This window comes from Phocoena sinus, chromosome 20 (genome assembly GCF_008692025.1).
Source record: "Phocoena sinus isolate mPhoSin1 chromosome 20, mPhoSin1.pri, whole genome shotgun sequence".
Taxonomy (NCBI): Eukaryota; Metazoa; Chordata; class Mammalia; order Artiodactyla; family Phocoenidae; genus Phocoena; species Phocoena sinus.
The window spans coordinates 27,999,211-28,141,748 of NC_045782.1; the positions used below are offsets into that span (position 1 = coordinate 27,999,211).

The 142,538-nt window shown below is 49.0% G+C and overlaps 3 protein-coding genes and 1 long non-coding RNA gene across 18 annotated transcripts; 1 reads left to right on the top strand and 3 right to left on the bottom strand.

Annotated features, from left to right (window-relative positions):
- Positions 1–960: 960 nt before the first annotated feature.
- Positions 961–77,394, bottom strand: CUEDC1 (CUE domain containing 1). Its single transcript, XM_032617286.1, is given in 13 exon segments — positions 961–2,542; positions 4,957–5,027; positions 5,862–5,920; positions 7,232–7,325; positions 8,154–8,225; positions 9,844–9,927; positions 10,993–11,185; positions 11,878–12,004; positions 16,967–17,051; positions 17,054–17,095; positions 21,281–21,593; positions 21,595–21,871; positions 77,272–77,394. Coding segments are annotated over 11 exon segments (1,182 nt in total). The 5' UTR covers positions 21,640–21,871; positions 77,272–77,394; the 3' UTR covers positions 961–2,542; positions 4,957–4,959.
- A 13,460-nt stretch (positions 77,395–90,854) lies between these two features.
- VEZF1 (vascular endothelial zinc finger 1) lies at positions 90,855–106,739 on the bottom strand. Of its 9 annotated transcripts, none has more exons than XM_032617397.1 (8): positions 106,423–106,739; positions 104,369–104,494; positions 103,592–103,812; positions 101,009–101,703; positions 100,184–100,247; positions 98,942–99,143; positions 97,324–97,455; positions 90,855–94,246 (listed from the first exon to the last, which is right to left on the bottom strand). In XM_032617397.1, exons 3-8 carry the CDS (start codon positions 103,595–103,597, stop codon positions 93,819–93,821), a joined length of 1,527 nt encoding a protein of 508 aa, XP_032473288.1. In that variant the 5' UTR covers positions 103,598–103,812; positions 104,369–104,494; positions 106,423–106,739; the 3' UTR covers positions 90,855–93,818. The 9 variants fall into 9 exon arrangements, with proteins under 9 accessions (XP_032473288.1, XP_032473292.1, XP_032473290.1 ...); XM_032617401.1 differs by having other exon boundaries at positions 97,324–97,452; positions 98,942–99,125; positions 106,423–106,735; XM_032617399.1 differs by lacking the exon at positions 104,369–104,494.
- Positions 106,740–107,395: 656 nt separating this feature from the next.
- On the bottom strand, positions 107,396–126,356 carry SRSF1 (serine and arginine rich splicing factor 1). Of its 7 annotated transcripts, none has more exons than XR_004347635.1 (11): positions 126,033–126,356; positions 125,430–125,614; positions 124,892–125,064; positions 124,506–124,692; positions 124,012–124,130; positions 122,728–123,094; positions 120,769–120,818; positions 114,244–114,282; positions 113,049–113,186; positions 111,393–111,571; positions 107,396–111,056 (listed from the first exon to the last, which is right to left on the bottom strand). XR_004347635.1 is itself a non-coding variant. In XM_032617403.1 (5 exons), the coding sequence occupies exons 1-5, from the start codon at positions 126,224–126,226 to the stop codon at positions 124,108–124,110; spliced, it is 762 nt and encodes a 253-aa protein (XP_032473294.1). In that variant the 5' UTR covers positions 126,227–126,356; the 3' UTR covers positions 122,834–124,107. The 7 variants fall into 7 exon arrangements, 2 of the variants coding, with proteins under 2 accessions (XP_032473295.1, XP_032473294.1); XR_004347636.1 differs by having other exon boundaries at positions 107,396–107,571; positions 107,958–111,056; positions 114,244–114,277; positions 124,012–124,692; XR_004347638.1 differs by lacking the exons at positions 113,049–113,186; positions 114,244–114,282; positions 120,769–120,818; positions 124,506–124,692.
- A 14-nt stretch (positions 126,357–126,370) lies between these two features.
- Positions 126,371–129,437, top strand: LOC116746126. The gene is made up of 3 exons (XR_004347640.1): positions 126,371–126,551; positions 126,847–126,907; positions 128,039–129,437. It is a non-coding gene; the product is annotated as an uncharacterized LOC116746126 (long non-coding RNA).
- Positions 129,438–142,538: the final 13,101 nt, after the last annotated feature.

The window sequence follows — 142,538 nt, forward strand, 5'->3', positions numbered from 1 at the left end:
GGGCAGGGCAGGGGTGGGGGCAGAACATTTTTGTAGAGGAGGCAGGAAGAACCTGCATTGTTTATCCAGGAGAAAGGCCACTGAACTCAAACATGGCATGGGGACGGGGCGGGGGGGGGGGGGGCGGGGGTGGCACTTCCCTGGCGATCCAGTGGCTAAGACTCCATGCTCCCAATGCAAGGGGCCCAGCTTCGATCCTGGTCAGGGAACTAGATCCCACATGCTGCAACTAAGAGTCCACATGCCGCAGCTAAAGATCCCTCCTGCCACCACGAAGATCCCGCGCGTGCCGTGACTAAGACCCGGTGCAGCCAAGTAAATGATAAAATAAACAAATAAATATTAAAAACAAACAAAAAATCATGGCATCAGAGGAAAAGCAGTGACTTGGCCTGGGTGACTCGGAGCCCAGAAATAAGTTGTGTGGGTTGAAGCCACAAGGAGGCCCACAGCTCGACACCAGGAAGAACTTTTTAACCTTGAAAACCGCCCTGTCTGAAAAGGGCACCAGCCGCCTCCTTTCGCAGTGAGCTCCCTGGCGCGGGAGGTAGTTCACCGAAGCCTGGGAGTAGGGAAAGCGAGAGGGGTTTGAACTGGAAGATGTCTGCGGGCCCTCTGAAGCCTGACACTGCACATCCCCGCAGCTCCAGGCGAGACGTTATTCCGGCAGCTTTCCGTTTATTTAGGAAGGTGACCGGCTGGAGCGCTCGCAACAGACTGGTGTTTCCCTGGCCTGTCAGCCAGCGGTTTACTTACTTTCCCAGGCAAACCGGAAGGCGGACAGCGCCAGCAGGTGGGCGAGGCTGCGGTGCGGCACAGGGGCCACCTGAGGGGCGCTGCGGGGATGCCGAGCCCCGGGGCCCCCGAGCCCCCGCGGGCGGGCCGGGCAGGCGGCCCACGGGCGCGGGGTGCCGGGGGGAGGGGGAGGCGAAGAGGAGGGTCAGCCCACGCGCCGCCACGTCAGAGCACCAAGAGAACACCAAGTCTTTATTACACGAATTCCTATGAAACTGCTCCAAGATAAAACCCACACGCAGGAGAAAAAACAAAAACAAAAAAACTGACAAAGCCACACACACGGACGGGGGGTGGGGGGCGACTGGCGCTCCCCCTCTTCTGTGCCCGGTCATCAGGAGCCCTTGGGGGCCGGTAGGGATTGGAGGGCGGCAGCACTTCCGCACTCGCTCGGGAGGCTGAGCCGGGCCAGGGTCCCCCTCCGGCACCGCGGGGAGCCCGCCACGCCCTCACTATCTCGAGGTGGCTTACGGCCACCAAGCCCCGCCAGGCTTGGCGCCCGCTCCCAACGCCCCACCGCCGTGCCGCTGGGCTGGCTCCCCGCTCGGGCCCTAGCCCCGTGCCTGCCCGGCTCCCCGGTTCTCCCGAGGTCGGCGCCTTCCCGCCTCCAGCTGGGCCACGCAAGCCCGGCTGCCCCTCCCTCACTCCCTCCCTCCCTCCCTCCCGTTGGCAGTGGTTGGTGCCGGGTCAGGTTCGTAGGACCCTTGTTTTCCTCCTGGCCATTTGCCTTCTCACTCTTGGCAAGGGGCACCCAGCAAGCCCTTCTGCCCCAGAGGCTCTGGCCTGGCTGGCAGCCTCTCCTTCTTGCCCCTCAGTCCTGCACCTTCTCAGGGTTACTAAAGAACTGGCCGCTGCCCACCCTTAATGACAGCAGAACTTCTAGTCCAACTGGGTCGTCAGAGCCCCTGGAGCCCCCACTGTCGTGGGACTACAGGATCCCATCCAGGACTGACTTTTGTCTTCTGTCAGAGTAAACACTACCCCTGCCTAGCTAGAATCCACCAGCTCCGGGGTGGCCAGCCTCCCCATCCCTGCTGGGGGCCCTTGCCAGCCCCTAACAGAGGCAGCCCGAGGGGCCCAGGCAGGGTACTCAGCAGATACCTCCCTGCGGTGGCCCATCACTCCTCAGAGTGGGCCCGAGTGACTGACCAGGGCTTTCTCACCCAGAGCTCCGTGCAGGGGAGTGCCAAGGACCAGCACCCCTGGGGAAAGACTGAGATCAGAAGGCCATGGGAATAAAGGACCCTAGGTGCCCAGAAGGGAGCTGCAGATGGGGGTATGGGATCAGGCAGTGTCTGTGGCCCGACAGGAGAGACCAGGACAAGAGGGGGGCAGGGGCTCCACCTTCAGGCCAACGAGCCTCTGGTAGGATTCATCCTCCCCTTTTGGGTACTCCAACCTTTGCCAGTTTTCTGGGTGTTTTTTTTTTTTTTTTAAGAAGAGGGGTTAGATCCTACATTTCCACTCGTTCCCCACAGAACAGCCTGGCTACGAAAGGGACTGTGGTTGGCTGTTGCCTCCACCCTCAGGCCCTTCCTCCAATCACAGCATGCAACTCCGAAGTTCTAAGTCCCTTGGGAAGTGGCAGTGGCAGTGGCTGGGCTGGACTGTGGCTGGAGAACCACTGGGCCTCAGAACTCAAGCACCATCCGTCCGGCTGCAGCTGGGCTCTTCAGCGGAGGGCCGGTTTGCTCTGTGGCTGCCTCTACCGGGTCAGATGGTCTCCGGCGAGGAGAAACTGCTGCATCTGGCAGGAAAAAGGGATGGGAGAAGTCTTTTTCAGTGGAGCCCAGGGGTCTTTCCTCACCACTGGTTCCTGGAGAGATGGTTCTGGGCAGAAGCTTCTAAAGACAGGAGGCTTCTCCTTCCCCCAGGGACTCTATGTCAGCCTTGGAACTCTGCCTGCGGTCACACCCACCAATCCAAGCTCCTAGAAACATTCCAACTTGCAAAACAGCAGGGACTCTGGCAGCTAGAGATGGAGTGGGGCGGGTGGGGTGAAGCAGCTGTCTGTGAAGGGCTGAGAGGTGTGCCTGGGTGCCTGGCCTGTTCTGTGATACAGCAGTAGCCCAGCTGAGCTACAGCCAAGGGCACCTGTAGGGGCAGAAAAGTAAAGTGGGATCAGAATTTGTGGGACCCCCCACACCAAGCTGAGGAGCCTTCGCTTGGAAGACCCTTTCAGAGAGCAAGGGAGAAATGGAACTATAGTGGTGTCCTGGTGATGGGTGAACAGAGCAGGGGCAGTGAAGAGACCAGCAGCTGTTAACCAGGTGATGAGAGTCTGCCAGGGCAGTGATGCGAGGAGTAAAGAAGAAAAATGAACTGAGGAAATCAGAAGTGGGACTGTCTAGCTTTCAGTGAGTTGACAGCCAGGGCTAGAAAGACCATCGTGGGCACAGCTGGGGCCGTGGAGTGGATTTGGAGAACTAAGATGGAGATTCAGATTTGGGAACCAACTGCACAAAAGTATTGCTGATGCTGTAAGAGCGGCTGGTGGCACCGCTAGGGAGAGGGAGTAAGGAGACTTTGAAGAGGGTCAAGCCCAGAGCTACGGGGAGAGCTGGGATTGAGGGAGTGGAAGGAGCCACGGAGCCCAAAGCACACAGAGAATCAACGGCAGAGAGAAAGGGGATCCAGGATTCCTGGGGCCACAGGAGCCAAGGGAGGGCAGTTTCAGGGGAGACAATGGGCATGGCGTGCAGAAGACAGCACCAGAGGATGCAGAATAGAAAAGGCCCAGGACCTGGCAGGTGATCCTGAGACAGTCTGGGGGTGGGGGTGGGGGCGCCAGCTGGCAATGGGTGAAGGAGGATGCGCTTTTCTGCAAACTGGGTGATGATGGAAAATATTGTAGGACTCTTGGTTTTTTAAGATGGGACGAGGATGATGTAGACCTGAGGAAGGAAAGGGAAAGCTGGAAGATTCAGGAAGAAAGAAATGATGAGGAAGGTCCTGATAAGGGGTGGCTTTGGGCCAGCATGTTTCCCGGGGGACCAGTGGAAGGAAGTGGTAGCGACACTGCACGGGAGGCGGGGGTCCTCCCCTCGGCTGGCTTTATTTCAGCATTCTGGATACCTGGGAAGCCTGGGTGCAGCAACATGGGTGAGGAGAGCCTGAGAGAACAGAAGAGGTCTGGAAGGGCCTGGTGGAGGGTGGCGAGTCAACTAGAGGTGACGTGAAGGCCAGCCGCCCAGGCTGAGGGGAGAGGGCGCCTGTACTCTTCCTGGCTGTGTCCTCCCCACTCTGGTTTCTCCCCTCCACTACAGTTACCCTGAGGGTAGCAAGTGTTTCTCCATAGCCTGAAACAGGGCCATACCTGCCACACCGTGAGCTCAAGAAAGCCCTGTAGGGCTTCCCTGATGGCGCAGTGGTTGAGAGTCTGCCTGCCGATGCAGGGGACATGGGTTCGTGCCCCGGTCCGGGAAGATCCCACATGCCGTGGAGCGACTGGGCCCATGAGCCACGGCCGCTGAGCCTGCACGTCCAGAGCCTGCGCTCCGCAACGGGAGAGGCCACAACAGTGAGAGGCCCGCGTACCGCAAAAAAAAAAAAAAGCCCTGTAGATAGCTGACCCCTGGGACCAGGACAGCGGCTGGGGGCAGGGTGAGCAGGCAGCTTCCTGGTGGGGGAGGGGCTGGAAGAGGGACAGGTTCCCCTGAGCCCTGGAGGAGGTGTTGACATTCCCTGTTTCTTCCCCAGGGATGCACTGGGATAGAGGAGGAAAAGCAGCCTGGAGGCCCATGGCTCCAGCCAGAAACAGAGCTATCTTGAGAGGGGCCGTTCCCTCATCTTCCCCACCACCAAAACCCGAGGCAATGGCAGAGTTCTGTGTGGACGTGGCCGGGTGAGGCCATCTCAGTTTTTCTTAAATTAGTGTGCTGTGTGTATCCTGGACTCTCTTCTCAGCTGTGTTGTAAACTATTCAAGGTCAAAGCTGGTTTTTCTCTTCCTGTCCCTAGCATCTGGCATAGGCAGGTGTGATTATCTTCTGTCAAATGAATAAATAACGCAAAACACTAGTTCCCCCATGCACACGCCCCCCGCCGTAACAAGGGAAAAAACCCCCGGACCTGCGCCATCTAGCTGCCTGAGCCTGATTGCCTCTGGACCACGGGGAAGACCACCCTCTGGAGTGTGGGGCAGGGCAGTCCTGCACCTTACCTCTTACTGTCCTTCCCTTAGTGCTTCCTCCACCTTGGGCACCTCCTGTCGCCTTCCCCGGAAGTCTTCGTCTGAAAAGCAGCGGAAAGCACCTCACCCTCCACCCTGCAGGGCCTCACTCAAGACACGTCTCCCAGGCTGGGCAAGACAGATGAGCCAACTCTCTCCACCCTTGTTTGCCGGGGCACACGCTGATCCCCGGGAGCGATGCGCGGGTCTGGTGAGGGGCAACTGGGCACGGTGCGGGGGTTAGGACCCTGGCTGCTGCTCTGTCTCTATCGATGAGCTCTGAGGCCTTGGACAAGTTCTTCCCTCAGTTTTCCTCATCTATAAAATGAGATGGGGAAGTTGGACTGTCCAGATGACCTCCAAGGCCCTTCTAGCCCTTGTTTCTGGATGTCTCCTGACCACCAAAGGGCTCCTCTGCTCTGAGGCCTGAGGATCAGGGTTCAGCTGTGGGCCTCGGAAGGTCTGAGGCAGTGTCTGCTGGCCCACACGCCTTTGGGAGGGACTGCATGAACGCTGGAAGGCCTCTGGGCCCCAGACACTGAAACTGCCCAGCGCGTGGTTCTCAAGGGGAGGCCCTTCCATGTGGGTGGGCCTCTCTGTCCCCAGAGAATATTCCCCAGCAATAGCACTCGGTGCTTTGTGCTCCAGGTAAAGATTTAGGTGGAGATGTGGCTGGGCCCCTTTTCAGGAGTGGAAGGGAGAGGCAATATGGACCAAGTCACGAGGGGGACCCATTTCCTTGGGTCGCCTTCCCCCCAACCCTGATACGTCCCCCAGGTTCGGTGTCCCCTCCTTTACAGTCTGGGTTCACCTGTGAAACACCCAGGCCCTCCTCTTGGAGGACCACCCATCACAGGCAACTCAGAGCCCCAACTTCCCTGCCCTCCCCGCCTCACCACAAGTGTGGCCCTCCACGTCGTCCAGGAGATTGGCTGTTGATGCCGCAGCCCCCAGTCTGCCGGGCCATTCAGGAAAACTGTCCCAGGGATGGGTGGGCACTCCCTGTCCCTGGACTTCCACCCCCGCCCCAAGCTCAGGAGGCCTTCACCGCACCAGCCTTATCCCCCCAAACTCCCCAATACCTCCCGCAGGCTCCTTTTCCTGGGGTCAACTGAGCAGCCAGGCGCTGACTCTCTCCCCCGGTTCCCATCTCTGGGGACAGAGAAGGAACTTTCTCCCTGTTCTCCTTTGGCTGCTCAGCTTCTATAATAATATCCTGGGCCCTGGTTGACAAGCATGGATGGAAGTCTGGGTAAAATTGTGGAAAACCATATTTTTACTGGAGGAACTAAGAGTGGGAAGGCAGGGCCAACACGTGAATTGAGGAGGTGGAAAGGTCTGTGGATCAATTCAACTTAAGAAATTAGGGGAGTTTCCCTGGTGGCACAGTGGTTAAGAATCCGCCTGCCAAAGCAGGGGACACGGGTTCGGGCCCTGGTCCAGGAAGATCCCACATGCCGTGGGGCAGCTAAGCCCGTGCGCCGTAACTGCTGAGCCTGCGCTCTGGAGCCCGCGAGCCACAACTACTGAAGCCCGTGTGCCTAGAGCCTGTGCTCCGCAACGAGAGAAGCCACCGCAGTGAGAAGCCCACGCACCGCAACGAAGAGTGGCCCCCGCTCTCCACAACTAGAGAAAAACCTGCATGCAGCAACGAAGACCCAAAGCAGCCAAAAATGAATAAAATAAAATAAATAAATTTATATATAAAAAAAAAGAAATTAGGAAAAGGTTTGCTTATTTCCATGGAAGGACGAAGTTTTCTCTCAAGACGCAGATTACCCCAGACAAAAAGTTTAAAAGTGGTAGGACAACTTCTGAGCCTACAGGGGGCCTACACTGGCCTGTTCCCCATGCCTGGTGATGGGAGTCAACACTGGTGTCAAGAGATAAGTCAGGGCTTCCCTGGTGGCGCAGTGGTTGAGAGTCCGCCTGCCGATGCAGGGGACATGGGTTCGTGCCCCCGTCCGGGAAGATCCCACATGCCGCGGAGCGGCTGGGCCCGTGAGCCATGGCCGCCGAGCCTGCGCGTCTGGAGCCTGTGCTCCGCAACGGGAGAGGCCACAACAGTGAGAGGCCCGCGTACCAGAAAAAAAAAAAAAGAGATAGGGCAGCGCCAGGCTGGCAGCAGGGCCCAGGGTGGGAGAGGGGAGAGTCACATGGCCCGGTCCCACTCCGGGGGAGGGTGCAGCCTCAGGGAGTCCAGCCCAAGGTTTTCAGCACCCTTCGCATCCACCACTGCCACCCAGTGCCAGGCTGGAAAGGATACGACTGATGCTTCAACAAGTGTTTCCTCTTTGACTTCCTCATCTTGGTCTTCTCCGAGAAGGCCCTGGCCAGTTCAAACAGCTTCCTCCGGGTGGCTAGGGGCAGAGAGACCTGTGAGCCGGCAGCGAGAGCAGCAGGTAGCTGCCCCCCAGGACTGGGGCAGGTGGGCAGGCTGGTGGGGGAGGGGAAGAGGTGACAGCCATCGCAGACCGGGGTCAGGCTGGTGCCCTGGCAGAGTGGTTGGCCGGCAGAGGCAGCACAGGCCACCGAGAGCCTGGCCAGGGACCGCAGCCAGCAGCTGAGATCCGGGTATTCCTCCTTCCCCAGCTGTGACAGACGGCTTCGCATCTTGGCTTTCTTCCTGCCACCTCCCCTTCTCCCCTCTCCACCTCCAGGGTTGGTTCTGGGATTTCCATGACTAATCCGAGATTTTCTCTGAAATGGAGCCTGAAAGGATGGCAGCCTCATTCACGCATGGTTGTGTGTCTGGGGGGTGGGGTGGAGGGGAAGGCGGGACCCGGCTGGCAGGACTTTGTGAGAAGGGGCCACTGACCCGGTGGACCGCCCACCCACAGAACGTGGACTTAGCTTGGGCCTCCCCACTCAGGCCCGGCCTGGCCAAGCCCCCACAAGCCACAGAGAATGTGAACTCTAAAACGGCGGGGGGCAGGGGGGCGCGGTGTCCAGCACATTATTATTTTTCTGCAGACAGATGGCTCAAGAGGATTTAAAACTTAATTTGTATCCAGACTCAGTTGCACAGGGAAGTGAGGCAGGAAAGCTGAGGGAGCCAGCCCGTGATTAAAATGTCACTTTGGTTCACCAAGAGTCAGCTGCATTAAAATTCCGGGTGGCTCCCTCCCTCCCAGGAGGCCACAGGCCTGTCTTAGAAGAGCTGGGGAGGGGGCGTGCGCTGGACTCACATTTTCCCATGTGTTTCAACTTGTCCCTGAATAAGGCATCTTCAGACGCAGCGGGGTTGTTGTCGCTGGTTCCTGGAAGGGGGAAGACACCTCTGAGGGCCAGTGGCTGCCCAAGGCCCGGGGAGGGGGGTCAGGGCTGTCCCCACGGGACAGGGGCTCAGCCCCCACCCTTCCACTTGAGGAAGGGAGCAAAGAGCAGGCTTCTGCCCTAACCAGGAGGGAGCTTATAGCAAGGAGGGCACCGGGGTTCAAGGAGCATTCCTTTCTCCACCCAAGCCTCACTCTCCCCTTTTCTGTAAAATGGGTCAGTGGTCTGGTCTGTATGTGTGGAGGGCCGGCTCCCGCAGGCTCCCAACTGTCCGTTCCTCTGACCACTCTGCATTCCGTGAAGGCCCTTTGGTAGCTTGAAATCAGCCACGATGGGAGTGTTTACACCATGGAAGCTACCAGATGCTAAGCACTGGGGCTTCCCCTGCACCCCGACAGGCTGTTACACATTCACCAGCACGTGGCCAGCCTGCCTGCGTCCTGACATGGTGCGCCGAGTCTCCCCGTTCACTCAGCACCCACTTGGGTCCCTCACCGCCCTTCTAAAGCTCCCACGCTAATCCCGAGTCACCTTGCCTGCTAAGTCCCTGTGAGTCATTCTGATCCACCTCAGCGGTCCCGGTGTCTATGGTTAATTTGGGATCAAGGACAAGAGTCTGCTGTTAAACCCCCAGATGCGTATCTGGTGGGACCTAAGCTCCCAGCCTGTCGCTTATGAATCAATTCGACAGGATTTTCTGTCTTCAAGCTGGGATCAGCTGAGCTCCCCATCCTTCTGCCCCCCTCCCCCATTCTACCACGCGATGTAAGATCTGTTTCGGGCAAGAGCTGCGGATTCTTCCTCTGAGGCGGGCAGCCTGTGTGTGTGTGGTGGGCACTGGCTGACCAGGGGCCACTGTGCACACACACAGGCAGAGTCCAGATGTCGAGTATGGAACCGGGAACTTCAGGGTGTCCCCAGCTCCAGCCTGACCCTCGTCCGTGCAGCCCAGCAGCCTGCTGTCCACCCCTGGCCCTACTTCAGCCACTGAGGCAATTCTTGCTTCTCGCCACCTTGGACATGAAGCTTCCAATTCTATTCCTCCAACACTAAGGCAGAGCCTGGCCTGTGGCAGATATTCCCCAGGTACTGAATGAATGGATGAGCTCTTCCCAGATTGATCCTGCCCCTTCCCCGCCAACATGTTTTTGCCATAATTAACAAGTGTGTCTTCAGCCTTGCTGCTGCTTCATTCTGCCTGTTTCTTGGATGCATCTCCAGTGTTTGTTCCCAGTAAAACCATAAGCTCCCCCCGGGCAGTGACCCAGTCTCTGAGTCCCTTGCCACCCCAACCCCGACACCCCGTGGGACATTACGTGGTGTGGTGTGTCCCCTTCTTGCCCGTGCTCCAGGCACCTCCAAGGAGTTCAGCCAGTCCGTTGGCCAATCCCGGGTGTGGGTCGCAGCAGCCGCTGGGTTGGTAAGAACCCGGGGCTGCTGAGTGGAGGGGCCATCTCCCTCTCGGCGAGTATGGAGAAGAGGGAGAAACCTCCCCACCAGCCTGTTTCCTCAGCCTACCCCCAAACTCCAAATATGCAAACCACAGCTGGGGTGTGAGCCCCCTACACCCTCCAGGCCTCTCTCTTAGGAAGGCGAGGTTACCTGGGACAGGAGCGGGAAAGTCGAAGTCATTTCCCACAGCTACGCTGCTGGATGTAGATTTCTGGGACTCGTATTTCAATCGATCTGGAAAAGGACCACATTCTGGTTGGGGAAGTTAGCTCCCACCCAGGGGCAGCCTGCGCTGAGAGGCAGGAGGTCGTTAGAGGCCAAACCCCCAGAATCACACACACACACACACATGCACACACGACGCCTACGGGCTCTCAAAGAACCAGAAACTCTCAAAGATACGGAAACGACTGCCCTGACAACCTGCAGTGTCAGAATGTCAAAATGAGAAGGACCCTGGCAAGTCAGACAGTCCAGCCCTTCATTTAAAAGGAAAGACCCCGGGCTTCCCTGGTGGCGCAGTGGTTAAGAGTCCGCCTGCCGATGCAGGGGACGCGGGTTCGTGCCCCGGTCTGGGAGGATCCCGCATGCCGCAGAGCGGCTGGGCCCGTGGGCCATGGCCGCTAAGCCTGCGTGTCCGGAGCCTGTGCTCCGCAACGGGAGAGGCCACAACAGTGAGAGGCCCGCGTACCGTAAAAAAAAAAAGGAAAGAGCCCGAGACCCCCAGCACCTTTAATGCAGAGCTGGGAGCAGCCTTGGGCCTCCTCTGTCTCAGGCCAGACTTCTCCCTGCACACCGTGCTCCCTCCCCCAAAACAGTCAGACACACACACGCGCACACACACACACCCCTCTCCCACAGGCCCCTCGCTGTACCCCCATCAAACACTCCCGCCCTGAGGGGGGAAGGCAGCCAGGCTGGGGGCAGTAGAGTGCTGGGCCCAAGGACAACTCAAACACCCAAAAAACTCAAGAGCCCCTGCTCTAATGTCCTCTTCTCAGGGAGGCACCCACGGACCCAATCACTCTATTCCTGGAGCTCCAGACATATGGTGCCGAAGCCAGTGCCTGGCACAGAGCAGACAGGCAGGGGAGCAAGGGAAGGGCACCCCTCTCTCTCTCTGAGTTCCAGAGGAGGGAAGCGGTGGCTGGAGACTCAGGTCCCTGTTGGCAGAATTCTGGGGCTCCCACCAGAATAACTCAACAGCACAGAGGCCACCCCGAGCTCCAAGGCTAAAGCCAACATCAGCCCCTCCTTCGCCATGGAGCAGCGGCCGCAGCGCCCCACCCGGGGCACCACCTCTCTCCAGGGCAAGGAGGAAGTCGCGGTTGCGCTGCAGCTCCTTCATGAACTCCTCATTCTGCAGGAAGAGCGCGATCCTCTCGTCCTCCAGGTATTGTTTCCAGCGGTTCTCCTGGTCCCGGGGTCCGGGCCCGGCCGTGAGGGGCCGGCCTCCCTCTGTGATCGCAGGCTTGGAGCCCCCGGAGGTAGCCTGAGGAGGGGAGCGAACATGTGGACCGCCTACTCACAAGGACGCGTGCTGCACAGGCATCCACGTGCACCTGGGGGTACACGTGTCCTTCCCAGGATGCTGTGGCCGCACCCTGCGGCCAGCACCTCCTATCTAACTTAACAGGCCAGAGCCCTGTCTGCTGAGGAAGCAGCAAGGGCTTAAAAAGTACTCCCCACCTCCTCCACCTTGGACGCCCCCCCCACCTTCCTTCATCAAAACCTGAATAGTCCTGAAGAGTGATCTGTGAACTGTTCAGGGTCCCCAAACGCAAAGCTCTCCCTGTCTAAGCTGTCTCAGGGGAGACCCCTTGCAGAGGGCCAGCCTCTGGGGAGGAGCACCCTGGACCTTTCCCAGGGAAGGGAAGGAAGGTGCTCTGGTCCCCTGCTGTTGACAGCTCCCCACCCCCCGCCCCTGCCCACCTCCCTCCAGCCTGGGGTGATGGCTGCAGCCAGGGAGCATCCTCAGGGCTGTCACCTTCCTGGGCGGAAGAGGAAACCTCCAGGCCCAGACAGGAAATGAGGCTTTTGGTTCAGTGTTCTTTCCCTACAAACCCAGGGCAACAGAAATAGCTCAGCCTGGGCTTAAACAGCAGGGAGTGACACTGGCTGCCATGAACGGTGTGGGCAAGCAGAGCTGCTGCACAGGCCAGGGGCGGGGGAATCCTCCGTTACCTGTATGCTGTCCAGCTGCTGGGGCAGGATGCGGAGAAAGTCTTCGGGGAGGTTGCCGAGCAGTGGGGGGTTCCAGTTCCGATAGCGCCTCTGGCCGGAAGGGGGCACGGAGCCCAGCACGTCGATGCTGCAGGGTGAGAGGTGACGAGGAGGAGGGAAGAGTCAGGCCCAAACACAGGTGTCCTGGCCCATCACACCAAGATCCTGCTCAGACCGGCACTGCTGCTCCAGAGTCTCCCGTGGCCTCCGCTGCCTCTGGCACAAAGGCCCAGCACGCTAGCTCCCCTTCTCAACCAGGCTTCGGCTGACCCCCAGCCTCTGGGCCTGGGCTCCGCTGCACTGGACGTTCAACTACTCAGCGCCTTCGAGGCCTCTGGGCCTAGAGAGCTCTGTGTTGCCGGCGCACATGTTGCGTGTTGTGGATTTTGACGTGGGTGTGGCAGTCACGGCCCTTCACGCTTCTATCCCTAGCACCTAGCACGACGCGAGCTCCTCCTGGCCGCTGAGTGCCAGGCGTGCTGCGAGTGAACAGACACAGAGCTGCCAGCAGCCCAGCCCGCCCCAGTGCTGGTTTGCTAGGGTCGGGGGACATGAGGACACCAGGATCCCTAGAGGGTAAGCGGATCTAGGCTCCAGTTCTGGCGCAGCCACAAGCCAGCCACGTGGTCCTGGGTGAGACCCTGTCCCCTCTGGGGCTCAGTCTCCTACAAGCTGCTGTCTCCCTGCCCAGGTGCGTGGGAGCCCCTCGGGCGGCTGTCTTGAACAACGTGCTGAAAAGGCACATGGAGGTGTGGGATTGGAAGGGTCCTTGTTCCAAGTGGCGCTGGGGAACCGCTCCCCTGGGCCAAGGCGGAGGCCAACAGCGAGGGGAGAGGAGAGGAAGGAGACCCTGGCACGTGGCCTCCCTGACCCCCAGCCTCCCGCCCTGCCGTCCTGGCCTGAGGGCGGCCTGGGGCCTGGCCAGGAGCTCCCCACAGCTCCTCGGCAGCCTGCAGCGTGGCAACCGCAGGACACGTGTTCTGCTGAATCAGGGAAATGACACACAGAGAAGGCAGCCGAGGGCCGGGAGCCACTCTCTCTCGGGCCTGGCTGTGATTTGGTCTCAAGCTCCAGGAATCCCGCCCGCCCCCTCACTGGAGGGGAGCTTTTCCGGGCTGCCCCTGACTATGGAAATAACTTCCTTTCTTTTTCTATTTTGGGCGGGTGGCCTGGCGGCCGAGGGGGAAGGGCGGGGGCGGCAGCAGACAGGATAACAAGCCGCTAAACGCCTGGTGGGAGCTCAGCACTCAGACAGAAGCCAAGGAACCCTGGGTACCCTCTCACTGTACAGATGCGGGAATGGTCCAGAGAAGAGCCTGCCTTACGGCCCGGGACTCCCATTCCTGGGCGCCTTTCCTTCTCCATCACTCATCCACCTCCTATCACTGTCGGCGGCTTCATTTTTCTCCAAGGGCCAGAGAGTCAAGGGGGTGGATACCCCATCCCTCTGGGACTCGAGGACCTTCTTTGGTCGACCCCGGCACCCTTCCTCCCGCTTCAGGGTCTTCATCTGGGACATGGGTGCCCACCCCAACTCAATCACACCCACAGCTACCCAGGAAAGCCCTGGAGATGGAGCCCCGGAGTTGCAGCTGGACCCCTCTAGCCATTTGTTACTGAAACCCAAGTCGGGAGGGGGACGAGGAGTAGAAGGCTGAGTGTCCCTCGCTGCTGGGCCCGCGGTCCCGGAGGAGGGGCAGGCCCAGCCCTCTGCCCTGGCACCGGCTGAGATGAGGTCAGCCCACAGCTGTGAGAACCAGGGGGACACTGAGCACGGGCGGCCCAGGCAACTCCACTGCGGTCAGAAAGGAACGTCAGAAATGAGCTGAGAGGCAAATAAGAAACTTCCAAGGCTGTAATTTCAATGGAAGAACAGCAGGTGGCCTGTGAGGAGGGGTGCCTCTGGGCTTCAGAGCCTGTCATTCATTCAGGAAAGGACAGGCTGGGCGAGGGGAAGGAGAGAGAAGGCTTGCGGGGGGGGGGGGGGGGGGGGGGGGGGGGGGGGGGGGGGGGGGGGGGGGGGGGGGGGGGGGGGTGGGGGGGGGGGCTCTCTGGACCCCAGAACTAGAACTGCATGCCCATAAGACCCCAGGCTTACCCAAAGGATATCAGAGCCCAGAAGGATTTCAGCAACAAGCCTTCCAGGCAAGATTTTTGCTAAAGACTAGACACTGAGGCCCTGATGGGGTCAGGCCTGTCCTGGAACACACAGGTCATCCTGCTAAAACCTGGGCCCAGGAATCCTGGCATTCCAGGCACGCTCCCCTGGGATCAGCCTGCCTCTCTGCGCCCCAGCAGGGCCAGCTCCCAACCCTCTTCATCTTCACTCTCAAAGGCACCCCAGAGACTGGAGGTGGCAGAAGGGAGCCAGGCCATTCCTGCCCCCAACCCCCCCACTCAAATCTGATTGGCCCCAGCAGCCAGAGAGAGATTCCTAAAACACTAACCTCACCCCGTCACTCTCCAGCTTAAACCCCTGGCTGGAGGATAAGGTCAAAGCTCCTTGGAGGACCCTCAAGGGCTTCCACGATCGTCTCACCCCTCCAGCCTCACCCAGACATTCCATACTCCCTGGAGTTTCCTCAGATGGTGCCCTCTATCCTGCCTCCAGGCCCTTGCACATGGTTTCCTTTGCCTGGAACGCCTACTGTCCTCCGCTTTACCAGCTCACTGCTTGGACATCAGTTCCTCTAGGCTGCCTTCCCTGTACCCTGCCGCGCGTCTCTGCCTCCCCCAGACCCTGATCTCCTTGAGAGGTCAAGGCGGGGCTGTATTCTCTCTGTACCACACATGCTTCAGGTGACTCCATAAATGCTGGAAATGCATGTCCTGGATGGAGAGACTGAATGAGGCCCTGGAAATGAGCTGGGGGTGGATCTGGGCCTAGCAGGGCCAACCCTGGGGCAGAGGGTACGTGCTCAGAGGTTGGCCCTGCCTCTTCTGAGCGCTGGCCTCTGAGGGCAGCCTTACCCCTGGTCTCAATGTTCACTGTCAGAGCTGACCTCAGAGGCCCACTGTGCAGCCAGGGGCAGGAGGGAGCAGTAAAGCACTGGTGACAGGTCTGGTTCATACCCGGCACTGTGCTAACGGCCCCACACACGATACCTCGTTCAACCCTCACAAGAGTGCTGAGGTGAGGATTAGTATTCCCATTTCACAGACGAGGCAAATGAAGCTCAGAGACGTTAAGCAGTGAGCCAAAGGCACCTCAAGAATCACAAGTTAGGCAGCTAAACGAGCAGGGTGGGGGGAACACTCTGCCTCCGTCCGACTTCACAACTAAGTTCTCTTCCCTGTGTCCACCCCCAGCCAGCAAAGCCTTCATTTCCGGGTCAGGCCCCTGAACCTGAGGCAAGGGCAGTAACTTGTCCAAAGGTATGAGTAAGACCTCCTGAGCCTTGGTCTAGTGCTGAGGCCATTTTGCCCCCAACTGGGGCTCCCATCACTGGGCTACACTACCCCTGCCCTACTTCACCCCACCATACACAGAGGAGGGGAGGGAGGATGCGGCCAGGATATCCATGCCAGGTTTACAATGGGATTCTGTCTCTTACGGGCTCAGTTTTCCCTTCTGAAAAATAGGTAGAACTATTCTGCCTAATAGAAACTGAACTTTTGCAAAAGCATCTTGGGATATTAAAAAAATATCAAAGGAAAATCATTTAGCCCTGGGCGTCATGACCCATCCTGGGCTGCAAGTCCTGCCAAGATCTCACCCAGACCTATCCACTTACCCCCTGCTTTGCCCCATTACAGCCTCTGGTGTCACTTGTGATGGAGGACCTCAGCTCTGCTCCTGTCCCTGAAACAACGGGAAACAACGCTTCCTTCCTCCTCCCCCCATAATTTTCTAGGCCTCTATCGGCTCCCTGAGCTGCAATCACAGAGGTTTTTCTCATTAGGGGGATGACAGGACACAGCAGGGAAGAGCATTTGTTGGCTTTGGAGTCAGAAATGACCTGGGTTCAAATCCCAGCTCTGTAGTCTCAGGGAAGTTATGAAACCTCTCTGAGGCTCAGTTTCCTCATCTGTAAAATGAGGATGACAACAATACCTACCTCACAAACTGTTAGATGGTTTGAATGCGTAGGTAAAGAACCTTGTCAGTTTCAGGCATTTGAAGGGCACTTAGTAAATGGTAGGTGTTATTATTATCTATACCTGTATGATCACAGAGTTCTCCACCACTACCGTCTAGGGCTCCCAAGATCCCCAGAAGGGAAGATCCACTGGAACAAGTTCCCTGTCCTATCATGTCCCCACACCCCTCCCCACCCCAGGCCTGAGTTATTCTCAGGACCAGCAGCTCCAGGACAAAGAGGCACCTGGGCTCCAACGGCCCTCCTCAAACACAGAGCCCAGAAAAACAAGCACTTCAGAGACCCAGGGACCCAGCTGGCAACTAGCTTCATTTTAAACTTCCAAATTACAGAGTCCCTGATCTGGATGAAGTCTCCAGGGACCTAACTCTTCTGCTTCCAATTATCGAATTACCCCAGAAAAAGAGACTTACTTGCTCCCATTGCTTAAAAATCCCCACAACATCCCTAGAACAGGGATAGCAAATAGATATCCATTCCATCAGTTACTGATGACTGTCTGGGAGTGCTGTTTTGAGGAGGATTCTGAGGTTCTGTCTCAACTTAGCAGGAAGGAACACAGTGATCAATTAGTAATGTTTGCCATGGGCTCAGGCGGGGAAGTGTGAGTACACATTCCACGCGTTTGTCATCCCCAATCTGCATCTCCCTTGACTATAAACTTCCAGAAAGCAAAGGCTGAGCATCGTTTATCTCTGTGTCCTGTCCAGCGTTCAGCATAGCATCTAGTCTGGAGCAGGAATTTAGTGGATGTCTGCTCTTGCAATCCTTACAGTTTGAAAGTTCTCTTTGGTGTCTAGCTAAAATGCCTCTTGCTGCAGTAGAAGCCTGTTCTTGGTGCAATAGTATACCGAAGGGTCCAGTCAAGTTTCCCACTGTGTTTGTACTCAGTCCCAACCCCTGATCCCCTTCCCCATTGCCTTGCGTTCTGAGAGGAGATGGATTCTTACCGGGGAGGTGGAGTGGGGGGAGCCAGAGGGTAAGGCCTGTCGAACATGTGCATGTGGTAGGCTGGAGGGGAGTACACAGGCGGGGTTCCTCATCAGAGCTATCAGGTTCCAAGGTCCTTTCCAAAATCTGTATCAGAGACGACAAAGAAAGAAATATTAACAATCCTTCCTTGAATTTAAATAACATTTAGACAAAATCAAGTGTGGGCGAGGATGTGTAGTAAGGGAACTCCGCTGTTGCTAGTGGGAGTGTAAAGTGATATAACCAGCACTCTGCAAAACCGTTTGGCTTCCTCTACTAACGCTCAGCACATGGGCTACTTCTGAGCCCACGATGCCAACACACACAGCAGACGTGAAAGCACTTCTCCTCAGAGGGATGCTCCACGCAGCGTTAGCCATCCAAGTAAGGTTCAAAACCAGGCAAAACATGGGACTTCCCTGGTGGCACAGTGGTCAGGACTCCACGCTCCCAATGCAGGGGCCTGGGTTCGATCTAGATCCCACATGCATGCCACAACTATGAGCTCGCAGGCAACAACTAAGGAGCCGGCGAGCTGCAACTAAGGAGCCGGCAAGCCGCAACTAAGGAGCCCGCCTGTCGTGACTAAGACCCGGCGCAACCAAATAAATAAATAAACACGTGGGGGTAAAAAACAGGCAAAACAAATTTACAGGGATTGCAGTTGGAGCAGTGTGACCTCTGGGGGTGGGGAAGGCTGAGAAGGGGCACGGGGGGATTCCAGGCTCTGCTGATGTTTCTTGATCCAGGTGCTGATAAAACTTCACCGAGCTGCATATTTGTGGCTCATGGACTCTTCTGTCCCTGTGTTACTTTTGATAAATAACTTTAACATCATTCCTACCCTCTCTCAAAGTACTTCCACATCGATTATCTCACCTGAAGCTCAAACAACTGGGCAAAGTAGGCTATGGATCATTACCCCCATTTTACAGATGAGGAAACCGAGGCCCAGGTTGACCGATTAACATGGCAAGAGCCACACACTGTTTCTACACCTGAGTCTTTAACTTAGATGTGGTCTCTACAGCAAGAGTGCCTCATTCAGACACAATGCCTGCACACCCAGGTTGGATTCTCAGGGCAGACAGCAGCAAAGGGAGAGCCCAGGCTCTTTCTTGGCCTCCTCTCCTCATCCAGGAGCCAGAGAAAGGGGCAGGAGAAGCCAAGGCTGGGCAAGGGCCGGGCTTCCTGCCATATGGACTGACCTGAACCCTTCTGCAAAGGAGTCTGGAGCAGGAGAAAGCCCAGGTCGCACAACCCCACCCCCGCGCCCTCCTCTCCCGCTCTGTGCCCATCTCCTCCAAGACCAAAGAATGTGGGAAGGGCTCAGAGGCTGTCAATTGGCCCAGAATTTGAACCCCAAGTGAATTTGCAGAAATCACTGCTAAGATGCCTCGGCACATCTCTGCCCGAGCCCAGCCATGCCCAGGCACCCAGTCTCAAAGGGACACCACGGCAGGTGGGCAGGTGGGTGAGTGAGCGCGCGCGCGCGCACACACACACACACACACACACACACACGCACTGCCACGCTCTGTACACATACAGCCAGCCTGACCCAAAGAGGCCTCCAGCTCTGGAATGCACTAATGTTCTTTCCTTTGAGGCAGAAAGTACTTAAACATGCTTTTGCAGAGAAAGAAGAATGCAGCTGCTTTTCAGGCCACTGCTCTCCTTACCCCAAATTTCCACAAGAAAAAGAGAGAGAGAACACTGTCAACTCCAGCCCTGCTCACTGACACACACTTGCACAACCTCCAGTGCCCGGCACACAAGTGCTCTAAGGGACAGGGTTCCACGCCGGGGCCTGTAGGCCGAGCCCCTCCCACTCAGTGGCTGGCTTGGACCGTCCCCCCCGAAGCCGGTCTGTGCGAGACGGGCGAGGAGGGGAAGGCTCAGTAGGAATTGCTCCCAGAAGGAAGCCGCTTGGGGTTCCTCTGACTGGGGCCCATAGCAGCTGCCCCTCGGGCTCAGAGAGATCGGGCCTCCACAGCCGCGCAGGGGGGCTTCCTCCCCTCTCAGCCGCTCCTGCCTCAGCGCGGCCTCCTGGGGCTACAAGAGCCAGACGCTCATCAGAGACTCCTGGAGCAGAATGAGGAAACACCAAGGAGGCAGACAGCAGGCCAGGCACGCTCCGGAAAGGCTGATCCCCAGTCTCCAGGGAGAAGTAACCCCAGCCATGTCTCTGGACTCCGCCCCCCCCGCCCCGCCCCGCCCCAGTGAGGCTCTCCCCCACCAGCCACAGTGAGGCTGTTCTTCTGGCTCTAAAGGTGCTGAAGTTTTTGGTTCTGTGGCTTCCTGGCTTAACTCCATGTGGGTGATGGATGCCTGCCAGGTGCTCTGGGGGCCAAGGTCTGGGCCATTTATCTGACAGGAGATATTTCTCTGTGGCAAGGATACCCCTCGGGCCAGCCCACCATCCATCAGCGCCCAGAGAGGGGGCTTTTTCAGTCAGCAGTTATCGTCATCCCAGCTGCTGCTCATAAATTTTCCGCAGCACTTTCCGCTGGCTCAGGAACCGCCTGCCGATGGGCCCACGCAGAGCTCCAAAGATGGGGGGTTGGGGAAACAGCCAAGGAGGGGTGCTGAGAAGGGGCTCAATCTGGAAAGCAAGATTCTTGGGAAAACAGCCGCGCACACAGTGCAGGCCCATCTAGGGCATCAGGCAAGCTTTGCGGAGGGTCACAGGGCTGTGGGTGCCATGAACAGAGAAGGAAATATGATCCTACCTGCCAGACTGTCAGAACAAATGAGACTGTGGAAGGGGGTCAGCGTTTGCAGAGAACTTTCCTTCCAGCTCACACTTAAAGGATGTATCTGCGCACACATACACACACCTCCCTTTCACAAAGAAGATCTGGTTTTTCCAAAACTCCCTCCACTGGCTAATCCAGGCAGAGCCAAGAAGTGCTCTCCCAGGGAAAGAGACTAAAGAAAGCTGCGCAAAGACAGCAGCAACATTCATTCATTCAACAAATACTCCCCGAGTGCCTGCTATGTGCAGTGACTGTCCCGGGTGCTGCGCGTGACACAGGGATGAGCCAGGTGCCGTTGCCCACAGGGCTTCTCCTCCATCCGGAGAGAGAACTCCCAGGCAGCAGCCCTACAGGATGACTCTGAAGAACGGAGAATAGCCACCTGCAGGGCTGTGTTGAGAAGGACTCTGAGGCCACATCTGGGTCTAGGTTCCCCACTGTAAACGGGGCTAATAATAACGCCACTTCACAAAGTTTATGAGATTCGAAGAGATGATACACCTAAAGCGTGTAGGATGGTGCCTGGCCCAGGCTGGGACTCAGTGAAGAGCAGAGCTGAATCCGATCTGCTGGGTCCTTCCGTCCTATCCATGGCTGCATGTCCCAGATGCCCCTGTGGGCAGTGACCCTCTCGTTGAAAGACTCTGAGTGCCCCTTCTTCACCCAGCACTGCACGTCCTGCTAAGACTGGGGTCTCAGACATCTACTGAGCTCTTGGAGGGGCCTAGGAGGCCTGGCCACACCCAGCAAGTGGGCCTTGATGCAGTGGGGTGGTGCCACCTTCCTGGAGAGAGGAGGGAACTGCTTGGGTAACGCTCGCGCCTCGGTCAGAGGAACTGAACTTGCAAGCTCTCCTCCACGGGTCCCTACGCTCCAGAACACACCACACTCCTTCTCAACCGCAAGGCCTCCTGGTCTCTGCTCACTCTAGGATCCTCACAGAAGGTCCTGCTGCCAGTTCCCTAACATTCCTGCTCTATTTCACCTCTGAGCCTTTGCACAAGCTGTTCCCTCTGCCCACACACCTTTCCCTCACTCTTCACTCTTCCTCTGGGAAGCCATCCCTTCCTCTCTGTTGCTTCCATTTCTCCCATCCTAGCACTCACCCCTCCGGGCTGCCATTGCCTGACACCTGCCTCTAGTCCTCGCTGGACTGTGAACTCTGTGGGGACAGAAACTCTGACTTGGCCTTAGCGGGTACCTGGAGTTCAGAAAATACAGACCAGACAGCTCCAGCCCGGAAGTGGGGTTCGGGACGTTGGGGTGGGGGCCAGGTGCCTACATTTTGGACAGGCTCCTTCATTCTGATGACCCCTGACCCAGGGTCTAGTACCGTGCCTGGCACAGCCCCGGAGTAGTGCTCAGTGTTTGTTTAGTGACCGCATGAATTTTGCCCATAAAATAAGACCACGGGCTGACTTGGGTACGTTTCCCTAGGAGAAATAATGGCTGCTTGCTAGGTAGAACCCAGACAGGAGTATAACCCAAGTCCTCTAACAGGTTCAAACAGTTGTTGGAGCTCCTGGGAATTATCGGGGCCGTGCCCCTACCTCCGGGGGATGCTGTCCTCCGAGTCTGAGCTGTCCTCGTAGACGCTGCCGCCACCCGCCTCCAGGTTCATCTGCAGCAGCTGGTCGATGGTGGCGTCCACGGCGCCGCTGTTGGCACGCAGCACGCACTCGATGATGTCGTAATCCATGTTGGGGAACATGGTCTTGAAGTCGTCCATGGCCTGGTTGAACTCGAGGCGGCGCACCTGGCGGGCGGGCCGGCTGTTGTTGAGCTCCTGCGAGGCGTGCCGCGCTGCCCCAGCCCCGCGCGCCGCCGCCGAGCCGCCCCCGCCGCCGCCCGCCGCCGCCGCCGCCGCCGCTCCGGCGGAACAGGCTGGTCATCTTGCCGAGCCGCTGGGGGGAAAATGTTTCCCGCCGGCGCCGAGCCCCTTCCCCCGGGTCCCTGCGCCGTCGCCGCTCGCTCGGCGGCTTTCTGGAAGCTCAGTCCCGCGACGGGCGGGGTCCCCGGGTCAGGAGACAAGGGCGCGGCATCCGGGCCTGGGCCGTGCGGGGCTGGGCGGCTGGTCATCCACACCCCGGGAGCATCCTGGGTCCGGCTCCCGGACCATCCCACCTGAAACCGAGGGAGACAAGAGTCAGGGGCAGAATGCAACGAACTCGGCGACCCCCGCCAAGCCCACGGGAGAACCAGCTTCTTTCTGCTTTCTCTCCAGCTGCGGTAAACAGCCACAGCTCTTTACCAGTTAGCAAGGGCTCTTACATCCTGACACCACTATGAGGTAGGTTGCTATTATCCCCCTTATGCAGAGGCACAGACCTGAGAAAGTGGAGGAGGCGGGGATTTGAACCCAGCACTATGGCCCCTGAGCCACTGGTCTCAACCACTACACACACTGCCAAGGACTCCTAGAGACTTGACTGGGGCAGGAGGGGCTCTGTATAGGCAATGTCCTCCCCCTCTGGTCTCCAGCCCATCCAGTCTCTGCTTTCCTTAGCTCCCTCACCTCAGGGCCCCACCATCATGGCATCGCTTGTGCAGAGCTCCAGTAAATCTGCAACAGAACGCCGTGCAGCCCACTCAGAACCAGGCCTGTAAATCACTTCCAAGTGCAGGTAACTGAGAGTTGAATGTGTCCAAAAACATCAAGTTCTGACTTTCTCATGCTTATCCCAGGATGTACGGTAATTTTGCTAATTGTAGAAAAGTGGCAGCTTTATTTTAAGGGACTGTTCCAGCAAAGGATATTCTTAAGTCCTTTTCTAGTACTGGGGGTCATCATCTTAACAGATGATAGAGAAGAGCTGGTGTGAGCAAATCAGCATGATCTTCCTTGCCATGATCTCCACAGTTAACTGATGATGAAAGGAAGACCAGACCAGACCAGACCAGACCGTGTGGAAGGTGCAGTGGAAGCGCCCTCCCTCACCCTGAGGCCGGAAGACACATCACTACCACTGATTCCTTCTGTCCCTAAAGGTTAGTCCCCTCACAGGTAAAAAACGGGGCTTCATACTGTCCCCCAGTGCCTTCCAGTGCCACCATGCTGAGATTCTTATCTCCTTCAAACCTCCACCTCCTTCGAGGGACGTGGAAATTGTCCGGGGCTCATGCTCTGGGGCTTGCTGGCTGGGGTGTCTGCCTAGTCCCCAGGGAGGCGGGCTGTGTTTAAGAGCAGGAAACTAGAAGCACATGGGCCCATGCAGCCTCCGGACACTGATGTTACAGAACTATAATCCCCTCCCACCCCCCTAGAGAAAACCTCTTAACACTGGAATATCTACATGCAGATACATTTTTCTATGCACATACTACCATATGTATGAATTCATTTTACTGAAATGTGATCAGACCATAAATTCTACTATGCAACTTCCTTTATTCCACTTAATGATTGATTGTAGCCATCTTCTCATGTCAGAACATAGAGATCTCCTCCATGGTCTTTAATGCCTGAGTAGTATTCTGATGACTGGGTGAAGTATGATTTATTATCCAACCTCCTCCACCCCATCGCTTCCCAGACGAGCGAGTCACAGCTCAGAGAGGCCAAAGCCAGTGCACAAGGAAGCACAGAGGAGTGACCTCAAAGGATCTGTCCAAGAAATGTGTTATGAGGATGAACACAGGAGGGGAGTCAAGTGTGACGTAGCCTCCCACACAGCTGGCTTTAGACACCCCAATTCCCCTCACCCACACCTTCCACCCGCCCTGACACACTGTAAGGTCAGAGGATGCTGCCAAAACACCCTCCAAAGTGGGGTTCCACCCTGGTGTCTATCTTTGTCCTGAGTTCTGGAAACTTGCCCTGAGGCTTCTAACAAGGACCTCAGGGCCAGGAGGCCCCAGAAGCCGTGCCCTGGGCTGCAATCTGCTGTCCTGGTGTCGTCACACATGGGGGTCAGTGCCTTGTGCTAACGCGTCTGGAGTCGGCCACCTTCACCACCTTCGCCCTCCCCTCGAGTAATTTCATAAGAGAGGTTGAGGGACCTGGCTCTCACTTTGCCAAGGGCAGCCCCTTGGAGAAAGAGGCCAGGACCTGATCCCCGCCCCCCACCGACAGAGGAAGAAGGAAGATGATGGGGTCCACGTTTTCCCCATTAACAGCCCTCTTTACAGGTCCCTTGGGCTCCGGGCCTGAGTGTCGGGAAGCCCCCAAGAAACCTTCTTGCCCTCCTACCATTTAAGTAAGTGCCCTGATTCAGCCCCAGGCTGCAACTCCCGCTCTGCCGCTCCAGCTGTGGGACCTGGTACCCGTCCCCTGTCCTCTCTGTGCCCGATCCCTCACCTATATGAACGGGGCTCCCATGAGAATTAAACAGGATCATCCTCAGCACAGTGCCTGGCACGTGGTTAGCTGCGTGACTGTTGTTGCCACTGCCCCACAAGGCCTGGCAGAGAGCCAGGGGCAGTGGTATGCCAGCCAAGCTGCTCCTGGAGTGGATGGGGCGGGGGATTCTAGGCGATCCTTCCCCCAGCATCTGGATATCAACCCCCCGAAATTCTGTCAGCCCTCGGGAAGGAGATACCGATCCTCACAGCCCCAGGGGCGGCTGGGCCGCGGCAGCTGCTTCCATTTACCCCAGGTGCAAAGCCTTGAAAAAGAGCACGTTGTGTGTCTGCCGCGACATGAAAACGGCCGACAACGCTACAGCCTGCTGCACATTACAGATGAAGAGCCGAGACCCAGGACCAGAGGAGATGCCCAGGACACAGAGCAAGGAGCGGTAAAGCCTTGACTTTTCCATCAGAGAGCGTTTCTGTGGATGAGGAGAAGTGGCTCAGAAACAGTCATGGGAAACAGGATTCAGTGTAGAGAAATGCTCTTTTCATAGGACTCTGCAAGGACCCACGGACTCCCAAAGCCAGGCTGCCTACAATTAACACCAGGAGGGGTCGCTGTGAGGGCCCCCACTTCTCAGAGGACCATCTCCCCAGCCCTCGCTGAGCTCAGGTGCAGAGGCTGAGGCCAGGGCTGAGGTTTGGCCAGCGTGGCTGGGAGCAGGGAGAAGGACTGTCCCTCAGGGTCAGAGTCATGGGTGCCAGGCTGCTTCTACAACCGGCACAGCTTCAAATGAAAAAAAATTTTAAACACATGAAAAAATGAAGTAGGCAGCTTAGGTGTATGAGCTTGTGCCAGGTGCTTTCACATTTAATCTTTTTTTTTACAACTCCAGAGATAGATGTTATTGTCCCCACTTTATAGCTGTGGAAACCAGTTCAGAGAAGTTAGGTAACTTGTACAAAGTCACACAGCTAGTGTGTAGAGAAGCCAGAATTAGGAACCCATTTCCTAAGAGGCAAAAATGCCAAGTCAGGCTTGCAGGGCTAGGAGCGGAGGAACCTCAGAAAGGCTCAGGAGACGGCACAGCCTGGCTGACATTCCAGCAGAGGAAAGGTGACCCAAACAGCACTGGCGGAGGGAGGGCAGGGAGGGGGTCTGTTGGCTCTGCCCCACAAACTGGCTCTGTGACCTTGGGGAAATCACTCCTCCGCCTCTCTGAACCCTGGCTGCTGGGCACTGGCAGGGAAACAGAGGGAGATAACCCCTGACTTCTGAAAAAGGAAGTGAATCTAACCTGCTGAGCCATTAGACCTCTTGGAGGCAGACTCAGAGGCTCTCCTGAATTCACAGGTTGTGAGCAACCTGGGGATTGGGAAGCAGAAACCCCACACCTGTCCTCCCCCAGGTCCCAGGGAGCCAGGCCTTCCGCCTCCCCAGAAAGGAATCCAGGCCTGGCAGGGGCGGCAGACAGCCCAAGCTTCCCTCCAAGCTTGTGTAGACAGCCAAGGCCTGAGTCACTCCCGGCCTGGCCCAGGGAGGTGGGCCAGCTGCCCGAGAGTCGGAGAGTCATTCTCCCGACTTTGCCCAAGGTCATCCCAGCCAGTCTCCTGCAGGGCCAGGTAGGGCCCACGTGGGGGATGTGAGAGCCCAGGAGCCAGGATAGATTCCCATTCTGCCTGGGCCTAGTAAGGCTGTGTGACTTGGAGAAACTATTTCATTTCTCTGAACCTCAGCTTCCTCGTCTGTCAAAGTTGGGATCATACCTACGTGGAAGGGGTGTTGTGATAGAATTTATACGGGTGCCTCAGCATCATAGGAAGCACCAACGAGACAGGTTGGTGCGACCTCTGGCCCGGGTCTTGGCCCTTTTCCTGAGCTGTACTCAAACCTTGAGTGATCTTATCCAGTCCACAGCTTTGATGCTGTCTACACGCTGAATATTGTCTCCCACATGTCTCTCGCCCTGAGGTCTCCCGGGAACACGCCCTTGAACTCCACACTTGCACAGCCGACCCGCTGCCTCCACGTGGATGTCCAACAGCAGCTCCAACATAACTTATCAGGCGGATGAGTAAAGAAGGGAAGGAAAGAAGTTGGAGTGCAGCAGCTGTGGGTTCCCTTCCCCTCTCTTCCTTCTCCGGCTCATATCAACGGTGGGGACGGGGTGCTTTCTTCATTTCCAAAGCCCTGTCTTCTCTGCATTCTCATTTAGTCCTCACAACAAACCTGTCATTTATACAGGGTGTGCATTATTACCCCACTTCAGAGACGAAGCGGCCAAGGCCAAGGCTGCTCAGTGACACGGTTAAGGTGCCTGAGCCCTCTGCCACCTGGCCTGAGGGCCTCCTCCCTGGCACACAAGGCTGGTCTGTTGGTCTTCTTTCCAAGCCAGCGACAGCTCCAGCGGCAGGAGATCGACCCCCTCCAACACCTGAATTGATACTCTGCTGCCTCCTAGGAGGACCAGGACTCAACCCCAGAAGGTGGGGATTAGAAGAGGAGGCCTCAGGAGGAGGTATGGGGCTGGGAGGCCAGAGGTCCCAATTGCCAACACTTTTCTGCACGCCCCCCCCTCCCCATTCTTCTGATGTGACTACCCGAAGCCAGCTGTGTCCCTGCACACCCCTGGCTCCCTCCTCTGAAAACTCCCAGGGACAGACCGGATCTTATGATCTGTAACTGCTGTGATCACAGCCTGCAGAGGGACTCGCTGTCCCTTCTTGCGTAAGATCTGGGCCCAGCCCAATGGCACTACCATTCCAGGCCACTAGGTGGTGTCCCAGGGCTCAGGCCACAGCTGCTCCCAGGAAAGGGCATACAGATCAGCTTCTCTCCAAGAACTCAAAAATCAGCCCCACCCCCGACTCTCGGGCTGACTAAAAGGAAGAGGAGCCACCCAGCCACTCCAGGGATCTTAGAATCCAAGATTGGAAGAGTTTCAAAATGATTTATTTCCAAGGTGCGAAATACAAGGCGCACACGCCATTTATTTATATCCTGTGTCCTTGGCAGACATCACTAATCCATCTAGGTATTGTCCTATGGAACCCCACACAGCCTCAGAAGCCTTTTCAACTCAGCCCTCTGGGCAAGCCACTACCAAGTGATTAGAACTGGCAAGCAAGATACACCCTGCTTGCCAGCCCTTTCATTTCCCGTATGAGAAGACCAGGCCCAGGCTTATTTTGTCTCATTAGGAATCTGGGCTGCAAAAGCCAGCAGGGCCAGAATGAGGTCATATGACCCCTGGGATGCTTGTGTAACCATGGTTAAGTCCTGGGGAAACCTCAAATGGGTAATGGCAGTGTTAATGGAGAAGCTGCTGGGCCTGGGGCAGCTGCATCCTTGTCCAATTGTCACCTCAGACGTGATGGGGGCAGGGCACAGGGAAGTCTGCCTGAGCTTCTTGGCTTCTGAGCTGGAGAGGCCCCAAAAGGGGAGAAAGGAGGGCGGGACAAGAGACAGAGAGAGGCTGTCAGGGTCTGTGTGTGTGTGTGTCCGAGTGTGTAAGTGTGTGTGTATGCGCGTGAGCACCGGCGGGGGGGGGGGGGCGGGGGCAGCCCTGACAGAGGCGCCTTGTCCTCCGGTCCCCGCACAGTCTTGTTTTCTTCCCAAGCTATTAATGTCACTGCAGCTTCAAACGCCCGGTGACCTTTAAATGCCGAGCCTCCTGCTCCAGACCAAGGCGCAGAAAGGGCTTAATGGAAACTCAAACGGCCACAGCTGCTGGGGCCGCAACAAAGCCAGCCTCATTCATTCCCGAGGCACCGGGAGCTGCTGGGCAGCCACACCTGTGCCCACCCCCCGGGGAAGGGGGTGTCAGGAAGGGCAGAGAGGACCCTCGGGCACGGCCATTGGGAAAAGGAGTCCTTATTGGACCTAAGAGAAGAGGAGGAGGAAGAGAGGGAGAGGCAGACTCAGTTCTGCCATGCCCGGCTGTGTGACCTTGGGTTAGCCACTTACCTCTCTGGGCCATCCCCCATCAATTAGTCCGATCTAAGGCTGGGGCAGGAAAGAAATCCACCTACCCCAGTAATATCTTTTAAAAATCTATAGGAGAAAAAAAACGAAAAAAGATGTTTTCTTTCCTAATTTTTCTCTCTCCTGCTTCAACTTCTGTGGGCAGGTCTATAGCTGATGGGGGCTGTTGGGTATGGACTAGGGCAAGAGGTTTCAAAGGAAGTTAATAAGGTCCCTACCCTATGAAAGGACTGGCCCCAGAGCTTCAGTTCTAAGGACACCATTGTTCATCTTTGTTCCTGAGGCCCAGACATTGGGCTTGGTTGCTGTAAAAGGGCTGAGAAGTCAGCTCTGCCTTCCAGTTGAAAAGATCCAAGATGAAGCTCCTCAGGCATGAGTAACATGTCATTTGTTCGGCTCACCTTGGTAGAATGACGGTAATAATAGCAATAATGATAACATAACACTTATCGCCTGCTTCTTTATGTACCAACCACTATCCCAAGTGCCTTATGCATGTTAATAACTCTTTTCATCCTCTCTACAGCCCTACGAGGTACATATTACCAATGCTATTTCCACTTTATAGATAGAAAAACGAGGCACAGAGGAGTCGAGGAATTTGTTCAAGGTCACACAGCTAAGTGGCCAAACTGATCTGACTCCAGACCTGGCACTCTTAATCCGTCAGGCCTGACCCCCCTTTCTGCATTCCCGAAGCTGAGCACAGAGTCAGGCATACAGCAAGAACCCAGTAACTGTGAACTGAATTGACTCCTAAAGGGGCGGAGTTGCCCCTGGAGAGGCTGGGGGTGCCTGGTGCTCATGTCCAGGGAAGAAGGGAGGAGGAAGGAGTCTAGGCAAAGCCTACCAGAAGGCAGACAGAACCATGGCAGTTTCCTTACAAATACCTTTCTCTACTCCACCAAGGTTGTCAGTTGCCTGGACAACCGTTTTCCATCTCTACCTGAACTGGTTGGGACTAGTTCCACAACAATCCGTCTCTCCATCAACAAGCTTACCAGCTCAGCCAAGACACTCAACCCAGGCGCCTGGGAGGAGATCAGGACTTCAGTTGACAGAGGGTGGAGCTGCTCCCCGCTGCCCCACCCAGGGACTGCAGCCTTGGGGAGCCCCTCTGGGCTGGCAGGAATGTGTTTGTACCTGGGACCAAGTGCGATGGCCCAAACTGGGAGAAGGGGGCACTGGCGGCTCAGGTGCAAGGCAGTGAAGCTGGGCTGGCTCCAGGCATGAGCTGTTGCTGGCCCAGTTCCAGCTCCTTGGGAAAGAGGGGCCAGCTGCCCCTCCCCGGGCATGTCCTTCAGGCAGTTAAGCTGAAGGCCCCTCCACAGGCTGGGCCTGCGTGGTCTGGTGCTGAGCCCTGAAGTCTGGGCAGGAGATGTCTCTGGGCCCCTGGGACAGGTGGTCAGTCAGTGATGCCACATAATTCAGTATCTGAGCATGCCAGGGAGTCCAGGCCAAGGAACCAAGATTAGGGAGGGGTGCTCAGAGCAGAGGAGGGTCCTGGGAACTGAAGTCCCAACTCCTGTCCCCTTACCCCACACTAGCACACACTTCGCACCCACCCACTGATCCATGAATTCCACTTCTATGGAATTCATATAACACATTTAATGGAACACTATACAATGGTAAACAAAAATAAGGCATCTCTGTATGTCTCTATGCCCAAGACCTATTGCTTAGGGGAACAATGCAAGGACAGAAAAGTAAGTATAGTCTCTATACTACAGTGCATTATGGTATGTGTATGTCTAGCATATGGAGAGGGTGAGGGAAAGGGCTCTGAAAGGATTCATAAGAAACTGATACTATAGGCTTCCACTGGGGGAGAAATTAGGTCATAAGAGACAGATCAAGAAAACTCTTCTCAAAAAAAAAGAAAAGAGGGCTTCCCTGGTAGCGCAGTGGTTGAGAGTCCGCCTGCCGATGCAGGGGACGCGGGTTCGTGCCCCGGTCCGGGAGGATCCCACATGCCGCGGAGCGGCTGGGCCCGTGAGCCATGGCCGCTGAGCCTGCGCGTCCGAGCCTGTGCTCTGCAACGGGAGAGGCCACAACAGTGAGAGGCCCGCGTACCGCAAAAAAAAAAAAAAAAGAAAAGAAAACTTTTCTCTGTAAATCCTTTTGTACCTTTTAAATTTTGATTCATTTCATTAATTTTAAAATTATAAAATAAGCAGATAACCTATAAAGAATATCAAAGTGATAGCTCTGCCAGTGATTTTCTATGTTCTCTTTGCATATGCATATTATCTACAATTGACATGAATTACTTTTTAATAATAGTCATAGCAAATATCTATGAGCACATACTACATGCCACACACTTTCTAAGCACGTGGCATGCGTTATCTCATCAAAGCCGCCCCACAGTAAAGCAATTATCATACTCATTTTACAGATGAGGAAACTAAGACTCAGAGAGTTTAAGTGACTTACGTCGGGTCACACAGTCAGTGACAGAGCCAAAATGTGAATGCAAACAGTCTGTCCCCAGAGTCCATGCTCTTCTCAACCTCCATCTTATACTGTTCTCTGATTTTAAAAAACCAAGTCAAACCAAACCAAAAACAACTGAATGATGACAGAAAAAAATCTTAAAAGCACAGAACCTCCAGGGCTTTACAACTTTTGTAATCCTTCGAATCCCAACTCCATCCTTCCTACCCGGACTATCTGTGCAAGCCCTCCCCGTCCTGCCTCGCACGTGCTTCCAGAGCCTCAGCCTCAGGGCCAGGGCCCCACCTATCTCCTGGTAGGGTTTGCAGGGTACACAGAGATTCCCGGTGGGCAAGGTGATGGCTGATGCCACAGCTGTTTCAGGGGTCAGACCACAGTGTGGAGGGCCCACCGGAGCAGCACAGTGGGGCGGGGTCTAGCCAGGAAGCTCCCCGTGGAGGGGAAACCACAAGTTGGTTTTTACTGGCGCTGTGTCTGGGGTAGGAGCGCAGCGGTTAAGGATGGGCTTGAGGTCCGGGCTAACCCCGGCTTCCGTCCCGATTACTGCTGCTTGGGTGAGTGGAACATCTCTGAGTGCGTTTCCTCATGTGTAGAACAGGGACACCCGTATCTCCTCAGACAGGTTCCTGAGGGGGATCACGTTCTCTCAGTCGGGGCAGCCGTCAGTAAGACTGTCTGTGTCTAGAGCCTGGCCCAGGAGGCAGGCCTGGGGTTATGATCTTTTTTTTTTTTTGGCTGCGTTGGGTCTTTGTTGCTGCGCGTGGGCTTTCTCTAGTTGCGGCGAGTGGGGGCTACTCTTTGTTGTGGTGCACTGGCTTCTCATTGGATGGCTTCTCTTGTTGCACGGGCTCTAGAACACAGGCTCAGTAGTTGTGGCACACGGGCTTAGTTGCTCTGCGGCACGTGGGATCCTTCCGGACCAGGGCTCGAACCCGTGTTCCCCTGCGTTGGCAGGTGGATTCTTAACCACTGTGCTACCAGGGAAGCCCCTGGGGTTATGATCTTGAATCCAGCCCTGAGCGGGGAGAGTATGCAGCATTAAGGCTCTTCTCAGGTGCCTCCAGGACCTCAGGCTGGGGTGCTCTGGGACCCCTGCGTGGAGCTCCCGCTGCTGCTGGGGGCTGGGCTGGTTTGACAGGGGCCTGCCCCCAGGGAGGGGCTCCGGGCTGGGCAGCAGGAGCACAGGCACACAGAGTGCCCTTCTCAGAAGTGCTTCCTATAGCAGCTGGGGAATGCAGGTCCCGGGCTGGGGAGCAGGGGCTTGGGGAGGGGCCCAGCTTCACACAGCAGGAGGCAGCTGCAGCCTGAGGGCCACCACCCCTCTCAGGCAGGCAGCCGGGACACCATCAGAAATTCCGCCCCGCCTAGACAGCAGATGGGATTGTTTAGAGCCACTTACCAGGCCCGTGCTACTCTCCCCAACCGCAGGCTGCTCCCTCCCCCGCGCCCCTCCTCCGCCACCGCTGGGCTAGGTATCCCTCCCCACCTGTGGCCCTCCCTCAGCCACACTGCTCAACTCCAGTACCCACGTGCCCACACATGCCCTCAGGAAGAAACCCCAAGCTCTCCCTGCCAGATGGTGTGTGTTGCCTGAGGTCAGAGCTCAGTGGCCACAGAGCTGGGATCTGAACCCAGATTGTGGCCTCCTGGGCCGGCGCCCTGTCCCCGTGTGGGCGTGCACCCCAGCGCAGCGACGCACAGCTCAGGCGTCTGCTTGTGCCACATACACCAGCTCCCTCAAAGGCTTCACTGCAAGGGCGGGTGCCACAGATGCCTCAGGCCCTCACAGCCAGGGGCCACGCTCCCTTCCTTTAGATTTTCCTGAACCCTCCCGCCCAGCCCAGGCACTCAGTCCACTCCTCTCTTCACCCAACTTGGAAGCTGGGTTCTTCCGCCAGACTGTCCTACACACACGCTAACGTGCGCTAACCGCACCCTCAGCCTTCCCACGGCCCACCCTGCAAGCCCCTCCCTTCGCTAGGCTGACAGCAGGGCCAGACGAGGCCCCGGTCCCTCTCTCTCTTCCCCGAATGTGCCCAGAATGGTTTTTACAGCATCAGGTGCATGTGGTGAGGGGTGAGGTCAGGCTGACCTGGTTTGCAGCAAATCTGGCCAGAACCAGAACCTGGAAGTGGCACACCCTGGCCAAGGCATCAGCTTTCTGGTTCCCTGCAAAACCAACTCCCAGATGGGAGTGAAGGAGGGCTGCAGGCCCGCTGGGGCTGGTAGCCCTGGCCCTCAAATCTGACAGTCAGGGGAAGGGGCAGGAGATCCTGGCGGTCCCAGAACCAGCCTGCTTTGCCTCCAGGGGGCCTCAGTCTCCATCCCTAGAAAATGGAGAGAAAGAGTCCCCTATTCAGTCTGACCTTCCCCATCACTGAAACCTCCCAGAGATGCAAGGACATGAGTTGGGGTGGGGGACGGATCAGAGCCAGAGAAAGGCACCACCAAGCTAGGTACAAACCATGGTGACATCTCTGCAGGAGGGGGTGGCTGCATCCCAGTCCCCCAGGGCTGGAAGGACCTGTACCCTTTCTTTAGCTACAGAACCGGAACCCTTGTCCTCAAATGACATCCTCAGCAGACAACCATTCCATAAAGACATTAAGCAGAGGCCTGCCCTCCCCTCCCTCCCCCAGCAATTAGTAATCAGAGAACCTGCCATTTACTGAGTGCTGGGCTGTGCTTCCCGTGCACCGTGTTAATCCTCACGATAATCTAGTACCGCAGATTATTACCTTCTACCATCATCAGAGCCATTTTACAGATAGGGACAAGGGGTCGTCATGTGTGACCTAAAGGTCATCCAGGGCTGCACCACATCCAAATTGCATGGCCTCACAGGAAAGAAACCAGTGTGCTGTCAAGTCTTCCGACACACCGGTTTCTTGCAACCCGCTTTAAAGCCTAGGTTTAACCAGAGCTGTTTGCATCTCTGCCTGTTCCCCGCACTGCTACCGGCCTGCTCACGAGGCTCTGGGAAGTGCAAATGTGCTTTTCTATCAGTCTAAAAGCAAACGCCCTTTGCGTTACAGCAATGTATCTGAGAGGATGGTGGAGACCGCCTTCACCAGACTCCTCTGAGGGGTTTGCTAAGGACACACATTCTTCACCCCACTATGAAATCAGAATTTCCGGGGCTACAGCCTGGGAATCTGTATGTTAACAAGTTCCCCAGATCATTCGAATGCAGTAAAGTGTGAGGACCACTACCTTATAGAGTGATGCGGTTTGGGGCCCCAGATTCTGACTTTAGCTCCATCACTGACCAGCCAAGGGAACTTCAGCAAGTCATTTCGCTGCCTGAGCCTTCAGGTACCCATCTGAAAAATGGGCCAGGAGGACTAAACGATCTTCAAGATCCCTTTCGTTCTTGGCATCCTCTGTGTCTGCCCTGAGTCCCCAGATGGCCCACAGCTGTCTGAGCTGAGCTTCGTGGACTGTTCAGTCACTGGAACAGGCGACGTACACTGTAGGCACACATTAAAAAGAACTCCTATCTGGCTGATTTACGGAGATCTGCAAAAATACCTTATCTCTGGCTCCAAGCCCTGAACAAATGGCTTTTGGATTATCCATGCCACCTCCCTACTCCCCTGAATATCCATTTTTTTCATTCCAGCCTCAGCCAATCAGGATTCTGTAAACATTAGCCCCACACACCTGGGCTTAATCAACAGTCATCAAACAAATGCTCTGCAATTCACCCCACAAGCCCAAACTCGTAGCCGCTCTGTCCCTCCCGGGGAAGCCGCCAGCCAGGGATGTGTGGACCCTGCACTCCCTTCCTTCCAGTGTGGGATGGGCACGAGGGCTGGGTCGGAGAGAGGGTGTAGCCGGAATGGCCCCAGCCTACAAGTGGGTTGCAAGTCACCCAGACTTAAGGGGTATGAGGCGACAATGGGGACAGTCCAGCAATTGCTGGGACCTTTCCAAAGCAGCTGGACACTCCTTAGTCCCGTGGCTCCTTGATGAGCACTGTTAAAACACGAGGTATTCAGCTAGCGCTCAAGCACTTCTTGCTGGTGGCAAACGGGACTGACTCATCCTTCAAGGTTTATGAATCTTTGACAGAGGAGCTGTAGTGGCTTTCAGGCCCACAGCCCACAGACACAGGGTGAATCCGGATTCATGCTCCCTTTGTGTGGCACAAAGGGGGGAACCCGTGTGCGTGTGCCAAATAACCAAAGAGGAAAGCCCAACAGGAAAGGCAGGAGTGAAAACCCAGCTTCCACAGTGGGAAACATCTGTGAATTGTAGCCAAGGTCTGCTGATCCCAGCCGTTTAAAAATCCTGAAACAGGGCTTCCCTGGTGGCGCAGTTGTTGAGAGTCTGCCTGCCGATGCAGGGGACACGGGTTCATGTCCCGGTCCAGGAAGATCCCACATGCCACGGAGTGGCTAGGCCCGTGAGCCATGGCCACTGAGCCTGCGTGTCCGGAGCCTGTGCTCCGCAACGGGAGAGGCCACAACAGTGAGAGGCCCACACACCGCAAAAAAAATAAATAAATAAAAAATAAAAATATATACCTTTAAAAAAAAAAAAAAATCCTGAAATAGATCATTCTCTCACTCTGAACGTGATGACTGCCCCAAGTGATTGTGCTTTCCATGTGCACAGCACTTTACAGTTTCCAGTGCTGGGGGCGAGGTAAACAAGCCAGGCTCTAGGCTGGGCCTGTTCCCCGAGAGCAGGGGCTCAGCTGGCACCATGCTGGGCACTTCACCTCCATGGAATCCTAGCAACAACCCTACGAGGTACGAGGTGTTATCTTGCAGATGGGGAAGCTGAGGCACAGAGGAATTAAATAACAAGCGGCTAAGTCAGGATTCTACCCCAAAGCCCATGTTCCCAACCACTCACTGCACTGTCACCCCACTTATAGTGGGGAGCCTCTGATCGCTGCATGGGGCACAGAGGGAAACTGAGGCTCCAGAAGGGTTGGGAACGTGGGGTCACCCTGGGGCAGGAGAGAAGCGGCTGCATGGATTGGCCAGGAGCCGGGAGATAGAAAAGAAGGGGGTGCAGTCCAGCTCAGAGCTGAGCAGGCCGGTCCTGCCATATGCCTCCTCTGCTACAGGGGTCCCAGGGCCAACGGGACCCTGCCAGGCTCCGGCTCCCACCCCCAGCAGGGTCCCCCTGTCCATCCCTGGGCTCTTCAAGTTGGGTTTCCATCCCAACCACAGCGGGCAGCAGCTGAGTGAGTTGGGCCCAGCAGGAGGAAGTGGCCACACTTGAAAATCATTAACATGCAGGGCTGAGCTCAAGCCTTTGTTCTTGAGCAAGGACTGTAGCATTTCACTTTCAGGAAGGAGCTGGGAGGGTGGGGCAAGATCAGAATTGCACAACCAAATGCACAAGCTCGGACACACAGAGGTCCCACGTGGAAAGTCTGCTTAGAGGGCCCCTGCGGAAAAGTACAAGCAGACCCACGGACCCTCACATACGGCAGGTCCACACAGAGAGCACAGGCCAACTCATCCCCTCTGCTTTTTAAATCAGAGAGGCCTTTCAACAGGAGTAAATCAGGGCTATGTGGTCAATCGGCTTCTAAGTCAGGGACGCCAAGCAAAGGGAGGATGCAGACAGGCATAGAGGGAGGGTGGGAACTCAGGCCTCCCACCCGGCCTGACCACAGTGGGAGCCCCAGGTCAGAGAGGGACAGTTCGCCCCACGTCTGGCTGGCAGGGGCAGCACCAGCTCTGGGTGACTGCCTTCCTACATGCCCCTCTTCCCAAAACACAGCATCCCTCTTCCAACCATGTGCCCCCCACATCCACCCTGCCCATGTCTCCCAGATGCAAGGAAAGCACAGCAAACAGCCCTCACGGGCACCCCAGCCATGAGTGTCCAGGTGAACGTTTCAGGGCTGTAGCTCTTCCCTGAAAGAGTCACATCTCGGCCACCGGCAGTGGTGGGAAAGGCTGTGAAGTGAATTAGTTAATTCTGGGACTGGGTGGATGAAGGTTGGGGAGGTGAGAGGAAGGGAAGGGAGAGAAGTCAGTCAACAAGGAGAAACCTGTTTTTAAAAATGTAATACAGGGGCTTCCCTGGTGGTGCAGTGGTTGACAATCCACCTGCCAAGGCAGGGGACACGGGTTCGAGCCCTGGTCCGGGAAGATGCCACATGCCGCGGAGCAACTAAGCCTGTGCGCCACAACTACTGAGCCCGCGCACCTAGAGCCCGTGCTCCGCAACAAGAGAAGCCACCGCAATGAGAAGCCCATGCACCGTAACGAAGACCCAGCACGGCCAAAAATTAAAAAATAAATAAATTTATTTTTTAAAAAATGTAATACAGGGAATTCCCTGTGGTCCAGTGGTTAGGACTCCGAACTCTCACTGCCAACGACGCGGGTTCAGTTCCTGGTTGGGGAACCAAGATCCCACAAGTCGCGCAGCATGGCCAAAAGAAAAAAAATGTAATACAGACAAGAATAAAACAGCTTTGAGCGAGTCCCACGGCCCTTGGAACAGGACCGTCCCTAGATCCCAGTGAACACACCCCCTGCTCCCCTCCCCACCTCGCAGGGGTCAGTCAGAGGCTAAGGTTTTACCCTGCTCCCCTCCTGCACCTCATTAGAGCTTAACCTCCAGGCCTTCAAGGAAATTGGTAGAAATGAGACCCTTGTCCTTTGTCAATTAGGCCCTCTCACACTCTTGGACAACCCCCTGTTCCCTTTGGGGGTGGCAGAGGGAAGTGGAAAGGAAAGTGGACTTGTTCAGGGAAGCTGCCAGCTCCCAGAGTTGTGGGACGTCTGGCAGGGGCAGGCCACCCACCAGGTCCAGCTCCCCCCCCTCAAAGCCCCTCTGTTTGTAAAGGGCTTTCGGGGACAGGAAGCAATAAACAGAGTCAAGCGTCCAAGATGCAGAGGCTGATTATGCAGTTTGTGGATTTTCCAGGCCTCTTTGTACTCTCCCACCAGCTGCCTGGGGCTCTGCAGAAAAAGGTGCTGGCAAAAGATAGGCTGGTCCTTGGCTTGAAAGGTGGCCTTTTGCCAGGCCTAAGCCGGGTCTGTCCAAGTCTGTGAGGGCACAGCACGCCTTGATGGTCCCACAGCCTCCTTCTCAGAGCCCCAAAGAGAAACCCCGCCCGCCCCATGCTGTGAGAGTCTGGACTCTCGCTCTCTCCAGCTGCAGCTCACCTCTCTGCCCAGCTCTAAGTTACCTCCTCACTTCAAAGGAGGCTGACTCCCAGAATTCCCAGAGGGGAGGGTGTACCGCGCCAGGCTGCAGCTGGATAAGGCCAGGTGGGTGGCCCTCCTTCACAAAACACAGCTCAGCTAGTTTAGCTACCCCAAGCGTAAAGCAACTTGGGAAAAGCTGAGACTGATGGGGAAGGTAGTTCTTGGCCACATGGCCTCCCCAGTGCCAAGGTCAGCTCTGGCAGCCGACGTGCGCAAAGCTGTGAGTGCATAGGGTTTGTGAGAATTGTCTCTCACTACCTGGGAACCGATACATGACACAAGGCGCATCCACAGAACGGAGAGGCACACAGCCGAGAACTTCAGGTGCAACCTGGGATGACGTGGAAAAAAACCAAGTGGCATGGCCAGGTGTCCCGTGCACTACTTTTGTTGAAATGTCTGAGTGTACGCTTGTATATTTGGAGATGTACAGGGAGGGGTCCAAGTGGATACACACCAAACACTAAGTAGCAGCTGTCTAAAAGGGAGGGTTGCATCATTACTTCATGTACCTCTGCATCCTTTGAAGTTTTGTTTTCTTTGTTTTTTTTTTTTTTTTGCCATACGTGGGCCTCTCACTGCTGTGGCCTCTCCCGTTGCGGAGCACAGCCTCTGGATGCGCAGGCTCAGCGGCCATGGCTCACGGGCCCAGCCGCTCCGCGGCATGTGGGATCTTCCCGGACCGGGGCACGAACCCGTGTCCCCTGCGTCAGCAGGCAGACTCTCAACCACTGCGCCACCAGGGAAGCCCTCCTTTGAAGTTTTTATAACAAACATGCATTGTTTTTCAGTTAAAAATTAAGAATTATTTTAAAAGGTACACTGCGACATAAAATGTACCACTGCTATGGAAAACAGTTTGGTGGCTCCCCGAAAGGTTAAACAGAATTACCACACGATCCAGCAGTTCCACTCCCAGAGATGCAGATGTTTGAACACCAGTGTTCATAGCAACATTATCACTATAGCCCAAAGGTAGAAACCACCCAAGTGTCTGTCACCGGATGAATGGATGAACAAAATGTAGTCTATACATATGGAACCATGGAATATTATTCAGCCCCCAAAAGGAATGAAATTCTGATACATGCTATAACATGGATGAACCCTGAAAACACGCTAAGCCGGACACAAAAGGACAGACACGGTATGATTCCACTTTTATGAGGTACCCAGAATAGGCAAATTCTTAGAGACAGAAATTAGAGCAGAGTTTCCCAGGGACTGAGGGGACAGGGGAATGGAGAGAGATTGTTTAATGGGCACAGAGTTCCTGTTTGGGATGATGAACAAGTTCTGGAGATGGACAGTGGTAATGACTGCACAACACTGTATGTATACTTAATGTCACTGAATTGCCACTTAAAAATAGTTAAAATGGTATGTTATGTTCACTTTATCACAATGAAAATAAAAGACACAAATCAGGCAGGATGAGGCACTGGGTTGTAGAAGAGACTGCAACTCACCGGGCAGAAGGGGGCTCTCCTTGGGCTATGCAGAGAGAGGGCCAACAGCACACAGGAAATCCTGCCTGCACAGAGGGGCTCTTTCCCCATCTGCATGGAGTAGGCCAGGGGACAACGACAGCCCTGTTGACGAGGAATGTTCATATGGTCTGCAGAGTCACACATGCCACGGGGATGGCCGTGCAGGGATACTCTGTGGGACATTTGTAACGGCTGAGTTATGATACACTAGGAAACAGCTATTAGAAAAGGTTAGTGTGCCGGAACATGCAGCGTACATCTTGAGAGCCTCGGACAGGAGCCGGGAGAGGAGAGATGGCTGGCCTGCCCTGCAGGGCGAAAGGAAGAGGACGAGAGAGAGAGGAGCAGAGGGCTGTCCTGGAGGTGCTCTGGCAGGCAGAAACCACTTCTGCACTCGTTCATTGAACAAACATCACAGAGCACCCCCAGGTGCTAGCCAGTGGGAAAGTGAGGGCGAGAGGGGGATAAGAGGACCCACTCAGCTGGTGACGACCTTAAGGCACCTTCACCCCACCACCCGCCTTGCTCAAAAAATAGACCCATACATAAAACAAGAAATTAAAAGCTGTTCCTCGGACTTCCCTGGTGGCGCAGTGGTTGAGAGTCCGCCTGCCGATGCAGGGTACACGGGTTCGAGTCCTGGTCCTGGAAGATCCCACATGCCGCGGCGAAGCTACTAAGCCCGTGTGCCACAACTACTGAGCCCGCGAGCCACAACTACTGAAGCCCGTGCGCCTAGAGCCCGTGCTCCGCAACAACGGAAGCCACCGCGATAAGAAGCCCGCGCACCACAGCAAAGAGTAGCCCCCGCTCGCCGCAACTGGAGGAAGCCTGCACGCAGCAAAGAAGACCCGACGCAGCCAAAAATTAATTAATTATTTTTTTTAAAAGGACATTGTATCCAGGGCCTTCCTGAAACTTGTAATGTGTGTATGTGTGCGCAGAGGCAAGAGGGGAGCAGGCAGTATAGCCTTCTCAGACACCCGCCCCTTCCAGAATTGTACTGCCCAAGAAGGTAGCCACTAGTCACGTGTGGCCAGATAAATTTAAATTTTAATTATTTAAAATTAAATAAAATTTAAAATCGGTTCCTCGGTCATGCAACCACATCTCAAGTGTTCGATGGCCGTCACATTGAACAGCACGTGTATTAGAACATTTCCAACGTCACAGGAAGGTCTATGAGGCAGTGCTGTTCCAGAACCTAAGGGGAGCCCTCCTCTTCAGCAGCACAATGTCCCGGTGTACCATAACTGGGGGGCTTCGTTACAATCATCTGGGGGGGACCAAGGACTGTGGACAATTGATCCCCAACAGAAAAGCCCTTCCACAACCTTCTGGGAAGGGCAGGTAAGTGCAAAGACCCCCTTCTCCTGGGCAGGCAGAGCTAGGGTGAGTAGTAGGCCCACTCCCCACTGGTGTCCTTGGCCTCAACCAAGATCAAAGCTTTGGCCCGGTTCCCATGGTGAAACTTGACACCCAGGCAGGGAGAAGCAGGAATCCAGCTAGGAGCCCAAGTCTGGTTTCAGAAGCTGCAGGGCCCTGGGCTCAAGGACCTGATTCAGAAAAGTGTCTCCCGCTTGCCCTGCCAGGACGCAGGGGGTGCTTAGCATCGGCAGGGCTCATCCATTGTCCCCTCTCCTGGCTGTGCCCCATGGTGGCCCTTGCATTGCCTCCTTGGGCTTCTGGGAAGGAGTCAGAGGAAAAGGGTAGCTGAGGCAGGGTGTGTGCTGATAGGGTATGGGAGGGATAGTGCTTATTAAAGAAAAAAAAACACTTGTTTCCAGGAACCCAATGCGCCAGGCTAAGGAAATGAATGAAAAGGGAGTCTGAAAGCACACAGAAGCCTGGGTGCTTGAGCCTGTATCTCAAGAAATCGTCAAGGCAGCTCCTGCCCCTGCAACACACACACCGCACACAATGACAGAAATGGCTGAGACAGCTTCACTCCTGACTTAACTGATCTCCTCAAGAATTTCCCCGTTTGAGCCAAAGGGGAATCCCTGTTCTCCCCGCAGGCTGTCTCAGCTTGGCCCTGAAAGTCAACCAAAATGAGCTGTAAATCTGAAGTTTTTCCTGCAAGCTGCAGATTGGGGGCTAGGGGCTGGGAGGTGGGTGGGCAGACAACCCACAAAGGGTGGGAACAGCTGGAAATGAAGCCCAAGGGAGGACCGGTGAACAGGGGATCCGGTCCTGACTCTGCCACACAGATCCTTGAGCAAGCTCCTTTTTCCTGTCAACCTTTTTACAAAAATAAAACAGATAGAGAAAACTGCACAAAATACATGTAAGTTTAATGAATTATCATAAGGCAAACACCTTTCAACCACTCATGTCAAGAAATGAAACTCTGCCAGGTGCTCCAAAACCCTCTCCACGTGCCACAAACTGTTTGCATGGTAATCACTTCCTTGCATTTCTTAACCCTCAAATGTGCATGTCTGAACACTATACGTAAGTCTTGCACATTGTCTTTAAAGTCTATTTTAATCTACAGGTTCCCCCTTCATCCCTTTTGTTCCTTGTAATTTATGAGCTGAACAACCCAGGCTGTTTAACTCCAGACTTCCCTACTATCTGCAGTTCATGGAACAAGTTTCCTTTTCTCCCTGAGCCTTAGTTACTGCTTCCTTACCAGTGCCACCCTGCCCACCTTAGGGCGCTCCTGTCAACAACAAAAAGACAGCCTCAAAGCACATCAGGAAATGCTTATGAAATTACGTTAAGCAAAGGATGCAAGATGCAAACTGATACATATGGTATGCTTTCAACTACATAAAGGAAAGATGCATAGGAAAATGGAGCAGAAGAAATACTCCAATATATCAATAGTTGTCCTGGATGTTGGTGGAATTCTGTACCCCCTTTTTCTTTCTTGTATTTTCCACAATAGGCATATAACAATGTGATAGGGGACAAATCGTTTTTAAACATTTTCAAGAAAAGCGCGCTCTGAAAGCATGGCACGAGATCGAATGTGTCACCAGGCTTGTCTACTCTCCTGTCATAGGACCACTTGGCTTTGCTCTCTGCTCCCACGGCCACCACCAATCCAGCTGGGATCCTCAGCACCCCAAGCCTGCTTCCCTTGATGCCTCCTGGCTGGTCAGCCTGTCTCCTTCCTGTCTTTTCTCTGTGCCGCCAACAGAAGAACTCATCTAAAACATGCCAGGTCGCTTCCCAGCCCCTCAGTCTCTTGTGTAAAGATCAGACCCCTTCCTTTTTCTGCATCAGCCGTCACCACACTCAGTGAGCATCAGGGTCACCTGCAGGGCTTGTCAAACACACACTGCTGGGCTCCACCCCCAATACCACTGGTTCAGGGACCACAGAGCACAGCCGTCTGCACCTCTCCTCTGTCCTCATAAACAAGGCCTGTCCAGCTTTCACGCCCCTCTCAGGTTCCCCTTTTCCATGAGGCAGTCTCTGGAAACTTTGGCCAATATCGATCCCCCTCTGCTCTTCTAGATCAGCCACAGCACTCAAAGCGGTCTGGTGGCCTCGAAGAGGGGAGAGAGCACTGAGTGGCCGTAATGACGGGCAAGGTGGCACGTCATCATTTGCTGCCTCCTTCTATCAGACCTCAGGGCAGACTCAGGGAGGGACACTTCTTCAACGCCCCCACGCCACCCAGGGGGTGTTCTGCATGTACCAGGGAAACTGGGTCTGTTTCATTCACAGACATGCCAGCGACATTCATACACGGGCTTCTAATGATTCACTCATTCATTCACTGGCAGGCAAAAAACACTTAGGGAGGGCCTACTGTATGCCAGGATATACAAGATAAAAATCTCTTTTCACAAAGAACAAGAATTACAATAGCGCGGGTTATAGCAGAAAGGGCTCTGTGAGGAGCCCTTCCAACTGCAGCACGAGAGACCGCTGCGCACACACAACCGTGGCCTGAGAGGCAGGTATTGGTGCCGCCAGTAAGCACACACAGGTGTGGACGCGCCCTTGTGCAGCCACGGGAAAGCCTTGGCTGCCGGTCACAGGCTTCGTTGTCCCCCAGCTAAGCCACCCTGGAGTTGGGGACAGGATTTATGGGTAGATATTGTTAGGAGAACAGATGTCCAGGCAGGCGGGCAGAGCAACTGGGAACAGTGGTCGTGATTGTGCCAGCCTGGAACCCAGCGGAGGGAGGCAAGAAGACACTGCAGTGTCTGAGGAGCAGACCCCTACCCCGCTTCTTCGAACACCCGGGGCTCGGGACCCTTAGGCTCTCTGCCCAGCAAGACATTCAGCAGGCTGAAGACACCATGGACTCTGTAAGGCAGGTTCTGGCTTCTCCATGACCTTGGACAACGTTTACTTCCTTGTGCCCCAGTTTCACTATCTAATAATACCTTTTTAAAAAGTAAGTAAAGCCAAAAAACAAGATGATAGAGATCATCGTCGGAAGAATAAAAGGACAGATTAAAAACAAACAACAACGGGCTTCCCTGGTGGCGCAGTGCTTGAGAGTCCACCTGCCGATGCAGGGGACGCGGGTTCGTGCCCCGGTCCGGGAGGATCCCACATGCCGCGGAGCGGCTGGGCCCGTGAGCCATGGCCGCTGAGCCTGTGCGTCCGGAGCCTGTGCTCCGCAGCGGGAGAGGCCGCAACAGTGAGAGGCCCGCGTACCGCAAAAACAACAACAACAACAATGCCACTTTGTAAAAGAGGAAGTACAAGGAGATTGGGCAGGGAAGATCCATCAGCACCTCAGTGTGGAAACCCTAAAGGTACTCGGGCATCCCTGAAGCCAGGATTCTCAGGTGGAGGGGTGCAGCAGGATCTCCGGGAGCTTCTGAAAGGCAAAGGTCCAGGGCCCTCTACTGAACCAGAATCTCCTAAGGTGCACACAATCCTCGTCCTCCAAACCCCAAGCAAGTCAAAGAGGCTCAGGGGGGCTTCCCTGGTGGCGCAGTGGTTGAGAGTCCGCCTGCCGATGTAGGGGACGTGGGTTCGTGCCCCGGTCCGGGAAGATCCCACATGCCGCGGAGCGGCTGGGCCTGTGAGCCATGGCCGCTGAGCCTGCACGTCCGGAGCCTGTGCTCCGCAACGGGAGAGGCCGCAACAGTGAGAGGCCCGCGTACCGCAAAAAAAAAGAAAAAAGAAAAAAGAGGCTCAGGGATATTCTGGGCCGCTCCCAGTGTATCTGGGATAGATATACTATCTCAGAGGTGAATGGCAAATTATTATCTAAAAGAGGGGGAGGGAGGGACAGTGGCTGCAGGGAAAACATCAAGGGAGCTCAGAGACAAGCTGGAGGCGAGAAGGAATGTCAATATTGAGGTGCCCTTCCTTTCTGCTCCCCACTCCAGAAATCTGGTACTGGAGAGGAGATAACCTCGTCTTCGCACAGGTTGACCAGTCCTCCAGGGACCTGCTGCTTCAGCCACGTGTGGCCGAGTCCTGGGCTGCTCCTTCCTCTGGCCACCATACCGTCCCAGCACTTTCCCCTAGTCCTGTGCTCTTAACGCCTCGGCCCTAACAGCCTCACCCTGACCAACTGCAATTTTACGATTCAGAACACAGAACTCCTCCTCCAGGAAGCCTTCCCAGATGCACTCCTTGGCTCTCCCCTACATGGCCTGGGCCTGTTAGATTCTTGCTGCACCATCAAAATGGCAGCACTAGTCACATGATATCAAAGTTACCAATGTGCCAGCTGGTGGCCCTGACAGAGCAGGCATTTTTTGGTCTCATTCAGCTCTCTGTCCCCAACGCCTAGTTCAGTGCCCAGCATAAAGCAGGTAAGCAATATGTACAGGCAGACCTCGGTTCGTTGCCATTCACGTTACTGCACTTCACAGATGCTGAGTTTTTTACAAATTGAAGGTTTGTGGCAACCCTGCATCGAGCAAGTCTATTGGTGCCGTTTTTCCAACAGCACTTGCTCAGTTTGTGTCTCGGTGTCCCGTTCTGGTAATTCTCACCATATTTCAAACTTTTTCATTATGATTATATTTGAGCTGGTGATCTGTGATCAGTGATCTTTGATGTTATACTGTGACTGGCTGAAGGCTCAGATGATGGTTGGCATTTTTTTCTCAGTGAAGTATTTTTTAATTAAGGCACGTACGTTGTTTTTTTTTAAGACATAACGCTATTACACACTTAATAGGCCACAGTATAGCGTAAACATAACTTTTACATGCACTAGGAAACCAAAAAACGTGTGTGACTCACTTTGCTGCGATACTCACTTTATTGCGGCGGTCTGGAACCGAACCTACAACATTTCTGAGGTCTGCCTGTATGTTTATGCTGATCAGGAGAAAGGGAGGGGAGGAAATTTTAACTCAAACAACGGCACACTTTTCAAAACTCTAGGGAAATTATAGCAAATATTTTCTTTAGCGCTGCCTATGTACCACAGAGAAGCCTGAGACACAGGGAGGGAAGGGCGGCCACGGTGGCAGAGCTGGGTGAGAATCCAGGCAGTTTGGCTCCAGAGTCGCTGCTCTCAACCACTCTGCCATGGTACCTGTGGTTCAAAGGGAAAAGAAAAAAGAGTAAAACCTGGAGAAAACAGCTCCCTCTGCAGTCCTTGCTCCTGTGGCTTGGGGGTCACCCTTCAGGCAAAGCAGAGATTCAGGCTGCTGCCCACGGGAGCAGAAGCAATCGGTGAAGGCCTCTCTCAGTGAGGTGCCAGGGACCCTGCTGCAGCCGCTGGGAGAGCCCAGAAGTTAGCAGTCCCAACTGGGAGCTCCCGGAGGTCAGTTTAGAAACAGGGACAGGGATGGTGCCATCCAGGGCCTTTTTGCTCTGGGCCAGTGAGAGGATGTCCCACCAGCCCAGGGGGCCTCATTCAGGAGAGGCTACGAGGAAAAGCAGGGACCCCAGGTGGCATAAAAGTAGGCAGGAGAGAAAATGCATTCAGAGTTAACCGGAATGATTGAAAATGGACCATATGCCAGGCACTTGGTGACGTGCGTCCCCACGGGATTTAATTTGCACACCAACCCGGTGAGGCAGCTGCCACTCTCCTCACCTTACCAACAGGAAACTCGGGCGTTGTTCTGCTGGAACGAGACAGCAGGGAGGCAAGGCTCCCAAATCAGGCGTGTTTGGCCAAGGCTGGGGAGAGATGTAAGGGTCTTTGGGTAAAGCATTAAGGCTACTTGCTCTTTGTTCTCTTTCTTCAAGACAGACCAAATAAAATGGGATTTAGGTGAGACTCCAGAAGACACTTGCTTGACTGTAAAGAGGTGTTAGAAAGAGCACTTCCCAGGAGAGACCCCTGAACAGTGCATCACTCCAGCAAGCGCCCGTTCTGCAGCAGGAGACTGGACCGCCTGACCTCTATCATCACGAGAGTATCACCTGACGCACTCGGAGTTCCCCTCAGACATCTTGACTCCAGCTCCAGTCTCAAGGCAGGCTTTTGGACAACACAAATCTGAGGTTAAACACATCCTTTGCTAAATTTGACAAGCAGATGGGTGGAGAGTTCCGACACTGAAATGAAGCGTGGAGTTGGCGTATTTGATCAACGAGTAAAGCTGGCACGAGCGTGGTACTGAGTGATAAAAGCCTACTGTTTCGCCTGTTGGATAACATAGCTTGTCAAGCCAGCAGTGACCGAGATGACCACAGGAAGCGTGGCAAGCAAGCCGCTCAGGCAGAAAACTGCTCAGGGAGCCCGGTCCTGCATGGGCCACCCTCGCGTACTTGCTACTGAGCTGCTGGGGGTCCGTGAGGACACAGAGCAGATCTGCTGTCGCCCTGGGCTGCTCGGGCCCACACTTTTGCCTTGACCTGGAACAGCAGTCTCCTTGCCGTGATCAGCCCGGGAATGCAGGACACCCTGGGCAGGAGGAGGGGGCACCTGGGGGCCTGGATCACATGCAAAAATGCTCAGTTTAGTCTAAAGAGAGGCTCCCAATTCTGAAGTTTCATTTCAAACCAGGCAACTCACTGGTTTGAGTCAAACACAGAATTTACTATTTACCATAGAACAATCATATGACAATGATTTTGCAGTTTACCCAGATGTGGGGCTTCCTTAAGGTAAAAGGGGTCACAGTATCAAAGAGGTTCAAAACCTCTCCACCCCCCCCGGAGAAACCGAGGCCTGGAAAGGTTAAAGGCCTCGCACAGAGTTCCTGCCAGAGGATCAGCAGGTACCAGCTCTCCCACCAGCTTCCCGCCCCAAGTGGCCAGCAGCTGCCTCTGTGCTGCGAGTACGGGGCGGGGCGGCGAGGGGGCGAGGGGGCTGAGTGTCTATAAACCATGGCGCACTCGCTCCACCCGTGGCCTCATGACGCACGAGGCTCCGCCACACAGACCAAGCCCAGGCACGGGTCCCCAGCTGGAGGACTAACTATGGCTCCCCCAACCTGGGAGCTCCAGGCCACTGCAAGTCTTCCTGTGCAGTCCCCACCTTCCCCTTTGAATCCCAAAGAGGGGAAGACGGTGGAGAGCAAAGAAAAATCCCCAGCCGGCAGGCATCCATTTGCCCAAAGCAAAGGCAACGTAAAGGCTGCGCCTGTTTCCATGGAGACGCGATGGGCGAAGCAAAACAGAGCGATAAACACAAACCGTCACCACCTTCTGGGCCAGTGTGACCCATGTTGTCAGGCCAGAGCCCTGACAGGAGGACAGCGGAAGGATTACAGGTAATCAGAAGAGCCGCAGACAAACCGGAAGCCCTTTCAGTAGGTAGAGAGCAAGGCAGCACCCCCCACCAGCCCCCAGGCCTACAAATTAGCCTGGCCCCCACTCTTGAGAAAGACCCTGAACAAAAAAAAAACCAAAGTCCAAAGTGAATCATTATTCACTTTACAAAAGGATTCTTTGCTTGACAAAGGGATTCGTTGAAAGGGCCAGAGCCCAAGGTAGACTGGAGCTTCGCTTTGTTTCATTATTTACTTCTGTGGGCCAGAGGAAGAGGGGGAGAAGGGAGTAACTTGCAGCTGAAAGTTTGTTAGAAAAGATGACAAAATTCCTAAGGGGAAGGCGTAGAGGGGTGGAGACAAGACTGTGCTTCTAAAACATTTGCCAAGAGAGGCCCTCGAGAAATCGAGCCAGGGCAGCTTTTCAAACAGGAGGCAAGAGAGCCGAGTGCCTGTGGCCCGTCCCCCGGGAAGGGCACAGCACAGGAGGCGGGCAGCAGAGTTTCCAACAGGTCCCCACGGGGTGGACCCCAGAGCCATCAGGCTGCGAGGAAAAGCAGGGAGCAGGAAGGGGCAGCAGGAAGGCAGGAGGCCAGCAGCAGGCTCAGCAGGTGGCAGGGGTGTCACCCTTTATCAGGTGACATTTATTTATGAAGCATCTCTTTGCATGTGCTTGCCATCCTGGGGCGGGATGCCCTGCTCTTGGAGAGTCTCAACCAGACCTTCACTCCACTCGGTCTTTTTCATAATTCCTACGAGGAACAAGAAACAAGCGTAGCAACAGCAAGAATACTTCCTGAGCGTGCGAACTAGCCATTGTCTCCTGTATCCCCTCAACCGCCCCGTGAGGGGGACATTATTCTTATTCCCATTTACCCATGTGGAGACAGGCACAGAGAGGTAAGTAACTTGCCCAAGGTCACGCAGCTAGTAAGTAGCAAAGCCAGGATTCAGATACAAGTCTGCCCAACTTCAAAGCCTGTGAACACTAGGCTAAATGCCTGCCGCATCAGCCCATTTCACAGACAGAGATGCCGAGGAGGAGAGAATGCAAGCGAGTTGCACTGAAGCAGGGGACGGACTCTGAGGACCAGCTCTCCTGACACACCCGAGGCCTGTCTGACTTGTGATACCTCCCCTGGGAAGGCCAGCCAGCTTTCTTGGTGGGGTACGTGGACTGCTCTGTGGCCATTAAGTCGCTTACCGGGCCTGGGCCTCAGTTTACCTCTCTGCCATTCATCAGTATAGTGTGAGTCCCCCACTACCTCGCTGAGAGAGAGGAACTGGGAAGAAACGTGGGGTAAGGTCCAGGGCTGTCATCAGGGAGCCCAGGGGAGGAACAGGCTCAGTTCCAGCTCCAAAGATTCGCAGAGATCCACAGGCTCTGGGTTAGCAATGTGATGCTCGCAGAGCAAAAGCCTAGGCAGCATCTCCAGGAGGCATCTGGTTCAATGGTCTGCCCACCAGGGTACACCTGGGAAACTCGGGGACTTCCTGACATGGCTGGCCTTCAGGGAATCAATTTCCAAAACCTCCACTTCCCCGTGGTGTCCTTCCACATACCAGTGTGCTGGGAACCATCGGAGCCCACCAGCTCTCTTTCGAGGTGGCCCTCCTCAACGCTTCCCTGAAGAAAGGCCCATTCCCCCAGCCACCCAACTTTACTCTGGTGCTTTGCCGTGGTAAAAGCCACCAAACAAAGGGACAACTCAAGAATGCAGCCCTCCTGGGAGGAGTCTCCTGAGGATGGACATTGAGAAGGGAGCTGGCCTTATTTTACCAAGACCTTCTCTAGCTTATCTACCCATCTGTTTATTTTAGAATTAGGAAGGAAGGAAGCTGACACAGGGACACCTGTTTAACACATTTATTGGAATAAAAAAATGGAGTCAGAGTTTTTCCAACACAAAGCATGATTTGGCTGACGGTCTAACAACGAGGTCCAGCTTTGCCAGTTAGGAATTACGGCAGACATTTTCCATAACTGTGTGGGCGGAGTTTGCCGTTCTAGGCTTTGACAAAATAAGCCTGGAAATACGCTCTGCTTAAAGTTATGAGAAAAAAATTTTACATGTGAAGTTTTAAATGTGTAAGGAGATACAGTTTTTCAAAATTCTTTTGGCAGGTGTGGGAGCAAAACAAGTTTGAAGCCTGTGTCTTTACTTCCCTGGAGCCACACTCAGAGGCTGTAGCTTCCACACCACCCACTGGGCCATGAGAGTAATAGGTTCTCAAGAGAAGGCAGCCGCAGTGCATATGACAAGCATTCGACCTGGACCCAGGGTGCAAGTTTATTTCTGCTACTTCTTAGCTGTGTGGATCTGGTTAAGTCACCCAAACTCCCTGAGATTCAGCTTCCCCATAAGCAAATGGGAATAATACCATATGAAACATATTAAAAATCCTGATGTGGGGCTTCCCTGGTGGCGCAGTGTTTAAGAATCCACCTGCCAATGCAGGGGACACGGGTTCGAGCCCTGGTCCGGGAAGATCCCACATGCTGCAGAGCAACTAAGCCCGTGTGCCACAACTACTGAGCCTGCGCTCTACAGCCCGCGAGCCACAACTACTGAAGCCCGCACGCCTAGAGCCCGTGCTCCGCAACAAGAGAAGCCACCGCAATGAGAAGCCCGCGCACCACAACGAAGAGTAGCCCCCGCTCTCCGCAACCAGAGAAAAGCCCGCGCGCAGCAACGAAGACCCAACCCAGCCAAAAAAAAAAAAAAAATCGTGATGTGATGATGATAACATTAAATGTTATGTTTCACGAACAGCACCAAATAGTAGCCAACCAGCAAGTGTTCTCTGTTTGGCTTGGACAACTTGATGGCCTCTATCTCCAGATGGTACTGATAACTGATATTTACTGAGTACTTACTATGTGCCAGGCACTGGACTAGGTGCTTCACGGGCCCCAGTTCATTTTGTCTTCACATCCATCCTATCGGCAAGGTGTCATTCTTATTCCTCGATTTATAAGCGCAGAAAGCTTACACACTTGCCCAGCTCAGTCGGCTAGAGGTTAAAGGCCCAGTGGGTCTGTTCAGTTCCAGAGCCCGTGCTCTAAACCCTCCCTATTCAAAGTGCGGCCTCCGACTGGCAGCATCTGCACCGACTGGGACCTTATTAGAAATGCAGGATCCCAGGGCCTACTCCATACCTACTGAATCAAAGTCTGCATTCTAGCAAAATCTACGGTTGATTCCCATGCACATCCCTGTTGGAGAATCCCTGCTCTAGATCACCAGTCCAGCTGATTTACAACCTGGTTTTATCTTGCTGAAGGCAATATTAGAATGTTTGCTTTCTCCACACGTGCACACACACAGCTGGCAAGTAAAGCAAGCAAGGTGGTTAAGGGTTACAATAATCCGTCAGTGACACATGCAAAAGGCATATTTTAAAAAGGGCTGGGAGGACTCACATCAAACACTCATCAGTGGTTACCTCTGAGGAGTGGTACGGGATGGGGAGAAGGGGTGGTGGAAGGGGGGGCCATTTGTTTTATTTGTTTATTTTTTTCGTTTTTAGTATTTATTTATTTATTTGGCGGCACCGGGTCTTAGTTGTGGCATGCAGGATCTTTAGTTACGGCATGCGGACTCTTAGTTGCAGCACGTGGGATCTAGCTCCCTGACCAGGGATCGATCCTGGGCCCCCCGCCTTGGGAGCATGGAGTCTTAGCCTCTGGACCACCAGGGAAGTCTCAGGCCATTTGTATTATTTGAAATTTTTAATAAAAAGAATGGAGTTGTTTATTGGTTACACAATTTTTCATAAAAAGCATGACAGTTCCCCAGAAGGCCAGGAAGGGGGTCCCTAGGGAAGTGTTGGTAGAAGAAAAGGGTTGCTGGGCTTGTAGTCATAAGACCTGGATTCAAGGCCAGGCTCTGCCCCTAATTTGCCTCGGGACAGCAGGGCTCTCACTTGGCATCTGTGGGCCTGTGTTTCCCCCACTATAAAGGGGGGTCGCCCCACGTACCCTTCCAAGCCCCACAGCATGGGTGCAGGGACCAACCGCGCAGCGAAATGCACAAGAGGCCTGTGTGAAGGGCAGGGTGCTGTGTTTCTTGAAAGGAAAAGCGACGAAAGAAAGCAGTGAAACATTCCCCCTCACTCATTCCATTCCCCAAACAGAGGCAGTCCATGACTTTATAAGGAAGACACACACAGCAACCTGGATTTAGAGTCCGTGGGAGCCCCAGGCTGATTTTCAAATCCTTATTCGAACTTAAAAGTTAGGTTTGGACGTGGTTCAAAACACAGAAAGAAAGGGCTTTCTCAGCATCTTGCCCATTCTCTTTGCTCCTCTCCGGGTTTCTCTGCAGGCTCAGGACTCGGGGATGCTGTGTTGGGGCACAGATGCTCCCCTCTGCTGTGCTTTCCATGCCTCCCCACACACGGCCCCCAGCCCCGGCGCTGCCTCCCAGCTGCTCTGAGGGTCCACAGTTCGGCTCACTCTGGCCGATGCCTTAGTTTCCCCGCTTTTATCTTAGAACCGGAAGGAACAGCAAGTCCTCCCCTAGCTTGTCTCGGGGGAGGGGTGGAGTCTGGGTCCACAGGGATACAGGCACTCGCTCCAACCCACAAAGCTAGCTTAAAATAAATAGAGCTGGGTCGGGTTCTCTATGACCTTTGGAAATACCTCCTTTTCCTTAAGATTTTTCCATCATTCCTTTGCAACTTGTCCCCTCATTCTGAGAGATGCACAAATCTGAAGACTAAAAGCTGCTGTGCTTTTCCTCAAACTGAATGATCCTAAAACCACACAGTCTGAAGGTATCATTGAAACTGAGCCAGAAAAGAATCCCCTGTCAGATTTTCCAGTGAGAACCAGGCCCTTCGAAACCATTATGAGCTTCAGCTACAGTGAAGTAATGGCAAAAGAAGCCTCCACGCAGGCAGTTCCAGCCCCAATATACTCACGTGGCCTTAGGCACCTAACGTCACCTCTCCGAGCCTCAGTTTTCTCATATGCAAGACAGTGAGAGAACCGGCACCTTTCGGGTTTAAAAAGAAGATTCTAGATAAGAATAAAGCCTTTCATGCAGAGTAGGAGCTCGGTAAATAACAACTATTACCATCATGAGCATCTCACTCAGGACCATCCATCCCAAAGACAGGGGTCTGTCTAAATCAGCTCTCCACTCTTGTCGCACATTAGAATCAACTAAGTTAAGTTTTTTCCTTTTTAAAAGATACCAGTGCCCAGACCTTATCCCCAGTGACTCTGATTCAGTCGTGTGGATTAGGCCCGAGGGAATCAGTACATTTGTTACAGCTCTCCAGGTGATTCTGATGTGCACCTGTGATTGAGAACTGTGCCCTGAATCCTTGCTTCTCAACCTTGAATGTGCCCGCGAATCTCCTAGGGGCCTTGCTAAAATGCAAGCTCTGACTCAGCAGGGTTAGCGTGAGGCCTGAGAGTCTGCATTTTCAACTAGCCCCCAGGTGACGCCAGTGCTACTGCTTCATGGCCTCAGGAGGAACGGCACCCAAAACTCAAGGTCTTGGGCAGATGGCTGGCAAGTTTATAAGATTCTTCTCTGGAAGTCTCAAAGGCTGGCTCTGTCTAGCCAGGCTAGAGCTCACTGCCTCCTGGAAGTAGACAGCCAACTATATGCCCTCAGACTGGGGCACAAGGACCCAGAACCAGAGCTTGTCCTCAGATGACTCTCTCTTTGGCTTCATGTTGTTGTTTTTTGGCGGTGGTGGGTGAGGCAGGGAGGGGTGGTCTTAGCAAGAGCCTGCAGACACGTGTGGCCACAAAGGCACACTAGCAAGTTAATCATGACACCGCACCCTGCATTCCTGTGGAGTTGCCCTCTCAACACCGTCGAAGACAAAAGCCAGAAGGAAAGGGTCCTAGTTACTTTCGCTCAGATCGGCGGGGTGTAGGAGGGCATGGCCCGACCTGGCACCATGGCCCATCCAGAAGGAGCTGAAAACAACTGCACCTCTGGTCAGCCTGCCTCCTCTGATCAGCCAAGCAGGAAAGCTTCCTGCCCGGAGCTGGCTAGGTAAGTGCACAGTTGAAGGGACTCCAGGGAAACATGAGGTGGGAAGGAGCGGGACGGGCAAGTCCCTCCGGCTTTGAGGGTGGTGCATTTTGTGGCCCTAAACAACAACAACAACCCAACACTGACTGGGCACCTATTATGTGCCAGAGAATTTTACAGAAATACTCGAATTGGATCCTCACGTCAACTTTGCGCGTCAGGCATCACTGCTTTCATTGTACAGGTGAGAAGACTGAGGCTCAGTGGATGAGGAATGGAACTTACAGAGGACAGAGTCAGGATCGGAAGCCAAGCTCAAAACTTAAAAGCTCTCCATGCCTCAACTTACCCTTTCACAAGAAAGGGAAAAGCGTATAAATGAACAGAACTGAAAGTGGCTTCGTTATTAATCATTACCCTCATCAGAAGTGTAGTTAAGAGCTACTGGGAGAAACGGTTGGTGTCTGTCCTGACATTCAGGTGGCTAAGCCCAGACCCCTGCAGTCCCCAGGCCCTCGAGGGGAGGGTGAAATGCACCTGACGACTCCAGGGTGAGTACAGGAGCCTTCAGGGGAAGGCCCGGCTGTGGGATACAGCTAGGGTCCAAAAACCCAACAGCTCAAGGAAGGAGACAGAGCTGAGTCACAGCTGCATGTTCCCGGCACCCGGGCCACCATGCCAGGCCCAAGGCTGGAAATGTGCCCATGGGTCCTGAGGGCCAACCTGAACCTGTGCCCCATCGCCTCACCCCTGCATAAGTCATGGAGGCTTCCTGAAACAGCCAGGGGCCGTTCAAGGACTACGGCACCAAGGGCCAAAGAGGCCATGCTGGAAGCCTCTGTCCCATTGGGCCCCAGGCCCCTCCTCTCAGCACTCTGGCAGCTCTGGATTAATATTACACCCATACAACCCCGACAGTGGCTCCTGACCATCCAGCTCCGTGAAGTTCTGAGGCTTAAAATACAGACAAGCTGGAGGTAGGGGGGGACAACAACAACAGGGGATGCACAAGGAAGCAACAGTGTAGCCACTGAAAATGTTTTAAAACCACACCGTTTCATTAAGAATGCTCATCCTACAGTGTTACACGAAAAAGCTACATACAGAAGTATGTCATCAGTAAGACTACAACTAATGTTTTTAAGAATCTATGCACATTGGCTTCCCTGGTGGCGCAGTGGTGGAGAGTTCGCCTGCCGATGAACGGGACGCGGGTTCGCTCCCCGGTCCGGGAGGATCCCACATGCCGCGGAGCGGCTGGGCCCGTGAGCCATGGCCGCTGGGCCTGCGCATCCGGAGCCTGTGCTCCGCAACGGGAGAGGCCACAGCAGTGAGAGGCCCGCGTACAGCAAAAAAAAAAAAAAAAAAAGAATCTACGCACATTAAAATAAAGAACAGAGGGAAATACAATTAAATGTTATTGGTGGCACCATTTAAATGATCAGAATGATTTTTGTTGGAAAGTAAGCATTTTCCAGTTTTTCTGGAATGTAATGTAGAATGTAAACTACACAAGGGTCAAAGGAGCACATTCTTTTTTTTTTTTTTTCTTTGATTGAAGGACAGTTGATTTACAAGAGGAGCACATTCTGACTAAAGTCCGTGTGTCTGAGGAGTCAGGATGAAGACTTACAGAGAGGGCACAGCCCAGGCGAGACAGTTCACAGCAATGAGATGGAACAGGCACATCTGCAGTCCAAGGCCACGGGGCTATGGTGGTCAGAACTGGGCCAGCGGGCCAGTGGGGGACCCTTCCCAAGGGGCTGGAATTCTCCAGGGAATATAACAAAAAGCCCCTTAATCCTTAAAGTGCTCTAAAGGACTCTATTGAAAGGCGCCTACTGAAAGAGTGCAGTCAGGTGCTCTGCCCCACGCTGGGGGCAGCAGACAGCTGCCACTGCAGGTTCCAGCGTCCCTCGAGACTCCCGGCTGAGGAGGATTCCTGCCTGTGCTGCAAAGCCCCACCAGCACAAGGACAGAAGAGAGCTGAGCTTCACCGTATGGGGCTCAGGAGCCTCCTGGGAATGCCGGCGGGAGGGGGAATGGCAGGTCCCTAAGCCCTGTGCAAATATGAAGGAGGGAAGAGGTTTAAAGTGAAGGAACAGCACCAGCTGTCGCCAAAACAACACTAATTACAGGGGCTGTGCCGCCTGCACCAGGCCGGGCTCTGCAAGCAAAGATCCTCCCAGGGGCCCGGCAGTCACCCAGCCGCCTGTGCTTTGCTGCCTTGTGGATGGGCTGCAGGCCTGTCACCCAACTGGGCAGGGAAGCCCAGGTCCAGAAAGTGGCTTCCACAGGTCCTGCTTACTGAGACGTCCCCATCACAGGGTCAGTTGCCTGGGCTGCAGGCCAGGGCCAGGAGACATTGGAATGTGGACAGACCTAGAGAAGCTCCTTCTCTGGAGTTTTTTGGTTTTCTTTTTTAATTTTTGGCTGCGTTGGGTCTTCGTTGCTGCTCGCGGGCTTTCTCTAGTTGCAGCGAGCAGGGGTTACTCTTCATTGCAGTGCGCAGGCTTCTCATTGCGGTAGCTTCTCTTGTTGCAGAGCACAGGCTCTAGGCGTGCAGGCTTCAGTAGTTGTGGCTCGCGGGCTCTAGAGTGCAGGCTCAGTAGCTGTGGCACGCGGGCTTCAGTAGTTGTGGCTCGCAGGCTCTAGAGTGCAGGCTCAGTAGTTGTGGCACACAGGCTTAGCTGCTCCGTGGCATGTGGAATCTTCCCAGACCAGGGCTCGAACCCATGTCCCCTGCGTTGGCAGGAGGATTCTTAACCACTGCACCACCAGGGAAGCCCTCTGGAGCTTTTAAAGACCTAAGTATCTGGAATAGCAACAGTAAAATAGGAAAAAATTGATGTCCTTGTCCCTTGAAGCTGGGGAAGGGGCAGAGTCAAGTGGAGAGACCAGAAATGCCAGTTCTCAGGGGCCCGTCACTCGCAGCTCACAGCTCATCACGGCAAGGAGCTCAAGTTCACCATCACTGATGGGGCGTGGGGGCGGGGGGTGGGCCCTGGACTTCCTCCTGCCCAAGGCGTTTCTGCTGAGACGCTGGGGTGGACTGAAAAAGGCCCACACTCAGGAAGCCAAGGAGGTAGGAAGCACCCGGGGCCAGACCTGGGTTTTGTCCCTGTTCTGTGGCTTCCTAGCCATGGGGCTGGTGCCAAGCCGCTTCACTCCCCTAAATTAGGTGTAAGCGGTACCCATCCTCGCTACCGCATCAAAACATGTGCGGATCCACGAGAAATGCATGCGATGGTATTTCTAAGACTATCAAATTCTAAACAAATGGAAGGTGGCATTATGACTAGTGGGGCGTCATTATAAAGCGGGGGCATTTTGCTTCTCTCTCATGACAACATGCAAATTAGAAGCAAAAACAGACACATGCCTTGTTTTTCAAGCCCTTCACCCACACACTCTAAAACGGGACTGGATGGGGCAGCCTCAGGAACGTAGGATGGGGCTCCTGAACCGGAGGGGAAAGGGAAAGGGAGAAAGGAGTAAACAAAACCAGCGAGACTAGGGAAGAAGTAAGAAGGTTAGAACCCAGATTCTGGCCTCCTGGGAACGAGCCCCGCGTCCCTGGGAAAGAGGCCGAGATGAAAGAGAGGCGCAGCTGGGGGAAAACAGGCCGTGAGAACAGGATGCGATTGTTCACCAGGACAGGCTGAGCAGCCACCCCGGCTTTGTGCGTTGATGTAATTAAGGCCCGGTAGGTGGGGGCCGAGGTTTGGAATCCTTTAGCTTCTCGCTATTCTCCCGGGACAGCTGAGCCCGAACTTGGGGCTGGAACTGGGGGTGGCTCAGCTAAAAAGGGGCAGCGGCCCAGGCGGCCAGAGGCGAAGCCCTCATTCCTGCCTGAGAGGCACTTCCTTCTCCCCAGTACTTTCCCCGGGAGTTCCCTGAAGGCCGGCCTCTGCCCTGACCCCAGTTAACACTCCCACTAATTGCTGGGGCTGCTAGAGCCCAAAAGCCCAGGGAGCAAAAGAGCCTGAGTTAATTAAGGAGAGAAAAAAAGTCTGCTTCTCTGTTCTTCCTTCCCCTCCTCCCTGCTCCTCTGGGTCGGGCATCTAGTTTCAGGGAAGCTCCAGAGGCAGGGATCTTCAGCCTGGAGCCAAAACCAACAATGGCACATGGAAATTACTGAACGGGAGCAGCTGGGCCGCGAGGGCTTCTAGAAGCCTTGCTCCAAAGCTGTCCAATTTTCCAAATTTCCCAGAGGTATGTCAGGGGGGCCACTCCACACCCATCCAAAGGAAAGCCTCATGGTCTCAGTCCAAATACTGTTTGCTCTCAAATAAGCACAGCACAAGTTCTTGCTACCAAGGTGGGATTCCTCCAGAGGGCAATGGGCATTCTGTAAGCTAAACAGTAATAATGCAACATAGGCATTTGACAAATATTACCTCATCTAATTTCACAACTACCCTGTGAGGTAAGTACTATCCTTGTGGCGACTTTATAGATGGGGAAACTGAGGCTTAGAGGAGATAATTAATGTACCCAAGTTCAACAAGCCAGCAAGCAGCAGAGGAACGATTCAGACCCCTGCACTCTGACTCCACAACCTGCCACTTGGATATTCTAGTACACTAGTAACAAGCCTTGTGGAGCTTCTTAGCCAAGGGTCCTTGAGGTTTCGATGAGGTCCAGGGATCTCCCCCCAACGACATCAAATGCACAATTGAATGTGTTTGGGTGTGCATACACTCTTCAGGGTGAAGGAGGGTGTCAAAGTTCTCTTTAGATTATCAGAGGGGTCTGGAACCCAAAAAGAGGTTAACAAACATGGACCAGTGAGGTGACACCCCAATCAATGCTTGCTAAGTTGACTCCAGAACACGGATCTTCTAACTTGAGTCCTCTACTTTTTCACTTCATCTCCTCGTTCCGATGAAACATCCAAGCGGGAAGCTGTATTTCTCCGCAAAGAGATGATGCACTGGCCGTACAGAATTAGGCAACTTAGCACTGAAAATCCACCACCCGGCCTGCTTGGGAGAGGGTATCCAAGAGATACACTGTGGGGGAGGAGAGGGAAGAGTTAACAGTCCGGCCCTGCGGGTGAAAGGGATTTCCTACCCACCGCTTCTTACTTCTTTCCACCGCTGCAAGACAAGTTCCAACACTGTCCCAATTCTGATCCTTGGTTTTGCTTGGATTCACATAGAGGAAAATACGTTACCTGCAGCCCTAAACTATCAGAAATTCGCAGGGGGAAGAAAGTTTCTGTTCCAAACTAATTTTCTACACTTTTAAAGACAGCTGTCTATCTAAAAGCAATGGTATTCCCTTAACTGCAGCCGCTGTCCTCATTTTCAGATGCTCCAAGACAGCAAACAGTAACAGTGCCGCTGCTGACCACAACCGACAGCCAGTATTATCAAGCACGCGTTCTGCGCTTCGCCCACGCTTACCTCGTTTAACCCTAACTCCAACCCTAGGAGGCAGAGGCGTTATTATCTCTGACTTACAGATGACAAAATTAAGACTCAGAGAGGCTAAACAGCTGCCCAAGAACACACAGCAAGTTAAGTGACAGAACCAGGGTTCAAACCCAAGTCTATCTGACCCAAAGATGGGGCCCTAGACCAGGGCCACTTAAAGCAGGTCTGCAGACCATTCAGAAACTGTTAGTTGTGGATCCTTGGCAAGATAAGCACAGGAAAAGAGAGTAAGTAAGGATTTAGAGACGTTTCTAGCAATTTGATGTTGCTACCACATTCAAGCATGCGACGGGAGACTTGCCTCTCTGAATAGAGAAAGCATATAGACCAGTTAAGACTTGTGCAGGGGGTCATTCTCGTCGGGCCACATATCCGTCCCCAAAAGAATGAAATAAACCACCTGTCCTTCACCTCAGAGTTTGAGAAGCACTGCCCTAGAGCGCTCTGCAAAGACGGGCACCTACGCCCCTCAAATGAGGCCACCCCCGCAGTTGCCCCCCTCAGCAAGCAGTCTTCTAGCAAGGCACTCCTCAGGCTTTTACGTGCCCGCAAACCACCTGGGCCTCTTGTTAAAATGCAGACTGACTTGGGCAGCCCGAGGTGGGGCCCAAGACTCTCCATTTCTCACCAGGTGGCGTGGGTGCTGCTGGTCTGGGGACCCGACTTGAGGAACAAGTTTCTAACGGCACATCACACAGGGGCAGATAAGGCTGGTTCCAGAAACTCGACTGGACAAAGCCAGCCAGAGCCCAGCAAAGGGCCCGAGAACAGGCTCTCCCCCTGGGACTGGCTGTGAGGGGGCAGAAGGCCCTGCATGGGACCGGGTTCCTATCACAGGCAGCCCTAGCAACACACCTTTCCCACCCCAACCTGAGCCTGGGACACCAGGGGCCCTTTTTTCCTGAGTTGCAGAAAAACTGCCTTAGGGGCAGAGAAGAGCGGCTCTGAGGCATTTGCTACCTATAACCAGACCCGAGAAGAGGAGGTATTCTGATTAAACTGTGCCTCCTGCCTCAGCTCTGCTCATGGCACCTGCAGCTGGATCTCAGCCAGTGATGCCCAGGGAGGATTACCACACACGTGTGTTTGGGTCATCCCAGGAGGGCAGAAACGGCTCCTCAGTGGCCACTCCTGTGGCCAGAAAAGGCCACGAGCAGGGGAACGCCAAGGGGAAATGGTTCCCACTTCCTTCAGGTTACCTGTCTTATTCCCTGGAAGTTCTTGACCGTAGAGACTTTCCTCCTTATTACCAGTCTGTCTCTCCTAATTTAACTTATGGCCCAAGGACTGAAGGACTATGTACTTATTAAAGGGGCAATTCACAGTAAAGGGCTCAGATCTCCCACTCATTCAGGGATTCACTGTTTCATTCAAAATATTTATGGGGCAACTGCCGTGTGTCAGGTACCATGATGGACTCGAGAGGCGAGGGACACTTCCTCACTCTTCTCTAAGAAGTAGGGAATAAATGACCGAAGGGGCCGTGAAGCCAAGCCATTGACTAAGGCAAGGGGCACTGCATCTTCCTGGAGCCAGCGGGAAGGCGAGCTTCTGCACAGTAGCTTTCATATATGCATGGGCTTAGGGAAAGTCAGTCCGAGGGTGGGGCTGGGCACTTGAGGCCGGTGGTACCTGACAGGGGCTCCTTGACTTGACTCACAACAGGGCGCAGAAAGGCCTGAGGGTTACTTACACACACAGCAAACACAGAGGGGCTTGACGTCCAAACCAAAAGTGTCTGGACAAGACACAGACCCAACTCTGGGGAAAATGAGGCTGAAAAACCAACTCCGGATCTCAGCTGACCCTCATGAAACCACGAGGCTCTTTCTTCTTTGCGAAAGCAAACCACACTCTCCTACCTCCAAACCCTGCCATGTGCTATTTCCCTACAAGATGCTCTCACCAATGTCAGTAGCATTACCACCCCTAACTGTGATAGCCAAAAACGTCCCCAGACACTGCCAATGTCTCCCAGGGGACAAAATCATCCCCATTTGCAAACACTGCGCTGGAGGGATGGCCGGAAACGCTGGCTGTGCATGAGAAACACCTGGGGAGCTTCTAAAGCTCACCCATGCCTGGGTCCCACCCCACACACATTCTGATTCTGGTCTGTCACCTTACAGGCCCTTAATGTTGCTTTAATGTGCTGGCTGACTCATCCATTAGACTGACTCTCTCCAGAAGCATGAACTACATCTCTTATTTCCCTCTCTCCACAAAGCTCCAGACAATGCTCCATGCAGTGCCTATTTTATGCTAATCAGAAGAGTCTGGAAAGTTCTTGAGCCCTCTCCACCCCCCCACTTCAAATGAAGAAGCCACTTCAAATGGCACCATCTCCCCCGGATGCAATAGTAGATGACAAGAAGAACCTACAACCTCAAAAGCAGGAGGGGACAGAGGAGATGGGGGCCGATGAGAATGCCGCCACCTGACTTGGGTCTCAGTGTCCAACCTCTGAATGAGTCCCCCTTCATGCTCTCCTGTGGGTGTGAGGATCATTTGCTAAATGGCCAAGACACCCACCTATGTATACTCAAGTTTATTGATTCCCCCACTTTTCTTGACCAGAATGGGGGCAGCAGCAGCAGTAGAAACTCCAGTCTACCTGATTGAACGCTGTTTTCCTCAGGCTGACGGTGACCTGAAAATAAATGCAGGCCCAGAATCAGCTCCTTTCTGAGCTGGAAAGGTTAGGATCTTTCCCCACACCTCGCTCAAGGATCCCCAGGGGGATCTGGAGAGCTGATTGACAGAGGCCTGGCCAGTGTCAACAGTTAACTGATGTAGTCAAGTTCATGTCCTGCCTCCCCATCTCCCCACACCTGAGGCTGCCCCTGCTGGCCACCTCTTCGGACAAGGCCAAAGAGGGATGGAGTGTCAAGGGATAAGATCTGGCTATTAACCCCTAGCTGCCCTAAGTGGAAATGCATTCATCATTCACACATTCGTTAACAAATCTATAGAGACTACCTTAAAAGTGATACAGGTGCTTAGAGAGCAGACATGCCATTCTTCCCAATTTTTATACTTGAGTTAAAGACAAAATGAAGGGAGGGAAATCCAGCGGCCAAGCTCCCCCAAAGACAGCAAAGGCTATTCAAGCTCCCAAGATCAGCTTTCTCACTAAATTTCACTGGCTAATACGTAAGAATGTAAATTGCCATTTGGTTACATTACACTGAACGAATGACTTAGTATTTTCTCTGATATTTTCTCATTTGCTATTCGTTGCCCAAAGGATGCGTGAGTCTTAAAGATCTGCTTCGGGTGGCCCTGGCTAGCTTGCTAAAATCCGTCTAGGGCAGGCGTCCGCAACCCCTGGGCCGCGGATCGGTAGCCATCCGCGCGGCCAGTTAGGCACCAGGCGGCACAGCAGGAGGTGAGCTGCGGGCGAGTGAGCGGCGGGCGGGCGAGACAGCCGAGCTTCATCTGCGGCTCCCCATCGCACGCACAACCGCCTGAACCGTGCCCCAACCCCCCCAACCGTCTGTGGAAAAACTGCCTTCCACGAAACCGGTCCCTGGTGCCAAAAAGGTTGGGGACCGCTGGTCTAGGACACCGAGGCCTTCCATTCTTGGAGGCCAGCAGGATAGGGATTTTTTTTTTTTCCAAGCTTCCTTCCCTCCCCTCAGTTACACACAGACACACACACCCTGTTGCCTGGAGACTGAACACATTCCTCATGCTTACGTTTCTTTTCATTCTCCAGAAGCAGGATCTGTGGAAACTGGGGCCTCCAGGAAACAAGCCTGGGGCTGGGGAGGAGGGGACCAGGAGTGACACTTCCTCATCAACAGGCCACCCCCTCCCCGCTGCCCCCCTTTTTTCCCCGGGTCTGAAAAGCCCGCTGGCTGCAACTGAAGGGCTCCCACAGGGAACAAGGCCCCCTTTGAAAGCCCGTGTTGACCGCAGCCCGGCCGGGGTTGCCATGGCCACGGTCCTCCCGGCAGCCCGGAGCCGGCGCAGCGCCGGGACACCCGTCCTGACCCCCTCCCCAGGGCCCCGCGGGCCCCCGACACCCCTCTCCTGCACCCCGCAGCTGCTGGAAGCGCCGATTTCCCTCAAATCAGAAAACATCCTCCTAAAGGGGACGAAAGGGGATTAAGGCTCCCCCCGGAGCAGGCCGGAGGCGCCTCGCTCCGGGCCCTGCCTCCCCGCCCGGCCGTCCGCTCAAGGGGACAGGGACCCGCACGACCTCTTTCTGTCATTCATTCTCTCAGTGCCCGGGGCCCAGCGGCCAGGGAGGTCGGGAGGGGCCGGCTTGGGCTCGGCCTCGGCCTGAAGCCGCGGGCCGCCGGGATCCTGGGCCTGACGGCGGCAGCCGGCAGCTCCAGCCTCGCCAGGCCCACGTTCCTCCCGGTCCCTCCCCCCGCCCCCCCCGCCCCCCGCCCCCCTCCGAGAAGCCAGAGGGAGCTGGGCCTCTGAATAATTCAGCCCTCAAATTGCTCTGTGGTCGGAAGGGTTTCTTCATTTATTTTTTAACTCTCCAGGATCTGCAGTTTCACCACGGGGAGCACTTTAATCCCAAACGTGGATCTGGTTTGAGACCCGGGGCCTCCCAGGACTGCAGGGAAGGGGGTCACTGAACTTCCAGAATCCAGCCAACCGCCCACCCAGCGCCAGGGCTGGGAAGCGGCTGCAGGTCGGGAGGAGGGCGCAGGCCTCCAGGGAGGAACTGAATTACTAGAAAGCCCTGAGCATCAGTCCCCAGGCTGCCTCTAGTGGGCCATGCCCAGCCCCCGCCCCCCAGCTTCCCACCCTCCCTCCCCACAGTCCTAATGTTCAGTCTGACTCAAGAGGCCTGAGCACACAGTTACCACACGGCCGCAGGTCCCTGGCAGCGGGTAGCTTTGGCTTCCGTTAATCATGTTAGCTAATGTTTTACTGAGCCTTCATGTCATATAACCCTCACAATAACCTAGTGAGGTAGGTACTATGAATATCCTCACTTCACAAGTGAGGAAGCAGACTGGAGGAGGTTAGGAAATGTCCCCAGGTCATACAGCTAGCAAGTGAAGGAGGATTCACACCCAGCTGTCTCATTGCAGACTGCAAGCCTTAATGCCCATGTTACATGGCCCAAGCATACGCTGCACACAGCATCCTCAAAGAGCAGAACTCAGCCCGAAGAGGTGAAGAGCCTTGCTCGTAGTCACACAGCCCACTGGGGCAATGTCGGACGAGGACTGAAATGCCGTAATGTGGGCTAACATCCTTTCCACAATCACAGTGTCAACTACCGAGGCAGGTGAGAGCACACTCCAAGTATTCCCTCTTTTACAACGTTACGGTCTAACGGCCTGTAATCGTAGCTTGACCCCTGGCAATGCCCCCCACGCTAGTCCTGTCCACTCCCTCCAGTCTCTGCTCCATGACCTTCCAACAAACAGCTCCCCTGCCTCCACCAAAACTTAAACCCTCTCCCACAGCATTATAATCTCTCCCATCCCCCTCCAGGGCAGTGCGATCTCCAAGACTCCTAACGAGAAACCCCACACCACCCTGCCAGCTCACATTTATGCAGCACTTTATAGTTCTCAGAGCGCTCTTACAGACACCATCCAATCAACTCGACAACCCTTGAACTAGGTAAGCACCAGCACCTTGCTGAGGACTGCCCCCACCCCCATCCACAGGGGACAGGCCCCAAGCCAGGTGGTACTATATGACCATGTGTTCCTGGCCATCACTGCTTGGACCAGCAGGAGACAGCTGACACAGAGGAACAATCAGACTCTTTCCTCAGGAATCTGAATCAAGGCTCTGAGATACAACTCAGTCTGATATTTACTGGAAGGAGGATGGGTATATGTGGGGGCTGAGGCCCCATGACATCTGGCACACACCCACAGACGCAGTGGCATCCTCCAGTTCCAGGCACTTGGGAGGCCAGCCGTACTTCCTGCCCTTGATTCCTCCATTCCCCCGTGGCTTCAAATAGCTCAAGCTGGCTTCTGTTACTTGCAGTCAGTAGAGTCTGAACTAACAGATGGGTGGACAATTATCCACCTTTTGCAGATGAGGAAAGAGGCTCACAAAGGTGGGGTGACCAAATGAATATCACATGACCAAAATGTAGTAAAGGAGAGGTTAAAATCCCTGCGAAGTGACTCTCCTTCAGTGCCATCTCTTGCCTCCTTCCCTGGATTAAAGAAAGTGGCAGGTGCTCCCTTCTTGTTAGTGTTTAAAAAAAAAAAAATTATAACTGAGGATAAGTGATGAGGCTGGAGGCACTCCAGTGGTTTAAAGCCAGAGACAAGAAGTACAAAATCCTCTCCTTTGAAACCATGAAGACAACCCTTTGCTCCTCTACATTTCCCAGCCTCCTTTGCAGTTAGGTTGGAGCCATGTGACCAGTTCTTGACAAATTAAATACACACAGAAGGAACAGGTGTCAGTTCCTTGCTAAGGCAGTTAAAAGCCAGGGGCTGGGGAACTGTGATGGCCCCATATTCCAGATGGTGTGGCTACAGGTCGGGGAGGGCTGTCTAACCCACGTCAGACTTTCCATGAGCACAAATGAACCCTAGATGGTGTCAAGCCACTGGGATGTCAGGGTTTGGTTATTACCGCAGCACACAGTCTAGCTTCTCTCCTGGCTGAAACACACGAATCATTCAACCGGGGCCCTTCAGCACGTTTCTCTGGTCTGCAGGACGCTGTATTTGTTTGTCTAACATTCACTTGTTCAACAAATATTTCTAGAACATCAAGACTAGATGCTGTAACGTGTCCATACAGCCAAGAGCACAGTAGTGAAAAAGACCCAATCCCTCTCCTCAAGGTGCGCCCTATCTGGTGAGCCACAGGCCCTACATTGGCACTAAAAGGAGCAGTCCCACAGGTGTGAAAGCAGGACCTCCCACCCAGCCACTGGCTAAACTGAGCCCAAGAAAAGGTAAGCTTCCAGGAGGCAAAGACAGCTTGTCCCAGCAACTCCGGGAGGGTAGCAGCCAAGACTGAGTTCGCACCGGGTTTTCATACCCTGGGCTCTACCAGCTCCCCTCCTGCCAGCCATGCGGCCACACACAAGTGCCTCCCTTGTCCTGGGCACAGAACAGAGGGGAGAGGGCATCAAGGAGGAGTCATCACGAGAGCAGGTGGCCGGTAGAACACAGGAGCAGCAAAAGACACGGCTCATCTGCCCTCACCCTCTTCTGCAGCAAGAGTTATCTCCTCTGGGAATTACACTCCTGCTTAATTTATTTTAGCCCCCAAAGTCCCCAACAGCTGAGCCTTTTTCCCCTGACCCCATGTAGTTGAGGGCCAACCAGAGAAATCATCACTCAGTCTCTTTCTGCCAAAAGCTAGATGAGGAGACAAGTGAGGCAGGTAGGGCCACCACATAGAGTTGTACGGGCTGTTCACTGCACAAGGTGCCCATCCAAAGGGGCAAATGGGGCTGGAATCCCGCCTGTGCTCTGCTTACCAAGCTGCATACCCTGGAGAAAGGGTCCCTTCTTCTAATTCACACAAAGGTGTCTGCTCTATGCCGCGGCCCCAGAAGCACTGGAGCAGGGGCTTCTCCACAAGGAGCGAAGAAGTTTGGTGATGGGTCCGTGGGAATGTACTGTACTAGCCTCTCTCAGTTTGGAGTCTATTTGAAAATTTTTACAATAAAGTTTAAAAAAAAAAAAACAACCATATCCCACTGAGTAAGTGGCTGTATTACTTAGGCATGTTACCTTACCCCTTAGCCCTCAGCCTTGGTTCCCACATCTAAAAAGACAATAATCCCTGGCTCATAGTTTGGTACAGGACTAAATGAAATGACTAACGTGAAATGCTTGAAATGAGTGAGTCCTCTTACACATGGGAGCTGTTAACAGTAGCTACTGCTGATGGCTGGGGCAAGAAGGAAAACGAGGCGAAATGGGGGCAGCGGGGCCTTGCAGAGAAAAGCAACCGCTCTGGGGAAAGTTCGCCATGAAGCCAGAGGGTGTCTGAAAACGGCCGCCGTATTACCATTCCTAAACTGGGCTTCCAGGGGGGCTGATCTGAGGGAGTTTTCTTGCGATACCTCCCTCCCAGGTGGACTTTGAATTCCTCTGGGGACTCCAGCCTTGGCTCACAATCCAAATGACAGTCCACAGAAAGGTCACAAAGAGCTCAGAAAAGGATGCGCCCCCCCAGCTTCCTCGCAAACTCAGAGACAAACAGGGCAGCTTCTGGGTGAGGCGGGGCAGGCAGGGAGTACTCACACCTGGAAGGCTCCTATCTGAGTTCTAAAGAGAACAAGAGGTCCCCAAAGATGTCCCAGGGGAGTCAGGCGTTAGCACAGGGAGGGCCCCACCCCCTTCATGGGGTGGAGTCCAAGTGGCCATTCACGTCCCTAAAGGTCAAAAACTATGTTTGCAGTGTCTCTAGTTGTATGTGATGAATTTTTACATTATATCTTCAAAATTATCACTGCTATGTATGAATTTCACCAGTGGTTTGCCATTTAAAAATGACACCCCCCCCCCAATTTATTTCCCCTTAAGGCCTATTCCTTCCCCAGAGCCTCACGGGGATGGAGAGGGCTGGAGGTGGCAGTGGCACAAAGCTGGGAGCACTTCCCAAATCCCCTGGGGGTATCTCACCCTTGGCTCGAGCCACCAAGACCCTCTGTGTCCGCCCGGCCTCTACCTTGGGATACCCACACAGAAGGCCTCTGGTTTCAGTCAAATGCCATCTCACTCACTCGTGCTTTCTTTTCTTTCTTCTTTTCCAAGATGAAAGCTAATAGGATGATTCATTCTCTTAAGTCAACTCATGAGAAGAAAGGAAGTCACCCAAGTTCCCAATTCTCTCTCCTTTGAACACCAGCCACTCCATGGCTCACCCCCATATGCATTTCAGAGAGATGCAATAACAAAGAAGAATTTCCACTAAAAAGCCCATCTTTCACCTTGCCTTTCATGTGTCAAGAATTTGCTATCTGTATCCATAGCAGTTAGTTCTAAGTTTCTGAAGCTGTCACAGCTGAGGGCTGAGTTGGGATGTAAAGACAGGCTTCCAAATAAAATGATAGGAAAGTGATAGGAGATCCCTATCCAAATAAAGTGATAGGAGAGCAAAGAGACACATGGCCCTTAAATCCACAGTGCAGCCCCTCAAGGCACAGAGTAAAAATCCACCCAGAAAATGTCCTTCTCTGTCCCTGTCGGCTCTCTTCAGCTCTGTCCCAAACTTAGAAACAGCTGTTTCCCTATAACTCCAAAGAAAGCTCTCATATGCCCCATTTCCTCATTCTTTCCAACACTGTGATCTGCACACTTAATCTACCTCCAGGCTCAGCTTATCCCTCCCTCAGCTTGTCAAATAAGAAGAGGAACAGTCAAGGAGTAAGAAGTACAACACGACAACAAAGCCCTCTTGGAAACACCATCTACAGACTCAGCAGCCTGGCTTTCTGAGTTCAGATCCCAGCTCCTCGGTTACCTAATTGTGTGACCTTGGGCACGTTGACTTAACCCTCTGAGTCTCCTCAGATGGAAAGTGGTAAATAATACTATACTCATACGGGGCTGAGTAAATAAATATATACTCTTAAAATGTACAGGAAGGTGACTGGCATGCAATAAGTACATAATAAAAATGTTATCATTGTTAGACCATCACAACCATCTAGTGCAACAGGGATTATCATTACCAGCTCTAGTTAACAGATGTGTTCAAAAGCCATTTGCTGCCGGGGTACAATAACAGATTAACCTCAAGAAAAGTACAAATTAAGAAATTAAGTGATCTGCTCAGAACAACACAGATGACACAGTCCATACATGGCAGAGCTCAGCCTGGATCTCTCATCTTGGGCTCCAAATCGCACACTCAGAAATTTCACACTTTAACACGCTCCCTTCCTCAGGATGGAAATTTGAGAAGTCCCATGGATAAGCATCAAAAACAGACTTCAATTCTATAAGCCCCAGAGAGTGGCGGTATCTCAAGGGAATGTTGCAGGATTTGCCAAACAAAATTAATTTCCATTTGTTTTCATATTCCAAGAAAATAGACCAAAACGGCCTTATACCACCTCACAAAGGTGTCAAAAGACCCCTCAAGGCCAAGGATCACACCCACCTCAACAATAGTTCAGGCTCCCTCGGGAGGCTCCCAGGCTGTCAGCAATTTGCAAAAAAGGTCAGTGCAAATCATTTGGGAAGGCATTTGTGCAGGCCTGGCCTAAGACATGTAGACTTCCACCAAGCCCGTAGTTTTTAAAACCATGCACTGTCTTCACCCTGGATAAATAGCAGCCAGGCTACAGAAATATTTCTGTCACACCCAAAAGCCTGCTTGCCACCACAACTCATTGAAATGGATGTTTCCAATTTGAGGAGAGCTCAACAAAAATATCGAGAAACACCCCAACCTTTCTAGCAGAGGTAACCATTCTGGCATTTAGGAAACCTCTGAACACTAGTAAAGGATGGTTGTGGACACAGATTATTTGGGAAACATATGCCCTCAATGCCCAAAGTCTAACTATATCTAATACGTGGATTGAGCCCATTTCTTCCAGCTCTATTATGAACGTTCATTCATTCGAAGATTTCTACACAAGTGCTGTCATCAGTGCTCTTTGTGTATTTCAAGACTGTGATGAAATCATCTTATGGCCATGCTGGAGAGAACTAGGAGTAAAAAGAGTTCAGCACTGGAGCCCTGGCTCTACCACTAACTAGCCACGTGATTTCGTGAAATGATGATAATAACAATAATAATAGCAACAGCAGCAGCAGTTGCAGCAGCTAACGTTTATTGAGAACTTACGATTTGCCAAGCACGTGCTAAGGGCTTAATAAGTGATCCTCATTAGCAACCATTAGGGGATATTACTACTCCCATTGCGTGCGTCAGGAAAGTAAGACCCCGAGAGCTTGAGTAACTTGCCCCAAGAACACAGCAGCAACTAGCAGGGGTGGATTCAAACACAGGCAGTCTGACTTGCAGTTCTTAACTACATACCATAGTTCTTTTCAAGGTGCTTAATGACCCAGGACCACAAATTCCTCTACAGGAGCCGTCTGGATAATCTTCAAAATCCTTTCTGGCTTTGAAATTCAGTGATTCTTTTAGAAATAAAATGAATTTATGACTTCGAGGAATAAAATGCAATGATGCTCTAGCACTGCTAAGGTGGGATGAAACATTTGTGTCTGCCACACCCACATCCGGTCCGGGGAGGAAAAGTGCTGATTTTCTAGGATAATGATGCCCTGTGAAACCACCAGACTGGCCTCAAACCGTCTCAGGAAGTACGACAGCTTGAAGACAGCGTCTTAGAAGATGCTCCAACTTGCAAAGGTCTGCAGGTTCTCAACTATCAGCTCTCAAACCTTCATTTGTCTCTCTCTTTTTTTTTTTTTTTTAAGGAAACTCAAACGCAAGAAGATGCAAGTTTTAAGGATACCGGTACAAGGTGGGTGTAGGCCTTGTGGCACACTTACACCTGGCTTTCCTCTCAGCTCTGCACCTGCTCGTGGAAAACCCACCTCATCCAGGTAATCCGTGTTTTACAGCTTCCCTACAACCTCCCAGCTCAGTAGTCCTGTAACTGTGCGGGGTTTTGCCCTGTGCACACCTGCTGCTATCTTCCTTCTTACGCTGCCTCCCAGCCCATAGACACACACATGCTCAATGGCCGCCTTCCCCGACTCCAGCTCTGATTCATCTTCCTCCTCTCCCTGCTCAGCCACAGGAGTTCCCTGCCCACCCACCTTGCCACTAGTGGCAGCCAATGGTGAGACTCTCCCAGCTCACTTCTCTCACTCGCCCTAGCTCCCCCGCGTGCTCTCTCTCTCTCCCTCTCTCTCTCTCACTCAGCTCCTGGTACAGCCTGAAACCGAAACTAATCTCAGACCTGAACGAAGTGAAATAACGATTTCCTACGCCTCATCATCCTACACGACCACAAAGAATCTTCTCCGCAGAGCTCCAGATCTAGCGTGTCGGTCGCCGGGAAAAACAGAGCTCTGCAGGTGCCTGCTAAAACCCGATGCTTCCTTAATGAACAGGCAGGAGGAAGCAAGAGATCCTCCACAGGGTTTTCTGCTGCGGCTGCTTTTCTTTAATTTGCACAAGTTAATTTAAATTCACCCCAGCAAGTAGAGTTCACCACCCAGTATTTTAAATTCCTTTTCCAGCATCGGTTCGTGTTTGGCTCATTCTTAAGCAGATTCTCTTCTGAGAGCAAAGCCTTGCCCCCCTTGGAGATCTCTGCAGCCATCTTGCTTGCTACGCAGCTTAGATGGCTAGACCACATGCTTTTCCTAAATTCGAAAAACGCAGCCTTTACTTTCATGCTGGGAACAAAAACAACAACTACAACCAACAAACAAAGAGAGCAAGTCATCATAAACGAACATAAGGTCTGCCCTTGAAACCCTTTCAAAGAATTATACATTCTGAGAAAAATCCCAAACTCTTCTGTTCATCATTCTTGCCCCCAGCATGCTTTTGGACGCCTTCCTCTGTTGCTGGGGGCATCGTGTAATGATTCAGTTGTTGGCTTGGACAAAACAGACTTGAAATGGTAAACGTACTGGCCCAACAAGTGTTTGGTAAAAGAGTAATAACTTGTGGATCGTCTGCTATTTACTCTTCATTCAACAAAGTTTACTGAAGGCCCTGTAGGTATGCCTGAAGCTCATCTAGGTGCTGGGCCAGGAGGGTGAATAAGATGACCGCTAGCTCCGACTGGGCCATTCTCAGAAACATCTTGTGAGTAGGAGCTGAAGCTTTTCTCTAGTGCCAATGGCCAGACAAGCGGTCAACTACTTGCAGGTCTCCTGCAGCCCTCTTCACGAGGCGTGGACTCCACCCAGCAGGGCTGCGGAGTGCCCCCAGAATGCATCCCCTCTGACGGGGATTGACACAGGGCAGCACACAGCTGTTGGGCAGATGTGGTTTGTGTCTTGGCTCATTAACTAATGAATGAGCCACTCACGGTGACGGGCACTCTTCAGTCACTTCAATGGTAAAAGGAGGGGTTAGGCCAGATGTGAGCAACATTCTAGCTCAAAAATTCCAGATCCTTTTCCCCTCCCGTTGCTGAGCTGACACAGATCTCGAGGGGCCTCTACTTCATCTTCCTGTCTCCGGATGAAACCTCTTAAACCACAAAGACAAATGGAACTTGTTCCCATTTCTAAAGACCTTCGGGGATGGCAGTTCCTCTCCGTTCCTGTGTCACTTGTTCTCGCATCTCACATCCTATCTGCAACACTGTCCTCAGACCTTACTCGAGTCCCTCCTCTGCAGTTTACACGCATTTGCCTCTGGCTCTGCTTCTAAGTACGGAGAGACAAGAGTGAATCACTGTGTTCTGAGCAACAACCCTTACAAGATTTTTATTCCTTCTTCAGCATGTTCACTGCAGGCAGTACAGGAGGTGACTTTAAAAACCACAAAAGCATCAAGGTAGCCAAATAAGGCAAGGGCATTGCAGGATCCAGAAAATTCGACCCTCGGTTCTACTCAGAATTCACAGAGTGGGAGAGCGATATACTCTGTGGTCAGATCAAAAGCCCATGGGGGGCTTCCCTGGCGGTGCAGTGGTTGAGAATCCGCCTGCCGATGCAGGGGACACGGGTTCGTGCCCCCGTCCGGGAAGATCCCACCTGCCGCGGAGCAGCTGGGCCCGTGAGCCATGGCCGCTGAGCCTGCGCGTCCGGAGCCTGTGCTCCGCAACGGGAGAGGCCACAGCAGTGAGAGACCCGCGTACCGCAAAAAAAAAAAAAAAAAAAAGCCCATGGGGCAGCAGCCACCTTTACCCTCACTCAGCTCAAGTGCCCCCTCCTGCAGGAAGCCCTGTCCCAGCTCCTCTTCTGGCTGGAAAAGCATCCCCTTCTTCAGCGCTTCGCCTCAGTGCAGCATTTGCCATGGCAGCTAAAATTCTAGGCTGACATGTTTCTCCCCCCAACTAGACTACAGCCATCTCCCAGACAGGGGTCATGTCTTAGTGACCTTTGTACTCAGGGTCAGGCCCCAGGAGAGTGTCTGGCACTTAGCCAGTGGTTCTCAGTAGGCTGTGCTAGGCTGAACCCTCCAGGCACGTCCCAATGATGCTTGGATGCTGTATTATCATCCCTTCACCCAGAGCACGTAACCCCTCCAATCCCCCCAGCCAGCAGCCCCGCCTCTCGGCCCTTGGCTCAGCAGGGGTCTCTCTGAGACTTTCCCTAACGATGTAAGCTCTGTAGCCAGGCCTCTTAGGTTCAAATCCTGGCTCTGCCAGTCTCTAGCCATTGGACCTTGGTCAAGTTATTTAACCACTTTATATCTCCGTTTCTTCACTGAAAAATAGATATAATATCTCATAGGACCTCGTGAGGATGAAAGGAGCTGATCCACGAGAAGCACTTGGAACAGGGTCTGACCCACAGCAAGTGCTCAGTGAGAGCTGGAATTATTATTTCCCAAGCCTATGGCTTCACAGAACCCCTGACCTGCCCCTGGCAGCTTCCACTCCTGACTGACATTGGGCCTGCCCTCCCCTCACTAGACCCCCTTCCTCCAGGCCCCTTCTGCCGTTCCTCCAGGACCAATATTAGCATTAACATAAAAAGCCATTCAACCCTTTTTACTGATTATGATCCTCCCCCCACCCCACCCCCACCAGCTTAGAGGGCAAATCCTCCGAAGAGAAGGGAGAAGAGTTGGTTCCACAGCAGGGCTACGAACGCCAGGTCATTCTGCCCCCAACTATGTTTCTCTGTCATCTCCTGACATTTCAGCTCGTCATCTCCCCTCTGCTCAAAATTTAAGCCTCATCCTATCCCATCCCACCCCTCCAAAAGCCAGCCTCAGCCTCTAGTTTTTACCAAAGATCTTCCTTAGCAATAAGAAGCCTCAGAACATTAGCACCCAAGTGAAGAAATAATAATAATAGTAGCTTCTGTCTGGCATAGATCTCCTTTCATTTTTTCTAAAGCTGAGAAACTGAAGCATCTACAAAGTCAAAGAGTAAGATGGAGAGCTGGAATTGCAACTGGGAATATGTATGTAACTTCAGATCCTGCATTCTAAACCACTAAGCTATTATGGAAATGGGCACAGAGTGGCCGGATTGCCTCCTGGGGGTGGAGGTTAGAGGGATTTGGAAAGTTTTCATCCCACCAATCATTCCTCAGTGCATTTCACATTTTATGAAAAGGGAGTTTATGTTGACAGGCATTGTTACTCTGTTTATTATTTATGACCTGTTTTAAAGATAAGAGCTATAGCTGCATTATTAGGAGTCCATTATATTACTCTGACACATCACAGATGCCTACTGGGAGGTTAAAAGCGGAGAGCATCAGAGAAGAACTGAGTGAGCCGGCATAACCAGCATTCTAAACTCACCAACCTGTGGCAGCCGGTGTAGCGGCCGACAGACAAGTCCTGGCCACCGATGAATGCGAATCTCTAGTCACCACAACGGGACCCTTACATCCCACCAACACAGCTTCCAAGCTCCAAGTCAGGGACCACTGGACCACAGTGTCTCCAAAGCCCTTTATGGTTCTCACTTCCTGTAAGTCTAAGAGCCAAGAAAACGGAGACATCACCTCCTCCAGGCCACCTTGTATAGTCAGAGGTGATCCCTGTCTCCACATGCTCAACACTGCCTGCTAGGCAAAGAAAAGTCTCCATGAGCTTCCATTGTCTGGGGGCACTTGAACCTAAGAAGGGCTTCTCAATACCAAGCAGAGAAGTCACAGACAGCAGACCTACTAAAGGCTCTTCCAGATCCCCAAGTATAAATGCCAGCAACACCTGAGCAGCAGCCCAGAGCCCAGTGAGCTTTGGCTAAGAAAGAAAAGGCAGGCCAGGTCTCCTTGGGGGTGCACTGGGGATGGTGACAGCCATTCCCTCTGGCCCCGACTTGCCCAGTCCAGAAGGATCTAAGGAACCTACAATACCTCGATCCTGGCCTTGAACAACTCTGCCCAAAGACCTCCTCAAAAGGAGGATTGCCTTTCACACTTACACTCTCCACTGAAGCACCTTCTCCCACCTCAACCCCGTGGCCCCAAGAATGAGCTGGGGCTATTAAAGCACCTGGCTCCTATCCTGTTGAAACACCAGAATATCCATCCCTCACCCTAGTCCCTGTATTTACCTCTAATTCAACAGTTCTGTGGCCCTGGCCCAGTTAGTGCCCAGAGCCTTCTCACCACATAGCAAAATCAGCCCCTGGAGAAGGGCCACCACATCAGCCCCCATCCTCTGGCTAGCTGTAGGGAGCTGGGATCTGGTCCAGAGTTTCCAGGTCTCTATGGCCACGGCCCAAAGTTGCATCGGAAGGTCATGAGAAAACCCCTCTTGAGAGGTCTGCTCTCCGCACCCTGGGACTATTCACTGACCGGACACAAAGGAGGGAACTGCTCTGAATGGCCTAGGTTGGACCACAGACTCTAGATCAGGGGTCTCAACAGGGGCCCCACTTCCAAGGGGCACAGTGACCTTCTGATACTACATACAAAGTGTGTCCTTACACACATGCACGTGTCAGAGGGAGGGAGGGGGGAGTTAGAGTTGTCACCGGATTCTCAAAGGGACCCATAACCCCAACTCTGGCCCCAAGCCCCTCCCCGCCCCGCCCCATCATATCATCATCCCTAGACCATCCTAGCTGCCCAAGGTCTCTCTCCTATTTAAGGATGTGCCCAGGCCGGAGGCCCCACTCCTGATCCCGTCTCCTGCTCCTTCCAGCTGCAGAACGTGAGCTGGGGTGGGGTCCCTCACACACCCTCCAGCTTCCTGGTGACCTGAGCCAGGTCTCTCTCTCCAGCCCAGGGATGCCATCCTCCATTCAAACTGAGGTTCCAAAGGCCTCGACTGCCAACAACAGAGAGGGACCCATTTCACACTTGATCCCAAGGGGGCCAAATCTCATGGTGAGACAACTTCCTTCATGAGAGAATTCCTGGTGTCCCTCACCTCCTTCAGGCACACCTGGCCAGCTCCACCCAGGCTGTAAAGATGAGCATGCCTGGCAAAGAAAAGGAATGAGAGGCCCAAGCACCTCCCTGAGTTCCTTCACCCGAGCAGGGAGGCTCAGGGTGCCGCAGGATAACAGGAAGGCTTCCTCCCCGTGCTCAGCGATGCTCCTGCCGGAGGGTCAGGTGGGGAGTGAGAAGGTCTTGTATCCTCTGTCACCTCTAGGACAACTTAATAAATTCCCAGTCACCCTCCACTCTCACCACAAAAAGGAAAATCTAAAACCTCCCTCCGCTTAAATCAAATTCCTCTCCCGGCATTTCATTTCTTGGAACTAAAACTTCTTTTAACGGGAAAAGAAACGGGCGGCAAGCCCGTGCTAGGTGTAAGACAACAATGCAACCAGAAAATGAAGAGGAAAGAAAGAATTAGCGCCGACACCAACCCCCTGGAGCTTACAGCCCTGGGCACTTAGGGCCGGACGGGGTGGGGTGGGGGGGAAGCAGGGGCGGGGACAGTGCCTGGTGAACTTTCCCTGGCCGAGCCACGAGAGATGCAGCTCCCAGGGGACCGGGTGGAACCAGAAAAAGCTGAGCCGACCTGTGACATCGGCGGGGACAGGAAGCGAACCTCCCCTTTTCCTAAAAGGAGCTCTGGCCCCGGCAGGCGCCCCCCCGCCCCGCCCCCCCGCCAGCCGTCGCCAAGCAGCCAGCGCCCCCCCCCCCAAACCCGGCCCGGGCCAAGCGGGGAGGGGCGCCCACACACACAAGGGGGAGCAGCCGGGGAAGGGGCTCCGGGCGGCGCCGGCTCGCCGAGGCCTCGCTCGCTTTCCCCGCGCTGCCCGCCCGCGACCACCCCTCTCCCCGCGCGCCCCGCTCCCAGCCCCCAGGTGCCCGCTCGCCCCGCGCGCCCGCGGCCCGGGAGGAGGCGGCGGCTCGGGAAGGATGCGGGGCCGAACCGCCGCACGAGGCTGAGGCGGCGCGGGCTCCCGGCAGCAGCGGCGGCCGCCCAGGGAATCAAACTCGCGCCCGCCCAGCCCTCCCGGCGGCGCCTCGGAGACCGGGCCCGGGAAGGTGGGGCCTGGCCGGGTCGGGGCCGCGCGCGGGCCGGGCGGCGCCGGCTGGGAGCGAAGGGAGGTCTTACCGAGCAGCCGCGCGCGCGTCCGCTCCCCGCGGGCCGGAGAGGCCGGGGGCTGGGGGAGGGGCGCGATCCCGCGGCGGCGGCGGCGGCGGCGGCGGGCCGGGTGCGGCGGCGCGGCTGGGGCGCGGGAGGCGGGGAAAGCGAGGCGCGGCCGGCTTCCTAGCGGCGGGCGGCGCGAAATGCAGCTGTCCCTGCGCGGCCGCCGCGGGGCCACAAGTGGGGCTGCGCGGGGAGGAGCGGGACTGCGGGCCGAGCGCGGGCCGAGCAGCGGCCCCCAGACCCTCTCCGATGCAGACCCCTCGGAGGGAGGAGGGAAGCGGTATCGGGGTCCGCTAGTAACGCAGTCGCGGGGGCCGGGGGCTGCCAGGCCAAGACGAGGCGGATCCCCGCCGGACCCCCGCAGCAGCCGCGGGGACTCCCGGCTGGCGGGCCGGAGGGCGTGAGCGGGGAGTCTCGGTCCCGGGCAGAGTGGGTGCGGGGCGTCCTGCCCCACCCTGCTCGGGGAGCGACTCCGGGAGGGAGACCAGAGACCTCGGCTGGGGCCGGGGGAGACCTAAGAGCCGGACTGCCCGAGAGGGTGCAGAATGTGGACGCACATCTGGGACCTGGGACACCTGTAGTGGAGGGGAGGGAGGCCCCCTGGGAGTAAGGGCTCAGGAAAGTAAACAAAAGAAAAGGCTGAGGTCAAAGGAGATGGTGGGGAGGAGGTCAAGAAATCAAAGTAGTACCCAATCACACCATCAGATGTCACCTGCCATCTCCCCATCTCCTCTCAAACATACCAGGTCACTTCAGGGGCGTCTGAGCCCTGAGATCTCCCACAGAAGAACTTGTTTAATGGGAAATCAACTTTGGCTCTTCTTTTCAACATGGTTTAGTTTCAGACTCCAACTGGGGGGTGGGTAGGGTGGGGCAGGTGGTGGGTGACCTGCCAAGCATCCAGCTTTGAAGAGGAGCTACCTAAGGAAGGGATCTGAGGCTGACAATGGCCAGAATGCAGGTCCAGCACTGCCCCCAGACAGCTTGCCAAGGCCTGCACCCTCCTCCTGGATAAGCGTGCCTTAGAGACCCACTTGCCCATCTGGGTACAGATCTTAGGGAACAGCTCCCTCTTCCCTCCTCCCCTGAGGGCTTGCAGTCCCCTAGCCGGCTCAGCCACAGAGACATCTGAAGGTAAAAAACACGAACCAGAGTGCCCCAGACACCCGTGTGTTTCCATCGTTTGCATGTCGAGGGTAAGTTTCTTCAGCAGGTTGGGAACCTGGGAGAGGGAGAAACCTCAGAACCACACCCTCTGGGGAGGCCCAGCAGTAACTAGCGTGTGGAGTTGAGCTCCAGGGCCAGTTTCCCAACCCCCTCCCGGGGATCTCCTCTCTCCCACCCACCTGTCCCCAGGCCCCTTCACTTGGTGGTACATTCAGTTTTGGGGGCCCTTGAAACTCCAGGAGGTGGTCCCTAGACCCCAGGTTAAAGACCCTTAATCTGGAGGGACTGACCCATGCCTCCGTGCTGACTCCTGTCTCCTTTCCCAAAGTGGTAACCGAGAGCTCAGGATTTATCCTCCTCACTAGATTATGTTACACTTGCCCACAGTGCAGTTCATCTGTCACTTTTCTGCTTACTTGCAAGATCCCTCTGCAGTTCCTCTCCGTGTCACCTTGGCATTTTGGAGCTGGGAAAATGCACCTGCAAACTTGGAGATTTTGCTGTTTACACTGGGAGGCCAGTGCTCACAAAGTCTTTTCATGTATTACTCATATAGTCATCAAATGAAACCGATCACCGTAATGGACGCTCTTCCTTGAAGAACACTTCTTAGGCGTTGGTAACATACTCTTCCTCTCCAGGCTGTCTTCCTGGAAGCTTTTCCTCAGACTCCTTCCCTGCCTCTCACACCCCACTGGGTAACCTCGCTTGCTCCCACCACTGCATCTGAGCTGAATGTTCCCCAGGACCCCAGGCCAGCCCACCCTCCTGGGCTCCAGTCCATCACACCCAGCTGCCTACAGAGGCTTTCCACCTGCAGGTCCCTTGGACACCCCAAATGCAAGGAGGCAAGAGGTCCGGAGCATTTCCTTCCCAAGCCCCACCCCCACCCCAACCCTGGCTTCACAGCTGGAAACCTCAGTCCGAAGTGTCCCTTCCCCTGCAGTCTATTGGTTATGGAGGCCTGTTCCTTCCTCCTCACTCTCCCCATCCTTTGTTTCCCTGGCTTTACCCTGGTTTGGGCCCCTCTTGCCTCTGCTCATCTCAGAGCTTGAGATGTCCCTTTGCTTTCAGTTCTTTCTCTCCTTCCCCCACAGCCCGCCCCGCTTCGTACCCACAAACACTACAGAATGTGCCCTGGTAAGACACCCGTACCCCAACCCTGCCCTACCCTCAGGCCATTGCCCTATTTCTCTCTCTCGCCCACTCATCAGGAGATTTAACATCCTCTCTCTGCTTCCTCAGTCCCCATTCAATCCTCGAAATCCAGCTTTCTTCCCCATCATAACCTTTCCATAGGAGGCACCAGCGGCTCCCAGTCATTTCAACCCACTGGCCTCCTCCCCACCTCACCCTTGGGCCCGCTTGTCACTTGGGATGCCGTTAACTCCTCCTTGAGGGGACTCTCACCCCCAAGGCCTCCTATCCTCTTGATTTTCCTACAGACTCCTTCATTTTTTTCTCCTTTTGGCCACGCCACACGGCTTGTGGGATTTTAGTTCCCTGACCAGGGGTTGAACCCCGGGCCCTCGGCAGTGAGAGCGCAGAATCCTAACCACTGGACCGCCAGGGAATTCCAACCAACTCCTTCATTACTTCAGCTCTGCCTGCCTCAGAGGCTTTGCCAGGGCACAGTCCTCTTCACTTTTCCATAAGTCCTGCAATTCCCAGGGTGCTCTCACGGAGGGAAGAGAGCAGAGTGGGTACCAGGCCCTGACCGTGTCACCTGCTGCTGCATGACTCGGCAGGTTACTTAACTCCCTCTGTGCCTGTTTCCTGATTTGTATTTGGGGCTCACTACAGTGCCTACCTCAAAAGATTGTACTGAGAATTAAACAAATTCACACGTGAAGTGCCCAGAACAGTGCCTTGCACCTTAAATGTTCAATAAGCGCTGGTATTGGTATAATAAAGAGTGTGTTGATGGCCCATTCCTACACCTGCCCCCTCTCTTGAACTCCTGATTGGACAGGCTGCACCACAACTGCCTCACCTTCAGCATGGCTGGTGTGGAACCCTTCATCTCTGCATCTCCTGTGCCAGAATTCTCTGTCCTGGGAGAAGGCACATCCCATTCACTCAAGCCACCAACTTCACACACTGCCTTTCTCCTCTCCCACGTTCACACCCCTAAGTAAACTTGGGCTTACTACTTCCTGAATTTCTCTGGACTCTTTCCCCTCTGTATTCCCACTGCTCAGGCCACCAGGTCCCCTGCCTTTCAATCCGTCCTCCTCAGTGCTTGCAGTTATTTTCTAAAGCATAGACTGGTGATGTCTCTGCTTTGTTGAAAAGATGTGGGTGACTCCCCAGGGCTGGGAGAATGAAATTTAAATGCCTTAGGGAGGCCCTTCCCCCAACAGGATGTTTCCCTTGGGGAGTTCCCCAGCCCAGGACAAATGGCAGGCCTGAATGGTGACAAGAGCGTGTGGCTGAGGTTTTGGAAGCAACCACATGGTCCCAGCCATCAGGGGACCCCCTCCCCTCCTCGAACCACCAAAGGTAGCTTAACAAGGCCCAAAGTGGTAAAGAAAGTGGGGTAAACAGCCGGACGATCTGCGTCATCCTATCCCTTTCTCCATCTTCACTGATTTGACTAAGAAACTCAGAGGAAACTTTTAAAGAATTGGTCATTTCACTTCGGGGTTTTGAAAGAACACATGGGTGAAACGTGGAAACAGTGCCCCCCCCCAAAATGAGTAACTGACCCCCTTCTCGGACAATAACTAAATGGATGCCTGTGGGATTGCCAGTCTGACTCCCACCTGAGGGAAGGATTCCCTGGGACCCTTACCCTTTCCCAGAGTGCCCCAGCCAATGTCACGCCTGTGGCATTTCCTTTGAACCCTCTTGCCCTTGTGTAACAAACTGTTCCCATGCCGTCCCTTTGTCCATCCTGCCAGCCTCTATAAAGCACATGGTATTGTAGCTGGTCTCTGAACGAGCTCCTGGGAGGTAGGGGGTGTCTTCTGTCTCAGTGCCCACACCTCCCAGCCCAAGGCCTGGCTGGGCCCATGAGTGAGTAAATATTTGCCAAAGAACTGACTTCTGACAGGTGGTGAGACATGCCTGGTTTGCCCTTACAAAAACCATGTGTCTTCCCTTCGTTGGTAACTGTTTGTAAGGCTCCAGGTGTCCTGCCTTTCTGTTCAGAGGCTGTCAGCTTGTCCTGTACAAGGTGGTGGGGTGGAGATTAGGTGTAGATAAATGGAACTCTGTGCAACCATTAAAGTTGTTTTTAAAGACTATTAAATGTCTATTAAAATATCCAAAATATGTTACGGGAAAGGAAGGCTACAAAACAGTATATGCAATGCGAGGCTATTTAGTAATTTTTATTTAGTTAGTTATAAACACAGAAAAAACCATGCCAACATGTTAACAACTGTTGGATGAGGGTTTTATAGATAACTTTTACTGTTACTGTTTTTCATATTTTCCCAGATTTTCCAAACTTCCTACACCGAACATACATTCCTTTATAATCACACACACACACACATATATATATAGCTTTCAAGATCATTATGTATGGGGACCTCCCTGGCAGTCCAGTGGTTAAGACTCCACGCTTCCAGCTGCAGCGGGCACAGGTTCCATCCCTGGCGAGGGAACTCAGATCTCACGTGCTGTGCAGTGTGCCCCCCCACCAAAAAAATCATTATATATGACTGCAAAGAGGAAAGTTAAATATAAGTAACTTTCCTCCATAATTTTGTCTAACTTAGACTATTTCAATCCAGTTGCATGACCATTTTTGTTGACTTCCCGTGTACTCATACTGAGACCCCAAAGATGAACAGTATGTAGCCCCTCTTCACCCCCACTCCAGATCTAAGGGCAAGGTGGATATGGAGCAGCTAGCAAAATAATACAAGGCAGCGTGTGACACTTACTAAAATCAAGGTGTAAGCAGAGGGCTCTGGGGCTGCCCAGGAAGGAAAAGGTTAATTCTCATGGAGGACCGGTCAGAGAGAGCACCTTTGAACAGTTGGCTTTTTCGCTGTGCAAAAGAGGCAGGAGATGAAAAAGATTTTAACTGGGGATAAGGGCATTCCCATCTGTGGGCACAGCATAAGCAAAGGCACGGAGGAGGGAATGTTGAGGCATATTTGGATGTGGGTAAATATCCACTGTGGCCAGACTGCAGGGTGGGTGGTGGGTAACATAGCAAAATGAAGCTGGAAAGGTGAGGAGGGTGTGACAGTGGATGGCCCGGAACACCACACTAAAGAATCTGCGGAGAAGGCACAAGCTTGAATTTAAAAATAGAATATTAATATTTATTTTTATTTTCTTGACAATACCAAGAGTTTGAGGCAGTGAGGTCCCCTGGTCCTGCACCAGACCAGCTCCTGGGGAAAGCCAGCCTGGAGTTAAACATTCACAGAGGTTAAATGTTCAATCCCAGCTTGAAGCAGCAGATTCCTTCTTCCTCCTAAACTCCCTCTAACCTCCTAAGTATAGCGTAGTGGCTAAGCGCCCAGACCTTCGTGCCAGTCAGACCAGGGTACAAATAAATTTCAGCTGTATCCGTTTACAAGCTGGGTGACCTTGGGCGAATTACTTAACCCCTCTGAGTCCCTCATCTCTAAAATGATGATAAGAATATCACCTTTCTCCCCACTAGGTTAAAAATAATAATAATAAATGATAAATTTTCTTGAACGTTTACAATGTCTAGCCCTGTTTTAAGTATTTTTGCACACTTTAGCTCATTTAGCCTTCAGAAAAACACCAAGGGGCAGGCGTTATTACCATTTCTATTTTACAGATGTGGAAACTGAGACACAGGGAGGTCAAAAGTGTTCCCAAGGTCCAGCAATAAGTGATAGAGCCAAGACACAGGCCCAGCCTGTGACTCCAGAGCCCATGCACTTCACTATACTCCTGGAGATAACAATTATAATAATTATAAATTAAACCCATAATACCAGTTAACATTTACATTGTTAACTCATTTACTCTTCAACGGCCCTGTGCTAGGTACTACCATTAGGCCCTGTTTACAGACTAGGAAACTGAGGCACAGAGAGATTAAGTAACTTGCCCAAGTTTCTTCGCAGAGGCAGGAGAGGAACTCAGGTGGTCTGGCTGCAAAGTCTGTTCCTCATCACTCTAATACACTTAATGAGTGATGCCTGTTTTACTTATTGTCATTCTTCTAATTCCAAGGAGGTCTGCCTGCGATCAGTTTCATCCAGATGTTCAGATCTGATTCTCTCCGGTGATGAAGATCCATGGAAGAGGTTGGGGGTGGGGCAGGATGCATATTCCTGGGGGACTTGGGAAGCAGGGCCACGGGTGGAGAAGGAAGCTTCGGACCTTGCAGTTCTGGGGAGGGCTCCTTCGTGCTTCGGGCGAGGGAACCTCTGTTGCACCAGTAAATGGCCAGGAAAGGAAAGAGAGGGAGCTGGCACTACTTCCTCAGCCCCTGAGCTGAGCTCTGGGCACTAGGAGAAATGGCAAAAATGTCTTATTCTTTGGTGGAAGAGCATCCCTGGGGTTATACCACAGCTAGTTCCAGGGTGGTGGGTGGAGGACCCTAAAGGGCTGAGTGACATCTTTGAGGGAGATTTCACTCACCAGGTGTCTCTTTAAAAAGGAAGATAGAAACCTCTCCCCAAGGGGCAGGACTGAGCCCCTCGGGGCAAGACAACCTTGACAGGGCTGGGTTCCTAGGGTCCAGACCTTCAGCCCAGGTCCCACACTTGAGGCTGCAGGGCCTGCTCCCTTTGGGGTAGGGGTAGGTAGAGCCAGGGCTCAGTTCAGCTCCATTCCCTAGTCAGGGAACTGTCACCTGATGGTGGCTGGTCAAAGGAGCAGCACAGCTGGTGTGACAGCATAAAGGGGCACAGCTGCCACTGCAGGGCTGCTTCCCCAGAAAGCAGAACTGAGAATTAAAGGAGCAGCAGGATACACTAATTCATTTACTTATGTCTTCACGGATTCTTCCTTTCCTTCAAGAGCTTATAGCTTGCAGGATCTTAGTTCCCGGACCAGGGGTTGAACCCGGGCCATGGCAGTGAAAGCGCCAAGTCCTAGCCACTGGACCACCAGGGAATTCCCAAGAGCTTATAATTTATTATTATCATTATTTATTATTAATTAAAAATTTTTTTTTTATTTTTTTATTTTTTGTGGTACACGGGCCTCTCACTGTTGTGGCCTCTCCTGTTGCGGAGCACAGGCTCCGGACGCGCAGGCTCAGCGGCCATGGCTCACGGGCCCAGCCGCTCCGCGGCATGTGGGATCCTCCCGGTCCGGGGCGCGAACCCGCGTCCCCTGCATCGGCAGGCGGACTCTCAACCACTGCGCCACCAGGGAAGCCCATATCATTATTTATTTTGATGCTTAGATTGTTCTGGATTTGGCCATTTGCTGGCCCTGTGTTCTTTTGATACATTCCCATCCTGACTTTCTTGTGCAGAGATGTTTCCACCATCACCATAAAGACTGCATCAGACCTTCAATAGATGCTAAATCTAGAGGGAAATTTTGATGATGATGAGGAGGATATTTGAATGGTCTTAAAGTGTTTCCCCACAGACTTCTTATTAGTTGCAAGGGGGAAAACAGTAATTATATGATGGAGAAACTAGGCAATGTCTTGACTGACTGATCTAAAGTAACATCACCCAGGGAGATCAGCTCAGTGCTTTGTGACCACCTAGAGGGGTGGGATAGGGAGGGTGGGATAGGGAGGGTGGGAGGGAGAGAGACGCAAGAGGGAAGAGATATGGGAACATATGTATATGTATAACTGATTCACTTTGTTATAAAGCAGAAACTAACACACCATTGTAAAGCAATTATACTCCAATAAAGATGTAAAAAAAAAAATAATAAAGTAACATCACCTATGAGGCACAGAGGGCTGTCATGTGCCTCTAGATATGATATCCTGAGGACACATTGCCTCAGCAGTATTCCAGCTAAGAGTGAATAATCTCAATTTAATCATGGAGAACATCAGACAAACATAAAATGAAGAATGTTATATTAAAAAAAAAAGCAGGGGTGTGTAATTTTTTTAAAAAAAAGCCAGCTATATAAATGGTCCAAATTTAGGGAGACTAAAGAAACACAGCAACTAAACGCAACACCTGACCCTAGACTAGGCCTTGTCCTGGGAGTGAAGATGCTCTCAAGGACATAATCAGATCATAATTGGAATGTAAGTTAACTAAAAGTATTATGTAAGTGTAAATGTAGAAAGTTAATAACTCGACTGTGGTGTAAGAGCTTATCTTTATTTTTAGGAAATATACACAGAAGTACTTAGGGGTAAGGTCCATGATGTATAAAACCATGGAATGGTTCAGAAAAAAAAAAAAAATATATATATATATAGAAAGAGAGAGCCCATATGTGATTAAGCAAGGGATAAAATGTTAGCAATAGGTGAATGTGGGTAAAGAGTATACGGGTGTCTCTTGCACTATTTTCATTTTTGCAACTTTCTGTAAGTTTGAAATTATTTCCAAATAAAAAGTTTTTCAGAACTCTTTCAGGTTCACTTTGTGTTTTCCCTGCCCAAGCCCTGCAATCAGCTTTTTCTCCAGAGGAGCTAGTGAGCAGGAATATTTAACCACATTAAAAAAAAAAAAAAAAAGTGAATGAGAAGGAAAAGCATTCCTACCATATGGAACAGCATGACAGAAGGCAAGGAAATGTGAAATATAAGTGTAGATGATAGAAAGGATCGGTGCTGGGACAATGGCTCTTCTGAAAAGCTAACGCAGCAAACGGCATCCCGGGATAAGCCGTAGCCTCACCCCGGAGAGGCAAAACAGCCCTCCTGCAGCTTCTGTCCATTCACCGGCACATGTGTGATTTGGAAATGGAATACAATAAACTGACAGATTCGGCCATCCTTCAGGGGGCCAACACTATATTGCGAAGCACATCATAGAACTTAATTTTATCTATTTACATAGAATGTGCACAACTATTGTGCAGAGTGTAGAAAGTGAAGCAGCATTGGAGTAAACTTCAGCGCGAGTGGAGCAATGCTCCTTGTGAATGAGCACCCTGACCCGACCAATCAGAACGCAGGAGACATCAACCAATCCCGGCTCCTCAATGCTCTAGTCGGGGCGGGGCTGACACGCCCAGAGTTGTTTGTTTGCCTCCGCTCTAACCGTGGTCTACCCTGGGCGGGGTCGGGGGCGCGGACCGCGGAGACGAGGCAGGCGAAGTAGATTTGCCCAAACGGTGGAGGGCATCGGATGTTAGGCCTGGCAGTTTGGGCACCGTAGTAGGTTGACTGACCCATCCCTGACAAAACCCACATTTGCCGCGCGCTCTGCGGGGCTCCTCTCTCAGAGCGCCGAGTCCAGGACGCCTTCGGGAAAACAGGTTGGAGCTGATGAGGGCTGATTTAGGAGCGAGCAGGTCTGAGAAGTATGTCAGGCTTCTCTCCCACATCCTGCCTGGGTAGGTGGTGGCGCTCCCTTTCCTCTTGGGAAGGAAGGAAGTCAGGCCCGTGCCAGGCTAGCGGCAAGCTATAAGAACTAACTCTGTCAGGATGGTGAGATTGCAGAGGGAAACTGTCCAGGCGACTTCTCTGGATATTAGCGCATGCTGGTGAATGACGTGAGATGGAACGACTTCTCTGATAGGCACATATCCTGACATTTTCCATGTCTCCCAACCTGGTGACTATTCCCTCGGTGTAACTTGAGCCCTCCCTGCCACATATTGGGCAGCCTTCTATTAGCTGCTGGTCAGATGTGTCTCCCATCTAAATTTCTCCTTCCCGAGATGAGGTTCTGGCTCCCATGCTGGATGCCAATCCTCAAAATCTCAGCGTCTGAGATGGGGAAGCCATGAAGGAAGGCAATCAGCTCCTTTGCTCTTTCAGAGAACGCAGTTGGTGCCTCTGAGGGAATTGATGTTGCTGTTACTACATAGGGTACAGGAGGACCAGGTGGGGGGGGTATATTGAATCCGAGGCTCCTTCCTCTATATCAGGCTCTGTACTAAGCACTTTACATGAATTAGATCTTCAAAAACTTTACTAGGTTGGAACTATTATCATCCTTGCTTTACGGCTGAGGAAACTGAGGCCAGAGGGGTTACATATCTTGCCCGAGGACACACAGTTCCAACTGGCATAGCCTGGATTTACACCCCAGCCTGTCAGACTCCAAGCCCCTGCTCTTAATTGCAACCCTGTATTACAGCACCTCCCAGCTGTCCCTCATGCCAGGTCTTGCCCTGCTCTGGATCTTCCGGGGGCCTTACTTACCTGTTGCTGCTGTTTCTGGCCTTGGTACTTGGTGCCTTGTGTTTTGGGCTTCCTGAACATTGGGACTCATTGATACAAGGGCAAGTCAGCAGCAGGTTGCCATGGTCCCACTAATTTGGAATCAGAGATTTAGGGGATGTGGCAAAACATTTGGAATACACAGTCCGACTTAGGAACTAGCCTCCCTTCTGCGGGGCCCTGGACTACCTCCACTTTATTTGGGTATCTCCCAATTCTGCCTGTATACCAAGGAGGAACGAACCAACTGCCTAAAAGTTACAGGGAAGGCTTCGGAGGGAAGAACATTTTAATTAGACTTTGAAGGATATCTAGTGGTTCACAACAGAGAAAATGTGTTGGAGGGTTGCTTGGGGGAGGACATTCTAGGCCTAAGGGACAGAATATACAAAGGTTCTATCTCCTTCCTCTTTCCACAACTCCACCCTCTCCCCAGTCTTCTCCCTCAGACATCCTTGACAGCCACAGTTTCTGGTGTGGGCAAAGTGGCAGAACTTCACTTGTGTGGGACAGGCCACCCTGGAGTCTAGGCCTACTCTCCTGGGATGAAGCTCTAGGATTTCAGGAAGGGGGACCCCTACCTCCTCAGCTGGAAGGGGCTCCTGGGTCCCCACCACAGGTGGGGATTCCCTACTAATCACCTGAATCTTGCCTGTTTCTTCAGCTACTGATTTTGTTCTTTTTCTGGCTAAGAAGAGCATGTCTTCTTTTCTGCCCATTGACTGGAGCTGAAATCATCACAGCTGGCTTACACTAGCAGCCTGTCTCAGGGTCCTCTGAGTAATCATGTCCGGCTCGGGGCAGATGCATGGAAAGGGGAGGAGGACAGGGTGGAGATGACACCACAGGAAGCACAAGGACAATTTCTCCAAAATCTCTCTCTCCCCCCCTTCCCTGGGCCTCTTTCTAACCTCCAAATTCCCCCTTTCCCTTCTCTCCCTCACCTCATAAGCAAAGCTGATTTCTCTCTGGCTCTTTTCCCACCATTAACAAAGCTCGGAATTTCTTGGCTCATGACCAAGGGCCTTGGGGATCCAGGCTCCTTCAAGCCTGATCTCTGAGTGGATTTAGGCTGACTCAGTAAGAACCATGGCTTTGGTGGCCTCCCAATTGCCCCTGAGGTTGACAAAGACTTAGCTTCCTGTCCCAGTCTCTGAGGCTGGCTCCCCTCTCCATGAGCAGCCTCTGGAATTGGTACATTGCTCCTCCCAGCCTTGGACCTGGGCACTGACTGCCAGACAGAGCTGCTGGACCAGTCACTAGAAGGGCATGTCCCTTCCATTTCCCTTGGTCTCCTCGTCCTCTCTAGCTGCTGTGCCAAAGGAATCGCTCACAGGCAGAATGAAAAGCTGTCCTCAAATGTCCATCGTTAGCATATTAGTTCTTGCCCAGGGTCTTTATAGGTGTATTTAGGAAAAAATGACATTCAGGTGAAAGGGCTGACATAGCCAAATGCAGGTGGACCTCACTTTGAGAAAACTCCATAAACAATGTAAATTTACCAAAACACCCAAGAGAATTCTTCTTGAATCGTTGGCAGTTATATACATCAGAAAGGATTCACTCCAATAAGAAGACTGACTTTAAGTTCTTCTTCTTCTATGTACTCTTCAAAGAGATATTTAACAGTTGGGAAGGTGGGATGTCAACTTAAAGATCATCAGGGATGAAGACAATTTCTGAAGCTATGATGCAAGTCAGTGGTGATACAGAATCTGAAGTGTGAAACTCCATTCCCTTCCCATGACAGGGCAGTTTTTGTAAAGGAAAGAATACTTGACCCTCATGGTCCAAGGCCAAGATCTGGGTCAAGTGCCTGTCTTGGGAAGAAGAGAGCTAACTAGTCAACCCCTGATGGGCTGGTCCAAGGGGAGGGCTAGATCACACGAAGATCCAAAGCAGAGCCCTGGACCCTCCCTCCATTCCTTCCTTGGGAACTACATGGGCCTTTGATTGCCCAAAAGTGAGCAGCCAAGAGAAGCTGGAGTCTAGATCAACGCACAAACTCAGTCAGTATTCAGCCGTGAACCATAACGCACTGATCTGCCTGGCCCCTACTTTTACAAGACAGGGAGATTATCCAGTAATCTGCCAGGGTCAGATCAGTTGTGGGGGAGATTTATAGGCCCAAATGGGGACAAATGGCATTCTTTCAGGCTACAAGACTCTTTAGAGAGGAAAGAGTACAGGACTGAAGGCCAGATTTATTAAGCCTGGGAGGGGAAAGTGATTACCATTCCATGCAACGATACTTGAGGATACTGCAGGGAAAACCTCCACCATGCCCTCTACATCCCGAACCCAGGTCTCTCCAGAGAGGACCAAACAGCAGCGCCCCTCGAGAAGAGTGGAAACACCTGGACAGCCAGGACTGTTAACTAGCAACTCAGTGAAATAACACTTCCGATTCCAGACAAAAGCAACATAAGGAACTCTTGCTCCAGCTGTTTTCACTGAGTCAATAAAGAGACTAAAGCAATTATCAGAGGAAGTTTGGAAAGCCTCAATTATATATGAAACAGATGTAGGTATCCAAAACTTTTAAAAAAATGGTGTCAGATCCATCTTGATTTGCTGTCTGGTGGTACTGTCACTTGGGTACTTGTCATACCCCTCTTAGCCTCCTTGGAGGCAGCAACCATGTCTTAATCACCTTTGTATGCCCTTTAGTGCCTAACAGTGCCTGGCACATTGTCGGTACTCAGTAGACATCTGATGAATCTAGTTGAACATAAATGGGTAGGCAACCCAGCCTAAAACCCTTTTCAAGTAAAGAAACCAGGTTTAGAGCATGCAAAGAAATGTTTGAAACCCACCTGCTCTGGGCTTTACTCAAGCTGACTGGAGGAGGTTACTTCTCTTACTGCAGCCAGTCTGGTGCATTTCCACTCTCCCTTCTCGGTGGTCAAACCGGCCTGACATTAGTCCTTCCCTCTCTCTCCAGCCCAATATCAAGACGTGTACACCTGGACAAGCAGTGCTCAAAAATTTCTCTCCCTCTCTCTCCAGCCCAATATCAAGACGTGTACACCTGGAGAAGCAGTGCTCAAAAATTTCTCTATCATCATGGTGAAATGGTGAAGCTTCTGAGGTATTAAGCAATCCATCATAACGTTTGTGACCGGTTAACTTTAATTTGTCAAAATAAATCTGCAGTTTTTGCATGTAATACAGTGCTGGTATTGACAGGAAAAATCATCCATCTGCTTACAGAGAAACCTTCATTTAGGAGCACACCTTAGGAGGGAAATGGATACACAATAAAAGGCAAATGTAGGCCAAGCAGCGAGCCCTAGAGCGTAACAGGCTGGATGTCAGATTTGAGGATGATCTAATACAACTGTTTAGCTGCCAATCTGATAAAGGGGAAGCTCTCAACCAGGTTACAACCAGAAGAGAAAAACAAACTCTCTGCTTTTTTCGTGAGCGGTGGCCTTCTTGCCTTCAACACTTGGTTGAATCAGTTCATCAGCATCAAAACTCAATTCCAGTTCCAAGACAGGAGAATTGCACCACACAACCTACTCGGCCCCTGCTTTCAGTGGCCCACTGCCACCCCCAGCCTGCCAACTCTCTCCCTCCCAAAAGAAGACACGACGTGGGTTTATTATTGCAGACAAGCTTAAGTGAATAAAGAATGCATACAAAATATCATTTTAACTGAAGTCATACAATGAAGTCTCACTCCTGTTTATTATACAATGAATTGATAAAGCAATCATTCCTAGTATATATCTTTTTTTTTTTTTTTTTTAAAAGAACTAATACTTTTAGGGTTCTGACGACCACACTCTAGCCTGGGGGTAGGGTCCACACCTGCCCCCACTGAGGACTGCTCCTTGGGCCATTGTGGAGGAAGCCGGGGCCATCTCAATCACGGAGGATTGTGATTGCCAGCCCAGCCAGAGAGAGACGACAGGTCCCAGCGGGCAGAGCCAGAACCCGGTCCTAGGGCTGCATGCCAGGAAACGTTGGCTTCCTCCAAATGTGGCCAAGACCTGCCCAATCCAGACCTCAGCAGGGCCACGCATGGGCCTTCCCTACACGAGTCCTTCCAGTAGTCCACACATAATGCTCTACATATTAAAAACAAACCATTTTGGTACTGTGGATAGGAACAGTTGTAACAAAGTCATAGCTACATATTTTTCTCTACATTTTGTTTATTGAGACAAACTAATTAAAAGGCACAAACATAGGGCATGTTTACATGGACATTATAACAAACATACACATTAGAAGTGTAGGAATGTGTTGCCTTCCTGCTAAACAGAAAGTTCCTAAGCTTTTATATATACAAAAGTTGTACAATTTAATGTCCTAAAGTACAAAAGATCATTTATAAAATTATTTTACACTAAGTACTATTTATTTTATTTTTTTACTACGTAGTTCAACCCCCTCGAACTGTTTTGTATAATGACACACAGATACCTGTCCCTGATGTAGGAAGTCTGCCTCAGATGCAAGGTATTTTGATGCTTGAACTGACACAGTGGGGTATAAATGGAAGTCATCCAGTTTGATAGTCAGTCCTGCAAACATTCTGCAAGATTAATACAACTAATGTCCATTTCTCTTAACTGCAAGATTAAAAAAAAGGAAAAAAAACCAAAAACATATTGCAACTTAAAAAAAAATAATCACAGCGCCTTGGTTTTAGTAACTTTTTTTCCAAAACACAATGCTTTAAAAACATTAATGTGTGACATGATGGTGTAAAGAGTATCTGTCTCCCTAGCTTTTGGTTTCTACTTTGTACTATGTACAGAGATAAAACATCCTGCTAAGAAATAAAAAGCACATGTCTTAACGTGCACAAGCATTGCTGGATTTCTGCAGGGAGTGCAGACAGCTGTCTCCCTGAAAACCCGACAAAGCTGATACAAGTGTTTTCTCAAAGAAAAAAAAGTGATGTCCATATTTACAAAGTTGAACAAATCTGCACAATACTTAAGAAACAGAAGGAGAAATTAAAAAGAAAAGATACACTCTGCTTGTTCTGAAGGGGCATACTACCTAGTTAGTGGTTAGAATAAAAACTGTATACAATTTAATATAAGACATAAACTCTAGTGAGCAACTAACACACCTTTCCCTGTTGAAATATCAACAGGCTCTGATTGGGAGAGAGAGGGGCATATCACATCCCAGTGCCTCCAGCGTCTTCCAATTAAAGCAATATATTTTAACTGTTCCAAAGTACTCCTTGACCCCTGAATAGGAGTCCCATTGATCTCCGTTTGTTAGGAGTCTGCCTGTCCGCACACTTGACTTCTCCTCTGTCAGCTGCGGCCTTTTCTCACCAAAACACAATGTGTATGTTTTGTTTGTTTGTTTTTCTAAATTTTTTAAAAAAGTCAACTACAATGCTATATTCCATCAGGATTAGTATGCTGAGCAATATTTACATCTCCAAATATCAGGTCACAATCCCTATTATATGTTGAAGATAGAATGATAAATTATCATATGCTTTGCATATCAGAGCTGGTATCACCTTTCCCATAGGGAATGCTGCCTGAAATTAACATATTCCCAAAGGTAAAATGCATATTCTCTGAAATGCATTTTATTATGACAATGCATGTATTTACTCATAAAAACAATAAACACAGACAATTTTACACTAGCTCTCAATCCCTGGATTTAGAACTTCAGGTTAAAATCAGCCATCCACCTTGTATATATGGGGAGAAGAGTTCTGCTAGTGTTCAGAATAAAATGATTTCTTGGGATCAAAAACAGTAATGCTGCTTTTTAATTTTGAAATGGGTTTCGCTTTTTCATGATTGGTTTTAATTCCGGCTTTCATCTTGCCAACTACTATCCTGTTTAAGCAATGCTGTCAGCTAAAAGGAATTTCTGATTAAACTAAAGTGGTCCAGTGATAAGTGACATACACACCCTACTTTGAACAATCCCAGCCAAATTGGAGAATAATGCTACTACACTATTATTAACTAATGTAATAAATCTCCCAATTTCATGGTTTACTTTTTGCTTTAATAAACTAAAAGTAAGTTGCTGGTAAATATTTACTTGAACCCATATTTTGATTTTATAATACTGTTTACCAAGGTGGTGATGTAGGCAAAGCTTGGGGTAAGAAAGGCATGCTCTCTACAGGCCTCATTGCTATATTGAGAGGGGCAGCTAACGTCATAGGCGTGGGCAGGTTCATTGGAGATGTGATCGTGACAGGGTGTGCTATATTCACTGGGGCAGTGACGGGGGTGGGGAGGTTGACTGGGGTAGTGAGTGTTAAAGGAGAGGTCATGGACAATGGACTGGTTATAGTCACGGGGTGCCCTATGTTCATCGGGCTGGTTATGTTAACTGCACTTGAAACATTTACTGGACTTCTCATGCTCATTGCAGCGGCCACTGTGACTGGGTTTGACATAGTCCCAGACGACACAGAGGACGTTATATTGAATGGAGTAGTGAGAGTCACAGGTGTCGTAGCAGCCGTGGAGGTTTGGCACAGGTTAGCAGCTTCTAAAATAAGAAGACAAAAGGGCCTTTAGACTCTCAAAACAGTGAACACAATTCAGTTTCTGAATCAACTTCTTTTAATTAAAAAGGACAAACATTTAATAAATTAAATTATAGTTTTCTACCCTGTGGTCAACAGGAAGGGAGGATCCTTCTGAGCACAAGACTGGGGGCCAGGAATCCCAGCATGAGAGCAGATCTCTTCTGATGCTGTGCCTTTCACAAGACTGAGGCAACTGGCTTAGGCTTGGTGCTTTTGGTTTGGAGTTTAGATTTACTTACCTACCTCACAGTGATGCTGGAAGATCAGGTAATTTCTGCAAGGCACTCGGGGGGGCAGAGATATCAAGTAGGGCTAAGTATTCTCACTACCACTTCCATGTAGTTCCTCTGAATTCTAAAGACTTTCCCGGGAAGAACCAAGCACCCACAGGCCAGGCTGCAAGAGCTTGTTTACACAGAGCTGGGCAGATGGTTACACAGTAACAGATAATCAGAAAAATCTTCTCACAAGGCACACTGTAACTAGCAGAGAGAGGTGTGTGTCCTCGATGCTATGTACTCTAAAGCCTTCTCAGAGGTGAAGCCACGTTCTGTTAAGGTTTTAAAACTCCATTAAGTAGGGATGGATAAACAAGTTGTTTTAATATCATCTGTTTATTTCAGTCTTAGAAAAATCATTTTAGTTAAATAATCCTGTTGTTTCTGGTTGTTTCTTAACGCTGTTTAGAATGAACAAGTATCCCTCAGTAGGTTTATGTTCTCCTCCCCGCTCCCGTTTCTTCTTCTCTTTCTGAGGCTAACATAATCACCTACTTTATGCCTGGTGTCATTTAACTGTACGTATTCCACACACCACCAGCCATACCAAGGGGGACTAGCCAGGCTAGGAGACCCTGCAGTGAGCTGGGGGACCGTGGTCCTTGTTATCAGCAAAGCCTGGGCACTTCTTAAGGAAAACTTCCCTCACAGGTGACACCCCTTACACCACCCCTCAACAAAATTCAGCACCACCTGCTGGTGTGTCAGAAAAGTGCAGTAAGAAGACAGATGGGGGTGCTGGCTGTGACTTGGCTGTCAAAACGGAGAAATGCATTTGAGACTAAAGATGGACGTCTGCCCGCAGGCCACGCATGGTCAAATCACCTCAGGTGGACCCTTGAGTCAATGATCAGCCCTTCCTTGATGAGCATGTAACCTTGGCATTGCTTCATACTCTATATCAGGGATTCCCAAACCTGGCTGATGATCAAAATCATTTACCTAGGGAGGTTTTTTGAAAACAACTGCTTCCCAGGAAATTCAATTGTGAGATTTAGATGGAACCTGGATATCTATCTATCTAAAAAGCTGCTGAGATGATGATCTCATTGTCATCCAGGTTTGGAAACTTATATTACCTTATTTACGCCCAATATTTAAAAGGGACATGCTGATTCAAGTTCAGGTTTTCAGGTCAGGAGTCTCTTCTCCCCCCAGACGTGACATTTACTAACATGAACACAGAAGTTTCTAACATCAGTGGTCGTCTCCAAAGAGATTCATGCAACAAATGGGAATACAATAGCATTTTGTTTCACGCAGATCAGAAGATGAGCTAAACAACTGAGTCTTATTGTGCAAGCACACTGAAATACAATACCAAACAGAAGAGTGCAGAAGAAAAGAATGAGGGAGAAAACCGACTCACTTTTGAGGTGATGGTAGCGTGCTAAAAATATTCTCCTCCTGTTTTCACCAAATAAGCTTTCACTTGCTTGGTGGGTGTGCCAACTCCCCACCTCCCCTTCATTTTCTTTTTAATCTAACCCTATCCCTTTCTGTAACGTAAACACTTTTACTTCTTCTCTGAGCAAAGCATCCTTCGTAATATGCTTTCAACCCACTATGCAATTATCACGGCACATACACACATATAAATTTTTCTCCCCTACCCGCCATTCTCCATTCCTTCTCTTTATCACAAAATATTTAATCAAAATAACGACAAATATTCATTTGGAAGATAGGAATAAGCAGCACCTGAGGCAAAGTGGAAAGCCTATCTGAACTGCTGCATTCTTTCCTCCAGTGCCAGTAGATATATGGAAAAGCTATTCCTTTTATCTTTTTCCAAGTACAGGATGTTTAGAAGGCATCTCAGGAAGGGAACAGCTGCACTACATGAACGCAAAGGATGGAAGAAACTACACAGCAAAGGAATTACAGCAGAGCTTACATGCAGCGGATTCCTTATGAATTTAAAATAAAACAGTAAGGCATGACAAGGGTGGGGAAGGCAAAACGGAATTTAGGAATCTGTCCTGTGGCTGATGAGAATACACTGACAAAATGATTGAACTGAAATGGCTGCACAGTCGTCCAGAAGCCAAAGCTACAACTACTAAGTTAAAAAACTGTGCTGAAAACTGACACTCCAACCGCTTCTTTATAAGATATATATGAGAGAAAAGCAAACCATGCCCAGTTTTAGTAACAATTACAGCAAAGTCACTAACAACTGAAGTACATACATGTTAAGCTAATGCCAGCCCCAGTGACAGACTGAATGAGATTAAGGGTGAGACTGAGAAAAAAGACATCAGCATTATAGAGTCTGAAATATGTAATAAATAATACAATTCAGAAAGAACACTAAAGAGCAGAAAATAACACAGTTGTAAGAAAATGAACTTATGTACACATAAGGATATTTCATCTACCTTTAAGAGTGGGACTATTTTAGAAACACAAAAAGGAGCCTTTAATGCACGGAGGTTGACATTAAAATGAACATAAAAAGGAACTCTGAGCGTACACAGCAAAGGACCAAATTTGGCTACAAATGTGTAACAAAATTAAGTCAAAAGAAAGAACCTGACAAGAAGTACTAAGAATTTTTATTTCCTAGTAAAAAAACTTACTTGGAAGCTTGGAAGCTCTGTTGCTAATAACTTTACCAGGTATTTCCTAGCACACAGTATCTCCTTAAAGTGTTTCCATAAAGCTGAATTCTCTAAGCTGTGGCAGCTTTACTTTGTTACTTGGCATACCAGATGAAAACACTGGCCACGCTGTGAGCACTGGATGCCTCATCTTACCTTTCTTTCTTGCTTTGACAGCTTCTTCCCACAGTCTCAGTGTCTCTACCTGCTTCCCTGGCCAGCTCGTCACATGCTGCTGCTGCTGCTGCTGCTGCTTCTGGCTGCTGGTCTCTTCACTCATGCACGCTGCTCCAAAGACAAAGACAGAAACGCTGTATTTACCTGGAAAGAGTGTGGCTATTTTTTCAAAATCCGAACTTAGATACTTTGACTCCTCATGCCTCTATGATCTTTATCATTTGACCTGATAGTTTTTTACTATAGTACATCTTTTGTGCTGCTGTGTCTCTACTGGTCAAAATAGATAAATTTTAAAACTCCAGAGAGCTAGGGAAAACCAACATAAAAGAATTCTTTGCTACATTAAAAAGCAAGTATCTTTTAGAATGGAACTTGGGTAATATTAGCATGGAATAATTAATGCTCATCAAAATATGTAACATAGTTAGTTACCTGACCACAACGATGTACATTAAAAGTAAATTTCTGTAAAGTTAACGAAGTTTGACGTGCTAGATAATAAACCCAATGTACTTACAAAGAAGCAAAAACGAATGAGATTGAAACACATTAACCATTCTTTCCCATTCACTTTTGGCCACCTATTCTGAGAATCTGATGTTTCTGCTGCATGAAGTACATATATAATAGAATACAGAATTAGGAAAACACTTTCTTCTGGTGGTTAGGGAGATCTTAGAAAAAAGCCTGGGTAAATGCAAGTATTGAATTTTATCCACATGTCCCTGGAATATTCTATCTTTTCAACTCTGAATTTAAGGTAAGCAAAGCATTTAAACATTCAAATGGGTACGCTATCCCTTTGCTCTATAGATTTGGGTTTGAGAAGTAAAATTATGTAACACTGCTTTTATCTTTAGGTTATGAAGGACATGTTATTAATACTATCAGGAGTTAGGGGGCACTCGTGCCTGAGAATCTTCCTAACATTAAATAACATCAGTTAAGATTGCCTGGCATAAGATGCAGCTTCCTAGTATGGCTTCTGCTACCACAATCCTAACACACTAAAGCTTTTTATTCAAACCCCATAGAAGAAGGGACACATTGAAAAATAGCTGCAAGGAAATTGTGCTCTTCTAACATGGACGTTATTAGTAGACAGTACAGGATTAAAAGCAAAATAAGTGGAGAGTTTATCATTGTTGCCTGTATACACGTACGTAAAGTGTATTTCCAACACTAATATACACCGTCCATTGACGCGTGTTTGCATACTTTAGCAACAGGAGGAAACAAGTAAGGTGAACATTAATATAGTCCTGAGAACACAGGTGAAAATATCTTCAATATATTATAAAAAAAAAAATCTAGATTCCATCAATCTGAAACGCAAAAGAAATACAATTTGGGCTTCCCTGGTGGCGCACTGGTTGAGAGTCCGCCTGCCGACGCAGGGGACATGAGCTCGTGCCCCCGTCCGGGAAGGTCCCACATGCCGCGGAGCGGCTGGGCCCTTGAGCCATGGCCGCTGAGCCTGTGGGTCCGGAGCCTGTGCTCCGCAATGGGAGAGGCCACGACAGTGAGAGGCCCGCGTAACGCAAAAAAAAAAAAAAAAAAAAAAAAAGGAAATACAATTTGAAGTGTCACCTACTTTTACTGATGCCTTGTTTACATGTATTACAGTTGATACTTTGGCTCTGCCCGTGTGTCTTTAAGTGGCTGGTGATGTATGCTGCGCTCAGGAGCTTCCCACAGATGTTACAGGATACCTTGCCTTCGTGGCGTACCATGTGTGTCCGCAGTCTGTCTTTGGTGGCAAAGGCAGCAGTGCACGTCTGCATGAGGGAGGAAAACTTTTTTTAAATATAGACTATCCTGTTCTACTCATTTTAAAGTACGTTATATTCTAGGTATTACCCTACTCATGTCAGCAAGCAGACTGAGTTAGCTGAATTTTAACTGTATGTGTTACCTAGAACTGTACTCACGATAAAACACCTGGTGAATTTTAGACTCTTACATTTTGAGGGGAAGAAAAAAACATCAACAGAGTAGTGAAAAGATGTGAGCTGTAGAGTCAGTTAAACCCGGATTTAAATCCAGCTCCCTGACTCAATAAACAATGTAATGCTCAGCAAGTTAGCTAACCTATCTGAATTTATTTCATCTGTAAAATGAAAATAATACCTACCTCACAAAATTACTGGTGGATTAAGAGCCTGGCCCAAGGCCTCATGACAGGTAATCACTCAATGACACTAGCTTCGTTCCTCCAATTGGATTTTTCTTAGAATTCGAATCACTTACTTAATAAAATCAGTCATTAAAAAAATTTAACTGAAAGGAGCACAAAAAGACTTCCAGCAAAAAACCAGAATTACTGACGCCTAACACGGTCATTTCATTTAGCAAGATTCTTAACCTCTTCATTACCACAACTTATGTCATTAGAGAATGCTCCAATTTGGCGATAGCAGACAAAAATCCAGTAAGTGGTAACATTTGGGAGAAAATTCATATTTTCTTAGATTATGGTTAAAACAACCTCAATCATCAGCCCAGAAGTTAATTTAAAACACTTCATTCATTTATTCTTTTCAAATAAACGACCTTTGCAAGACAATAATTTTTTTTTTCTTATAACAATAAATACTGTTGCCCAAGGAAAATGAAATGTAGCTTAACAAAAACAACATTTACATTTTTAAATGATCTTGCCTCACAGAAATAGAAGCTGTCATTTATATTTTATAAAACCAGAATTCAAATGGACCACATTTACTCAAGTCAGTGATTTTACGACTATTCAAGAAAGGTGAGACTTGACTGGCTCAGACCTTCTGGATAATGTGCATTAAGTGCTACACTAAGGATAAGTCATTTTAACTCTTACTTGGCATTTGAAGGGTCTTTCTGTTGAATGGACATGTTTTACGTGACAGCTTAAGTGGTCAGGCCTGTGAAAGAGAGAGTTTCAACAGAAGATGTAATGGAACACACATAGAGAAATGCTACTTACTGTGATGTTTACATGCTTGGCAGACATGGGTGGGGGACATTTTAAAGAAAGACAGCAGAATTACCAACTCCCCCACCCCCCAGTGCAAGCCTCCTTACCTCTCTTACCATAAACAAAAGTCTTAGTCCTTTATACCTGTTAATTTTCTTTCCTAGTCAACATCAAATCGTATTAGGTCTTGATTCTTTACAATTACAAAATACCCAAAGTTTAGTCCTAACACTTGCCAGAGACAACTGCTACTACATTAACTTTAAAAGCCTTTAAAAACGAAAATTAGTGAAATGTTAGTAACCACAGAAAAATGGAAAAAAACGTTCTCTTAAAAGTTTTAAGAGATTCCAAGGTCATCCCAACTTCCAGGATACGTTTCTTTGGTTTGTGCAGTGAATCTCATGTCCAGCCACCCAAATGAATTGAAAACTAATGGTTTCGCAGTGATAAGAAGTACTGATGTGCCGAAAGAAGGCCTGAGTCCACCAAGGCACTTCTTAAATGAAATAATAAGTTAATCACTATGTCACGACTTGTCAGCCACACCAAAACTGGAATTAGACCTGGAGGTGTAATACTTTATCTGTCACCAATCTCCTCTAATAACACAGGCCTGCAAATATCTATTCTCACATAAACCTTCTAGATCACGCAGAGATCGTATTGATACCATAATGAAAAAAAAAGCAAAGCAAAATGCAGTACCTCGAGAAGCCTTTCCCACAAACACTGCAAGTATAGGGTTTGGTGATGCCTCCTTCGTGAGACCTCACATGGTAAGTCATCCGGTCCTTCCTCTTGAAGCGCTGATTACAAATAGGACACTCGAAGGGCTTTTCGTCCGAATGGGAGAGCTTGTGCCGATTGAGGTGGTACACATCTCGGAAGGCCTTCCCACACATCTCACAAGCATGGTTCTTCTTGACAGGCTTACTGGGTTTCTTGACAGACTGCGTCACGGGCATAGCTGTGGTGCTGGCACTGCTGCTGGGGTTGGTGCCCGAGGAAGATGTAGTGACTGTTGACAAGATGCCTGCAATGGTTGAGACCAACGAAGTTCGGCTGCTGTCCCCAGCGATGGTGGAGATAAGGGGAACCACCGTGGTGGGGGTTTTCTTTGGCCGGGACACCAACTTGATGCCTGTGTGGCAGGACTCGTGGCGCCTCAGGTGATAGCTGTCCCTGAAAGCTTTACTGCAGTAAGTGCACACAAAGGAAGTTTTGGGTTTTTCTTTTTTAATCCCAATGGCATCCTTTAATGTTTCTGGAGCAGCCTGAGGTTTCTGAGTTATTGGTATTGGAAGCAATGGTTTCTGATCAGGGGGCTCCACAGCAGAGCTCAGGAGGGGCAGCAAGCTGTTCTGTGCTGCCTGCTGTTGGTGATGGGAGGCTTCGTGGGCCTAAAACCAAACATTTGCACTTCAGAAATTCAGCCTCTCACAATGACCTTCAAAATTCAACATGCTTCAGACAATAGAGACCAGAAGAAACAATCAAGGAGCCTATAAGCTACTCTCCGCAGCAGAGATCCAGCAACCACCTAGCTACTCTCAGAGCTCCCAATGCAAAGCATTAAAATCACTGCACAGACACAAAACTTTTGCGAGTAAGCTGCTGACAGTGATCTTGCTTTCAAACAGCTGACTAAACTACACACCACCCTGGTTCATAAGGGACATACCAGCTGATGAAATGAGTCTGCATTAGTCTGTCAGTGCTGAGACCAAGTTTAAATAACTTGTCAAAAAAATTACACTCCAGACTTAACTATTTAACAGTACCTTACTGCAGTAATCCACAAGCCACACACTCACACATACACATATAGACATGTAATCATCTACTTGTCTATTTTACCTAGGAAAATAGATGTCTCTACCCCCTTCCATCACAAACTCTCAGTGACGGAGGAAAGAGGCTGTTGCTAAGTAATACAAGGAATCTAGGTCTCTGAATACATATGCTAGTGGTTAAGTTTACTTTTAAAGTTTCCACTTAACTCTACTAAAAGATTTGGTTGAAATGGAATCTGCTATTAATCATCCTGGAAGGCATCTGTGAAGGCAGCCCCCAGCAAACACCTGTCAATTGTTTCTCAGTTCATTTAATCTTACGCTAGAAGTCTGCATCCTTTAGCAACACTAGTTGTTCAAACCCTAAACTCAGACTAATAAGAAAAAACAAACTATAAATAATTTAAATTCCTTTCATTTTCATCTTCTTCTAGCAGCGGTAGGGCGAGTTAAAGTATTGGACATTTGCTGTTATAAAGTGCTTTTCCACTCCAAAACTGGGAGCTGGACAATGTTTGGAAATTTTCTTTAGCTGCACTGAAACCAAAATTTCATTGTGGGTCAGGTTCTTGGTATTTATGAGTAGTTACTCACTTGGTTTTGATTCTTCCAAAATTCTCCATACCTCTATACTGATTAACATTTACGAAATGATGGAAAAAAATTCCTGAAATAGTTCTTCCTAATATGCTGTATTTGATCAACATTATTTTTGAAACTCTTGACAGTGAGCTCGAGCCCCTATGCTTGAGTTTTGTCATCCTAAAAGGATACATGCACTCAGAGGTAAGAGTTCCAAATATTTTAAGCATACAGTGTCCTAGGAAGGGCCCATCCCATCATCTCAGACACTCTAGACACTTATTTACCCTTTTCACTCTAAATCTAAGTTCTACATTACACTCCATTAAGTAAAAAAATATGGAGACACACAGACACACTCACACCGAGCTCCTCTCTTGACGAATAAGAACACCTACCACACACAGCTCCATGTTTACTTGATAGCAGCACAACAGCTAAGCCTAGAACCAGACTTCCCTAAATCATCAGGAGGTGTCATATCCAGAGTTAACCACTTTCAATTTAACTATTTTGACTGAATCTTCCTTTGAGTCCTGGAAGTACTCATAGAAATTGTGTGCTTACTTATGAGTATCTTTCTGGACTTAGTGCTCACACTGAGTCCACTTTTAATTTAATTTACGGAGCTCCTGTAATTGTCAGGGTCTACCCAAGTGACTTTAGTAAAAACTTTATAGAATTTGGACTCTAATCTTACCCCCTTTCCAACCTGGCTGTAGGATGCCCAAGCTTCCGTACAGTATACAAACGGTTAATAGCTGAAGAGAGCTCAAGATATACAATTTCAAAGGCTAACAGATCAGATAATAGGGAAAGCAAATCTTCTGGACAAAGTTTAGACTTATAGTGTTTAGAGGCATTTTTCAATTCTAAACAACCATTAGTTCGATGGAGTACTAAAAGCACTTACTGCCATTTTACCAATTCAGATGTCTGTGGCAACATAAAGTATTTTTACAGCATTGCTGAAGCTCACTCTCACAGGAGGGTCACACCAGGTCCCTGCTTCTCGGGTGAAATGCTGTAGAATGCCTCGCCCACTACGGGAATCACTCTCTGAGGATTCCTAGGATCCCCACACTTCTATATGAAGCCTTCTAAGAGGGGAACTGGGTTTCCCCAACTTGTTCTCTGAGGGAGAGACAGAGTAAAATAACAACCATGTCCTGCCTTCAGTTAAGTGATTTTTAAAAATATACAACTTCTGGGTAGACTTTTATTTGACTAGCATCATCAAACCAAAGTTTTAATTTTATCTCCCATCTCTTTCAACTGCAAGGTTTTTTTAACCCTGCCCAAGCTTTCCTCTTCTGGGGCTGGCAAAAAAACAAAACAGAAATGTTATTTCATCACCCAGGGTGGTAGGATACGGCACCATGAAATCTCCAGTGCCAGAGGGTAAAAGATTTTGTACTGAAGGAAACTGGCATCAGTGAGTCATATCTTGAATGTCCTATTAGGAGAATCATCCATCAAACACTTTAACAGATATGGGTTTCACTTTCCACCAGGTTATTTGGAAAGCAAGCAGGTATTAAATTGTTTTAAAATATAAATTCAACAGGATGCTCCAGGAAACAAATGAGAGAGTTTAACTCTCCATTTCCCCAGTGAAAATTACTTAAAACTGGAACTGAGTAAGTCTATTCATACCTTTCCAGAGAAAAGACTGAAATATTCTCTTTACCCATTCAACTGTCCTCGGCTCTAAATTATAAGTTTTCCAACAATTTTCACTGCACACATTGCCAAGCCCAGGATCAAATATTAGCTTTCACACTTCTCCATCAGGTGGAAAAAAAGATTTTAATAGCTGAAAAAAATTAAATAATATAAAATCTAATTAAAAAGTTGATCATTAAATGTTTGGCATTTGCTTTCCCCAGGAAAAGAATAATAAAAGTATTCCAAAAGATTTTTCAACTAGTTTTCCAAAAATTAGTTACGGGGTTTTCCTTTACATAAAGAACTCTCGTTTTTTTTCAATCTCCATTGAGAGCACGTTTAATATGGTAAATCTAAATCATTCCTCATGTGAAAAATCACTGCAGTGGCCCATTAATCCCATGTTTTAAAATGACCATTTGAAAGCTTTTTCTAGAGAGGGCATTTGCCACCTTTACACCAACCTGGATGCAAGCTAGTTATGTATCATTTTTTTCCAATGCATTTTTAAGTTGACTTACCACATTATCAAGCTCATCAAAGCACTTGTTAAAACAATACAAGATCACAATAAGGGCCAAGTTAGTGAATTCCGTAATTTTGGGTATGTTCAATTTTAAGAAGCCCGAATATATTTCAATTACTTAAAAATCAAATTACTCACATTCCAAAGAATACGTCTTAAAACAATAAACCACCTCTACACAGTAGGCACTGTTTGAATTATCCAGTTCCTTATATTAACTCCACTGGGATGGGTCCAGTGGCTGGGAGGATTTTTTTTGAAAATTCTGTATCCATTCCTGGTTAGTTCCAAAAGGTCTCAAGCGCCCAAGCTACGCATTTGGGATTTCACGAAGTTATTCAAAGAAGGAAAATAACTCAGAGAGGCGGGAAGAACGCACTTAAAGTGACGAGCTTCCTAACCTCCGGTTCCTCAGTTTCCCCGTGAGCTCATTACTACTGCCCATTAAGTGCTTCGTTTTCAAACAGAAACGAAGCGGGGAAAAAATAAGTTCTAGGTCTTCCAAATAGGGGTCCCCACCTCAGATGGGCGGGCAAGAAGGTTGCCAACGCATCGGCTACAGTCACCTTCAAGTTTCTTGCAAGAAGTGAAGACCAACACCCCACGAATGACTCATCTGGGGGCTCCGTAAGCGGACTTTGTTTGCTCTCTCCACTGGCCGTCTCCCCCACTTGGTTGGAGGAAACGCTAAACGTGGGACGAGAGAGAAACGCGCCCCAGCAGAAGGTGGGGCCTCCCGGAGTCCCGGGCCCCCGCCCCCCCCCACCCCCGGCCGGGGGATTCCCCGGGCTGAATGGGACGGCGGTAGAGCTGGACAGAGGGAGAGGGTGTCAGCTGCCAAGGCTCGGCACTGGCTTGGGAATGAAAACACGTAAATCCAACGAAAAAGTTTGGGGAGGGGATACACGTTTACAGCACCCCCAACTGGGTAAACATGAGGGGGGCGGCGGGAAGGGGGAGTGGCGGGGAGCCCAAGGATACCCGCTATTCGCGGGGACTCGAGCGGGGGGGCTTGTCAGAAAGTCAACATATACACACAAAAAGAAGACAGGGAGGTGAAAAGAACGGAGAACGAACGAAAAGATGGATGAAGTGGGAGGGAAGTGAGCAGAACCCGGGGACCCCCCTCACCCCACGGTGCGGGGCCGGGCCCGGCGCGCCGTGGCCGAGCGGACCGCGCTATCCAGCGGCCCGGCGCCCTCCTTTCTCTGGGCCGCGGCTGGTGACAGCGACCGGCCTCCTCCCTTCCCCTTCAGGGCGGGAGGGAAGGGTGTGTGTGTGTGTGTGTGCGCGTGTGTGTTTGTGTGCTGGGGGGGGGACCGGGGGTCACCCCGAGGCCTGCTCTCTTCCCCGCACCCCGTGAGGCCGCCTCCTTTCACCTCAGCAGCCCCGCTCCGCCGAGGCGGGCGGGCGGAAAAACAAAGGGGGATTAAGGCCGGGCCGGAGAGCGGAGCCGGGAGGGAGGGGAGGAGGAGCGCCCGCCCGCCCGCCAGCCCCGGGCCCGGCCCCCCTGTCCCCCCCGTGTCCCCCCCGGGGGGGGCCCCCCGTACCTGGAACAGGAACGCGGTCCAGTTGGCCTCCATGGCTGCAGCGGCCGACCCCCCTCCTCCCCACTCCCCCCGCTCGGGGAGCCTCCTCAGGCGGAGGAGGCGACAACAAAGCGGCGGCGGCGGCGGCGGCAGCGGCAGCGGCGGCTCCTCAACATGGCAGCGCCGAGCGCGGCCACTTCCGGTAACCTCCGGGACGCACCACCGCCGCGGCGAGCGCGGGCGGGGGGGGAGCCCCGACCCGGCCGCCGCCGCCCCCAGTGGCCCGGACCCCTCCCGGGCGTCCCCGCGGCCCGCTCGCCGCCTCGGAGCTCAGCCAGTGCCTGCGGGCGGTGGGGTCAGGGCCCCCGCGGGGGGGCTGGGGTGGGGCCGGGGGCGGGGATGGGGCGCGGCGTCCCCCCCCGCGGGGGTGTGTGGTGCTGCGGTCCGTGGCTCAGGCAGCTGGAACAGGGGGAGCTCAGGAGAGAAGATGGAGGACGCCAGGGTCTGGCGCTGGCTCGCTGGGCACGGCCGGGCCGGCTCCCGTGACTCAAACCCGGTGCCCGACAGCATCGCGTCCCTCTCAGGCCCTCAGCGGAAGGCACAGGCCACGGTGGCCCCCGGGCTCTTCAGTCCCTTTCGCGCAGCACAGCCCCTACCTCCAAACTGGGGGTAGCCCCTTCGACTTGGAGTGTCTTTCCTCTCTGGTATTTCATTCCAGCGAAACCTTCCGCACTCTTGCTGGATTCGCATCTACCTCTGAGTGGCCTTCCAACTCAAGCAGGGAATCCCACTGGGGTGCAGCCTCAGATCCTCCCTGTGCGGAGGGAAACACTTCCCACGCGTAGAGGTGTCATTACTGGGTTATTCTGGGGTGAAGGGCTGAGCTTCCCCATCCTCTTCTTAACTCCAGATATGATGTGAAATTCTACCGAACACCCCCCTCTCCCGCCAACAAAAATATTTTTTTTAATTAAAGAGAAAGTACAGACAAAAAATTGTTTTAGTGCTTTAGTACAGTCTACTTCCTCATCCCCCAAAACAAGAATCGAACTTCTGGTTGGACAGCGTCAGTTGTCACTGAGGTGACCCCAGCCTCTGTTTGCAGTTCCAAGTCTTCCGTGTAGGCGTCACTGCTACTGGAACTTTGTACGATGATGCCCTGAACATTTTCTATCAAAGACAAGCTGTTATTAAACAAGTGCCTCCAGTCCAAGAAGTCTCCTGTGGCGGGAAATGAGGAGGCAGCCTCTATCAGTGATATTTTTGTAAACTCTGGCTTTAAAAAATTACACAGATGGTCACATTATTTCAAGACTTCAACCTCTTTCATAACCGACTGTCTCTTATCTCATTCCCTCCATTTATTCCTCTTAAATCACATTCTAATCAAGGTCACCATCTCCAACTTCCCCCATACATACACAATAAAAAATAATATGGTTGAAGAATTCTATTGGTAAAAGAAACTGAAGAGGTATAGTAATTTGACAGTCTGTGTTTCCTTTCCATCGACTACACATATATACCCCTTCCCACACTTTCCTTCCCTCAGTCACCAGAATGAAGGGGCTGGCAAACGTTGGTCTGGTTCCTTTTAGAGTTGATTCCCTACTGGACACTGCCTGGAGGCCTTGGGAACGAATGAGAAGTTCTGCAGTTTGGATCAGTGGCAGAAGCAGGTAACACATCAGGGAACCAGTCAGCCTAAGACAGGAGGGGACAGAAAATGATGAATAGTTTCTGATTACATTCCTCAGCTAAACTGCTACAGTGGCCCCTATGTCTCCTACAAATGTCCATTAGTCTCTTTTGGAAAGAGAAATAAAATGGTTCAGGAAGCCTAAGTTTATATATACATACAAGATAAGGAGAGAACTAAGATGTAAACCTAAGGAATCAACTAGGTAAACTAAAACCTTTTTGCTCTGACCTCAGACACTTCGTATTCTTTTGTTTTCATTCAATGAATGCACCTTCTTTCCTGTTTTAACGCATTCACTTCGAGGTCTCTGTAATACATCTCCTCAGTCTTCCCTTCCCTGTATAGCCTCTCCTACTTTGCTGCCTTTCAAACTGTGGTGAAAATGAAGTTTCAGGATTATAAGACTAGTACTTGATGAAGACCATTTTTCTACTGACAATATTGCCGCACTCTCTTGAACTTCTTTTCCCAGGATCTAGAAAACCTTTCTCTAGCAATCCTTCTTACAACCTCTGGAGAGGGGTCTCCCCACTACCACAAAGTAGAGGTCAAGTAAAAACAGGCCAGTTCTCATTACTGAAGAGCTGGGATTCAGAAGTATCACTTTTCTTGAGGTAAACGGCTAATTTTTATCTCTATCCATGAGATGAAACCAGAATTCCTGATTGCTCCGAATTTTCTTTCCCATTAAAAATAAAAATTAACAATCTTTTAAATTCAGATGAAATTTTAAATCTTAGGATATTTTCCAGAGAAAATATCCAAAAGTTTGGAATGAGTACTCAAAAACAATCAGCTCCAACTGTTTTGAGGAATATAATGAAATTAGGAAGGTCAAAGATTCCATTCTTAGGACAGAAAAAATCCTTAACCACAAAGAAAATGAACCCCTCCTCAAGCCTGCTTCCACAGACTATACTGGGGTCCAATCAAAAACACTAGCAATGTCTGAAGACAATAAATTCATATTGATTATTGTAAACAACTTTCAGTGAATGAATCAATGGTGTTACCTCCAGTTATGATGTATAACTGAAATGTCTGGTGTCTAAGCCAAAAAATATATGTGCCTACATCCACCCAAATAAAATTCAGATCCCTCCCCACCCTGTTCAGGTTCTTCTTTCCCATCTCCCCTGCCCCACTGTGTATAACATGTCACTTAATCTTTTAGGGCCTCAGTTTCCTCATGTGGAGAATGAGGACAAAATAAATACCTATCTCACAGAGACAGGACTGTGGATTAAATGAGAAATGTGTATAAAAAGCTTAGAACATTTCCTGGAATATAACAGGTGCTAAGTAGATGTTTTTATTGGTGCTACTGAGTCAGGTTCTAGATTAATTCTAGGGCTAGGAACTCTGCATAAGAGCTCTAAGCCAGTTCTTACTTTCTCTCAAAGTAACAGGTTTTCCCCCATGCCTCATCCCCCTCTCCTTTGAAGAGCCCTAAGGTAAAGGGCCAAAAGGCTAAGGACACACGACAAAGGAAGAAACCTACCAAGATCAGCATTTACAAGGACAACTTTTAGCAAATATTAGAAAGTAACAGGATATTTCCTTCCCATTTTGGAAAGGATTTTAAAATCCTGTGAGTACGTTAAGGATTAAGATTAGATGCAGAATCCTAGGCATAGAAACTATCTCTGCCATTCCCAAGAAAGACTAATCAACAAACCAAAACCAAATCAAATCCAAAACTGTCCATAGAGTCTATCTAGTTAGAAGCAGCTTCTAATTGGCAATTAATGAACAAACTCTTCATGCAAGAAAGCTGGAACTGACAATGAACAGATCTACTAGTAAAAAGCAAGACTGCAATACTTAGAAATACCAAAAACATTGGCCAGAGAGAAATGTTACCCTACATTATCAGCCTCAGTGTAATCGGGGAGAAGGGACACACACCCTACCAGACCAAAGGCAACAACTCACTCACACACACACACACACACACACACACACACACACACACGCCCAAAAAAGAGACAAAAACAAGCCTCTCTGGGAGGAAAGCAGAAGTAATCTCCCCACCCCACCTCCCCACACTAAGGGCTTAAGCCACTTGCCTGTGGCCCATGTGGCCAGAAGCTGGATTTGTGTTTCAATTCTACCACCTCAAGTGTCATCACTAGTTTATTTCTGTTTTAACTGGTAAGGTGAGGAAGGGGAAACAATGAAGAATTTTTTTTCCTAAGCACCAATTTAAGTTCCTTGACAGCTGGAACATAGTCACAGAGAACAAAGGCACAGGGAACAAACCTACCCATTTTCCTAGCAGACATTTAGTTTAACTGGTAGTTGAGGGTCCTTAAACACTCTATTGTTTGTAAGAAGGGCCATATACCCAAGACGCCCAAAACATATCCAAAGCCATGGAAACACATTTATCACCTTAACCCTTTTTGAAAGAAGCTGCCAGAAATCAATGCTTAACCTATCAGTTTCTTCCACAAAGCATTTGAGTAGAAATACCTTCCGTTTTACAACTCCTGAATGGCTGTCAGAGGACATCAAACAAATAGCAAGCAAAACAGCATAGGAAACAAGAAGGAAAGAAACTAAGATAGGTCAAAAATACACCAAGTAAGAAATTCAATACAACTGGAAAACATACTCTCAGGCACCAACATTTCTCCTTTGGACACCTGTTCCTCCCTGCCCTCAGATGCCCCAAGTCCAGGGTAATGGCTGAGCTTGAAAAAAAGTTGCCACTTAACAGGTCACGCAAACTTTGTGGGCCTTAACCAACAACTACAAAGCTTAATTTAGGACTTCCCTGGTGGCGCAGTGGTTGAGAGTCCGCCTGCCGATGCAGGGAACACAGGTTCGTGCCCCGGGGCCGGGAGGATCCCATATGCCGTGGAGCGGCTGGGCCTGTGAGCCATGGCTGCTGAGCCTGCGCGTCCGGAGCCTGTGCTCCACAACGGGAGAGGCCACAACAGTGAGAGGCCTGTGTACCGCAAGAAAAGCTTAGTTCAGTTACATCATGCTAATAGTCAAAAACATAAATTAAATCCCTACATAAGCAGTTATTTTGGTACAAAGGAAAAGCTCTTTTCAATGGTTATAGCCTCCACCCCAAATATATTCATTCCACCGGTTAAAAGAGGGATGTAATGACACTAAACAGCATTGTGCTAGTAGCCAACTGCGTTACCAGAAAAATGATTCATTTGCAAAAAAAAATTAAAAAATAAAAATTAGTACTTGTTAATGCCTGTCCAAATGTTCTTGTGAAGAGTGGGGCAGGGCAAAAACATACATATATCAAGTGAATACTCTTTACCCAAACTCCCAACAGAAACATCTCTTCAACTTCTTCTTCATTATCAGACTTGAGGATAGTCCAGAGTTCATATGGGATTCTGTTTCTCAGAAGTCTCCAAAGAGTTACCATATTAATACATGCAGATCTTATGGCTCCCTCTTTCTGAGTTGGTGCTCCTTCCTCTCCCTTTCATTGGCCTAGATGAAAAAAAAGCCTCATTGGGTCAATATGATCTTTGACTGAGGATCCCTCCATTCCTGGTAGTGAAGTTAACAGGAAATAATGAAACAAGTGTTGAGGAACCTATGCAGTATGTTCCTGGGGTGAGGGACATGAACAGTGGTGACCTAAGACACTGATGTGACATCACAAGACTAGTTAGACTAAGCTTTAGGTAGGCTGCTCCATTCTAGGCAGCAATGCCAAGAGATGGCAACACAAGGCCAGAACAGCATAAGATCTGGCTAAGGCTCCAGGAGAGAGATCTGCTTCTTTAAGGATGTTTCTTGACTCAAAAGTCTCTGAACTAGAAGCTGCCTAAAGTTCTCCAGTCAGTTATCTGAGCCAGGCATGTAAGCAGGTGCAGGGAACCTGGCAAGCTGGTTGTTAAAGCTCTACACAGGGACAACAGCTGTACTCAGCATTTACTCCTTAAGCTGGGGAATAAAACATCAAGCTTACCAGCTATCCACAAATACTACTTGAAGCATTTCACCCTTGGTTGCCTGAGCAGTGGCAGTAAGCTCTTTGCTAGACCTGAAGAAAGAGGACCACAATTCCTAGATTTTGACTTGATGAACAATTTACTATGGTACACAGGGAAGATGGGTCAGATTCAGAGAATCTAGATTTTTCTCTGAAGTAATTTTAGTCTCTTTAACAAAGCACACATGGCTCTACTCAACTAGATGACAGAATTAGCCCTTTACCTCCAAGGCCTGACACTGTCCTCTGCTAGCTTTCTGTTTTACTGACCTTACATAAGTCCCCCCCAACTCCCCAGCTCCCAGCTGCTTCCTCTTATTTTTCCAACTTCCTTGCCCCCCACCCAACCTCTCATTTCACTTTCTCTCCCCTTTCATTCAGCAGCGAATGCTCAGAGAGCAGATGGCGGGTACTCAATTCAAGCCGGTGAAAATGCTCCCTGAGCATCAGGTACAAGGCAATCCCAGAAACAGGAATCCTAGGGGTTGCGATACACACACTCTCTGCCTTTTAGTGATTTACACTTTAGATGGGAAAGGCATGATATGCTTATTCTTCACATATGGAAGCATATCTTCAGACCAATTTATTAAATAATTAACTAGTTTATTAATTAGTTATACTTAGTTATGTTTCTCAGGGACAAGAGAATTTTGTTTGCATCAGAATTGACTTTTATTCCTAAAGTAATTTGTCCAGGACCTAAATAGTACCTTTAGCAAAACTCATGAAGCCTTAGGAATCCCCCATATATGTCCTATACAAAAGTTCATTTTGCTAAAGATCAGTTATTCTGATCACTTAAACAAAGCATATAGAAGGATCCATGTTGGTACTACAATTTGTGTTTAGTCCTCTCCCCAGAGAAGAACTGCAAAAACTGAAAGGAAACCTTGACTACTAGAGGTAGGTTTGGGATTTGTTCCACAGTGACCTTAAAACTGCAGGAATTTTGGGATGGAAACTTACCCAGGGAAACAGGGAGGGGAGAGGGAAAAGGGCACCCCCAAGTCCAAGAGCTCCAATCAGTAAAGTTTAATTTAGTCTCTCCTGGTGGCTCTAAGAGTCCTGGTAAACACCTGGTCCTAGTTATTGCACGGATGATACCTAAAGAGAATCAGCAGATACAGACCAAATTCAGGCTGTGCTAATTCCAACCCAGAATGACATACTCAAGGTTTTGAAAGGCCAGCCGGGACACCCCAGGGACTAACTTCCTAGTTCATAATGGATTCTAATCAATTTGAAGACAAAACAAAGACCTCCTAATGTGGATTCTCTCCTTAGAAAAATGGCTCATGAGTAGGACTATGCCATAACTATTATCCTATTTCGGTAAACAAATATTTATCAAGCATCTATTAAACGCCAGGAACTGTACCAGTCAGTTACTGGAATACTTTTTAAGAATATCCTCCAGTAGAAAAATCAAAACTTGAAAAGAAGTAATTATAGAACAGTTAGACGTTTATACAAAGTGCTTATAAGATCACTGGGAAGGAAAATTTTAAAGGGGCTACTTGCTCTAATACTAAATGAGACTGCACCTCATTGGTTCTCAGGTAAGTGATAGCTTTGATACTGAAGATTGCCATCTAAGGTTGCTGAATATCAAAACTAATGCTTAAGAGGCTGTATGCTCAGGGCTAAGCATAATCCAGACTGTTACTGCAAACTGGAAAGTGGGAAGTAACCACGCATTGGCTTTTAAAACTGGTAAAGTAATTCAGTCCAGTTTTGTGTATTGGATCTATTTTGCTAATACAAATTTGTGTAAGTGTATACTCAGCTAACAAAACAAATGCATGTTTATAAACATTTACCATTCTCAGAACCTTTTTTATGCTACTGTCTGTGGGGCTGCTGCCTAGTAAGAGTGACTGACCAGGCTCTGGCCGCTGTCTGATCTGCTATCCTTCTGTGAGGCCAACCTGACCAGAGGGGGTCAAAAGCTTCTCTGATGCTAGCTGTGCACTGCACACTGGAAAGACCCACTTTCTGGCTGCTGGGCTCTGGGCCACGGCCACTCTGACAAGACTAACACCAGCTTTGAAACAGCCCCCATCAACTCGGATAAGAACATGGATCAAAGACAGCACCATGGGACACCCTGGTGGTATCAGGTGGACATTACAGGTGGTGATCACTTGGGTCAAAGACTTACCTTCCCCCCCAGCAACCTCCCCACTGGAAAAAGGCTGTCCTTAAAAAAAAAAAAAAAAAAAAAAAGCAATGTAGTAATAAAATAAACAGGAACTTGTCGCTAGAAAACATAGATTCAATTTCTGGGCCTGTCACTTTAACATCTCTGAGCCTACTTCCTCAAACCCCAAAATAAGGCTAATAACATTTGAGAATTAAAAGGAGTCAAAGCACTTCATAAAACAACTACTTCCATTAAGAATGATGAAGTATTTGTCCTATGTCCTTGCATTTTTCCCTCCAAATTTTCCATTAAGAAGGTAGAAAGGGCATGAACCCTTTAAGTCACTACTTTGGAAATAAGCCCAATCTGATTGGAGGACCACACTGCATATCAGATCTAAGCTATGCAGTCCACCTGCCAAGGATTTCATGAACATACTTATTTATCCATAAACATTTATTAAGGTGTGTATGTACTAACATACTATTTTGGAAAAAGTGTCAAAAAGTTATTAACATAGTCTTCGCTAAGAGTTTATCATGTAGCTGGGGGAAATAAAACATACATGAGACCCAGACAACTTAATGGCAACATGCAAGTGTATGCATTATGTGACATTAAGTATGTTGAAGAAAAGCAAAGGAAAAATACAGTGCAGTTAGTCCAAGAATGCTTTTGTCTTTAGCTGATCATGAAGGGGTGGAAGAATATTTAATGGCACAAGGAATGTGGGTGCTTGTAAGACTTGTGGTGTCTTACAAATGTAAGTGTATGTCTGCTACACTTACATTTGGTGTGGTGTCTGCTAAATGTTTGCTGAGTCTCTTGGCTTTGAGAGAACTGCTTACGCTAGCTGATCCTCTATCAGCCTAAAGACCAGGGTCAGGGTCCTGCAGTAATGTTAAGATTCCCAAACCAAGGAAATACTATCCAGTTTTTCCACTCTGTACGTGAATGCCTCTATAGATAACTACTAATAAAAAAGAACCAAAATAATTCAATCCCAACGAGAAATCTGTAGAAGTTCTCACTGATACAGGACCACTAAATTCAGAGAGAATTTAAGGCTTCTTTAAGAATCACGCTTAAGCAAGAAAGATGGAAAAAGGAGACCCAGGAGAAAGCAGCAAGAGAGGGAACTCCTCTGCTCTTTTAGGAGACAATGGCATCAATTCTTGAGATCTGTACTGAAAAGTGTGGCACATCTTGCAACAGAACAACTTTCTTTTTCACTTTGCAAGAATGATTTTGGGGGCAACATTTACTTTTCCAATTATACTTGGCTTAGGCTCGCATTTAAGTTACAGTTGACCCTTGAACACAGGCTTGAACTGCACAGGTCCACTTATACGTGTTTTTTTCCGTACATATTACAATACTACACAACCCGCAGTTGTTTGAATCTACAGATGCGTAACTGCACGTACAGAGGGCTGACTGTAGTTATTTGGAAATCTTACACTGCGTGGAGGGTCATCCCTGACCCTGGCATTAAGGGTCAACAGTAATTTGCATTTCCTAGCTTCATATCTGAGGAATTATTTGATGCAATGTTAGGATTATTACTTTCTCCAGTAATCTACCCAGTTAACCAACAGTTCGTAAAATAGGTTTCTATAGCACTTTGCTTTTAAGGAGTACTAAGTTCTTTCTCTTGTCAATCAACGTTTATTAAACTTGGCCAAATGGAGGTGGGAGACAAATCCAAATAGCATTTTGAAGAACCCTATCTGGCAAGTAAACATTTGGCTCACTGGGAAATACAAACACGACAAAAATTCCACTGGGTAGAAAAAATTAACACAAAAATTTCAACAGTAATAAGATAAAATTGGGAGGAGACTAAATGCATCACAGAGAAGAGAGCTATTATATGGGTTTAGAAGCTTGCTTTTTATAGTTTCAGAAATTAAATTTAACTTGATAGTGATAAGGATCTGAAGTTGCAGGGTGAGTGCTAATAAGAGGGAAGGAGAAAAGTCTGAAAACATAGAATACAGAAGTAAAAACAAGCATGGTCAGTAAAATATTTACCAGATCAGCCAGAGCAGGGGAAGATGTGATTGCAAATGGTGCTAAATTGTAGACTATAACCCATTGTTTCATACTAGGGAGTGACAGTTTTAGGAAGATCAGATTTGATGGCCAGGATGGAGACGGGTCGTCAAAACCAGTTAACTAGTTTTTCATTACTTTAGTAATGAATTTGGGTGCACAGACAAGGATGCCAGTATGGCAAATGAAGATGGGACACAAATCCAAACAGCATTTTGAATAACTCTATCTGGTAAGTAAACAGAATCTTTATCTAGCTCAAGTCATAGATACAATGGTACTGTGGCTAACAACTGGTTATATTGTCGCAGCACTTGACTCTCACCTTGCTGCATGTTTACTACCTAGTTTTAGAGGACAAATGAGTCATTTAAGATTTTTTTTGTAGTGTGCTTGCTGTACTGCTAACCAACATTTTACATTCCTAGTCTTATGCTGTGGACGTCACTATTATTTTGTCATTCAAGTTAAGAAAAAGTCTCCAAAAATTGTTAGAAACATACCAGGAGGTAAAAGGATGGAAAATGTCTTAATGTTACTTAGCTTTTTCTATAAGTATCAACTGAATAAGGATTTATTTCCAACTTGGAAACAAGAAACTGGGACTCTATTAACTGGTTACTTATTCAAGATACTCAGAAAGGGAAGTAAAGTTATGAGAATCTCTAGGTTTCTCTTCAAATGCAATTGAACTGAGTGCCTCCTCGGTGCACAGCATTGTGCTATGTACCTGGGAAGAAAGGGGATGAGGTTATGACCTGTTAGAAAGGAGATATATATAAACAACTCACTGATAAAGGCAGATTGGCTTAAGCTTTAAGATACAGTAGAACAATACTTTTCAGGGACAATGATGAAGGACCAATAGTGCTTATTCAGTGACTATCATGTGCCAGACACTGTCTTGGTTCCTTAGAAAGTAAAAACTCATGAATCAAGTAAGATGAGGTAGGTGAGTGGATAGAGCAAGCAAGGTAGGTGATAAATGCTATACTAGACATACACAAAGTCTGTGCCAACACAGTATGATAGACGTTAGTTTTCAGAGAGGTGACTCGAGATTATTCAAGGTACGTTGCAGAGGGCTGACTCCGAATGAAGAAGAGATGGACAGCACTGCAGAAGGAAGAAACAGGAGGACCAAATACAAGAAATGCTGGACAATGCCAAGTCCTGGGTTATGAAGTATATCAGGGGAAAGGCTAGAGATCAGACTAAAAGGTAGGCCAGGGGCCAGGTTACCAATGGCCTCAGATTCAGTCCAGGACTTCCAAGTCCTAGTTAAAGGCGGTTGGTTGTCTTTTGTTCAACTGATGTAGCAGTCCATTCCTAAGGATTAAACCTTAATAAACAACCTGAAAGTTTATCCCAAACTTACAAAGGCTCTCCTAATACCCAGCACTTCAGGGTACAATTCTGCCATGCCATCTGGCACTTAAAACAATCTCCAAATTTAGTCTTTTTATTTTATAAAGAGAATTCTAGATTTTCATTTGAGCAATTTAGGATTCATGGTCTCTCTTCACAAGTTAAATTAGGAAGATATCAGGGCTAAGATTTTTAGAATTAAGGAAAGGCATTATCTAGTGCACTTTTAGTTCTCTCAATCCAATTTGCAGCAAGGCTGCTAGTCGGCAACTACCTTCTGTAGCCTCATTTGCTACATAAAATGTGAGTTTAGCAGGCAAAGTAATCTCCACTTTGTAAACCTGATTCTATTTTCTCTTCTAAAATACCTTTATTTGTCCTCTTTTAGTGTCTTATTCTTCAAAGTAGACAAGTTCCTAACATTTGTGTTTTAAGGCAAGTGCTCCCATATTGGTGTCGACTAAATTGGATCAAGTGGGCCAAAACACTTTAATACAATATTCTTAGCGACAATAAACAGGAAGCCTGCGTCCTTTACATTTTTGCAATGTAAAGTTGAAGGGGTGGTGGTGGGAATGACAAATGCTGAAGTGTTAGTTCCTAATAATTTTGGCTTTCTTAAAATAAAATGGCATTAAATAAACATGTCAAGAGAAGTCTGTACTGACTTTCTGATCACAAGATACTCTGCCTACTGAAACAAGGCCTGCAGAACAGAAAAATAAGGCTAACCAACCTGATGAATAAACAGGGTTTTAAGGCACACTAACAATCATTGGAAGTCTCAGTAATGCCAAGAAATAAAGATTAATTTCACTCCCCAAAGTGTTTCACACCATAAAAACAAATGCTAAAGGCTTCTGAAAGCATACTGCATTTTTACATTATATGACCAATTTTTGGGCTAGATTTGGGGGGGGGGGCACACGCACATCTACTCCTGTACCCAATTCTTACACTCTGGCCTTACTATTCCATACCTGGAGATATACAAGGTAGGCAGAAAAACAAGCAGATTCACATCGTTTGCATTTTCTCCTAAGTCCCAGAACCCAGCTTTCTGATTTACAGATTTACTCATCAAGTACTATTCAAAACCTAAATGAAAAGGGAAAGAATTCTGCCCAACAGATGGGGAGGCAACGGTAAAGTTTCAGGAAAAAAACTTAGACCAAAAAAACCCTAACTTTGGATCTGATATAGAGGATTAATATAGTTTCCACCGTGCTGTATGGATTCTTTACCCTAGGGTATTTCCTGGTTGATTTTGTATCATAGCTCCCTCTAGTGGCTAAGTGAATTTCCCTAGCGTTTACTCAAATAGGGAATGCAATAGACCATTGTAAAAAAAAAACCCCACAAAACACGAAACAACTCATTAGGCATTTGACATCCCTACAAAATTAATGTTCGTTCAAAGTATACTTGGTGAGGATGAATAAGGCATTCTAGAAAAGCTCTCAGTTTCTACTATCTTCACATTGGTAATTCTATTAATAATTGTAAAAGGAGTTAAAGATACTTTAACCTGATGGTTGAATGTTAGAACTTTTTCTAAGAGATGAAGATGAAACACCCAGGATCTACTTAACTGTAAATGTTTGTTCTGTTTGTGTTTTGCATACCTACCTAACTGGGAACGTCCTTATGCAAAGGTATGCTTGATTTTTCTCTCCCATAACCCAGTGAGGCATCTATTTTGAAATGTTTATTATGAGGTTACTTCTGCCTAAATTAACTTGAATTTGACAGAGACTACAGAAGCACCAAGCGACTTTTGTAATAAAAAAAAATCCTTCTCTCCTTCCATCCCTACAAAATCACAACCACATTCAAGGTTGTCGGGTATAGCTTTCAAAGTTAGCAAGAAGCACCGCCCCCTACCCCCCAAGTTCTCAACCACAAGAATAAGCTGGTTGAAGTATACCGTTAACTTCTTGGATCTATATTCAAAGCAAAAGTTTTTGCCAGAATTACTATTTATTCAATAGACAATCACGAGAGACACAATGAACAGATGTTTCCTTATAATCTCTTTACTTCATGCCAATCCCACCTTTTCCTATAGGATCATATCAATGTTCCTGTAAAAAAAAAAAAGTACTAGAAAAAATTACCCCCAAATAGAGTATTCCACCATATAGGATGGGATGGCAGGATATTTCCTTCAATGGAGTACAACTGATGAGTCCACCATAGCAACAGAACATAAAGAAATGTGAGTCATACCTTTTCTTGTGGCTGCTTCAGTCTAAAAAGACGGGAAACTTACAGCTCAATCAATAGAGGATCCACAGTAACCGGTTTGTTTTCATTCACATGCTCAAAACTACACAGAAGCTTTCGCTCTGTGTATCCTGTAACAGTTCTACAATCCCTTATCCGGAACTCTCTGGGGCAGATGTATTTGAAATTCAGAGCTTTTTGCACTTTATAAAGTGCATATATATACCATATATCATATATAGACCCTTTATCACGTAACACTCTCAGCAAAACCTATGGCAACTGACACATCAATATTTCTGCCGGAAGACAATTCAGTCACAGTTAAGTGCAAAACAAAGGCATCGATTTTGGTCACATTTTATATTCAATTTGCTCCACAACAAAGAACTTTGTTTTTGGAGTTTTGGGATAAGAGATTGTGAACCTGTTTTCTGCCTTTGCATTCTTCATACCATGACAGAAATAAGCTAAACCAAAGGATGGTTATAACAGAACTTCAGTCTAATGGAGTTTCTTTCCTTTTAATACTATTTATGGTAAATACAGACATATAACTTATTTTGTTTGCAATTTCATCATAACTTCATGTACAAAGTAAGCAAAAACACACACAAGAAATTCATCTTCACAGAAACTTGAAAAAAAGAACACCAGCCCTAATGAGCAAATATATTTCAAAGACAAAACTGAGAAAGTTAAAATTCTAGAATCATATGGAACTTAAGCACTATGCGTGGATACACGAATAATGGAATATATTATTAAACTATAAAATTTAGGGGAAAAAACATTTTAAATGCGGGAAATCTGTCCATATTCCAAAGAGTATCTTTTTTAAATTAATAAAATTCAGATCCCAAACAATTAGGAATCAGAAAATGGGTTTCTTACCTTTTGTTTCCAGAAGGATGTGGGCTGAACAGCAAGGTGGGTTACTCAATCTGACGTTATGAAAAATAATTGCTTCTTAGAGACTTAAGTTTTTCCTTGGTTAGAAAATAATAAACTAATTATAGGCTCCCTACAATATCTAAGGGGACATAAATAGGGAGAAAAGGGGAAAATCCAAGACAGCTTTTTTAGTTCCAAAAGGGTGTGACTTTCTTCTAATAGCTGCTAATCTAGGTAGAGATTTAAGGTCCATTTCCTAAGACTGAAAAACAGCAAGTCTGCCTCTCCCCTTACAGCTTTTAGCTGTCTGGTCTTACTGAACTGGAAAACCTGCATCCTTCTACCTTTCATACAGTTAAGTCCTCTCTAATCTTAAATAGCCTATATACCAGGGAAGTAATATTTTCTACCTCACTTCAGTCAGGGGTTGGAACTACTTGTAGTAGAGCACATCTTTCAGCGTAGCTTAAAAGCAATTTAAGTGATGGCAACTTAACTTTGCCAACTTTGAGCGATGACAATTTTCATTTTGGTCCTGTTTCCAAAATATTCAATGAACGCAAATGAACCCAGGCTTGCTTAAGTCTAGCTCATGTTAATCTTTCCAAAATTAGCCATTAAAAAATACCAATTGTATATTCTACAGATGAAACAGAACTTGTTTTACGTGCCTGTCTGCTCTTGAACAGTTGTTTTGAATTCTCACATAACTAGAGTTACTCCCTTAATGAATCTATACCAAGTGTTTTGCTTAAATACTTAAAATGGAATCCTAATTTTGAACTTCCTCCTGACATTCCAAAATCCCTCCTCTTCCTCTTGACATTCCATAAGGTTCACTTAAATGTACTCGCTGGGTGACCTTATGCAAATCCCTTTGGGCCCATTTTCTCTACTACCAAGATTTCTAGTGTTTCCTAGGTTTGAAATTACGTCAATTGAACAGCAATCTTAAAATTCTGCTTCCAAGTATAATTAACACCCAAGGGAAATGTTACGACTTAGCTACCTTCTGGGTGTAGAAAAAGAATGGTTTGATGGTTGTGACTAGCTATCAGGAAATCAGAAGATTAGGAATTCTAAGTAAAAACCCCTCCCCAACTCTAAATTGAAAACTTAGCACCAAGGGGCTATCAGGTAAAGATACAAAAACCAGTAGACTACAAGATGTAATCACTGCTTTGGTATGTTCTGGATACAGAATAACTTTATGGTTGAGAAGACTTCCAAGGCAAAATTCTAAAGAATGCCCAGCTTTTTATTAGCAATGATTTACTCAAATAAGCAGTTAATCTTCTAGTGTGCTATTCACACTTCGAACAGAAAATGTAATTTACGTTAAGAATCCTAATCTGTGCTGAATTTAAAACTTACCAATTTTTTAGATGAGTTTAGTTTTATTGAGAAACTCAAAGGCTAACACCAACATTAATTTACTAGTCCTCACCCAATTTTGCACAAAACCCTATGCTGTCTAGATGATCACCCAAAATAAGCAGCATCTATAAGCTTTTCAACATTTTTAAATCAAAGCTCTGAAACTTATCCTTCAGAGACTAGATCACCCCCTCACTTACCATATTACATACACAATTGCCTTATTCTCATTTTTTATCTTCCCCTGAAGACTTTTTACAACAATTAACAGATGGCTAATAGCATTTATTAGAAAAGTCCTTTCAAGAACCTTTAATTTACTAACACATAAACACAAGAATCGGAATCTTATCAATTTAAAGTATTAACTGAGACTAGTCAACCAGTAAAAATTCTTACAAGAGGAAAAAGGACAACCATGCAGTTTTTTTAAAAAAATGTTTATTTTTTCAAAGAAAAACGGCAATAGCCAATTGGAAACCTACTTAGTCTTCAACTCCAATTTTGTTTTCTTTAAATTTAGAAGTGACTTACTGTTTTACTATTTTAAACAAACCCCCCCTTTCCCCTTTAAATGTTTACCATCTACTCGTGCTGAATCCTTCCAAGGAGATTGCTCCAGCGTATATCTCCAGGTCCTCGCTTTGCTCCTTTTACCAAAAAATGCAAAACACAATTCCATCGTGCATCTTAAGGGCTCCAATCGTCAAAAATAGGAAAAAAAAAAAATCTTTGGAATAGCCAATTAAGTTGAATAAAAAAAAAAAAAAAAAAAAATCCACACGAATGCGGTTTGGTTGGGGCAGGAATCCACTCCTATGTTCCTGGTAATCTGATCCCGCTCCATGAATCCTTGTAATTCATCCTCCCTATCCTATCCACATTATGATTTGAATCCAATGATCCAGCTCCAAGGATTGGGATCCAGTGAGCCCTCTCCAATCCAAACCTTTATAACCAGCAAAACCAAAAAAGAGGAGGCAAAATGTTAGATACTGTAATCAAAAAAGGTTTCTGGGGAATGATGAGTTATGTCTGTCATCAGTTTAACAGATGTACATCAATAACTATCAAATTCCCCAAAACAAGTTTCTGAATGGTGTTCAGATAAATTTTAGAAACTTAATCATCATAGAGACTAATTGGAAGAAGCATTTTATATTTACAGTTCAACTGATAATGCCAACACTTGTTACTGTACAGCGTATTACAGGTTTTGTGGTCGCAAAAAGTCATGTAGTTGAGTTTACTGGTATTGCTACCCACCTAAGTCTAAACTAAATCTAATGCTCCCATCTGTAATTTAATTTGTAAATTAAAGTGTTTTAAACATATGAGTCAATTATGAATATTAGTTTAAAGGGGAAGGTGAGACTTAAAAGTATTCCCAACTAGATTATCTACACCAATACGTTGGAACTCTATATTTTGCTTTCATTTTGTCTTAAAAAAAAAATGAAGTAGCAACGCTGTATCAGTCACACAGAGGACATGCAGATTTAGCAGTATTGATATTATACTCTATCCGGTTGGAATTAAAGACACCCTGTACCCACATGTACACCAACAGCAGGTCACACATTAACAGTTGTAACTAAGCATTGTGACAAATTAGCCAGTTCTTCCCACATTAGTCCCTATTAAAACAAAAAAGGGTAGGGAGCAAAATAAATTGTTACAAAATGGGCAACGTAATTTTGCCACAATTGCCAAGGTTTAAAGAGCAAAGCAATTGTAGCTAAAGGTAACTGCATAAGATGTTTGCAAGTGTTTTAAGGTAGATGTACAATCATTTTAAACCCTTGCCTTTTAGTATAAGGTCAATACTGCCAATTTCATCTGTGACAATAGCACTTGGAGTCATACCATTGCCTCCATTATTGATCTGATCCTCCTCAATCCTCCTTTTGACAATCCTAAAATGATTGAAATGTGCTCCACAATCCTTAATCCAAAGCATTCTTAATCCATCTCTTCAGATATGTCTACAGAAAGACACATGAAAAGCAAGATAAACATAAGAACTTCCCCAGGTAAGATAACCACAAACACCCCCAACAACCCAGTTCACACAAACCAGAGCAGAATAGACATTTACATAATATCACAGTCTGAAGAGCATGGAGAGTTAACTAAATTTAAACAATCCTGTCTATGACATCACTTAAAATACAATTTATCAGACATGAGGGGAATGTAGATGTTAGGAGCAAGGGGATATTACACAAGAATGCAATTCAACACTTTAGCCCATTCTGAACAAAACAGTTTGAATTAAAAAATGAAAAGATTGTACTGAATAAAGGAAAACTGTATACAACATGGGTTCTACAAAAAGTGTCACCAATCATCTTATGTACGAGAGCGAGATCTGCTATGACGGGGAGAATAGCGTGGTGATCCTCTGCTTCTCCTTGGGGAATAACTGCGACTCCTGCTGTTGCTTCTGCTACGGCTTCTGCTACGACTACGGCTTCGAGATCGAGATCTTCCATAACTTGGACTTCTGGGCCCATCAACTTTAACCCGGATGTAGGCAGTTTCTCCCTATTGAATAGACAGAACTTTCGATTGAAAGATCTAAGCTTTCACCTGTCTTCAGGCATGCTGAATTCAATGTAACTTAAACCAGAGGCACTTTACTGGGTTTACTCGGACACCCTTGCCTGAATCTTACCTTCAAATTCCACTGTTAAGACCACTGTATCCAATTCTGGCCAAAGAAAAGAATAAGTGTATAACCTACCTCATGAGATCTAAACTTAGTGTTATCCAGTTTTCGAACTGCATAGGTCATATCTTCTTTCCGTACAAACTCCACGACACCAGTGCCATCTCGGTAAACATCAGCATAACATACATCACCTGCTTCACGCATGTGATCCTTCAAATCCTGCCAGCTTCCACTTGGAGGCAGTCCTGAAAAAGTTATTTTTTTCAAAACCAATTATCCTAAAGTTCACATTAAACTTAAAATTTACATTAGAACAAAGATTACTTTAAGATTAACAATTATTTTTAACATCCTAGGTTAAGGAGCTGTTAAGATTCTGGAATCAAGAGCCCAACATTATTCGCAAAGTAAGGATCTTCATATTCTAGGTACTGCAACCTAATTTGGCAAATCTCAAATACAGCAATCCCTGTTTACTAAATTCACCCACAGGACTAAAATAATTTAAGACCTGGCATGAAAACTTGCATTTGTCAAACTGGTCACGCAAGGAAAACTTTAAAATGGTTTCTGCCCCCTTTCATCAACTCGCACGGAACGGTCAACTCACCAGAGACAACCACTCTGTTTTCAGAACGCCTGGACGGGGGGCCATAGCGGCCTCGGGGAGCCCCGCCACCTCCACCCCCGCCGCCGCCTCGGCCTGTACCACGGCCGCTTCGAGGAAACTCCACCCGCAGACGGTATCCATCGTAATCATAGCCGTCGCGACCGTACACCGCGTCTTCCGCATCCCTGCGTGATCACAGAAGAGCAAAGGGGTAAGGAAAAGGACCGGGAGGGGCGGCTAACTCGGTCGGAGAGCTAGCGGCCCCCCGCACATGCGCACCTGGGGTGGAAGAGCCCACATGCGCTGCATAATAGGAATGGCCCCTCCCCCACCCAGAAGCACGCCAGGCTGCCGACCACTACGGCAGCCCTCGGCGCCTCAGTTTCCCGCTCCGAGCCTGCGAGTCGGCTCTGGGGACGTCCGGAGAGCCCAGCCACAAGAGAAGCCTCGACGACTCGGCTCCTCAACTCCACTCCTGCATGGGCCATTCGTCTTGCTCCCAACCTCAGAGCCCACCTCCCCATTCTCTATGTGAAGGCCTTGGAGCCTTCCCCAACTACTCCAACCTATTTCCTCAAGGCAGCAAGACCCTGACCGCCTCACCGCGGGTCCTCGAACTCAACGAAGGCGAAGGGCGGTCCTCCGCGGCGGTTCTTCAGATCGATGTCGCGGATAGCACCGTATTTGTAGAACACGTCCTCAATGTCCTTGGTTCGGATGTCTGGAGGTAAGTTCCCCACGTAGATGCGGCAGTCGTTGTTCCCTGCCGGCCCACGAATCACACCACCTCCCGACATGGCGGCGACGAAAGGCGCGGACTCGAGAACAGGTCTTCCCACCAAGCCTAGCGAACAGCAGACCGAGCCCACAGCTACACCACGTCTCCCGCGGCCCCTCCAAAATGGCGCCTTTATCAGCTCGGCGCACGGATATGGGGGGGAGGGAGGAAGAGAAGCGGGAGGAAGCAGCTATTCGATCTCACTACGCACGCGCAGAAGCGTAACGGGTGCTGCGAAAGGGACGCTGGCGCACGCGCGACGTCACCCTCCGCGCGAAGGGAAAAAAAGTTCCCGCGTTCCCGATTTTGTGGAGAGGTTCGCGAATGAAGTGACCGGCTGAGTGGTAAAGATTAAATACAGAGCCCTCATAAAAGGGGTTATTAATCTCTGTCGAGTCCTAAAGAATAATCAGTTTCCCCAGGAATGGGTCTCTTAAAGCAACGGCGCCCTGAAAGGATTTGGTGAAACCTAGCCGAGAGCTTTGTCCCACCATGCTCTGCGGTGTTAACGGCCTTTGGCGGGAAAGACTCACGGGGGCGGAGCCTAAGGGGGCGGGACCGGGCGGTTGCTCCGGAAACGGGGGCGTCCTAGGAGAGTGCGCCTAGTTCAGGAGTTGCGTTGTCTGTGATTCAATGCAGAGCCAAGCCGTGACTTTGTCTTTCCGCCGCATCTCCTGCGAACTGGCCGTGGGCTGCTTACGTAAGTGTCTCATGGAGGGGAACCCAGCTTAGATTCCCTAGTAAATAGACTACACTAAAGTACCGTTCCACCTTTGGTTCAGAACCGAGCTTTGTATATAGCTCAGTTAAACACTCCTTGTGCTAGTGGCGGTGATTCGTGCTCTGACCAGTCATTGGTGGTACCTGCCACCCAGGACCCAGACCTCTGCTTCTCTCTTCAACAGCCTATCGCTAGGCCCAACGCAGCGGAAAGGTCCAGTGAAGGTTGCAGAATGAATTGTGCCTGTTATTTCTCCAGCTGCTTTCACAGAATGAGAAAAAGCGCTCCTGCCTCTGTGTATTGCAGAATCCTGAAGTTCCTTCCTTTTTTTTGAAGTCATTACCAGGCCTCTCAAGTAATATGAATGAGCACAATGAATGTGTACTACTGTGACCACTGGAGACCACAGTTGCTGCTCAGGACTGATCCTGGTAGCATGCTGGTCCAGGGAGATAAGAACTTTTAACATTTTTTCCTCAGTGACATCTGAAATCTAGATTTTTATATGAAATGCTGGGGTTTTTAAATATTAGTGGTGAATTCAAATTAAAAAAAACAACAACAACCCTGCAGTTATCAATATGCTAAAACAGATCTGCACCCTAAGTGTAAGGATGATTTTTTTCATATTATGTATTTATTTGCAACTCCCTATCCCCAGGCATGTGAGGCAGTTTACAGAGATACCATAAAACATTACTAAAACTGGATGGATAAGTCATGGGGAAAATAAGGGAGGAGGATTAAAGTGAAGGCATCGATAAGATTAGTACACAAAATGCCTGCAGTAATAATTTGGTGAGCTCCTAGAGATGGACTGCAAATTTGCCTGTGGCCATCCCAGAAGTCACAGTAAAGAAAGGAACACAGTATGTTCAAAATCCAAAGTGCCTTTGAAATTTAAAAAAATAGATTGTTTAGCAGAAGGGCATGTTTTCAGTTCTGAAAGTTGACTGAATGTATTTTACAAATGTTTCTAGTAATCCCAAAATACAAATTTAATTTGCTCCTCAACAGATCCATAGAGGATCTTTGGTAGTCCTTGAAATCTCTTTGGTGGTTTCCAAAATTATGAGTATATGTGCATGTACTTTTTTGTCTGTCCTTTAGCTCAGGAGTCCCCAACCCCTGCGCTGAGGACCGATACTGTTCGTGACCAGGCCGCACAGCAGGAGATGAACGGCAGGCGAGTGAGCAAAGCTTCATCTGCCGCTTCCCACCGCTCCCCATTGCTCGCATTACCGCCTGAACCTTCCCACGCGACCCCCCATCCGCGGAAAAGTTCTCTTCCACGAAACTGGTCCCTGGTGCCAAAAAGGTTGGGGACCGCTGCTTTAGCTCATCCTTCAATGACATATTTTTAAACTGAGCTTTCAATTTAAGGAGAGAAGACCCTGGGAATTTCCTGGAGGTCCAGTGGTTAGGACTTCTTCCTTCCACTGCAGGGAGCATGGGTTCCATCATTCCATCCCTGGTCAGGGAATCCCACATGCGCAGTGCGGCCAAAAGAAAAAAAAAAGAGAAGACCCTGATAATTTTTCAGTGAGAAGCTGACCAAAAGGGACACTATTTCAACAGATTTATTCAGTTTCTAGCACTATCCTACTTGGTTAGCAGCAGAAGAGATGAGAGTTTTTAAAGAATTCCAGGCACATCATGTATTGGTTCTTACATGCAGTATCCATTTACTGAGCACATTTTCTGTCTAATTTTATCCATCCATTTATGATTATTCAGATTACTCTTCGGTTGATTAATGTTAAGTCAGTAATAACTGAAGTGATTTAAACATAGGTGCTTTTGATTTCAAGGCATTTTCTTTCCAGAAAAATAAGAAAACCATGAATTTGCTTTGATTTATTCTTGTCCAATTTAATGCAGTCATTTCTGATTCTGTTCAGTTCAGAAGAATACAGGGTAAAATTTAATAGAGAGTGAATAGGACATTCTTGTTTCTCTCTTGGCCTAGTTTACCGTGTTTGAATGTAACCAAATTGTAGGTTCTGGGGTCTCTTGTAACCGAAAGTGGGGTTCGGCTGCTCGCTGCTCAGAAACCAATAAAGGCCAGGTTGGTGGAAAGGAATGTTCGCTTTATTTTGGATGCCAGTGACTGTGGGGGAGGGTAGATGCCTGTCCAAAAGGCCGACTCCCCCCACACCTCCGCCCCCGACAATTGGGGCAAGAGCTTTTATAGACAGAGGGAGGGGGCTACATGCAGAAATAATACAGTCAGCTCTGACAGTCATCTTGACATTGGTCATCGGTGGTCTGCCCAGTGTCATCTTGATTGTTTTAGGTACACTTAATCTTCAGTCCCAGGTGCGGTTTGCTCCCATTTCTTCGAGGCCAGTTTTCGGAAGTGTGGAAGCTTATGTCACGGCTATAGCCTGGTCATCATGTAGTTAACTTCTTCCACCTGGTGGGGGCTTCAGTGTCTATAAGACAGCTCACAGGATGTGGCTCAGAATATTGTCTATAGCCCTTAAGGAGGAACTAAAGGTCCTTGACTATTCTTAATGACTAAACTATTATTATTTGGTCTCCTCTGTTTTCTTTGTTTCTGCATTTTCTCACTTCTGTGATTAAACTTATCCTTTGGCTAAAGTTTTTCCACAGACAAAAGGCAGGCTGGGACTTCCTTGGTGGTGCAGTGGTTAAGAATCTGCCTGCCAATGTAGGGGACACGGGTTTGAGCCCAGGTCCGGGAAGGTCCCACATGCCGCGGAGCAACTAAGTCCGTGCGTGACAACTACTGAGCCTGTGCTCTAGAGCCCGTGACCCACAACTGCTGAGCCCACGTGCCACAACTACTGAAGTCCGCGCGCCTATAGCCTGTGCTCTGCAGCAGGAGAAGCCACCGCAATGAGAAACCTTTGCACCACAATGAAGAGTAGCCCTGCTCGCCGCAAGTAGAGAAAGCCCGCGCACAGCAACGAAGACCCAACGCAGCCAATAAATAAATAAATAAATATATTTTTTAAAAGGCAGGCTAAGGACATGGGTGCGGGAGGGGCAAGGACCATAGGGTCCTGGTCTATTTCACTATGACAAGGTCAGGGTGTAGCAAGAAAAGTCTGGGTGGCTGTTTACCAAGGTCTCCTTGGGTGACATTAGCTTGGAAATCATTACATTTAAGGGTATGATCTTATACTATCAGTGTCCCAGAGTAGATTGGCATGTTTTAGTACACAAGAGTGAAAAACAAGAAAGCGAATAAACCAAACCATTTGTTCATTTGTTGGGGGGTGAAGCAGATTCATTTTTTTTTTTGGCTGTACGTGGGCCTCTCACTGTTGTGGCCTCTCCCGTTGCGGAGCACAGGCTCCGGACGCGCAGGCTCAGCGGCCATGGCTCACGGGCCCAGCCGCTCCGCGGCATGTGGGATCTTCCCGGACCGGGGCACGAACCCGTGTCCCCTGCATCGGCAGGCAGACTCTCAACCACTGCGCCACCAGGGAAGCCCAGCAGATCCATTTTTGATAACCGTGATGTTCAAATTGTACACACCAAGAAAACTTTTCATCAGGTCTGGAAAGCAAATCAGACAGTTTCTTAGTAAAAAGGAATCAAAACAAAATGAGGTGAATCGCTTTGAGAGATGTCTCATTCAGATCCTGGTGAAACCTGATAAATGATCCCTGCCCCACAGCAGAGTGTACCTCTTCAAAGACAGGAAGATTCATACCCTCTGGACTTTGCATCTCTGTTCCCCGAATAGTGCTGGGTAAAGATTGGCAATTCTCTTTCTGTAGGCTAATCTTCATGCAAACTTTTCTCTGAACAGTGTACTATACAATTAATTAGATCTTTGCTGACCAGATTACAGCCACTTCGTTTTGCCTCCTGAGATTACCTCCTCATCTTAATTAGGGCTTTAGAGTGTTTCTAAACTCCTCAGTTACACAGTCACAGACAGTTTTATGGATTGCTCTCACAACTCATTAAGTATGGATTTTACCAGTTTAATTCTTAGAAGCTGCCTATTTCAATACTGTTGCTGTGTATGTAAAGTTACTTCCGCAAAAAGAAACTTTAAATGCTTTCGATTCAATCCAGTAAGTATAAACTAGCGTAAGCACTATACTGTACCCTGGAAATAATTACTTCGGGAAAAAAGGAAATTCAAAGAGTTAGTTACAGTAAGGGTTGAAATCACAAGACTCAGTTTTTCAGTGATTTTCCTAACACTTAAATCCACCTGTGGTGATGGTTACACAAATCTGTAAATATACCAAAAACCATTGAATTGTACAAGTAAAACAAGTGAGTTGTATGGTATGTAAATTATAACTCAATAAAAAATTTTTAAATGACTGGGGAAAAAAATATCTCCAAAATCAGCAAAATCACTCTCCAGTACCGTTCCTCTAAAGGTGTTATTAAGGCTTGGAGGTGTTCTAGAGTAATTTGCATTGAAATATGCCTTCCCTAATCTGGAAATTCTGTTTTCAGTATTTGTGTATCAATCCTTACTGTCATTTCTGGGGATAACTGTTAGCTTTACTAGGTGAAGAGACACAAAGATTAGGAGTACTTAATTCCGCCGTGAATAGCAGTTACTTCCAGAAAGAGTTCACTTGCATAGTTCTCTATTCCCTTGTTCCACCTGTTTAGTGATTAGTATTCTCTGAAAAAGGAAGAAATATTAATAGTATATCTTTTTATTTCATTTATATTTGTCTCATCTTCCCTAGTAAACTAGGTTGAGGACAGAGTTTTGCTGTAATTCCCTTTATTACGAGTACATTTTCTGTTAAAATGAATATTATTGACTAGTTCCTGATTGCTCTTTGAAAATAATGGGACTTTAGATGAGCAGAATGTTGTTTCTATGGAAACTGTATCGTGTTTCTGTCAGTGGATAGACACAATGGGTACAAGGATTGTTTTTCATTTCACAGTGTAATAATGATAGCCACTTTTCAAGCCCAAGTAAATCATCTAATAATATAGTCTTGGTAATCTTATTTTAGGACTGGCCTCCCTCATTCTTTGATTCTTCTTGTTTTATTTTTGGCTAATTCTGCCCATCTTTACTGTCCCATTACGGATAACAATAACATATGATTTTGCCAGAAAACAGCTCTCAAAATGATCTATTACAAAGGGGTATATTTCTTCCATGTCTCCCTCTTCCTATTAATATTATTACTCCGTCTCTCCCTCTTCTTGATTAAGTTCTTTCTCTTAAAAATTAAAACACCAAATCATATTGTACATCTGTTAATTGGAGTAAATGGCTGTTTAAAGAATTATAATAAAAATATGGCAGATATCCTTTCTTTGCTAACAATGCTATCTTTTTTGGCAATTTTATCTTATACTATGAGCCCTATATAAGTGTTAGCTATTAGTAGCAGTAGTAGTAATGGTATTATATGTTAATGCGGCTGTCAAGTATGTTAGAAATAATTTCAATAAAAATTTTTTTATTTGAAATTTTGAGAGTATGACTGTTTTTTCCCCCTTTATTGTTTTAAAAGTTAGATTAGCTGAAAACTCTCAGAATTACTTTTCTAAATTTGCTTGCGGAGTTGAGTAGTTGCAACATAGAATACATGGCCCACAAGCCTAAAATATCTGGCCCTTTACAGAAAAAGTTTGCCAACCTCTGGCCGAGAGGGAAAAACCTGCTTTTGTAATTTTTGCCTAAACCTAATTTATAAGTTCAGTTTTGTCATGTTCTTTCTCTAGTAGGTGTTTTGATGGGTAATATATTGTTAATAGTTGTAAACATAAGTAGTACACTTCTTCAAGTGATACTTTGCTTACACATGCTCCAGCAGCCATTACTACAGTGTAATGCTAAGGTAACCTGCCAGCCTGCCCAGCCCAGAGGGAAGGTGCTGCTCTGTTCCAACCGGTTGCATTTTTTTGTCGTCTCGTTGACTCAAAATTGCTCGTCGTAAGAGTGCAGGTTTCTGTAATTGTTCTTGCATTGACGCGATGTCGTATGCAAAGAGTCCATACGGGTTCTGTTCTAAGTATCTGTTAATGTCCACTCACTGTGGAATTTGTAGATAAATTTCCAAAATTTGCAGATTGTGTTCCACAGTTCTGGGAGCCCAGCAGCTTTCAGGCTGGTGCTAGTACCACCACTCGCCCCAGAGGACTACTAGATGTGGATACCTGTGTAGTCTACAGTCTAGACCCATGCCCATGGGATCCTTCCTTGTCTGGCTCCCACCTGCCTCCATGTGGTCAGGAGCTCACCAGCTGCAATTCCTTCCAAGTTAATTTCTACGTTTTGTAGTATCCAGACACCAGGGGAGGAAGAGTTCTTTCCCTTAATTTAGAGTCTCCATTTCCTGTCTTGGGATCTATCTTTATATAAGACAATTGAGAATGAGAATATTTGCTTCTAAAGGAATTCCCTCTCTTTTCTGCAGGAATATAACCTCTCCCTCTGCCTCCTTATGGGCCAACATTGATATATTTTCCAAAGTCTGGATTGTTTGCAATTAATACCACATGTAGGACCTTCTCACTGCATAGTCAAGGTTGAACCTCATCAGCCAAACATGGTCCAGTACATTTTTCTTTTTCCAGTTTCAGTTCTTCTAGTTAGTGATGAAAAACAAGTTTGAACATCCTTTATGTGGTCTCCTGGATCTGTTTCTGTTATAGTGCGAGACAGCTTAAACAGGAACACACATCCCCGCAAAAACATATCTACATCCATATAGAGGTAAGTATTTCTGTCTATACATTCCTAATCCCCCATAATAATTTTGCAGTGGTATAGCATGTGTTTGCCAGAAACAATGATTTACATGCCCAAGTACTGATAATATATTCAGCTTCTCAGTCTAAAATATCTGCGGTCAGAAAGGAGCTTTCTTTATAATTTTTCCCAAGGTAAGTGGGTATTATTTTATATTTGTGCAACTGGAGAGCCCCATTGGGTAGGCTTCCTAACACAAAAGAAAAGAAACAGTCTAAAGGATTATTCATATCTTCTACCTTTATAGATACAGTAACTGCTTATCACCTTAAAATGTGTTTTCCTAGCTTCAACTAAATCCAGGTTTTAAAAAAAACTATAGATATTTCTGTTAATGTTTTATCAAGTCACAATTCTAGAACGTTTCTTATAAATTCTTAGTTTGCAAGTAAGTATATAAATATTTGGGACTCTAGTTACAGTTCCCACCTGACAATGTACTTTTTTTAAAAAAATTAATTTAATTTATTTATTTATTTTTGGCTGCATTGGGTCTTCGTGGCTGCGTGCGGGCTTTCTCTAGTTGTGGAGAGCGGGGGCTACACTTAGTTGCAGTGCCCAGGTTTCTCTCATTGCAGTGGCTTCTCTTGCCGAGCACGGGCTCTAAAGTACAGGCCCAGTAGTTGTGGCACACGGGCTTAGTTGCTCCGCAGCACGTGGGCTTCTCCCGAACCAGGGCTTGAACCCCGTACCCCTGCACTGGTAGGCAGATTCTTAACCACTGCGCCACCAGGGAAGCTCACTGACAGTGTACTCTTAAAGTTCTCTAATTGCCCTTAAGAGAATATAATTGTCTCTCCCCAGTCAGGGAGACTGTCTCTCAACCTCTGTGACTTTGAAATTCTACCAAAAATAGCCCCCTTTTGATATGAGCTGTATAAGGAAGGCTAGACCAAGCTATTTGCCCCCTGCCTCCAAGATGACTTGTAATTTGGTGTCCTTCAAACTGATATTCTTTAGTTTCTCAACTATGATTTAAATAGATTTAAAAGATTTTCTCAATTTAAAAAAGGAGCAACAAAAAAGAATATATTTCTTTAGACGTTTATGCACCAAATCGTATGCAACTATTTGAATGCCAAAGCCATGCCCCGACCGACTCATGGTCTTTCCTGCAGAGCTTCAAGCACTTTCGAGCCTTTGTCTTAAGTAAAAGTAAGTACTTGTTCGGGGATGGTATAAAGTAATAGAGACTCTCACTAAGCATGATTTGCGCTGTACCATGTTATTAAAGTGGTTTTCAAAGTTTATGACACTGTATTTAAAGACACCTATACCAACAAACTTCTGTTAGGTAATGCTTCAGTAATAAAACAATCCCCCATATCTCAGTGGCTTAGCAAAATAGCCAAGGTTTACTTCTTTTTTTTTTTTTTTTTTTTTTTGCGGTACGCGGGCCTCTCACTGTTGTGGCCTCTCCCGCTGCGGAGCACAGGCTCCGGACGCGCAGGCTCAGCAGCCATGGCTCACGGGCCCAGCCGCTCCGCGGCATGTGGGATCTTCCCGGACCGGGGCACGAACCCGTGTCCCCTACATCGGCAGGCGGACTCTCAACCACTGCGCCACCAGGGAAGCCCCAAGGTTTACTTCTTGCTTATGTTACTTCTTGGCAACTAGGGGTAGGCAGAGGCACTTCTCTGCGTATCTTATTCTGGAATCCGGAAATCTGGTATGGGTATGGTGGAAAGATGTGCTCTGAACAAGGTGGGTTTTTGTTTAAATCTCCTATACCATTTACGTAACCTGTGTGGTCTTGCATAACTCAACCTACTTAAGACTCTGTTTCTTCATCTATAAAATGGGGGGGTAATCATAATACTTCTGGGGTTGTTGTGAAGATTAAATGAAATAACATGTGGAAATCAACTAGTGGTACAGTGCTCTTCACACAGGTTTTCAATAATCAATAGTCGTTCTTATTCAGGCTGTAAACACCTATGTGCTTGGATTTTCAATGTTTTTGGCTCAGGTATTGGTCCATTTTACTCCTCTTTGGAAGAAGAAAGAAGTGAAACTCAAGTGAGTCTGTCTTGTGACTAATTTGATGTTGCGGATAGACAGCTTAGTAGAAAAGAAGGTTGGAGGTCTTGCCTAAATTGATTTTGTTTGTTTTTGTTTTTGAAAGGGAAGATATGACCTATGCTGAAAAGAAGTTGAGAAATCCTCTCCATGTATCACATAGAGAAACAAAAGTGCCCCTGGCCACACAGAATGCAGCCTCTAGTGCTATCCAAACATGTAACTATTGGAAATGTGATGCAGCTCTTTTGTCTTTCCATGTTTCTGAAGGATGTCTCCCTTGTGGAAAAGCTGACTGGCTGATTAAAAACCTCCTGATCAATGTAATGCTTCTTTTTGTTGCTCAGGGTTTATCTATGTGTTTTTTTTGTTTTTTTTTTTTGCAGTACACGGGCGTTTCGCTGTTGTGGCCTTTCCTGTTGCGGAGCACAGGCTCCGGACACGCAGGCTCAGCGGCCATGGCTCACGGGCCCAGCCGCTCCGCGGCATGTGGGATCCTCGCGGACCGGGGCACGAACCCGCGTCCCCTGCATCGGCAGGCGGACTCTCAACCACTGCGCCACCAGGGAAGCCCTATGTGTTCTTTTTTTAACCAACTAGTTGGAAATACATCTCAGGTTCCCCCTTGCTAATCTGGTGTGCTGAGCAGGAGCCTGTTCTTAGAAAAGTACAGACTTTGGAGCTAAAGAGATCTGAATTTGAATCCTGACACCTCTACTTACTAGTTGTATTACCTGGGACATCTTCTTTTATTCATTGATTCGTCTATTTGTGTTTCCATTCTCATTCAGAACGTTTCTCAAGCACTCTCACTAGGCCACGGGTACAAACATAAAACCACGTGACCCTGCCGAGGACAATTTGTCCTCGGTCTACCCCAGTAGCCTACAAACTTTCCTGACCACTCACACCATGAATAAAACATTTTTGAGCACAAGTCCTTCATATATGTACATTTTAATGTATTGTGTATGTGACTTCTACACAATCGTGCACATAATAAGACATTTGATTTTAAAATGTATGATTTTAAACATACCACCTGGGTGAATACACTCAATTTTAGGGGCTACTGGCCTAGTGGTAAGCTTATCTGAACCTCACTTTCTTCATCATTAAAATTGTGATGATAAAATCTGTTTCATGGTGTTGTTGCTCATTCATTCACTTAAATTTCACTGAACACTCTCCAGTACTAGATTCTGTCGGAGGGACTGGAGATAGAGTGTTAACTGTCCATTGTGTTTTTTACTAAGGGGAAACTTCCATTGGGGGGGATACTATTATACTTACTTATGTTTTAATTGATATTCAATGCAGCTGGCCTTCTGTATCTGCAGTTTCCATATCTGCGCATTCAACCAACAGCGGATTGAAAATACTTGAAAAAAAATTCCCAGAAAGTTTCAAAAAGCAAAACTTGAATTTGCTGTATGCTAACAACTAGTTTCGTAGCATTTACATTGGATTTACAACTATTTACATAGTATTTACATTGTTTTAGGTATTATAAGTGATGGAATAAGGTTATTTTAAGGTAAGAAAAATTAAACATAAAATTCTCTCTCTGCCTGTTTGAGCCACTATCCCACTCCCCTTTAATATGCATTGTGCATCTTCATTATACATTAACTAGATCCCCTTAGAAGATGCCTACTCACCAAAAAAAGCAATTTCCTCCTGGTGCCCTGAAGGTAACTACTTAGGAGATAACATTCCTGTCTCAATCCTGTAAGGTGTCACAATAACCCACTACTCACCTTGTTGGACTATGCAAACTATCAATATGTTACTTTGATGTACAACCCTTTGTCTCAAAAACTTATGTAACTGTGCCTTGACCTCCAACAGGAGGAACAGTCCTCAGAGCTTTCAGAAAGACTGTCTCCCAGGTTATAATCCTCAGGTGGCTTGAATAAAATTTTCCATTTCTCTCTTAGATTGACTATTGATTAATTTTTTGTTGACATAAGCAATCCAGAGATGATTAAAGTATATGGGAGGATGTGTTTAGATTATATGCAAATATTATGCCATTTTATATAAGGAATTGAGCATCCACAGATTTTGGTGTCCACAGGGAATCCTGGAAACAATCCCCTGTGGATACTGAGGGATGACTGTATATTAAAATTCTTAAGTTTTAAACTCTAGTTTTTCTTAAACTTAAAAATCTTGATAATTATTAATCTAATCATACCTTGTATAAGGGTAAGATCCATTGTTTTTACTTATTCTATGATTAATATTCAATTAATACCTACATTTAAAAGATTAAATCCTCAAACATTTAGCATATTATATAAGTAGTTCATCAAATTTTATTAAACATTTGAAGTACACATTTAATATATCTGATTCTATCAAACACCTCGAATTCTTAACATTAGTTCTACATTAGTCAGGGTTCAATGCAGGAAACAGAAACACTCCAGGTGTTTTAAGCAGAAAGGGATTAAATACAGGAAGTTAGGTACTTACAAAATTGTTGGAAGAAATGGAGGAGTGGGCTCAAGGCGTACCTCTAGGTGTGACTCCCTGAACATTGCAGAACTGACCTCTCAAGAATTCTGCTTCCTCTGCCACAATCAGGAAAGTGGAGATCAGGGGGCCAGAACCTGAACAGTTAAGCCAAAAAAAAAAATCTTGGCACACTGCCTAAAATGCTATTCAGGGATCACGGAGCTGCAGTAGCCACTACCACAATTGCCTCGTCACTGAATTGTGCTTTCTGCCACTGCTGCAATTGCTTCTCAACACCCAAGAGGCTGGGGACTGGACACTGGCAACTCCAAATTTTACCAGCACTACACACAGCAAAGTGTCAGGAAGATGGACCTTGCCACACTCCTGACTTCTGACTTATTTGATCATTGTTACTCATGTGTATAATGTGATTCCTCTAAGTGAATTGAAACCTCCATGAGGAAAGATGTCATGATTTCTTTTTATTTTTCAGCCTGTAGCACAGGCACACAGAGTTTGTTCAGTAAACATACATCAGTGCTTGAGTATTCAGTACTCAAGATATTTGATACTGTCATTTTGATGCCTTGGTTTTGATTGATTATTCTAATCCCCCATCTCCTGCAGCTCAACTTCCAGTGTGCCAACCATAAGCAACTGAGCATGCACAGTAAGTATTGTTGAAGAACTGGATCCCTTCCATTGGCAATTTGTCACAGACAACCATTGTAGACATTATTATGTGGTTAAAAACATCTGCTGATGAACACGGGGAAGGGGAAGGGGAAGCTGAGATAAAGTGAGAGAGTAGAATTGACATATATACACTACCAGATGTAAAATCGTTAGTGGTTAACAGCTGCATAGCTCAGGGAGATCAGCTCGGTGCTTTGTGGCCACCTAGAGGGGTGAGATAGGGAGGGTGGGAGGGAGACGCAAGAGGGAGGGGATATGAGGATATATGTATACATATAGCTGATTCACTTTGTTATACAGCAGAAACTAACACACCATCGTAAAGCAATTATACTCCAATAAAGATGTTAATAAATAAACAAATAAATAAATAACCCCCCCCCAAAAAAAAACCATCTGCTGGTAATAGATGTTTCGTAGTGGTTGTCCACAAAAGGAAGTTTCATAGTTTGTTATATTACGGCACCAGTACATCTAACTTCATTTATACCCAGATTCCTAACTGTACAAACGTGTTGGGAATGGTACCCGTATATAACGCTCATGGCCATCATGCAAATCTAATATAAAGAAAATTTTCCTAATGTAACACTACTAGCCAACCCAATGATTATAAAATTTGGGACTTCCCTAGTGGTCCAGCGGTTAAGACTCCGTGCTCCCAATGCAGGGGCCCAGGCTCGATCCCTGGTCAGGGAACTAGATCCCGCAAGCTGCAACTAAAGACCAGCCAAATAAATAAATGAATATTTTTTTAATTGTAAAATTCTATTTAGAAAATTATAAAATTCTATTTAGAAAATTAACCAAATTCTCTTCAACTTTCAGATTAAAATCACAAATATGAATCAAAACTTTTCAAACAAATCCAGATTCTAGAAGACTTCTTATTTTAAGATGGCAGAGTATAGACATTTCTGTCCCGTTCTCATCTGAAAAAATACAAGTACAGGGCTTCCCTGGTGGCGCAGTGGTTGAGAGTCCACCTGCCGATGCAGGGGACGCGGGTTCGCGCCCCGGTCTGGGAAGATCCCACATGCCGCGGAGCGGCTGGGCCCGTGAACCATGGCTGCTGAGCCTGCGCGTCCGGAGCCTGTGCTCCGCAACGGGAGAGGCCACAACAGTGAGAGGCCCGCGTACCGAAAAAAAAAAAAAAAAAAAAAAAATACAAGTACAGAAATCAGAAATGCAAACCTAGTCTTTGACGAAACTAGAAGACATCTGAGGCCTTAAATCATACAGGAAAGTAGAAAGTGCAAGTAGAAAGTACATGGGTGACTTGCCAGATTGGCAGAGTTACAGAAGGGCAAAACTGGACACCCTAAACAATAAGCTGAATTCTCACAAAACCCATGAAAGGCTCAGAAACAGGGGTTCCAGGTGTCTGGGTGGGTGAGGCTGACATAGGAGATAGACTCTCTGGAAAAGTTCAATTTGACCAAAAGCAAAAGAATTGTAGCCAGCTCTCCCTACAGTGAAGTCCTGCCCATAAATGGTGCTTTCAATTAAGTTTTTAGTGCTGGGGCTTTCCTGGTGGCGCAGTGGTTAAGAATCCGCCTGCCAATGCAGGGGACACGGGTTCAAGCCCTGGTCCGGGAAGATCCCACGTGCCACAGAGCAACTAAGCCCCTGCGCCACAACTACTGAAGCCTGCACGCCTAGAGCACGTGCTCTGCAACAAGGGAAGTCACCACACTGAGAAGCCCACGCACCGCAACGAAGAGCAGCCCCTGCTCGACACAGCTAGAGAAAGCCCACGTGCAGCAACAAAGACCCAACACAGCCAAAAATTAAATAAATAAATAAATAGAAAGTTTTTAGTACCTTACTCCTGTATATGAATGGCCAGTCAAGGGCTGCCAGACATTTAAAGAAAATATCTAACAAGAGAGAGAGACTGAAGTGAATAAATAGGAAAAAGAGATTGGACATGTACACGTGGTGTGTATATAAAGTAATCATGGAATAAGAAAGAAGTACTCTTGAAAATTCAAGATATGGTAGTAAAAATTAAAGGAAAAACTAAACAGAGGAGTAAAAAGATAAAATCAAGGAGACCTCAAAGCATAAATAAATAAATGAGACCTCTCAGAAATTAGAACAGAAAAACCAATAGATGACAATAAGGAGAGAAAGGATAAGAAAATTAGAGGATTAATTCAAGAAGTTTAAAAACTACTGGTGAGCATTCCAAAAAGGCAGAATGGTAAGAAGAATATCATCAAAGAGACATATTTCCCAGAACTAAAGGATAAGAATCTTCAAATTGATAGAGACCACCAAAATGCCCAGCACCATGAACAAAAAGAATGCCCTCGCCAAATTACATCACTGTAAAAATTTAGAATACCATAGATAAAGTATTCTAAGAGCTTCTAAAGAAAAAAAATAGATCACATACAAACCTCTCCCCCCCACCCCCAAAATCAGAATATCGTCAGATTTCTTAGTAACAACACTGGAAGCTAAAACAACAACAATAGCAATAATGGAGCAAATCCCTTGACATTTTCTGAGTGAAAATTTATTTTCAGTGTTCAACCCTATACTGAGCCAAACGCTCAATCATGAATGAAGCCAACATTTTCAGTGATGTTATCTTCCATTCACTATTTCTCAGGATGCTGCTGGGGAACTAGAAGAAAGAAGTAAACCAAGAAAAAGGAAGACATTGGATGCAGGGAACAAGAGGTTTATATATATAGAGAGACAGAAAGGAAGTTTCCATCATGATGTCAAAGGATAGACCCAAGAGGATAATTCTGTAGCTTCTTTAGAGGACAGCTAGTCTAGATTGGAGCTGGCCAATGAAAAAGTACAGGTGTGGTGCCTCTAGCAGGGGAAAAAGTAACAAATAGATCATTGAAAAAATTGATCATGTAAAGCTTGTAATGAAACATTTCCATACTGGGGAGTATTGCAAGATTTAACTCAAGTTCAAAGAAATTTAAGTACATAAAAAATGAGGTTGGTATATCCATACAATGGAATATTATTCAACAATTAAAAGAAATTAGTTATAAAAAGACATGGATGAATCTTAAATGCATGTTGCTAAGTGAAAGAAGCCAGTCTGAAAAGACTACATACTGTATATATTCCAATTATATGACATTCTGGGAAAGACAAAACTATAGAGATGGTTAACAGATTAGTGGTTGTCAGGAGCTCAGGAGGAGGGGAGTAGAATAGGTGAAACAAATGGGACTTTTTTAGGGTGGTGAAACTATTCTGTATGATACTATGTATATAAGACCTAAAACCCATAAAACTTTACAGCACAAATAGTATAAAGTTTAATGCATACAAGTTTTTAAAAAATTTTATTGAAGTATAGTTGATTTACAATGTTGTGTTAATTTCAGCTGTACAGCAAAGTGATTGTTACACATATATATTCTTTTTCATATTCGTTTCCATTATGGTTTATCACAGGAAATTGAATATAGTTCCCTGTGCTATGCAACAGGACCTTGCTGTTTATCCATTCTGTATATACTAGTTCTCATCTGCTCATCCCAAACTCCCAATCCATCCCTCCCGCACTTCCCTTCCCCTTGGCAACCAAAAGTCTCTTCTCTATGTCTGTGAGTCTATTTCTGTTTCATTCACTTGTGTCATATTTTAGATTCCACATATAAGTGATATCACATGGTATTTGTCTTTCTCTTTCTGACCTACTTCACTTAGTATAATAATCTCTAG

Coding starts and splice junctions, on each gene's coding strand:
- SRSF1 (XM_032617403.1), bottom strand. CDS start 126,226: ATGTCGGGAGGTGGTGTGATTCGTGGGCCGGCAGGGAACAACGACTGC. Junction 124,693..124,891: donor CTAAGTTTAGATCTCATGAG/GTAGGTTATACA, acceptor TCTATTCAATAG/GGAGAAACTGCCTACATCCG. Junction 124,131..124,505: donor TCATAGCAGATCTCGCTCTC/GTACATAAGATG, acceptor GTCTTTCTGTAG/ACATATCTGAAGAGATGGAT.
- VEZF1 (XM_032617393.1), bottom strand. CDS start 106,455: ATGGAGGCCAACTGGACCGCGTTCCTGTTCCAG. Junction 99,144..100,183: donor AAAGACCCTTCAAATGCCAA/GTAAGAGTTAAA, acceptor ATTTAAAAAAAG/TTTTCCTCCCTCATGCAGAC. Junction 97,456..98,941: donor TAAACAAGGCATCAGTAAAA/GTAGGTGACACT, acceptor TTGTCTTTGGAG/CAGCGTGCATGAGTGAAGAG.